The sequence below is a fragment of the Pararge aegeria genome, chromosome 18, assembly GCF_905163445.1.
Source record: "Pararge aegeria chromosome 18, ilParAegt1.1, whole genome shotgun sequence".
NCBI classification, from domain to species: domain Eukaryota; kingdom Metazoa; phylum Arthropoda; class Insecta; order Lepidoptera; family Nymphalidae; genus Pararge; species Pararge aegeria.
Window position 1 is genome coordinate 11,797,035 of NC_053197.1, and position 124,163 is coordinate 11,921,197.

A 124,163-nucleotide genomic window follows, 5' to 3' on the forward strand; every position below is an offset into this window, starting at 1 on the left:
AAGCATTATTAATCAGTTTAGTTAATTTAAATGTTTTCGTATCATTAACTTTAAGCTCAAACAGCTGTTAAGTGTGTACTGGCAGTTTCTTTTTTCATTTTATTATTGTCTATGTATTTCTAACATTCGTAATGTTTGAATTTAAGATATTAAATAAACATAAGTCTGTATGAAAATGATTTTTTGTTTTGCCTTGTCCTTTGTCAAATCCTGATATCAGAATACATGAGATTTACATGTTAAATTTGCTACAGTTATTGCTGAAGCCGCTTGTATTTAATGGTGGTAATTATCCGTTGCCAAGCCAGAACTATTTTGGAAATTCTTAATAATTATTTTATCAAATCTCCTCCCATATTTGATGGCCGCAGTACCTATATAACTGCGTCACAAAAAAAGTTATCTGTTAGATGTGACCTATAGTCCATAAGTAGATGGTACACAAATTTGGTATGACTGGTTTTATAGTGTCATTCTCAGGTTTCACGCCCCCGTTCGGGATTAACTACGGAAAAAAAATACGAAAAATTAGCAAATTGTACTATCAAGATTTACGAGAAAGATTGGTACGTCACATCAGTTACATTAGTAACTGATAAATAAAAGTTATTCCCAAAGAAGCTTTATTTAATCATACAAAAAAAGCTTCTTTTCTAAAAATTTTTATATGTCGGATACGCTAATTCGGCGGTAAAGGCCATATATTTAATAAATCGCTGCTGTCTTTTACATATTAATTTCTCAGAATCCTGCTTACGGTGTAATGTATGATAACATATTAAATCAATGCTTTCTGTAGTAGGATCGCAATGTAGACCTAATAGTTTGTAAATACGACTATCTGAGATAGGTGTTACTTACTCGTAAATGTCCAAGAAGTTTATATTCTAAGTACAGAGCGAAACAAAGAGGATACAACCAATGTCAAACAATATAAACATACAACCTTAATAACAGTTTCAAAGATTTATTGTTTTTTCTAGCGGTTTGCTAACAAAGAGATTCACAGTTTAATGTCATCGTATACATATTAAAAATACGTAATTAAATTCAAAAGACATATCATGGTATCAAGATTGTGGAAAGCAGTTTCATTGGGTCGTTTGCGGCTAGCGAACGTGGATGATGCTCCAGCAGTATTTCCGTTAGTAACAGAGTCTATGGCGAAGAACTTCCGAATCAATGACGTCTCTGATATTGGGTACCTATTGTAAGTACTAAATTCGACTTGTACTAATATTTTTAGTTAAGATCTCAGCTATGAAGGTTGTCGCCGGTCTCAATTGAATTTTACCTTAACTTCATTAGAGATGAGAGATTGTGTGAGAGGTGAGAGATCACTGGATAATATTTGTTAACTAGGACTTGTACCTCTTTACTTAGTTCACCAACCCGAAGTGGAGCAACGTGGTGGGTCCAATCTCTGTTTCCTTACAATTTAAAAAGAGGTCGTACCAGCATTGAAGGGAAGAGATCATCGATCCCTCGATTGACCAAACTTTTGATAAAAGGCCTTTTAAGTAGGGACCTAGGGATATAATAAAAGTCATGATACGAGTTTGTTAGTATTTAATAAGTAATTCAAATCAGTCAGTTGTGCAGTAGATAATAATAGAATATAATCTTGAGCAAAAGCCTGGAATGATAATAAATAAAATAAATTTGTACTCATGGGCAAGTTACTAACATGATCAACTACGGATCGTGAGATCTTGGGTTTGATTCTCAGTGCAGGCTAAAACACTTATACTGAGAATAACCCTAATAGAGTTTTTATATTAATTAAGAAATTATCAGTACCACCCTCGTTTGGTATCAGGTACGGAGGCTTTGGCCGCGGCAAGTTGCCACCCTACTGACAGTCGGGACCATATTTTTTTGCGTTTCGTTATGATTTTGCATAGAAACTGTTAATTGCTACATAATAAGTTAATATTTCCACGGCTGATTGGCGCAGTGGGCAGCGAACCGGCTTTCTGGGGCCAAGGCTGGGAGTTGGGATTCCCACAACTGGAAAAAAATGTTTGTGTGATGAACATGAATGTTTGTCAGTGTCTGGGTGTTTTACTGTATACCTTTTATAAGTATTTATTTATACTTACTTATTCATAAAAATATTCATCAATCATGTTAGTAGTAGTAGTGTGAGAGTCCTCATAGGTTACCTTAACTTAGTACCAAGGCTGCATTAATGCTTTATTAATGCAGCCTTGGTAATGCTGTCAGGGGCTAATTTGTAGTATTAAATAAATAACTACTTTTTCTATTCCTTACAGTGACACCTGCATATTGTCAATATGCCATTTGGATATAAATGAGAGGGTAGTTGGTTGTCTGGTTCTGAAAGACTACCCGTTAATACCTGCCGTCGGGCCAGGGGCTTGGGAAGACTTCGTTTACACTAAATATAAGTACATAAAGCAATTATCGGGTAGCCTAAGTATTTATAGAGCACTCTCCAGTCGTTAGTATGAAGCTTATTAGGCTACGGATCTCAAGTGTCTGGGTGCAACTTTTTTTGTGAAGATGAAGTAGATCCCAGCCTGGAGTTAGAAAATTTACGCTGTATAATGTTAATGAATTATGTCGTTAACGCCTGAATGCGTGCCCCGCATCTCTGCCTCCAGCTCGGGGGTCCGCTGGAGATTGGGGTCCTTAGGTCCTGGTGTAATGACCGCACTGGAAAGCGAGTCAAACGTGTCTTGGGACTCGTCGCTAGACACACGCGGCATAAAACCGTGGAATCTATTAGTCCTCACAATCTGTACGTCTAACGGTTGGAATGATACAGTGTCTTTTTTCTACAGTAGGTAATACGGAACAAGTATACGGCCTATTTGATGGTAATTGGAAAAGCATTGTCTATAAACAGAGCAAACCTTCGCAGGGCATCCAAATATCATGTCCTGCAACGTCCCGCCCTAGATCCATAGACCTGAGGCGAAGGTGATAAGCCTCGTGTGCCTTTTATTACACCGGCTCTCTCGCCCTAGGACGGGAACATAGCATTGCAACAATGCTTCTTAGCGGCAGAAATAAGCATGACGCGATCTTATTTATTTTGAATCCATTTTAGAGCTATAGAACTAAACTCACGGAACACGTTGTTTATACATCTGCTATGCTGGAGCCCTTCGTACGGCCGCGAAGTGGTGGACGGCATGTTGAAATCTGTGCTTATGCACGATCACTATTTGCAATACATTGGGATGATAAAGTCTTTTATCAATAGTACAGGTGAGTTATTCGAATGCATTATACCTATATGTATCCTGTTACAGCAGCAGCAGTTAGCAGTTAAAACAAACCCATACCCTTAACCAGTTTTTACCTGGCGTCATACGCTCAATCTTGCCGGAACATCTTTGCTGTTAGAATGGTAACCAACCACGGCCGAAGCCTTCCTACTGATCAGACCAGAGAAAATTAAGAAATTTAAAAATTTTTGAAAATGCCTCTGCCGGGAATTGAACCTTTCACTTAAACCGCAGTGCACACACCACTGCTCCAGGAAGATCGGAAAAAAATATCTGTTATTCCACGACTGCTCAGGACAGAATATACCTACTTAATTAATGTTTTCAGTTCAGTGTTTATGTATGTAAGTTTCTTTGTCCCACAATAACTCCTAGATTCCTTAACAGATTTAGACGTAGGAAGTGTTAGAATCCATATATTACTTATATATGGATTCTAACACTTCATCTGCAGTGACACTGGCTATATTTTATTTGGAAAAAACATAATGTCTGCTAAATGGCGACATTTTATAATATGATATTTCGTGTTGTGTTTATTTTTTTGTAGGGAATTTCACAGGTAGATTTTGCTGATTTTTTACCGTGAGAATGATTTCAAAATATAGCTCTGGGTAGAGTTGTTCTTCTTTATGACACGTATCGCGGGGAACCGTAAATAGGAAATTTCAAGTTACTTAGGTGTTTTGACATTATTGCCTTTTATGTTATAGTGTTAATGCCAGGCCAGTCCCGTAGTGAGGCCTCGTTCAAGCGCTTCCAGGCCTTAGAACGCGGCATACCCGGCGACCAGCTGCCTTCTCTGTGGATAGCAGAACGTAAAGATATCTGTCCCAAATTGAGGATACGGCGAGCCGTGTTAGTTTGTGATCTTAAAATACATTTCATAAACCCTCTAGTAGGTGGGCAGACTGTCGCTTACGGCTGGTCAAGTCATGCAGTTTGTAACTAATGGGTAACCTACCTTTAGCTGAGTAGTTTGGGCCATCCCGATCCCGGGTCGTCCTAATCCTTTATCTTATCGACACCTAGCATAAGCTGATTCCTGGCATTTGTAGCTTCAGCGATAAGTATAAACGGCTTGACAGACAAAAGTTACATAAGGTACTTTCTTCCATGTCGTGATCGATTTTCTTGACTATTCATCAGTATAAAAGAGTTTGTGAGTCTAAATTATTGAGCGGCAGAACGTAACGTTTGATACTACGTAACCCTATATCTACTTAGTACCATAGTAATAGGTATAGAGTTTCGTTGTAAAAGTAGCGTCACGTAAAAAGAGCTCTGACGCGCACTGGCCCATTTATGCAAGGTACATAAGTGTAATTACGATATAATTATTTAGCATTTTGTTTTATTATACTTATTGCCTACCTAAGTTTACACAAGAATAACATATATAATCATTAAATAAAAATAATATACTACGACAACACACACATCGCCATCTAGCCCCAAAGTAAGCGTAGCTTGTGTTATGGGTACGAAGATGTTTTATGAATATTTTTTATGAATAATATACATAAATACTTAGAATATACATATAACCACCCAGACACTGAAAAACAATCATGCTCATCACACAAGCATTTTCCATTAGTGGGAATCGAACCCACGGCCTTGGGCTCAGAAAGCAGGGTCGCTGCAACCTGCGCCAATCGGCCGTCAAAGCAATGGCAAAAATGGTCTTGTCCATTTGACGTTACAGAATGTACATTTGTAGTACCGTACATACAATTGTCGAGGCAAAGTTAGGCTCTGCATTTACCATAACTACGTGGTCATCGTTTATGCAAATGTCACCATAGAAAACTTTATAATTTAATTCATAAAATCTGATTTGCGCAGCCAAATGTCAACTTACAAAAATGGTATATTTTTAATCTACACTGCGTTATTTAGGTTTAAATTTGTATCCAGTCGACAAAGAGCAACTGCAAGACGTCATTCATACGATATCTATGTTCGTACCAAATTTTTAATTATTACCTGCCTTCCCACAGCGAGGAAGACAATGATGATCTTCTGCCAATAATCGAACGCCACTCGCAGTGGTTACGCGAGTTATACGGCGATTTCTATATCAGCGAGCTGATATCGCGACATCCGGAGTCCGAACGAGTGCAGCTCGTGTGTGAGGTAAACCTAAGTATATTTCAAAAGTAAAAAGAATCGATCTAAAATGTATAAAATGACAAGCAAATTTTTTTTCAATACTTTAATAGATCATCACCGTAATTACAATAGCACAACAATTGAGACTTTTGTATGCTATCTCAGCTGGTGGTCAGTCATGATGTAGTCTAAGAAGGTAGCGGGCTAACCTTTTTAAGGGTTTAATCGGTTTCCAAACGACACTGTTGTCTGACTACTGCTGAGCTGAGCAGATTTCCGAGGGCCCTTAAATGGGGGTCAAATTATTCTATGTTTTACAAAATTTGAGACAGTTAATATTAAAAGTGTCTCTAACTAAAAGGCAGGTTCTTATAAGGTTGTATGCAAAAGATAATTAAAACCTACATGCTCTTTATGATAAAACCTGATGTAGACAGTTGTCGGATGACATGATGGTAATTGGAAAACCATCGCCTATGATAAACTGAGCAACTCTTCGCATGGCATGCAATACGCAATACTAAGGCAAAGGTATTGAGCCTCATGTACCTGATTCCACCGGCAAACACGCTTCCTTAGACCGGATCACAGCAACGAAGGTGTTAGTGTGTGCAGCAGAAATGAGCACGGCAGTAGTTGTTCCCCACGGCAGTAGAACAATCACTGTCTCTACTTGATCTATATTTTAAAAATATCAAATGTACCGTATGCTAACTTTAACAGCACAAGGAGGTAGCAGTTGGTGTGATGATTCTGAACACGCAAATCAACTACGAAGCTTTAGAGGAGAGCTTTGAACTGTCGCCCTTTGCCGGCCTGCGTCACCTCGACATGCCACCAACATCAACACAAAATGATTCCAACACCAGGTAGAATTTAAGAAATAAGAAATTTTAAGCTAAAGAATCTATTGTTAATTTATGCATGTTTTCTCTAACGATGTACAAGGTAATGACTAAGTAAGTAACGCATAATGGATACATATCTACCTACTTTTATGCATATTTTTACCTTTCACTAATCGATTTTTACTATGCAAGTCATAAACATAACTTGTCTATGGTTCTTGCCACAAGGTGTGGTATTTTGTGTTTATATTATCATATTTTTCGTCGTCAGACATCATATGAGACCGTGACACGTATTTTTTCTCAAGGAATCACCTAAATCACTAGGCATCAGATAAAGAAGATTACTAGGTTTAGTGAAATCGGTTAAGGTCGTATGCAGTCTCATCAACCAACAAGCCGAGATAAAAGTATCGGCTTAGGTACAACTAAGCTATAGTCTATACATGTAAATATAATGCCAAAATAAATACGTACTGTTTTGTTAACTTGCTCGTTACTCAAGTGGCCTGAAGAGGTCGCTATGTACCTAGAAGGCGACCAAATTGTGTTCGGCATTGTTTTGTGTTGTGATGTTTGTCTCTTTTCAACCGACAAAAAAAAAAGGAGAAGGTTCTCAATTCGACTGAATGTACTTTTGTTGATATGTACAGTGAAAGGGTATTCATGCATTTATCATTCATACACTACCACGATGAGAACCTAGGTTCGAATGCCAGTTAACACCACTAATCATATTTCTGGATACATAAACGCACTTCTGTGCAAACACTTCGGTGCAAGTCAGGAGTAGGGAAATAGATTGTGCCCAACTCCGTGCCTCAGAGAACACGTTAAGCAGTCGGTCGCGGTTGTTATCACTAAGATGTGATTATAATCGTTAAAGCCCGCCAACCCGTATTGGACCAGATTGGTGCTGTAAGAGAAGAGGATATGCAATAAAATTTTAATAGGCTGGCGATGATAGTGATGATTTGGAAATGTAGAGTGTTATAAATGATTAAGAAATAAAACAAAAAATATATTTTTGACTAATTTACATGGCCATAATTTCCAATAACTTCATCTTTCGTCTTTCGTCAGTTTTGCCGTAGGCGGAAACGCTACGTGCGAATCTCAGCAAGGCTCCAATGCCGATTTGCCCGAAGCGATAGATGCAAAATCTCGGGTATGTGTATTTAAATACTTTTTAACAGTATTTGTGAACGTACCTTACCTAACTTACCTTCGATCAAATGAACCTTACATTTGATCGTAGGTAAGTTATGATAAAAGTGTATCTAAAAGTACTAGAGTAGGGTAGGTGGGATAGCCTATATAAAAGAAGCCTGTCACGTAATTCTTAGGCTAACGATGATGGTATGAATTTGATAAGTTGTTAGTTAATGAAGGCTGAGCCTAAGGTAAGGGTTTATTTATGATAGTCATATAACGTTTTCTAAAATTAACATCTGATATATCAAATCAGATTAAGTGCAGCTGGCATTGAAGGTTGAAAGGAAAAGTATTACATAAATACATGTGCCTCGAGTTTTCAGACAGAGAGTCAGAGCAGTGGAGGTTAAACTTTTTGTTTAATAACTTCGATAATAATGCTTGTTATAATAAAATTTGCTTAGTATATTTAAGATCGGTATATAGGTCCGTATATGTACATAAATTGTTTAGTTACACTTATATTACAAGAATGGATAGATAAGTACAAATCATTCTTTAAGGTAACATGGGTATCAGAGGACGACGCAGTTAAGGAAATGTGCAGAGAGTTAGATAGGTCGAAACAGAAACAAGCCGATGGCTATTCGCAGTTGGATATCCTACAGCTCCTGGAAGAAGAAGACGACGAATTTGAATACGACATCGTTAATATTGATACAGATTTGTTGAGGCTGCCACGGTTGTTCATGACCGACGATATTATGAAAAAGCCTAGGTGAGATCGCGTCTAGTATATTGAAAACATAGTTGTACAGTATAGTATATGTCATTATGGCGTTCTGTCCTACCTTATCATATAAACTGATAAACGTTCATCCACCGCTGGACATACAACTTTGTAGGAATTTCATAATTCCATGGTCCTGTTTCGCTTAATGTCCAGCAACTGTCTGCATTACTGGTGCGGGGTCGTTACTCCTTCGTCTTCAGTTACTTGCTGCGAGTAATTGTAACACATATGATAATAACCGGGACGTAAGCAATATAAGTAATAATCGTCACTGCCATCGCCGAGGCACATTGAAATTGCTTGTCTTAGCTCTAAATCCCTGAGAAATAAAGAGAAGCCACTGTGTTGTAACCTAACTAAATTTTAATTTACAGATTATCCGATGAAAGTATTTCAAAGCACAAGGAATCAGGTTTTGACAATAAATACATTCTGAAAGATAAATTGAAGACTCTAGGTGAGTTACAATTATAACATATAGACATAAGTTACTTACCTACGTTAGGTAGTTAATGAGGCGAGTTTTAGGATGTTTGTAACCCGAGCCTGTAGATATTTCAGTTGAAAATGTTTAGCCAAACAATTTCATTATTGTTACTCCCTGTTATATATTTGTTTTGTTATATTATTTTCATTATGCTGTTTTTAAGCTGTTAACATCACTACGGATCAGTTTCCACTTTCCAGATCGAGCAATACATAGGTTAGGTATGGTTATCTCTTTATAGTTTATGTCAAGAAATTCTAAGTAACAGATCGGAGTTGCGTTGCGCTGTCTATGCCATCATGTCATACCTCAGAGAGCATGGTCCAATTACTTAAGTAAGAGTTAAAGTTATGTAAATTTGTGAATTCCTCTGCAGACAAAAAGCATGAGTTGCTTTTTTGAACATTTTTTTTTCATTACTTTTGCTAAGTAAGCTTTATTTTGTATTCGATTTTTTACTCTCTTATTACGTGCATGATATATAAATCGTATTTTATGACCTGCCAGCGAATACAGTGAGTATCGTATCGTCGGTCAAGCCTCCCGAACTGACTCGATATTCGGGGCGACCGAACGCTTTCCTAATAGAGGTGTTTGCTATGCAAGCCGATTACGATGAAAGGTAAGACCTACGAGTATAATACAGATATCGAATATAGAGTTAAGCTCACAAAGAGCGATAAGTCTACTAGATCTCTCCATTCAAAGTGTTCTTGTAGACTAAATCTAATCAAACCTTAACACTTTTCTAAAAGAGACGTACGAAGTTACTGTCACAAAAATATGAGGATTTTTTTTTATGAAAATCCATTGTTAGCGTGCTATTATTTTATACTTTTGACAAAAAACTTATAAAATTATAAAAAGCAAAACATTATCTCTGTTAACAATAAAGCTTCCATATAAAATACGCTGTAATAACTTATATTATTTTAATTTGTTTAGTTTTTGTAATGTTCGTACCAGGTATGGTTTTGAGATGCTCGAGGCTGCCTTTGAGCTTTTTCCCGATAGAGACTACTGTATCATGTGTCTCCCCTCCTCGCACACGTGTTTCCCACTTTTAGAACAGTTTACGGTATTTTGTTTTTACTAATTAAAGATTTATTTTATTTTATTTTAAACTTTTCTGAAATGCTCCAGAATCATATCATCCGCAAGCTCAGGGAGACAAACTGACTTTGCTATTAAAAGGCGATTTAAACCTTACTGCTTTAAACTAAAATGTGGCGGTTTTTCCAAAAACAGAATAAGCCCTAAGGAGTGTTTTTTTGTTCATACTGTAATCATTGACGGACCAATCAGAACGGCAATAAACATCGTCTATAAACACAGCATCACTTCGCAAGGCATGCAAGGAACACGTCTTACAAATTGCCACGTGTCTATCAAGTTTAGACCGGAAACCACGACCTTTAGACTGGAACACAGCAATGCTGCTTGGCGGCACATAAAAATGCTAGCGGCAGTACTTCTCTTGACGAGCAAAAATCTCTACTACAATTAGACGATAGACAGGCTAAAAATATACACTTAAATCAAAATAATAAGACTGTCTTCAAGCTTGAAAACGTGTTGTGCAAACGCCATGTTGCTTGGGTATCCTTTATACAAGTGAGTAAAAATACAGAGGTCGGGTGCTAGGGAAATTAACTTTAATGTTACACCCTCAACAAAGAGTAGAAACAAAGAGTTTAAACTCTATTTATCATATTAGTGTGCCTTTCCGTAAGAGTATTAACAGAACCATAACCCAGTCATTAGTTTTTAACATCTACCCCTTTCCCTTCGCTTTCTTTATATCGTCGTAAAACGATCTTGATGGCTTCTCACAACACTTTTTATCATCGGGTTTTAATTCCTCGCTAAAAGCAGTATTTTTTTAAATATTATTTACCATCTTGTTTTAAAAGTATAATTCTTATTTAAGTGAAGCCTAGGTTTATCCAAAAATCCTGTCATATGCATGAATCATTTTTCATTATTTAGAGGTAATTCATGGTGATAACTAAATTCAAAAGCTGAAAACTTACCTGGGTATATTTTGGTATGCCTATGTTTTATAGTCTTGCTTAATACCAATTAAATAGTTTATGTCTTCATAGAATTTAAATTTTTCCGTACGTTGTTTCATTTTATTAGTAAAAATACCTACATTGCTCCCACCGAGTACTGGGCTATATGTTTACTTTGTGTCTGTGCAACTAAATACTAGTACAACTAAATTATTAAACCGTATATTGATTTATTTCAGCTCGTCACTCCGTACAGCTTTAGAATGCGTTTCATGAATGATACATTGTACTTAGCGCATGTTAATGCAATCAGAGGGTAGGTAGTTAATATTTATTTTACATCTGCTTCATTTTGAATGATCTATATGATAACAGTTTATATTAATATTATAAATGCGCAACTGTGTTTGTTTGTTGGTTTGTCGACATAATTACTCCACCGTCCTTGATGAAATTTTAAACATAATAAGGTCAGCTTAAAGACCGCGACCGATGGCTTAACGTGCTTTAAGTTACTTTTAAAAGTCTTGTTTTAATATTGCATTTTTTTAAAGATCCAGGATAAAACGGATAAAAAGAACTAGCTGCTGGGCACGACTTTAACCGCATTTGTTTTGGTTTTGTAAAAATCCTCCCTGAACAGTTTCTTTTCCCGGGATCAAAAAGTTTACTAGATCCTTCTCCAGGTTGTAAGCAAATCTCTGTGCAAAATTCCGCATTGCACTTTGGGGCTGTAGATAGGTAACCTGAAATTTATCGGGTTAAGAAGTTCAATAGTAAACATTGCCAGAATGCAAGCTATGAGTCATATCGTATTTAAATCGATGCAGTGATTGAGCTTAAAATAGGTAACAAACAAACAGGCACATTTTCGCATTTATAATATTGGTATGGAAGTATGGAAACGAGCAGATATTTTTCAGGAACCCTACCGTTCGTCGCGCAGAGGCATATGACATTCCCAACTTGAATGAGGTCTTAGAGCACGCTCCAAGAAAGCTAGACTTGATGGCACTGTTCGAAAACAGTCTCCAATCTTTAACACTATCGTCGTATGTTTTGCTTAATGAAAATCAGCCTATTGGATTAGTTGTTCTCGGGTAATAAGTTATTCCCTAATAACTTTGAAGTTTATATTCATTTATTTTTTTCGTCTTACATCCTGTTTTACAATCTTCTTCCTAAAAGTTGAAAATTACTAAAGAGATTTCATTTCATTTATTCTGTTCGCCTAGGGCGGCCGTTGTATGTTGGATGGTAGCTTCTAGGGTAACAAATTACAAATTCGCATTATTTTTGTTGACTTATTTAAGTTATTTTCATTTAGTCTACGACATCAGAAGTGGGATAACTTAAGCCAATATCCTTTTCCGTAGCAACCTAAGATTGTTAGTAATTTTTCATTGGGCCCCAACCCACGTTGGGGTCCATAGGTCCGGTGCCCCAAACGTATGGAAATCTTTACAAGAGTCCTTTATCCTAGCAGTGAAAGTTAATCATTCTAGAAAAATAATAATCATTATAAAATAGTTATGATAAGTTTTCGACATGAGTTTATTTACCTACTTATATTGTAGGCCGCTGGAAGATGGATCATCTATCAGAACTCAATATGATTTGGAGCCAGAAGCTAGACGTGCCGGGACGGATGCATCGGTTAGTAACCTATTTGAGGTTTATAGCTGTTCTCTTCTCAAAACAGTGTTCTTGGTTTATCATGTGACTGTGCACTTTTATAAGCGACCAGCCGTAGCTTTAACCTAAACAATATCTCCTGACTCACAGCATTTGAAAAAAAATAGATACGATGAATAGTCTATACCAGGGGTTCCCAAACTTACAACTTACACTTACTTACTTGGCAGTAATAATTTTACTGCCAAGCTGGCATTGCTGTGTTCGGATCAAGAGGGCGTGGTAACCATTGAGTGTAAAGCTTAACACGTCTACGTCTCAGGTTAATGGATACAGGGTACTGCGCAGAATGTTGTTTTGCTGGCCATAGAAAGTGTTGCTCTATCTTTAGCCAGCTGTTTGTAGGTTTTCCACCTACAAACAGGTGGGCCATATAATTGATCCATAAGTTATATCGATAAACAAGTCTACATTTTGTAAAAATGTAAATTGTAATGTGGCCAACTAGACTTTTTTTTACATGTTACATTTACAACTTTAATTTACATTTTGAAAAAATGTAAATTGTTTTGATTTACTTTAAAAAGTTTAGTAAACTGTATAAGTTTTTTTTTATTTCTTAATTTTGTGATAGGCTTTCGTCACTCCACTGTTAAAAATAATTTTATTTAAATTTGTCCACAGATTTTAGCTTGTGTCATGTCTCCTGTCATGGAACCTCATGCGCGATGGTATCTGAGGGACGTGCTGCGTCAGACCAAATATACTTCGTTGTTTTGGGTTTGCCGACTTTTCGCTAAAGGGGATGCGGTAAATAAGACAAAACCTTTAAATATTTTACATAAAATGCCTCTTGATTCTTAAGTTAAAAAAAAAGTGACAGCTGCGTTGTATCTGTCAATTTTGTGTTGTCAAATTCATCCTCATCTGCCTATTAACGTCCCACTGCTGAAACAGACCCTCTTACTCATACGAGACAGGGTTTTATCGCATAGACCCACCAGGCTACTCACATGCGTGTAGGTTTGCTCCAACGGTAGCTTTAATGATTACTATCACATGTAAGTGATAATATCCGGGATTGATGATTGAAATGCTCTCCAAGGTACGAGGGCCACTTGCCTAATTTTAGCTTTAGCTAACCGATTTTAGCATTAGCAAACCGATATAATATACTGAAGATTGGTTGCCATAGATAGCGACAATATGCCGATTACAATTTTATGATTGTCTCATTCTACGAGGGTACCATAAATTCAACTTATAATAAAAATTGCAATATTTTCAATGGATTACCCACTAGTTTCGAAATCGATCCAATGCTATTACATTATAAACGAAATATTGAGAGTTGGTAGGTTTTTTTAGTCGTACATTATTTTAATGCAAATAAATTCAATCCAATCATTCTAATAAAAACCGAACATTAAAACCACTTTAAAAGGTATGAAGTCGTCATAGTTACAATTTTTTTTTTTTATAGCAACTTAGGTTAAACTGTTACATGTATTTTTTAAATTATTAGTGATCTCTATGTTATTTTGATAATGTTTATTTGTGTTAATGGATTGCACATTATAAATTTAGAGTCCCGTCCGGAATCTAATGTCGCTTGCAAGTTATATGATGCCGGTGCGTCCCCGTCGAGCAGTGCCTAATAATATTGGGGGCAAACATCACGATAATATATTTAAAGATATGTTAGTCCTTTTGACTTTAAATTGACGCACTTAGTTTATAAAGCGCACTTTAGAGTGTAAAAATATCGTATTTAGTTCATAGATTTAAACATTTGGTTTCATTTGTCAAATTAATTGGTACACAGGTTGGATTACAGTTTGGTAGCTTAAGTTGTAAAAATAACATTTCCGTTCCTTCTCATACCGAGAAGAGACCCGTGAAAGTGGGCCGGTTGGTATTGGTGATGATTATATTAAATAGCCCTAAACAATCTTACACATTCGCCCTAGACTCGTAGCTAGACCTAACAGCAGTATTATTGTTTCTGACCAAGAAACTCTTTCGCTGGTTGGTTAAATGCAGTTGGAGAAGGACTTTTTTCGGAAGCTGGTTAATAATTAATAATGTTTATACTGTAGCCAAATTTACCTCACCTTGCTTCTCTGCCAAAACTTTTTGCCCTCGTCACGTCGCAGGTCATCATGTTGAAACAAAACGTATTATTCCGGGATTATTGAAACACTTTTAAATTTAAGAATTATTTTTAGAAACCTCTCATGAATGTTATTTCTTACGAAATAACATTATCCCCGATCGACGTGCAGTAAGCGTGCAAAAGCTTTTCTTTTGTAGAACCCAAAATATTACATTGGATTTTCTTATAATGTTTCTTGAATATACTTGACAAAATAAACCAAAAAGCGAAAAATGAGAAAAACTAGCCAACTCAATTTTACTCGCTTTACTAAGGATATTTTCCACTATTGGTTAAATAATTATTAAATGCCAAATTATGTAATAAAACAGATTTTACCTTTAAATTGGGAGTTTTTCATGTGTCAGTATATCTCATGTTTAATTTAGATTTTATCAACGATTCTATATTCTTATCCTTTCTCATTCGATTTTACGATTAAGCTATTTGCTTATATATATATATATATATATATATATATATATATATTTTTATGTTACAGCGCAACACCATTCGCTTTATGGATATTAGAGCGACCGTTGACAAGTATGCCAAAAGTTCACGTTAACAATAGCATTGTTGTTGTTGGAGCTAGTCGCACTGGACTAGCTTTCCTGGAAACATTGCTTTTAGGGTATGTTTGTGTATTTACCCTCAGCAGCTTAGTTTTCCAGTGCTGGGCCTTTGGCCTTTATTACAGAGAAGGATTAAGAGCTTTTCAGACCTGTTTATTTAGTCGTGATAGATAGAGATGTGCAAAAAAAAAGAAATTTATTTATAATGTTAGTTTCGTAGTAGAGAACATTATTAAGTTCCAAAAAATTATAATGAGTAGGTAGGTATCTAAATTACCAAGTCACGATAGCTATTTGGAGTTGCCATAGCTGAAGGTTTCTAAATCTGTGGTCACATTCTAGTTTGCGTGAATCTACAATGGTATTGGTCTCCATCCATCTGTGTGTTAGTTTATGAAATGTCGACAAACTAAGACAGCAATTATTGTGAATAAAACTTATTTTCGTTTATACTACATCGTACAATGAATTTTTTTAGACCCACATCTGAATATCTTACATTTACAAATATAACGTTAGTATCGCGGCACGGTTTACCGGCCGTCACGGATTGTATGCGAGCCGCAGAAATATGCATACCAAGGGATGGACGATACACAGAGCGATACATTAAGAGCGTTCCCTTTTACTACTATGTAGACATCATGTCTGCAGTTGTGATTCACATCGACAGGTACTTAACTTTTGTAGAACTTATCATTAAAAGTTTTTAGAATTATATTGATATTGATATATTTTAACAACTGTTTTTCCTAAAATTAGATTTTTTTCATATTTATATAAAAGAAAGAAATGTGGTAAAAGTATACTTTCCTGAGCCATCCTTCAATTTGTTTTAGAAACGCCTTTAGTGTCCGTGAAGTATCCATAACTTATAAAACCATACTACACAAAGAAAATGTAAAGTTTAGAATATTAAGTAGATTTTATAGGTTATCTATTAGTGAAGTACCTAATCAGTTTTTGAAAATTTTGTTATTATTTTATAAGGAAAAAGAAATGCATTCACCTCAAGGGCGGTGGCATAAAGTTTTATGATGAACTATTTATAACATGTGGACAACAATTCCAACATCCAGACTATTTGAAGGACTCTATGGAGCTGGCCAAGGAAGTGGAGTAAGTACCTAATCCTTTTTATTAGAGAACACACTGTTTATCAATCTGAACTAGTATTATTTAATATTATGAACTTCCTGGTTGGTTTAGCGGTTATTTGTACTCACTTCAGATAACGAGGTCGATCGAACTAGGTTCGATTCTCGGCTCTGACCACTAATAATTGTAAGTTACCGAAATTAATATTTAAAGGGCAGTTTCTCTGTTGCTGTTGATGACATGGGCGGCGGTGTTCACTTTACATCAGGTGACCCGCTTGCTCGTTTATTTGCTATAAAAAAAACAGTGCCAGTCCAGCGTGGTTTATCAGTGCTCTGATTCCCTCTGTTCTATAACCAACAGAACAGTTCATCCTCATCAAAACGGCAGAAGTTGGCCATTAATTCGTTGAGGATGATATAATGCAAACAATATAATGAACCGTTTTTTAATAATATATTATACATTACAGGAAGTTTTGTGCCAAAATTATTATGGGCAATCCAGCGTATCTAGCAGCGTATTAGCACATAAATACAAAAAAAATTAGATACAGTTTTCCATCATCAATTTAATTGTTTATGTTATAATATAAATTTTAAAAGCCTGCCAAATTTCATTGAAAGCATTATGGGGGTGAAGTCTCTAATTTCCCTCTCTTATAAGTGAAGAGGCTCTTGCTTAGCAATGGGGCATAAATAGATAGGCTGAATTAGATATTATGAAAACCGAGTATTAGGTATTTTAATTTATTATTTAGTAAAACCGAACATTGTGTAAATCAGTACTACCTGTAGGCCGCGAACAAACAACGGCCGACAAACAAACAAACAAACGTATTTTCTCGTTTATAATGTTAGTCTATATTTTTTGCATACCAGGAAAGGCAAACCATGTGTCAGAATCCTTATGGACAACCCAGCGTATCTGCCCGACAATGTTCCATTGCATCCGGAACTACCCGACAATGTCATGCTCATTAATACTTTGTACCAAGCAAACACGTGCTTGCGAAAATTAATGAGAATGATATCTAGCACTGGTAAGTAATTGTCCTTTTTTATTATACTAATGCCCGTTTAAACTAACGTCGGACAAGGCAATGCCTTAGTAAGTCACGCCTGATCAAAAAAAACTCCTAGGCATACATTAACCTTTCACCAATCGCTTTTCACATGACAACACATATAATCTAGCTTGTCTATGGTTCTTGCCACATGGTTTGGTATTTTGTGTTTGTATTATCATATTTTTAATCTTTCGTATGATTCAACGTTATTAAAAAAAACGAATTGATATACTTTCATCGGTCAAGTATCAGTGTACGCCGAATCGGTGATTTAACTTATTAATTATTTTTAAGTTAAGATTTGCATGCCTCTAAATGGGCTAAAATATTGGTCTGTATAATTTTTTGAACATCTATAATTTCACATGTTTTTTGCAAATAAATGATAATGATTATGATTAATAATTATGATTTTTTACTTTAGACGGATCCTAACTCAATTAGACATAACATAAGAGTTCGTGAAACTTTTTTTTCTCTTCTTTAATAACTAGGCATTCGATTAAGGCTATGCCTAGGTTAAGTGAAAACGGGAATTAAAGATAGCCCTTGGCTCTAATCTCACCTGGTGTGATGCAGTCTAAGTTGGTAGCGACTAACCAGTTAGGGGTACTGCAGTCATAAGCCGCCATAAGTACCCTAAATCGGCTAAATAGCTTGGTGGCATGTCTATGTCGGTAGGGTACCACCCTGCCTAGACTAGCCAAGAGCAGTGGCGTGAATAGAGGGTATGCACAGGGTATGCAACAATAATCGTTTGATTTTTAGGGTTCCGTAATAAGTCCTAAACGGGATTATTGGGAAGCCATCGCCAATCTGTTCCTCTGTCACTGGCGTCTATAGTTTTATTCGTAATTTGCAGCTAGTAAAAATTGTTCATCTATCGCCTATGGTAAAAAACAATGCAACCTAAGAAACAGAAAAATACAGAAGATATTAAACCTTCCCCATATAAATTCCCTTTTTACATTATGAGTTATGGAACCCTATAACTTCTCTTTACAGCAAACACAAGTTATTGTCTTAGTAATGAGAGACCTGTTGTTGTGTACGGAGACTGTATTGAAGCATATAGCTGCATAGCGGCTTTATTGGAATTAGGCCTAACGGGTGATTCAATAGTCTTCGTTGAGCCTTTTCCTCCTGAAGACAGCTCTGCTATTAGAGTTAACTGCTTTAACAATGAAACTGTAAGCTAGTTTTTCTATCCTAATAAAAAAATCGTGTGTGTACTTATGAACACGCGTTAGAAATTATACTCCTTTAGCTTAACGAGATAAAAATTTAAAATCTTTTCAAAAATTTCATCGGTCGTTTTATTCTACGTTTGTAGAAAAAGTTACATTGACAGTTTAGTATAACGAAATATCAGTTAGTTAATTGGTTAAATATTAATAAGTTTATTTAAATATAACAAAAAAAATATTTCTATATAATTAAAGAAATGAACATAATAAACATAAATAAATTTGGAAAACTAATAGACTCATTATCGGACAAACAACATTATAATTTGAGATTTATATACCATTGAATTAATTGAATAACTGGAATGCGCTCGCAGTCTTTGACAATTGAAAGTGTACACTGTCAAAGCTTATAGCTAACTTCAGGGTGTCGGTTTTTTGTGACGGAGTGGGCGAGCATCGTAAAAATTTACTCTCATCATTTATCCCTAACGCGCCAAAGAAGTATAACTCCAAAAGAAGTTATAGATTTTGTAATTAAAGGAATATTTTTAACCGATTGTACTGAGTAAACGCGTGTAACTATTGTGTTGTAAGTTGTAACAAGTAAACGCGATTTCTCGTAGGTACGCAAGGTAAGTAAAAATTAAAAAAAAAAGTTATATCTCCGGAGATTCGGAAACTCTCGGAAGGTCTTCCGGATTTTTTTAGCAAATACGGAATAAAAATTTAAATGAAAGTCAGTAATTTCTAAAGTTCTGTTGACGAAAATTGATATTTAGGTTGAGACATAAAATAGTAAATCAAATAATCAATCATAAAATAGTAAAAAAAAATAACATGTTATGGATTTGTAAAAAAGGTGCCTAAATAGGGGATGAAAGTTTTTTTAAAGACTCAACAGTTTGACTGAACACATAAAATATGTGGTGGTGATCTGGCGCCTATTTCTTAGTTTCAGTATACTTTCAGGTAGATGAAAGAGTTCAAACGAAGCTTGGAAAGCTCGGTATTCGTGTATATCGCCAGTGCTACTTCAACGGATGGTCGGAGTGTGAAGCAAGTGTTGACTATTTGCAGCTTATGTCTCCAACGCACGCAATGCATGTACCCTGCTTTGCCCTTTTCTATTTCGGGATAAAGGCTATTGATTTAAATGCTTTTAAAGGTATCTTTATACTTATAACCTTAAGTCTTCTAATACTGTCTTATCTTTATTATTTCAATAATAAAAAAAAAAACGTCTAATGGGGTGAAACGAAATGCGAAAGAAATGTTTTTTTACATGGCTACTTCAAAGTATGTATTTATAATGCTGGGCCAACTGGTTTCGAAATTAGAATGTTTTTAGGGGTATTTATTCATGAGCTTGTTCGCGATTCATAGCGTACTGCGAGTGGCCTGCAAGCCTGAATTGACAAAAAAGGGCTAGATGAAATAATTTTAATGTCGTGTGTCTAAAAATACTAATTAGTTTATTGGTGTCTCGATAGTTTAAAACTAGCGTCTTAAACTGTCCAATTCGTTTTATTCATCATCATCACATCAACCCTTTACCGGTCCACTACAGAGCACGGATCTCCTCCCATAATGGAGAAGAGGTAAGGCCGTAGTCCACCGCGCTAGCTCAGTGCGGATTTGTGGACTTCACATACCTTTGAGAATATTACGCAGAACCATCAGGCATGCAGGTTTCCACACGACGTTTTCCTTCACCGTTGAAGCAAGTGATATTTTAATTACTTAGTTGTCATGTTGAAAAGAAATTGCTCGATTGTTAGTTCGTTTCGTACTGAAAAGAGTCGATTGACATTTCATTTTTTTCTTTAATAATGAAGTAATTTTCGTATGAATAAGCAATAAGACTTACCATTCGTAAATTACGCAGCTATAAACGAAAGCGGCCTTGTGTATGACGGCGGTTTGGTCGTTGGACCCATGTTTGAGACGAACGACCCTCACGTGTACGGAGCAGGCCCGTGTGTGCGATATTCACGTCGACTCTACGCGCCGGACCGTCTTCACAAATACTATTGCTCTGAGGATGTGGGGGAAGCGGTAAATATTGATATGCGGAATCCAATAGAACCATTCCACCCCCATTTCAATACGTTATTTGACTGACTACTATTTAGTATAATTATAACAATCTTTACAAACTACACTACCATACCTATACAAACTTTGTATGTGTACGTATCAAAAGTGCATAGGTATTTGAATTAAGAATGGCTGACTTATTATTTATACCGAATATTTTACTGTAATGTATGTGATCTTTTTATAGAAAGCAATTATACGTTGTATAGGATTACTATTGAGTTAGATGTAATGAGATATTATTTAAGTCTTAAAAATAGTGGTATCGCTTTTCATAAAGAATACAGTGACAGGGATAGCACTACTTTTAGATCTGCCATTTTAGTTCAGTTTAGAGATTAGCCGTTAATCGAACCGGCTGAAACTGGAATAACTGGAATTGACTTAAGTTTTTTTTTTAAGTAATAATTGATGGAGAAAGGTGATGTTCTAAGTATAAAAACATCGTCTATAAACAGAGCAACACTTTACAGGGCATGCAAGGAGTCCTGCGACTTGACACCTCGTGTCCATCATTTTGAGGCGTAAGAGTTTAGCCTCAAGTGCCTGTAATTACACCGGTAACCAAGACCTTCAGACCGAACAGCATCACAAATAACGTGGCAGAATTAAGTATGGCGATAGTACTTCACCGACGAGGTCTGTCACAAAAAGATCTACTACGACTCGATAAGGCGATGTAAGACTTATATATAAGTAACTAGCTGTTGCCCGCGACTTCGTCCGCGTTTGATTTTGTTTAGTTGTAGCTCAATAAACAATAAAGTATTCAGTATCGCTAAGCCTTAAATGAGGGGTTTGCTGCTGTCCGCTGAGGAGTTCTGTCCTCTATCTCCAACCAACCACATTCATCAGATCTACACAATGTTTAGGCAAAATTAAACACATATAATAACCTCTATAGTAATAAAATAATTATTTAAATCGGTTATAATTTGTTGGAGTTATGGTGTAAAATCGTCAAACACTTTCATCCCCTCTCCCAAAGGATTCGAGCTTTATGTCGGGATAAAAAGTATCCTATATTACTTCTTAAACTTCCAAGAATATTTGTACAAAGTTTCATGAGGATCGGTTAATTAGTTTTTGCGTGAAAGCGTAAAAAACAAACTTACATTGACATTTATAATATTAGTAGGTGTTTTTCGTATATGGAATGGGTTTGCGCTTGTGGCGGTTTCCCATTACAAAACTAGATGGCGCCATAAGTATCAACAAACTGCCGTTTTAGATTAGATTGAAAATTGTTTGATGGCATTATTAATTTCGATTGTTAATTTAATGGCCATTTTCACTAAATACAATTCGAATAACTAATCACAGGCGATGTCAACACAAAAAACGTTTCACTTGCATAGGTGATAACTATTGGTGATCGGTTTACAGAAAAATCCTTTTATAATATTAAGGATTACTTAAACGATAAAAGAGCTTGGGTGTGAATTGCTCTAGCTTCATATCTTAACATAAATTTTCAGTGAGATGGTGATAACAAAAAAAAATTACCCGGCTAAGTTTGTTGTTGGCTCTTCTTAGACCAGTGCGCGTTTGGAACCCTCGTAGCTTTAGGTTTAAGTTGGCGAACGAAGTTATCATCATCCCCTTACAATTATGTAAACATATATGAATGAACGCTTCATAAGTACCTGTGATAGGCCTACATGATTAAAGAAATTTTGAATTTGGATTTAAGTATTCCGAATCTGGAACCTACTTAGATTGGGCGTTTCTTATTTTTGCATTGCTTTGTTCTGTTCGTTTTTAGTGAAAACGAGCATAAGAAGCTAAAGCAAGTAATGATTAAAGGCCCCAAAAAAAGGCAAAATATGAGCCTGTTAGGAAAGCTACTAGCTTTCTGCAATTGTTTTCCTTTTGTGTGTTTCAGCTAGCAAGGCAGTTGCTGCTTAAACTGGATCCCTTTATGGCAGGAAGAACGGACCTCGAAGAATTAGATAACACGCACCGATATAGTTCGAGTTTGCTCGCGTAATATTCTTGCGATGTTTTTTCAATGATATCGCATAATGTGCTTATGACTAAAAATTTAAAATGTCTTTTACAGGTACCGAGAATCGCGTGCCAGTTTTGGAAGTTCCGGCCGCTTATCAAATAGCGCTATGAAAAGGTAGTAGGTACAAACTGTTAGTACATTTATTTAGCAGAATATATTTGCAATGATAAACTTAAAGGGGCTTCAGCCTTCCTCTTGGGGTGCCCGAGTTCTATCTCTACACGCACCTCTAGTTCTGTGCATTATACATTTATTCTATTAAAATATCACTTGCTTTAGCGATAAAAGAAAACATCGTATGGAAACCTGCATGCCTAAGTGTTTTTGATAATGTTCTCAAAGGTGTTAAATTGTGCCAATCAACACGTGGTCAGCCTGGTTGGCTATGATGCGTGGATCTCTTATCGTCCCTCCTTTATCCTTTATCCTCGTCGTGAATGCCTTAGCCCTCATATTTTTGTGTTGAGACCCGTGACCTGCATTAGGCCGCTAATGAGTTGATAATAATGATGAAAAACTTAATAATCAACGATGTTGTAATCGGGACTTCTGCCGAGTCCAGATAGTTTATGTAAATAAATAAATAAACAAATATACTACGCCAATTTACCCATCGCCATCTAGCCCCAAAGTAAGCCTAGCTTGTCTTATGACTCATGAATATTTTTATGAATAATATACATAAATATACATATAACCCAGACACTGAAAAACATTCATGCCTCAAAACCCTTTCCAGTAGTGGGAATCGAACCCACGGCCTTGGACTCACGCTGCAAACTGCGCCAATCGGCCGTCAAAATGTATCTTTCTATCTTATCTAGAGTGTGACCAGATGTATATTTAGATAATTTTATTTATACGCTAAGTCGCTGGCAACCCGTCACGAAGTTCGAGTCGCCGATAGTGCAAATGGCTACACTCCCAGGTCCGCTTTACTACATGATGCTGCGAAAACCGGGTCGGCGTGTACCAATGGCAGTGCAGTTACTGCTACCGCGACAGGTACCGTGTAACAAACGATAAATGAGTTATAGATTATTTTATTTTATTACTAAACCTTATCCTATGAATGTAAACCTACATATATGTTAACATTATCTTGATGGAGTTCTTTCTAACACTACGATTTAGACCGCGATTTCGATTTACTGGTAATTGATATGCTAAGATAGTAGCGGGCTTACCTGTTAGGGTTAAAGCACGTTGTTCTTAGTACGGCTGACCACCAGACCATATCCAAAATTTAGAATTCCCAAATTGTATTATCAAAATTAAGCTTAATTTGCTATACTCCGCGAAAAGCAGGAGAATTTGTGTGGTGTAATTTATAATTTCTTCAATCCTTATACTCCACACCAAACAGATTTTCGGCAATATACCCTGTACGCACGTTTCGCTCCGAAACCGGAGCATCCTCAGGAGAACATCTCCTACAATGAATAATTGTTAAGACTTAACTTGTTTTTTCATTTTGTATCATCTGCATACCCTGTGCATACCCTCTATGCACGCCACTGGGATTTCCGCAAAACATGATTTCCTGCTTCTATCCAATATTCCCAAATTGTCCCTCCCACGGGTTGAGCTTGCGACCTCACACTTTTAAGACCATAGCGCTTACTACAGTGCCAGGTAGGTCGTCAAAAAGTAAGAGTGTAACACATACACTATTGTCGAGGATTAATATTAACCTCATCTTAATATAGATAGATAGATAAACACTTTATTGCACAACATTTTCAACATTAATAGTTATTTATGCAACTGTGGTATAAAAGGGGTGATTTAAAACCCAAAGTGTGGGTTATCTAATGAGTGTGTTAATACCAAATTATCAACAGTTCCATACAACACTTTATCTACTATCGTAATATGAAACCTCTAAAGAATCTGAAACAGTTAGCAGCTTACTGTTAACATCAAAACTGCTTGTCCTAGTGACCTTATATTGTGATCCATTACTTAGTATATATAAATAAACTAAGTACTATTAAAAAAATTGCAGTAGTAATAACACATTTTTATAGTGGTTGGAAAAATATTGTTCGACATTTATTGGTATGTTAAAATTTTTTTTAACATACCAATAAATGTCGAACAAAAATGGGATTTTAATAACCTCCTTCTTTTTTTTATGGCGCGCGGTGTTCTTTTAGACAGGCGCGTGACTGACAATGTTCTTTTTTGAAATTCATACACATACCACGTACCGAGCATTAAGGAATTGGCTGTCTATGTGAAAACTTTTGCGCAGAAGGGATCGAAAAAAATAAACGAAGGACTTTTATAATGAAATTCAGTACAAAATTATAACACCCGACACGCGTTTGGATGATATAATGGTTATTATGACGTTGGGTGTTTTAATGTTGGCGATAAGCCAACTGTTTCAGAAAATTTATAGGAGAATTAAAGCAATCTACTCCCAGTAGATAAAAGAAACAAAACAAATGATAACTTAATAAATTTAAACAAAACTCTCATCCAGAAAACCCACGGGGAAAGTAATTTAGGATTGTAAAGGATCGTGATAAACTATTTTTTTTTAAACCGCAAAATATGCGTTTGGCATTGATTTCTTAGTTTATTTATTACTCTTATAGGGTCACACACTTATAACCAATAAAAGGGGCAACTACTTCAGACTGCAGATAAATTCCTTGCATTGCGTCGAATCTATCAGCTGTCTCTCTAAGAAGCCATTCTCCTGTGATAACTTTACGCAATTGTATGGTAAACACGAAGCTTATTTCAACAATCTTCTCGTTAGATATAACGTAAGTCGATTACTTATTATTATTCAAGAACACAAAGTTTTATTTGAGAATAGCATTTAAATGCCCTTCAATGATATTTATATCTAATAGGTAAAAATTTAATAGTCAAGTCGAAATAGTCATTTATTGATAAATATTACTGTCACAGGTCATACAGTAATTATTAAAAATTTAATTTGCAATTTATATGCAAGCAAATGCTTCGGTATGAATCGAAATCAAGCTAACTTGTTGACGCCTTACTGCGCTACTTCAGTTATATTAAAAATTAAAAAACTTTTGTTTTTACAACCGCGCATAAATGAACAGTTAGTATTTCACAAAATTTTATATAATATTAATATGAGCAATACTCTCTAAAGTTTTGCATAAATCAACAGTAAAACCTTGCCCTGAATCTTATTCTGCGAAATAACGCCCCATCACATCATACAAGAAGTTCGTGGCTAAAGATTTAAGGGTGTCACGAATGACAACACAAGGGTATTTATTAAAGCAAAATATTAAGTAAGGAGTTGGGGCCATGGTCAGTATGGTCACGAAGTTTATGGATGTTGCGTAATAATTAAAATTACTTGATTACAGATTAATCTCATAGACGATCTTTTTGATTACTTCACCAAACCTTGGACAGCTGCCTTCTTTCAGGAGCCATTCACCACTATGTTAAACGATATTTATGAACATGGTGGTAATACGGTAGGTTCAAAATCAAACCAAACCTTTACATGTCCCAAGATTTTGTTATAGTTTCTTTGTCTTATTTCATTGTTATGTGAATCCGTGATCTTAAATTATATATGTAGGTTTGACCAAAATTGATGGTAAATAATTAGAAGAGTAACTAAACAACTAAAAATCAATCATTTTTATGTTATTTATTTTGACTATTCCGGTCATTCCATTTTAATGTTATAAAGATACCAATCTTCGGAAAGAGCATGAAACTTTTTAGTTGCAAACAGAAAATAACTCCTAATTAGTGCAATAGTATTCTTCTTACCACAAACACGTACTTAACACAAGGAATTTATCATTATTTTTCGATAATAACCTTGTTTTAATAACTTTTAAAATACTACTTTAATAGGGCTTTTTTCGCTCTAAAGCATTAGATGATTTAGGCGTAATTTTTGGTGACTACTAATGCTATTTATTTATTAATTTAAGGTATACGATGTGGTAAAGACGAAATTTAATGAGTTTTACGAGGGCCAGAGGGCAGAGTCTGTTACTGAAGAGCTTTCTGCTTTCATTTTTAACGAGTCTTGCAAGGTAACAAAATTGTATTTTGAGTATAGAACTGCCCTGTAACAGAGACCTTTAGTTATCAGCAACGGTTAAGACGAACAAGAAAACTCATTGGGATAAATATGAGTAAGTACGCAAAAATCTCAAACTTTGGGAGCTCCTTCATAGGCCGTCATCATTTGCAATTTTCTTTTGAAACGAATTATTTTGAAAATGTGCGGTAAAGGTCATGGTTAAGTATTGCCATGTTCGAAACTAGAATCTAGAACAACCTAGACTGCGAAGAAACTGCTCACATTATATCTATTTTTATTTACTCAGGAGTGCGGTCAAAATGAAGTGTTGCATCACGACGCCGATATTTTCTGGAAAGCGGTGGGCGGAGAACGCATTGTGTTCAAGAATCTGACGAGATACCTGCATAAAAATGCCGTTGCGAATCCACATTATGCTGTCCCAGATATGCAATTCATTTAAAATAAATTATATTTCAAGTACTTTTTTTTTGTCTCAACTACCCTGTACTGTATTTAGTCATGTCTAGTACATGTCTAACTTTAGATTCTATGACTCGAATTGTACAAAATCCTTATTAATAAAATAAAACACACTACTACATTTTTAGACAATTTATTTAATTTTACACATGTTCATTATAAGACAAGTTTTCTTAAAGATAATATTTACAAAAAAATGCACAGATGGCCGTCGAGTAACAAAATGCTGTTCACTTGGTAAATAAATATTACACCATTGTATCAGCATTTGTTTTGCTTGAAAATTAAATTGATTATAATTAATATAGTGCTTATTAAAATATAAGATTATATTTAAACTACGAAAAATAAATATAACGTATTGTACCTATGATGCAATCGGATCTATACATTTTGTATAAATGTTTGCAGACTAAAGATTACTGAATTACGACATGTTTGTTGGTACATTTTCATTTATAATTTATGAAACCGACTGCATCACGAGGCAGGTAACTTTCTAAACTTTAATTCATTGAAAAAGGTTAGTCAAAAGCCTTTTTTTCGATATCTATTATATTATTTGTGTTAGATCCGTAATAAGGCTTTAAAGCCAAATGCATCTAAAAATAGGTTAATGGTTTAGCCAAATACAAAAAAGCTTCAAAGTTTTACAATTTAGGTAATATTTATTTACTATGTGTTTATTATATTTTTATTATTCGTTTTTTATTTACTGTACAAAAGTATAACTGATATTTATTTATAAATGCTTTTAGTATATGATAAGTTGGAAACTACGTTATCATTTTATCAAATGAACTGACTAGCATCAACATTTGGTTTCTGGCATATTAGTTCTAAGTCAGTTGTACACAAATCTCCTAATTTAATTCTTAATTCTAAAATAGTGCTTTTCTTTTCACAATGGAAATGGATAGCATTATTTTAGACCGGTCTATTAAGTTTAGTTTTGGGATTTGTGTCTAAAAAAATGGCATCATTGGCGATTTAAATGTACGTAATACGTATACCAATGCACGACATACATATTTAGACTTCGATCACTATTGCTGTTCGGTCATTGTCGGGATATCTAAAATCAGCCGTTCTCTTGCAAATAACAAATAATCAATTTTAAATTTTCTGTTTTCTATGGTCGCGTACAATTTTCATTTAAATCGCCAATATGCAGCTAAAAATAAAATTCAATACAAAAATTTCCATTGCATATTATTTATTTAACTAAATATTTCATTATTATAGTATCGTTGAGCTGTTAACACCTTAACTAACGTAGACATGCAAACGTTTTTATATCTATTTACAAGGGATGTTACCTATTGCAATAATTTTAATTAAAAGTTTTATATACCATGACAGCTCCTTTGACGAATTATACTAACAAGATAATATACGGGGAAAAAATGTGTTTTTGTTTAGCGTACAAAACAAAACGTATTTACTGTGTATGTTTGTTTTTTTTTGTAATTTTTTTAGTTAGTATGGTAATTTCATGGTTTAATATTTATTATTAATGAAATACATTTTACGATGATCTTCTAGCTCCATCAACAGATCCTTGCAACCGTGACTCAGTCCACTCCTCATATAAATCATATGAGACCTTTTTAGGGGCAAATTAGTTTACAATAGCGAAATTCATCTGCCGATCCATCCATCACTACCTCATTCTCGGCTCATTGTTTAATAATATTGACACTATAATCAACGGTTTGATACACATGCAACTACCAAGTTTCAGACACTTTTTATAAATTAAAGTCGCTTATAAGATTTAAAAAAAATTGTTAGATATAGAAAAATGAACGTGCCTTGTACAAGTCTTTCTTATTATGTTTATATCGCAACTTTATTTACTTATATAAATAAATTAGAAGGACTCACCTTTTTTTTCTGATATAGTAATAATTGATGGTCCAAGTGGATGGCCAGAAGTGGCAAGTTTGCAAGACATGCTCGAACGTATATCGCATGCATGGAAAGTACCGCAACGTACAACTCTATGCCCGTCAACCTGAGGCGTAAATGTTAAACCTCATGTGTCAGTAGTAACACCGGCAACCACGCCTTTCAGACTGCAGCATTACATTATTGCTGCTTGGCGGCAGAAAGAAGCATGGCGGTATCTGTACTTCCACGTACGAGCTCTGTCCCAAAAAGCTTTACTACTACTATATTTTTTTTTTTATAAATAAATAAATATACTACGACAATACACACATCGCCAACTAGCCCCAAAGTAAGTGTAGCTTGTGTTATGGGTACTGAGATAGCAGTTGAAAATTTGTATGAATTTAATCCATAAATACTTATAATATACATATAAACACCCAGACACTGAAAAACATTCATGCTCATCACACAAATATTTTCCAGTTGTGGGACTCGAAACCACGACCTTGGACTCAGAAAGCATGGTCGCTGCCCACTGCGCCACTCGGCCGTCAAATTATTAAAATATATATATAATCCAAACTGTACCCTCTTGCTCTCTTTTTTTTATGTTTCTATCGCTGTTACCTACTCCTTTTTTTTAGCGAACAATAAAAGCGTATTCATTAATTAATTCATTCATACATCTTGTTTGTTGTTTGTAGTAGTAAATTATGTACCATTTTAAAGAGCTGCCATTAATATTTCTTAAAATTTAGCTCACGTAATCAATACAACAAGAAAATATTATATACTTATCACTTAACCAATCCAAAATGTCTGTACAATACTCCTAGCATACAAGGTAAACGTAAATATAGAAGGACAGCGGTCCATTATTAAATTAGAAACCTATTTTGTACCTATACATATTATTTAAGCACGATTTTTTTGCGTACCGATATTCGATAAACGCTTTCCCTTATAAATACACGTCTTTCCATAATTAAGAGCTACTAATGTACACAGAACATATGGTCGCGTTAACCGTAAATCATGAAAAGCAGAATAAAGTTATTTAAGTGATTGATAGTAAAGTGACACGTATTAGTTTTGTGGTTTGTACAAAACTGTAAATGGCTGCTTGCAGTGACCTAGCAGATAACGCATATACCTGGAATTAGTAGTAATAAAAAAAAAGAGAAAAAAAATTGCGATCCGGTATTAGAGTGGGTACCTGAATTATTTTTGCATTGTGATGTGTGCATCCCCTCTAATACAAAGTTTATTTATATTTTAATTTTGTATCAAACATAAATTCTTCCATTTAATTTTATTTTTACATTTATAAACGGTACAGAATTGAAAAAAATTTGACGAAAAAGGCCATAATACAAATTCTTGAATATGAACTTGCAAATAGGATGCAGGGAACTTTTTAAATACATTTATGAGACATCAAAGGCAAACTATTGACAAAAATGTGAAATAAATGTTAATAAATTGAAATAGTCTGAAAAATTAGACTGCTGGATTAAAATTAAAATCCCACAATTAAGTATAAAGCTTCAAGGGTTGATAAGGGAAGGAGAATATTCCTAAACAATGATTTAGGCCTATTAACCCCTTAGTAGATCGATGCTCATTCCCAATTCGCGAGAGAGTAACACAATTTCTCCGTCCAGAATATTTAAACAGTTGTATAGATTTTTATTACAAGTACAGTCAAATTATTCTGTTTGTAACCATTTTTTTCGACGATTTACATTGCACATACTTAATTATTTATATTTTGATGAGTGTCAGTTACTAGTACTATTTATTTTCACGTTTTTTTGCTAACTAAAGCTCCCTGCGATAATAACCTCGGTCACCAGTGGCGTGATTGGAGGGTATGCAGATGATGTAGAATGAAGAAAATCACCAGTACGAATTATAAATACTTATGGGTAGGGTTTGTTTTATAACTCTTACAATGCCTATACTTATTGCATAACTCTTACTGGAGAGTTTCCTCATTTTATATCATCTGCATACACTGTGCATACCCTTTATGCACGCCACTGCCTCGGTGGTGTGTTGCAGGTGTGCGGAGCTACAAAAATAGTGAAGGTTTCCGCATTATAGACCGAAACTGAATAATTTAACGGCACCGATAAATCAGTAATGCTCTAGTGAAAAGTGTTTAAGTAAATTTTCAACCTACGCCGAGACATGCTATGGCTTATGGCATGACAGGCTGTGTTTACTAATAGCTGATCGTACATCTATCAGTAGGTCTATCCAGTATCTCATTGATATAAAATCTAGTTGAAAAATTTCCATTTTCCAATTTAAATTCCCAACAAAAAAGCAGTTCCCATGTCTTCATCAGGATTGAAAACTGAGGTTACAAAATTCTACATTGTGGTTATTTTGTATACACATTTATAAATTGCTAACGCTATTTTCTATGCAACGAGATACTGAATAGTGAATATTCCTAGGACGCGCGTAATAATAGCGTAGTTTTTATTTCGCAGTCGAGTTTCCTTAGTACGAAATTGCAAATCTCGCATGCGCTGATACTTTTCGATATCGATCGTATCGAAACTTTGTAACAACAGAATATATTAGATCGAGTTCTTTAGTGGATTGCGATGGTCGACAACCAGTTTATGACTGATGTTTGTGTTTTGATACTCAAAAACGACTACCATTTTGAGCGTAAAAATCTTAAACTAGGGCTACAGTATGCGACTAACGCTTTTTAGAAATGTGACGCGGACCAGACCAATGCGGACAGTCAGCGTCATCAGTGGCAAAGTCTATGCCCAATCGCAAAACACGCGAGTTTGAGCACGAGCTTTGTGATTGGTCGCTCGCAGATTGGCCTTGCGTTTACTGTTGTAAGATTAGCAATCAGCCTATGGGGGCGCGTAGTCATGCGCCGGCGCCGGCGAGTAGTCGGCGCCGTGAAGCAACGATTAGGTCTGGTACTGCAACATAGGCGCTGCTGCCAGGTTTGCATGGTGACCGCTGTTCATCCGGAGAGCGGAGAGAGATTTGTTGTACCATTCGTCTTCTGCACTCATACCTGTGTAAGAGAAAAGCAGTTAGGGTACGATCATACTTGAATATATTCGTATATGCTACACAGTACTTTTCAGCTTTAACCGATCTCGCCGTGTACACTGCGTGATTGTAAAAAGCTCGTGAGTTAAATAACCCTACTTAATCATGTTAATTTTGTATATTATAATTTAAAATGTTGTCAAATTCAGCGAAAATTAATTGGATATTCTTAAATGAATGAATATACTTTTATTGCAGACCACAAAAAGTACATACAAAAGAAAAGTATAACAAAACCTCGTATACAATTTGGCGGCGCTTCATAGCGATTTCTTCCAGGCAACAAATAGTTAAGTGGTATAGTATATATACATATACCAATAGAATAAATATATATAATATATATAAAACAATATATGTAACTAAAGACAAATAAATAAATAAGTAACTAGTATTATAAATATAATATGATAATTACTTTAAAATAATTAAGTAAAGATATTTACTTTAAAATAATTCTTCTTCTTTCTTTGGACTGAAAATTATGACGATAGAAGGAGGTATATCATCGTATAACTAATCCTAATGCTTAGCAAGATTTTAAAGTATAATATAGCAGACAATTGCTTTACATTCATTTTGAAATAACACTATTTAAGATAGAAATTATAGAGGTACTATTTTAATACACACAAACAAAACAGTTGCTGACGGAATATCACGTTAAAAATCAGAAATAGGCATGATGACAGACAGTATTCAGTAACACAGAATTGCTAAAATAATGTATTTATCTAATGATATGTTATGATTAATTTATAGAAATAATATTTTTATTCATATTCGAAGTGAGATTGCTATTTATCTACATGAAATAAAACTGTAAATTCTACCGCCATGGTAGGTGAATCGCCGAATTCAGAATTATGACGTCACGTGTGTAAAACATAATTTTGAATGCCTTGAACTTTGAAAATCATGTTCATGAAATCTTAATTTTATACCACAATCATAATCTTTACATATGGTCTTACATACTAAAGCTCTAATTTGCCTATGACGTCACGAGTACGGCCAAAAAACATATACTTGCAATTTATACCAACAAAACCTTTAATTTTTTAAATAAATAGGTTCAAAAGTACCTACTCATGCCAATTGCCGAATTTTATCCGAATACACGTTTATCGACTATTACGAAGTACCTACCAATATAAATTTATATTCTCAAAATCTACTCTTAAATACCTTTTATTGATTAGAGTTTAGGGAGTAGCAAGCGTTACATTGGCCCCTACCCGTGCCGTAGCACATAGCGATGTAGACATAAATGTACCAAGTCGTAGCGAAGGGTCGTAACTCGTAGCACAAGACTCGACCCTCGCGTTTTCTCAAGATGCAATCTCGCCGCAGGAAATAAGATATTTACGAAGACGCCGCGAGGACGCCCGCCAAAGTAAATGTAGTGGAAATTTTCTTATTAGAATATCTACGGTACGATGCCTCGCCTCCATTACTCGGTCGTTTTTTCTACGCAGGAATCCGGCTAGCGGCACTTACACGTTTGACGCTTTACCGCGTTTTACAGCTTATTCGAAATAGGATGTTTCGAATTTGTCAAAAATTTTAGGCGATTAAAAATTCCACCGGACGGCCGGTGAGACTATTTTATTTATCAAAATGACGTTATCTCTGAGATTTTTTTAAAGATATGAAGTTGTTGATTCGACATATACTTTTTCCTGAAATATTTATTTTCGAAACTAAATAATCGACATAAAAAGCACGTTGCACGTTTGGACCAGAAAAATTAGCAATTGGTCAATATGTTCGTCTAAGACTATGGAAAAATATTTAGTTTTATTAATTACTTACTATACTATACTTCATTACTCATGAAGTTATAGTAATATAATATATAGTATTCTACTATGCCCACAAAAAAGTGACATTTAACACATAATGTAAACAAAGATAGCGGCCAGCTTTACGATAATATCCGAACTAAGCTGGAGGGAACCGAACAACTCTCACGGAGGAGGCAACACTTTTTCTTCCGTGACGATTTCTACCAGTTAAGTTCTACCGCAAGGCGCATTCAGGAAATTCGTAAAAAAAAATAACCTTAATATAATGTGATTAAGATTTTTAGACCTGTTAGTTTACTTTGGGTTTTCTTTACAGCTGAATTGGTCCAATGCCTCTCATATTCGGCATGCATAACTTAGTAGGTATAATGTTCTCAGTTCTTACGAAACATACATACTCGTATCTTAAATATGTTCCGTACAAGTTAGAACGTCTTGAGTTGAGCAGCAAATTTATAATCTCCGGCCGCAAGCTCAAGGATCATTGAATTAACAAACGTACCAACGCCGTCTTCTACAGAACATGTCTAAATGTAGGACTTACATATTTAATTAACTGATAAGTGTTATGTAACTACTTTACTATGTGACTTGTAAAATGGCCAAAGAAGTATATTTTTTAAAACCAAAACAAACCTATTACCTATTTACCTACCTTTTCAATTAAATTTTACCTACTTTTTATAGATTTTTATAGACCTCTCCGCTCTCGCTCATCTTGTCCTAATAGAAAGGTTGCCTGGCAGAGATCGCTACTAAGCGATAAGGTCGCCTTATGTATTCTACTTCTGTCTTTGTATTTCTATTGTTTTATTCTATTTTCCTAACTTCATAGTGGTGTACAAATAAAGAGTTAAATAATAATAATAATAATAGATTTTTCTAGTACATTTTATCGACTAAAGTAATTTTATTAATTTATTCTTATTACTCGATTTAAACCCCAGTTTTCTTAAAGACTCAATTTATTTGACCTAATAAAACCTAAGATATCGATTGTATATATAAAGCGAATAAAATATTGTTTTATCCTTTTAAAAAATTAACCTACAAAAAATATTATCTAATTTAAGAAATATTTCACTTTAAAAACTTTCAATATAAAAAACGATACATACCAAAAGACGAATTATACGAAGTAATGTTTTCTACCAAGTTTAATAGTCTAATTTTCTACCAAGTTTAAATAGTCTCCGCTTTGACGTCTATGACAAAACACTTCGTCGCGAACAAAAGGAAAGAATTCCCGCAACTTTAACAAATTCTAATTAAGTTTTTTTTCCTTTTGGAGATCATCTGGCGGAACTTAGTCGTGGCCGGCAAAGAGCAAGTTTTCTCATTATTATAAGGGATATTTGTATAAAACGGGGCCGCGATCCGGGCCCGCAACTTTTATAATTGCCCTGACGTTCTAATAGAAAGTTGATGAAAGCTGCCGCGCGTCGTCTACCGTTTCTTGTTTTACACTTCAGACTTACATCTTAGTTTCTACCTGCTTAATTATTTATTGTAATATTCATTGTGTTAAAGAGAGATATCGGGCCCTGACTTTCCTATGACATTTGATTTTTCTGTCTGGAAGTATTCTTACTTTTTAAGTCACAAATTGGCGAGTTAAGAATCTGTTGCTATTATAATTGGGGCCAACGAATACTTTGATATGTAACAGTAGTAATGTGCAGTGGGTAAATAATTAAACTTCCGATGACTATAACTTGATCAATGCCAGATATTTTACTAAATTGAGTAGCATTTTAACGAATATGAATCTTCTGCAATTAAAGAATAGTTTTTAAGGGAGAATTAAAATTAAATTTGTTGCACAGGCAATGTTTATTATATTGTGCTTGTGGGTATTTTGAAATAATTACGGGTGCATCTTCGATGCACTTCAGTCTTGTGTAAGACTCAGACGATATGAATCTTCATATCGTCGATTCGTACGGTGTCTAAGTAGTTTATCAGACACTAATATTTTATTTGACTTATTAAATTTCATGCAATTTGCATGTTCGTTCTATGACGTTTACCATGTCGCTGTAAGGATGGAGAGCGTAGACGTGCAGAGCCCGTTTATACGCGGCGGAGAAGATTTTATTCCTTCCTTCGTAGTTATTGTTGCTAGGTTCACTCACCCATGGTATCCTGCCGCATACCAACAGCGCTCATGTTTGCTCAGCTGGCACTGTGGCTAATGGAGAAAATCTGTGATGGTACAGCGGTGTGATTGTACAAGCAACCTACCTTTTGCTACAGCAAGGAGAGGAACTTTTGCAAATCTTTATAGTGATTATTGTTAGGTTCACTCACCCATAGCAATAAATCAGCATGCCGACGGCGCTTATGCTAGCGGCTTGACTAACAGTGAAGTAGGGACTAGTCATGTGTTACGAACCTACCTACTGGTACAGCGAGGATAGGTCCTTCTGCAAATCTTTATAGCTATTTTTGCTAGGTTCATTCACCCAAAGTATCTTTCCACATGCTAACGGCTCTCGTACTCGCACTGTGTCTAATGGAGAAGTACTCTGGCAAGTTTTACGCGCAACTTTCCTTCTGGTGAAGTAAAGAGGGGTCCTTTTGCAAATCTTCATGCTATTGTTGTTAAGTTAGTGTCAGTCATCTATAGTAACGCACGTACATATACCGCATGCCAACGGCACTCGTGCGACTTTGTGGCTAATAGTTAGGCGTGTGGCATGTGATACTTACTTAATTTCTGCTATAGTCAGAAGAAAGTCAAAGTCAAATTTTATTATTTTTGTTAGGTTCACTCACCCATAGTGTCCTGGCGCATGCCAACGGCGCTCATGTTTGCGCTATGACCCATGGAGAAACCCTGTGGCATGGGGTACGACCCGCCACCCATTTGTGACAGTGAGAAGATATCCTTCTGAAGCTCCTCGTAGCTTCCGTGATGCTGTTGACAATAAGTCGTTTAAGAATACATTTAAGCACAATATCAAACAGATTATATATCGATTTGGTATCACAGGAAATACTGATATCATAGGAAAATGGAAAATGACTTCTATATTTCCATTAAGCTCGTAACAATCTCGTTAATCTAATCATAAACTTTAGAACTAGACACTTGAACGGATATAAAAACACAACAGTTTAAATCAGACCACTGTCCTGATTCTCTTTTACATTTTAATGGCAACACTTTTCATTACAATATGTATTATAGTACAGGTCAGTCTTTGTATGATGCCGTGTCAACACTAACAATATAATAGTAAATTGCATATCTCGCATAGACAACAATACAAAAGCTAATTCATATTTATAATTTCTATTTTATATTATAAGGATGTCTCTGATTCCCGCAGTAATTGACGCTCTGTGTTTCGAGAGCTTTTGTTTATTTATCAAAAATAAAGCTGCTGTGGTATAAACTAGGCTACATAAAATTAGTTGAAATTAATTTCATTTATAATAATAATACTCGCACCTAGTATTTTACAAAAACTACCAGATGAAAATTGGAATCCCTCGATAAGTTCAAAGTTTACATAAAATATAAGCTAGTAAAATCATATTCTTTATTTTATCATTCTTAAAAAAGGAGTTGAGTCCAATGCACGGTAACCAAAATTCTTATACCCAGCGAAGTTTATTGAGCATGCTTCTATTCGGCCCAGGGCGCGCTTGGAACTCTCTTAGCATTAGTTTTTAATAATTAATTAATTTAGTTTTTATGTTAAAGAATAAAATCACAATCGTCCCACTGGAATTGTATGCAGGTACGCATCAAAAATACCTTCTTTCAATTGTGATTTTCGGTTTTGAGTTTATTTATGTCTATTAAAATTTGTCTGCAACTCGCCGAAGTGAAGCACGGGTCCGCGGTTGAAATTTATCACGATCAACACTTCGCTAATGGGAAGGTAATGCGATGCTGAAAATATTGAAACCACTGCAATTACCACAGCGGGAAACGATTTGTAATCATAATTATCGACGGCTGTTTAATTTTCCATTTTAAGCGTATCGGCATTATCAGTAATATTATACTCATACGAGGCAAGTTACATTGGACTAAGATATCGAAATAAATAATAGAAGTTTCCTGCAGGCGATATTTCTTTCGAGCTTTATCGAAGCTGCTGTTATCAACCTAATAATGTAAAACTTTATCCTTGATAAGTATTACGTAAGTAGTTAATTCAATGAGCTGCGTAAACTAAAAATAGGACATTAGTATTTTTTTTCACTGTAGGGTTATTTTATCAATATATTCAAGTTCCAACTATGTTTGAATGCAACTGATTGGAGACAGACTAAGTTAGCATTTCCTGATTTGAATCTACGCATCACTTTTAAACTATTACGCGTGGAAAGAGATAAACTTAGGAAGGTGGTGGGACACATAGACATCTTTCCGTCATTGGTGTCACCGACAGACCTCTGTGCAGAGAATAGCAGACCAACGCAAGGTCTACCTGGGAGCCCTAGCCACATTTCACATGGAAGACCTCAGCGAGCGGTCTATTAAGCTTCTGGAACTTTTTTTTTGTTTTATTTTTGCTGCTGATTCAAAAAGCTAAAGGTTTTGAACTCTAAGTGGAAAAGTTGTTAAAAATGTATAGGTACGAAGTAAAATAAAAATGGGTCCCATAGTCGCTGAATATTTAAAAGTGCCTAAAAGCTTTTCCTTACTCCATGTCTAGAAATCGCTTAAAAGCTTAGGTAAGTAATCTTATGTATGCTAGGTAAGTTATGTTAAGTAGTGAGTGTATTATATACATTGAAAAGTCTTCTTATTATTGCCCTTAAATCACGCTATGCGGGACATATAAACATCTATGTGTATACACGAAACAAATCATCAGTATGGCATCATCATCATCAGTTATATCATAATGTCCCACTACTGAGTAGTTTCAGACGGATTAACAGCTTAGGCCCATCACGCTTCTCGCTTACAGTTAGGCGGTATTATTTAATATTTAGCAATCATAACTGAAACGACTGCTCAATAGAGGTATCCCTAGAAAACCCCAATTTTCTAACTTCGAGCTGGTATCGACCATTTCATATTAGAATACCCCAGTTTTTAAAAAAAATGTAATAAAATCAAATCTTGAACTTCAAATTGTAATTAATTAAAACTTTCTTTAAAGGCGAAGGAAAACATCGTGATGTGCAACTTGCGAGGCGCATTATATCCACCAATCCGCACCTGCTCAGCGTGGTGGACTACGACCTAAGCCCTTATTATTCTGGGAGCAGACACGTGACCTTTAATGGATCGCTAACGAGTTGTTAATGACGATATCGCAGGCACTAATGAGTCGTTAATACATAATTAAGCCGTTAATGTGAGGCTATAGTGATAACGTATGCTAAATTAAAACTAAAGCTTCGATGATTTCAAATGCGGTATTCTAAAGCGAAGCCGAAAAGATACCTTGTCAGGCACAGATCTAAGAAAATACAAAAACCGTGTACACTTCTAATAATGAAAAATCAAAAACCACTCCACTCTAGTAGTGTTTCTGGAACAGGCGGTTAGATCTTTATTCCATTTAGCAGTTGACCGTAATTATTTTAATTCTAATGTTCTAAAATTTTTTCTTCGAGATGAAAAGTAGCTTATGCTAAATTTCATCCAGATCCGTTTAGTAGTTTTGGCGTGATCGAGTAATAATCATCGATCGAAACTTTTGCATTAATAATATAAGTATAGATAGAGGGTTTTCTATAAGCTTGCTTTTATTTAAAAAAAACTCTGATTACATACCAATATGAGCTTCACATTAGAAAACTTAACTTAGTAGTAAAGTTAATTTGCAATACTTGTATCATGTATGAAGTTATATCTTAACGCTTGGCTGTCAATATAAAACGACAAATTTTCGTTAAATTAACATGACGTTAGTTTTCATGAAAACTACTAGTAACTACTAGTTCAACGTGTCTATAATTATGTACCAATAAATAATTCAACTCCGGTATTCTTGTATAAACACTTCCGCCATTGTGTTCATCATAACGAATGCATTGTCTGCAGTACGGCCGCCGGCGGTCTGTGGTGATATTTGCATTATTTTCGAATTTCGGTCGCAATCTCATTAAAGCGTAATCAGAGCAAATGATTAGCGGCGCATGCTAACGAGCGCATTCCCGACCGCTTCATCAATTCTTTGTTATTGTTTGACATTCGCTTTAATAATGTTTTCTAATAGTATTGCCTCAAAACTGTGATTCAGACGGATATTTCATATTTATTTAATAATATTTTTTTTATTATGTAATTATATATTATATAAATTATGAAAGTTATAGAATAAAGATTTAAATGAGATAATGCCAGTAGTATTTCACCGCGGAAATGCAGTCAGCATTCTTGGCATCATTCCACGCGGGCATTAGGTACTTGTACAGTAATTAGGTTAGTTATTTTATTGTAACATTATCAATAAAAATATGTGATTATTAGTCTAAGTATAAGTTAATTTGTATATGATCTGAAGGAGGATTTTTAACTAATAACTTCCCACCTACGACCAAGTTTACAACCAATAGATTCATTTGTTATGACATACCATTAATGAGAATATCAAATATTTTTAAATTTATAAGTATGTAGGAGGGTCCCTCAATCGTAAGACACTTTCATACGTTTCCTATTGCCGACGGCACGGTAGTGTACGGATTTTAAGCATAAAAATAATCTTTAAAAAGTAAATAAATCCATATTTTTTTTTTGTTGATAACTAATTGGTTAAAGTACAGGACCGATTTTAACCATTTCTTTCTTCGCTTAAAGAAAACCAAACTATTAAAGTGTCATAGGCTATATATAATTTTCAAAATAATTGGAGATTCAGAATCTCCAATATCTGTTTTTTTTTTTTAAAATTAATAGCAAAATATTGCGTATAAAATAATTGGCATGCGCTGAGAAAACTATTGGTGATATATAAATTGTATCACATGAATAAAGTAGGTCATTAATACCTACAAAAAAGTCCACGAGGGAATGCATCTAATTATCTTAACTGTCGCAAAAACAGCTTTTGTGTTCTAAAATTTTGTTAGCTTATACAAAAGTGGGCGACATTAGAGTCGCAGTATTAAATCTTATTCAAATAAATAGTTTTACCGTCAAGGGTGTTTATGTAGCAGGGAAATACTTTTTAATTCATTCCAGTTGGACTCCAGTTGTAAAGGAACACATCGTGAGTTAATCTGCATGCCTGAGAGTTGCACATATGTTCTCAAAGTTGTGAGACGCCCACCAATCCGCACTAGGCCAGCTTGGTCGGATCCGTGCCCTGTAGTGGGCCGGTAATGGGTTGATATGATGATAATGAAACACTAACCTGTATTGGGCTAACAAAACTAAATGTTCATGATTTTACCTGCGGATATCTGTTGATAGTGTTCGGGTGAGGATAAGGCTGGTACCCTCTGTAGCCCTGGATGTTCCTCATCATCCCGTTGCAGCCAGGGAGCACCGCTGGCGCGAGGGCCTTCTGTAGCTGCTTTTCTTGCTTGCGATACTTCGCTCGACGATTTTGAAACCAGACCTGTTTTCAGCGAGAAGGAAATATGATTTAGTCGTCATGCCAATAAAAAAGGGTGATAGATACGTGCGGTTAGGGCTAAGGTCTCCCTTTCATTGAGCATTTTATAATCTAAGCAATTAAAATATCATTTGCTTTAACAGTGAAAGAAAACATCGTGAGAAGCCTGCATGCTTGCGATTTCTCCATAATTCTCAAAGGTGTGTGAATTCAACCAATCCGCACTTCTATTCAACTACGGCCTACACCCTTCTCATTCTGAGTGGACACTCGTGCCCTTTAGTGTGCTGGTAATACGATGACGGCCGACTGGCTCAGTGGGCAGCGACCCTGCTTTCTAAGTCCAAGGTCGTGGGTTCGATTCCCACAACTGGAAAATGTTTGTGTGATGAACATGAATATTTTTCAGTGTCTGTGTGTTCATCTGATTATTATAAGTATTTATGTGTATTATATTCATAAAAAAATATTCATCAGCTATGTTATTACCAATAACACAAGCTACGCTCACTTTGGGGCTAGATGGCGATGTGTGTATTGTCGTAGTATATTTATTTATTTATTTAATAGAATGATATTGATGATGACGAGGAGTCATGCCAATAAATAAATCGAATGTGTCAGTAATTTTGTAAAGTTGTGAACTTTAACTGTAAACATAATATCCTTTATTAATAAACCAACGAAAAAAATATTTTTCTAGGGAAATAATAATTACAAACTAAAATTAATATACATAATAAATATAAGCCGTCTAACTGTTCACTTCTGGGCATGGTACCCAAAATGCTGGAGCTATTGCCCTGCAACTTTAACTTGATATAGGTGAGATATTTTATTATTAACTAATTCTTATTTAATTTATTAAATAGTTTAATAGTATGTATTTTAATATTTGTACCACCAGCAGTCTATTCTCCTCTTCTTTTTTTGTTTCCTAATTCAAAGGTTGCCTGGCAGAGATCGTTATTAAGCGATTTGTATTAGTTCTTCTTTCGATATGTTTTTGTTATATTTTATTTATGTTACTGTTGTGGTATACAAATAAAGAGTTTAATAATAATAATAATAGTTTTCAAGAAATATCTAAAATATTATTTGATTCCACAGCGTATGTTAAATTGTGTCTGTGCATTAGCGATACACTTCAGTCTTGTATTAAGACTCATACGGTGAACCACCACGCTGTTACAGGTTACAGGTTAGTGCTTCATAACCGGGACACCGCCAATTCCTAACTCAGGGCATTAAAAACGACAAAATCAGCGAGGCAGATAACAAATAAATCTAACAGGAGTCAAAAATTAAGAAAAAAAAAATTAAATAAACTTAAAACTTTACGGTTTAGAAGCAAGCCCTAAACATTTGTCTGGCTCCTTAAAAATAGCACAACAGTCACTTTTCCGCAAATTACCTTAGTCATACACTGTTATTATTTTTGGAAATCTGTGAAATTGAAATTGAATTTTAAAAGTGTTCGTTAAAGTTTATTCTGAACCTGACTTTCCGGATTTTCCATAAGCAATATTTTATGTTATTTTAATTATTGGTTAATTATGTTTACATCGATATTAAGTTGCAATAGTTGCCTATGTAGCGACTAAAGAAATTAGTGTTGCGCAGATGTCTACTAAAATACATAAATTTATAACAAATAGACAAAATAGTGAAGTGCCACTTTCAACAAACAGTTTGTAAACCAATTTTCTTTTTGTTACATAGGCATTCACGAGCTTGAACAATAAATAAAAAGAGAACCAGTATTTTTTAAATAAATAATTTGCCACTTGGATACCTCTAGTGCATACCTACTCGTACTAGAGGTATCATATATCCTAAGAAGGTGCCATATCTACTAAGAATGGTGAAATATTTTTGTACACTGGTATATTCAGCCCTTCCCATAAAATTCACCAAGCACATTACTTAACAAAGTACAAAACATCGCCGTAATCTGTGTTGTCAACGGGAATGAGGCGTGCGTACTTTGATATGGTGATTACAGCTGATTAGAGGGAGAGGGCCGAGGGAGCCGCCCTCTGGACGCACTCCCCATACAAATAACACCGATACATACCTACCCACCACACACAACTTGAAGCTACACTCATCTAAACCCTATACCTAATACAATAGAGGCGATATTACGGATTATCCTGATATATACAGTACACTCAGTAGGTATATAGTGGGGTGAAGAAACATAAATGGGATATTAGTTTTTTTCGCAAAGCAATTCGACATCCGTCCCTTGTACGCGTTGTGATGAAAAACGAGGCAATTTCCGAAACGGGTTTTTTTGGTATCTGTTACAGATTTTCGTTGTGTATAATATTTTAAGCTCATATAAAATTAAGGGAAAGTACCTTTTCCCTTCATTTATGTTACAGATAAAAGTATATAGCGTTTCAAGTTTAGAGAATACTTTCACCTTAAGTCGTCTGTAAGAGATTACTTTGATGTATTCCCTGTATAAAAAATAGCAATTTTACATACAATATCATGTACTGGAAAATATACCTACTTACTCAATATAGTGATTTTTAAGAACCTTGGAATTATCTAGTTGTAAGTTAGAACTATATTGCCTTTGGAAAGAAGATATTTGAAGGCCGAAATGGATGAAGTAGACAATTGGAAGTTTATTGCGCAAGAGAGAAAAGGACAGGCCGTCACGTCCACGTCAGTCTGTTACTTTTCTCTCGCACGCAATATTTTTTTTATCTGGTCTGGCCTTACTCTTCATCCTTCTAATATATATGCTAAAGTTTGTATGAATGGATGGATGGATGGATGTTTGTTTCTCTTCCACGCAAAAACTACTGAACCAATTTGACTGAATATTTGCTTTTCATCTCAGGAAAATGTACAGATCCCGCAGGATACATGGTAAACCAAAAAACCACGTACGTAGCCGCGGGCTACGTAACGTAGCGGGCGGCTGGTTGCTAATAAGGAAGTTTTTACAACCAACTCATCTCTTCTCTGTCCTTTTTAGTGTCATCTCCTACCAGAGGTAAACAAACATTAGAGTTAACTGTATTTTATCGACCGCCGCACCCCTAAACAATTTGTACTTGTATTTAACCATTTTTGTAGATTTTTCAGTCAGGAAATTTGTCTTCGACCAGGCCTTCGGGCAAGCCCTTTGCTGTGCTGAGAGTAATAAGTTGGAGCAGATTTGATTTTGGATTGCGCATTCCCAGATACTCTCTTGCACACTTTTTATTATCTCTGTGGAACTTCTCGTTCTCTGCAGCACTGTAGCATGATGGTGCAAACTAATTTCTTAATTTTTCATTTAGTAACCTCTCCACATTTGTAGTAAGACTTTGGAGGTTTATATTTGATGTTTCCTATACGCTATGCCTAGGAGAGCATAATAAAGCTCATTTTTATTCGCACCTCATCATCATTAGCCTAAACCCGCTAACCCGAAAGAAAAATAACGAGAGAGGAAGTTCTCATTGGAACATATACATATATTAGTGTTGAATCGGGAAACTCTTGGTACCTAATACCTATCTATTTATGTACCTAATTGGTTAATTTTTTAGATCGATAACATAACACCCTCATATAACACTATTACTGCACTATCGACACTACCCTTACCACTACCACTACCCTTTATCCATGTATATATATATACAGCCTTCATTTAAAATAAAAAAATAGAACCAGTTTAAATACATTACAAAGATCCTGTAAGTTTAATATTGTTTAAATCAAATTGAGCGAGATCTCAGAGCCATTTTGCCCCAATAACAGAAAACAGATAAGTATCTACGCATTTATCCGAGCGTCGCGTCGTGTTATCCGTTGGAAATGGTCGCTTTTAAACTGAAAAAGCACGGGATCCAACAAAACATTTTCTTATTTCCAATTGTAGAATTCATTTGAGGGCAGAGACAATGTCGAGAGACGCGCGGGGAGGATGAGCGGCTAACTTCGTTACGGATCCATTTGATGGGATTGCAATGCCTCAGGGGCCACCCACTCCCCACCCCCGGCTCACCCCCTCGCTCGCCCGACAACGTTGTATTTTTATATCGAAATTTCCTCTAGAGGAGGGTGCCCGACGACGCTGTCGTCTTTAACGTTTACATTCTTATGTAGCGTCGCCTGAACGTTAATAGCCTCCTACGAGAATGAGAGCGAGCATACACGAGTGTAGGTACAAGTAATACTGTACGTGTTTACGTGTATTGGCACTCCCCATACTGAGTGCGTTTCACGAGCTTTTAGAAGCGGAATGTATGCAAAAGTCTCCGAAGTAATGACATTTCGTTTAACCTTTTATATTTTTAAGTACGACTTTGTCTTTCCAAAACCCTTATTCAAGGATATTATATCCACGGATAAGTTAGATGTCGAGAGATTCGCATTTACCTTAATACATAGGAAAACTCCTTTGAATACGTTGACATTAAACATTCCAAAAAGATTAGCTTTTAAAGCTTTTAAAAAGGACGCTAAAAGTCGCGCTCTGAATAAAATATCTAAAGCACCGAATTAGGTACTCCTGGGACAAATCAATAGCGCGTGTCCCGGGGGATTGAGCAATTTTAAAACTGAGATAAGGATCGTTCGTAACTGTAAGTATTTCGTATTCATACAGCCGAGGACGACAGATGGCGCTTTAATTCAATCCGCCTCCGGCCTACGCTACAAATTATATTACCGAAGTATTCTCGCATCATTGATATTTCGAAAATTCTACCTAAGAAAAAGAGCTGCGGGAATATGGCTCGTATTTTACACTTTTAGTCATACAAATAACGATTCCAGAATAGCGTTGATTTAAATAAGTGACTGCGTACCTTAGTATGGTGCAAGTGGCTCTATGCTCTATGAGAGAGGAGGCCTGAGGCCAGAAGAGGGCGAGTAATAAGCTCAGGATGATTATGGGGCTTTATCGATTATTGTCACCAAATCTTTGTGATAGTAACAGAGTCAACGTGCTCTCCGGCGGCACGGCGGTATACAAAGACTGTTTCCTAACTCTGGGTAGAGCGCACGTTTTAACAGATATCTAATAGTTACCTAGTATTTTTTACCAAACTCAGGACCACGTAGTCTCAGCCTTAGTAACTTACAATAAACCCACGTCATCGTGCCTAGCAGTACAATAAGGTCGCTTTTACATACCGAAAATTTCTTATTTTATCCACTTTATTTAATGTATATTTTGAAGTTTGTGTCCAATAAAGCTTTTATGCATCTTTGTCTTCCTTAAGAGTGAAAAAAAGGTCGTGAGGAATCTGCATGCGTTGGTTCTTCATAATGTTCTCCAACGTGTGAAGTCCTCTAATCCGGCCACTTACTTGGCCAGCGTGGTGGAGACTATGGCGTAAGCCCTTCTCATTCTGAAAAGTCCCCGTGCCCTGTAGTGGGCCGGTAATGGATTGATGATTATGGGGTCGTTAATTACGAGCCCGTAGGCGACACGATGGGAGATAGAAGGGGAACCGCAGTGACGTTTGCATAAACCTACCAATATAATCGTGGGTAGGTACACCCGTACTTTTCACTAATATAATCCTAACTGGAGGTTCTCTGGGACCTTTAATTTTTCCCAAACAGACATTCATCCGTGCAGTATGCCCGACCCACTTCATCGCAAATCTCCTGCCTGCGTTATTTGTTTTCACTTAGTGTTCTCTCTGACTTTTAAACGACTTGAAGAAAGGAGGTTCTATGTTCGTTAGTTATATGAACTGTACGGTGAATCTCAGGCCAATTACTGTCACCATCTTTCCTATCCCTGCAGCACGGCTAGCATGGGCAGGAGACAATTATATTCCCGGGGAAAGGATATAAATTTATCTTTTCCCCCCAACTTAATCAACTCTCTGAGCACTGGCGCACATGTGGAAATAATATCCAAATAATATGCGTGTATTAAAAAACGGGGGTATACTTCTCCTATTGCATATTCCAGTGATTTAGCAGGTGGGAACGTTAATTATATCCCTTGTCAGGGGATATAATCGGGGGATATAATTTTTATCTCCCGCCCGTGCTAGGCCTGCAGGTGTCTTACGAGGCGTCAAAGTGAGCGAGATGTAACGGAGAACGGGCAAGAGCGTCCTCTGTGCTACTACCATCTACTTACTGAGATCTCCAACCTGTCTACCCAGCGTGATGATTATGGGGACAAACCCTTCCGTTGGAAGGATACTTATTCCAGCAGTGGACTATTAAAGGCTATTGATGTGTGTATGCAATGTATTATATATATACCTATGGAACCGTCTACCATCTGTAGCATTTCATTCTTACGCATTTGGCTTGGAAGAGATCGCCATGTACCTTATCGCTCTTTTGTTTTAGCATTTTTGTAAAATTTTCTCTGTGGGTACGGTTGTGGTGTACAATCAATTCATTCATTCAGTTGTCTGAATGTTTATTTCACTTTCGGTGCCTAAGGGTCGGTCGGTGCTGTGGCCTTCCCAAGAATTCGTATCACAAGAAAAAATGAAAAAGATTATTACTGTCACGTAATATTATTATAGTTCCTTTAAAAGAGTAGTTTCAACTAAAAGTAACATCTTTGCTAACAGCTATGTGAGTTCTAACTCGTAACCAATAGTTAGCAACTGCATTAAAGTACTATACGTAGTTTTACTTAGTCATATCGAGCGAAAAATCTTGCTACACATTGAGCTTAGTTCGTTCTTGCTTCATAGTGTCTTAGATGATATTATCATTAATTTACGAAAGGGTTATAATTTGCAAGGGGTAAGTATTAGATGTTAAAGCTCATTTTACTAATTGTACAAAATCCGGTTTTTTTCTTTTACTATTTTCCTTTCTTTTTGTTTTTTATTATGTAATTATTAAAGAACAGGGAATACTTAAAACGGTAGTCTGGCTTTTTATAGCGAGAAGTTATTGAGATGATATAATTGGTATTTAGGTTTACAATTAAAATAGTATCTACCTCATATATATCTCATGTTTAAGAATTTATAGACATTCTACAAAGGGATTAAGTAGGGGATGAAAGATTTTTGGCAGAGCGTGCTTAACATGGGAAATATATCCGATAAAAAAAAATTGCAGTCGATAGACCAATTCTTTAAGAACTTTATAGGTTATGTAATATTACGATAGTACCCTAAGCCGGGTGGGGCGTTGCAGTGGGATATTGTTTAGAATAGCGGAAGAAAGATGTATCTTCTACTTAGTAACTTATCAGAACTGTACAAAGACGAAGTCGCGGAGGGCTGCTAGTTTAATTACAAAAAAATTATGTACTCTAATTTGCGCTCTTGACTTCTACACTGCTAAGAGAGTATACACGGGGATCATTAAAACGAATTATAAAATAATTCGATTAAAATTTAATCTCTTTTAAGCCCATCCCGATCTACGATTACCATTAAAAAAAATTAAAGCAGCTGATAATTTTAGATAATTTTTTGAATATCTTATCGACAGTGTGAATGATTATTATACAGCCGCTTTACTGCAACCCCAGGAATCGCTACAGGATGTTTCTTATTGCACCGATAGTAAAACTTTTTTAATCAAATTGATTTTGTTTGCAAATAAATTATAACAAAAAATATTAACATAGGTGAACTTAAGAGCGACTCATTTCATGCTATTTAGAATAGGTTTGAACATAAAAAATATAAAATTTCAGGGTATAATCCACAAAACATTTTAGTAGGTGGTAGGTGGGTATATGGTTAGAAATACGTAAAGCGGCATAACTGACCTGTATCCTCGCTTCGTTAAGCTTCGTTGTCCGCGCCAACTCTTCTCTGCAGTAAATGTCAGGGTAGTGGGATTTCGCGAATGCCGCTTCTAATTCCGCTAATTGTTCCTGTTCAAAGAAAAAATTAAACAATTTGAGACTTCACTGAACGATAAATACACAGGTTAAGGTAAACGACCTTATATTAAAGATATTATGAAGAGGAATGAATCAGCTTTTTTATATAATTACTGGCGTACCGAGCCCGCATCGTCGGGCTAGATTTTGCTTATTTTATTTAAACAATAAACTTACATCATTAAATTTTTAATAAAAGCTGTATTTGATAGTTCAAAAATAGTAGTGCTCCGATCGTCACCAAACTTTACAGGATTACTCGCCAAGTCAATCCGGAGTTTCCCTCAAAGTTTCATTGCCTATACGGAACATACCCACACACGTTCTCTTTTATATATATAGAGTATATTACGGACGAAGCAGATGGCCCACCTGATGGTGACCATCACCTATAAATAGATCAGCACTTCGCAGGGCATCCAAGTCAAACATCCTACAAACTGCCACTCTGTGTCCGCCAACCTGAGGCGTAGGAGTTATGTTATGTGGCTCAGGTGCCTGTAATTACACCGGAAACCACGCCATACAGACCGAAACACAAAAATGCCGCTAAGCGGCAGAAAAGCATGTCGGTAGTACTTCCCCAAGCTCTGCCACAGAAAGCTCTACTACTACTACTATATTTGCTACTACTACTAGCTATTATCTATACAACGGGTAGCAGAATAACGAAATAATATTAAAGGATGCATAAGTAAATTTCATAAGGAATCACCCTGTAAAAATATTAAATCAAATAAAGTATAATTATTTTTCCATACAAACGAATTCAAAACATTCTCAGTGTTTACTTATGACAACCCTAATAAAGATAAAAGACCGACACATGTAAAGTACCTACGCTACGCGAGGCGTACCTAAGTCAAGTAACATGATTCACATGTTTTTAATTTCACATGTGATGTTAGGGCTGTGTCTGATTTCTTTCAGTAAAAACTATGGCACTGGTTTACTTCAAAACTCTTAGGTTTTCGGAATATATGTAGGTTTATTTTTTCTGGCGCATCTGATTATTTGAACAGTCTTTTCATTATGTACTTTTTTATAAAAACAGACATGCATGTTTTAAATATTTTTCTGTTTTATAATGTTTTATAATGATCAAATGATGATATCTGCCTGGCAATCGAGATAATCGTATATATGATCATCAGTTATTTTTACTAGTCGCCTAATTCTGTTAATTATTTTTCCTAGTAACAGAATTAGGCGTTTTCGTTTTTTTTGTTTTTTTATTTAATTAGAATTTTCGTTTTCGCTCAGACAGTATTGTTCGATTATTGTTTGTAAGCGAGTGCCGGACAGTGCTAATGGAGTTGAACTGTAGTACAAAGGTATAGGCTCTGGTGAAGCTTATATTTGGGAAGTGATACAACTTCCACCTAAAACAGAACTTCATAGTTCTGTATGTCAACTACATAACCAAAATAGCATGTTGGATTTATGAAATGAAAGTTGTTTAGAATAACTGTGATTTGAAACTCGATGAATTAAAACTGCAAAAACGATAATGCAACAAAATAGATGTATAGTATTAATTCACTTAGAGAATGAGATTGAATACATATTGTTTTAGTCACCATGGAATCTGAACGATATGTAATATGATATTTTACATTGAAATATTATGTAATTTTTAAGCTTGATTAGGGTATTTAAAACATGAATAGTACACATGAGTGTTTTAATAACAGCATACAAGACTTTATCTACACCCATAATATGAATATTTTATACAAGATTCTGAAACAGTTAGCTTACTACTACCATTAGAACAGGTAGTCCTAGTAATCATATGCCATCCATTACTAAGAGTGTACAAATAAACCGGTAATTACTGGCGGTCGTTCTGAACTTCTGGTAGTGAAAACGCGCGAATGACAATGTCTGTTTTTGAAATTAATAATGATGTTCTTTTTTTGAAATTCATACCGATAACACGCATCGAACAGTAAGAATATAGCTGTCTGTTGTATAAACTCTATGCGCAGAACGGTTTAAAGAGTTATCTAATACTTATATAGAAGGGGAAAAAGTGTTATCATGAAGACAACCTTTTATCATCCGTTTTGATGAAATTATGGTTATTAGACCATTAGGTGTTTTAAAGTTGGCAATAAGCTAACGGTTTCAGAATATTATATATAGAGGATTTAAAGCACGCGAGTAGATAAAAAATAATAAACCTTACAAATGTCCCAATGTTCCTGATACTATACATCCATATCAATCTCTCGTAAAGGCCACTTTTCACAAGTTTCACTTCTGCCGTGTGTGAATTGCTGTTTTTTTTAGTATTTATAAGCTTGTGACTGCAGCAACATTTAATGAAAAAACTTGGCCTTCTTCTCTTCTATTATGTTTGATATAGGGTGTATTAGCAAACCGACTCGACCAAAGAACAAGTCCGGTCTTAGGCATAAAGTATCGGTCAATCTATCAATCTACTTGATACCTGTTCCCTGCTGATATCAGCTTAGACTTGGAATATTATACTTATAGTCGTGATTTGAAGATGCCTCCTTTTTATATGGCCATAAAAAGGAATGCCAAAAGGAGTGTCAATTTGTTTAGTTAAGAGATTTATGTGAAACGAATTGGCACCAATGTTCGTTTTCATATGATGCTTGATATTTATTTGTGTTTCCTTCTACCACAAAATTAAGAATATACAGAAACCGCGATAACGACTAATATTGAAGGTCCAAAACCACTACACTTTCGTCGTGTTTCCTTGTGGTTACTTCACTCCCTTTAGCAATTGACAGTAATTATTTTCTTTGAATACCTCTAATGTGCTAAACGTTTACCACAAAATGGGGAAAATGGGAAAAGTTTGTGAGGTAGCAACATTGCGCGGGTGTTAAGTGAGACATGCACGGGGCGTTTTACAATAATCGCTGGCTAAGATTGCGTATGTGCTAAATTTTGTGCCTTCTACCAAGAAGTATAACTTGAGTACCTACAAGCCAAGAGTGAATAGGGATTTTCTAGGCAAGCTTGTTCCAACCTAGACCTAATCATTGCTTTCGTATAGGCATGATTGTTGTCAAGCCCTAGCCCGTTGGTGTTAAAAAAAAAACTGGATGTTGACTATTTGTACGTACCTGCGTAAACGTCGTCCTGTGGCGCCGTCTTGCGGGAGTGGGACAGGACGCTGTGGTGGGCGTGTGTCCCGCGTGCTGGGGACCGAGGGACGGGGACAACGCTGAGGTACCTCCCGATGAACCTGTCCCACCCGGCTCAGGTTTTAACTTTTTGAACGCTCCTTCAGCTGTTAAAAAATTTGTAAAGTTAGGTGTTATATTTATATCAATGCAGTTTGTTCTTGATAAATGTATCGCTTCGGATTCGTATCTACGGCCTAGTGATCCTGAGTCAAACAACTACACTAGACAAATGGTGCAGTAGCTTCTGTTGCTACACATTTTTAAAGTATATCTTGGCTGGTATAAACAGGCCTCGTTTATTGTTAATTATATTTGCGACAAAATATATATATATATATATATATATAAATAACGCAACTCCAAATTGGCCGAAGACGAAATTATCTCGCCCAGATTTGTGCAGTAATGAAAAAGTACTTGAAATTAGTTTAAGTAAAGACTGATGTAATGAAACACGATAAAGCTCGCCAAGTCACTTTTAAGCAGCGTGATATGCTCTAAAAGCCTCAATGCTCCTATGAGAGAGGATACAGACAATCAGTGGGACTTGAATAGGTTGAGGATGATGATGGACTTACTAATAAATTTTATATAGCTTTCTTTTTATGATTTTGAATGTCAACCACCATCATCTCAACAAAATGTAAAGTGTATAGACTTTTTTGAATAAACAAAGTTTTGATTTGATTTGAAATATATTCATAACACTGTGTCCAATTTGTTTTATGGGAATAATAAAAAGCATCATGTAGCAAGGATTTTCTCGGTTGAAATCTAAAGTTTTGAATCAAGTGATATTAATTGTAGTACAGCTTTTGTTACAGAGCTCGTACGGGGAAGTACTAATGCCATGCTTATTTTCTTCCGCCAGGCGGTCTGGTTGCCGGTGTGATAACTGGCACATGGGGCCTTGAACAAACGCCGCGGATTGATAGACAAGGGTGGCACATTATAAGACGTGTTCCTAGTTTGAACTGAAAAGTGTTGCCCTGTTTATAGGCGATGACATCCCACGTACCAACAGATAGGTAATCTGCTTTTTCCATCAATTTTAACTATAAAAAAAAAATAAACAGTAACATAGTGAGTATGTTATTATTACCCGCAATCTTTCGTTAAACAATCGTATAAACGTACAATACCAAAAAAATGCTTCCTAATGTTTCAAGGCAAAAGGTCTGATCACTCGACCTCACTTAGCGCGGGTCCGGTGGATTCAAAGAAACGGCTTCTTATTTGCATAGCGGGTCGCATCGATCCTTGCCCTAGGTCAAGTTCAGCCCGGTCGTAATTGTAATTGCGTTGCTTTAACACTGTTATAGCTCATGATTCGGCACAGACTCCACTGTGAATGAATGAACAGCTTGTTGCCGACGCGAATTCACAAGTCAATACATAATAGCTTTTTATAACAAAGTTTATCTTGAGTCTATGTTATGGACAGAGCGTGATATGACCGGATTCAATTTGAGTATGCAACGTTGCGAATTGCAATTTTTGATGCGCTCTAGGAGTCGATGAGAGCAGAATAAATTTAATTTTACAGTTTTGTTAGAGTTTTTTTAAATATTATTTTATTTATTTTTAATTTAACTTAGTAGGTTTTTAAAAAAAAATTGCGAAAATAGTCAGGAATTACTTACTTTATTTTACATTTATAATATGAAAGTTATGCTTATTTTTCTATACTCCGCGAAAGAACGAGAATCTGTATGGTGTAATATATAATTTTTTTCAATCTTTGTACTCCACACCTAACAGATCTACAGATATGTACCCTACACACGATTCGCTCCGACAATGGAACATCCTCAGGAGATGTTGACTTTACAATGAATAAATAATTGTTAAAAACACAGATACAGATTCATACAAATTCTACGTCTTTTCGCGGAGTAGAGCAAATTAAGCTTAAGCTTTTCATAATATATCATGGAGTTCCGCAAACTATATCCCCTAAAATTATTAAAAAAAAACTAAGATAAATCTTTGTAATTTTATTTTGGTTAAAAATTTTTGATAGTTCTCTTAACCTCATTTAGCCTCACTCTTTATATTTTTGCATATGTATTTTTCCAAGAACATACAAATTGCGTAACTAGCTTCCATCTGCGATAAGTCCATTATTTTCAATATACGACTATTCAAGAGATTATATATAAATCATTAAAAGTCACGGTTTATGTATGTGACGGGTTTATGGGTGTAAAAATATAAATCATGCTGTCTCTTGTGGGTTTATCTTTGATGTTTTTAGACGCAGCAGAAGGAGTGATTTAGCGTGAATATAGCTAAAAGCTGTTTGTATGTTATTGCTTAACTCATATTTGCGATTAAATACTCAGTGTCTTTAAAAACTGCAATGTGTTATGCAACCGAGAAACGCTCTTTCCAGTTTTCTATGGGAGTGAGGGCCTAGAGAGTGGACCCGCGTTTGTACACACATTGCAGTGTGCGCTATATTATATGATATATCATGCGTAATTGAAAAAAATCTGTGTAGTCTGACCACCGTGGCCGAAATCAGTCAGGGTAACTGTTTTATAACAAATAAACTGTTGTCTGAGTTTGGTCAGTCAAGTTTGAAACTTTATTTTGCATTGCGTTAATCAGAAAGTGAAAGTTCATCAGTTTACATAAAAAATATGAAACTTTTAAGTAGATGTTAAGAATGTTAATTTCTATTAACTCTATTATCGGTCTCTATCGAATTAAAAGTTCTACTAAAACGGTTCACTACAAAAGTTAAATACTTAAATGGTAAAAAATAGATGGTAAAAAAATTGGTTTCTAAAACTTTTATCGCCACCTAAAGCCCACATCGTCGTCACATAGTAAAATAAACCAACTGTCGGGTAAAGATAATTTGATTCTTCAATTACATACATAGCTATCACATGCTCACACATATACACGAGTCTTTAAGCTCGTTGCTGTAAAAATTGCATATTGGCGACATAATCAGTTTACCTTTGGTTTCTCTGAGCTTCTGAATTAAGAGGGGGAGATTTTAAAAGCACCGTCAGAGGTCGGTTTGGCAAGTATTCATGCATTCCCTTTGACGGCGTTCCAGCTACTTATTAATTAAAATGGAGCTAAGTGTTTGCGTCCGCGGTAAACGGAGCCTTTTAACGTTTAAAAGGCAGTTTTTTTAGCCGCTTCCATGTTTTACAAGCTTTGAAGGCGTATATATCGGTTACGCTTTCCGCCTGACATTTTCCTGTAACGAAATTAAGGTAACGTTACTTCTTTTATAACTTGGTTTGAATTTTTACTTGCTTACGAAGATTTTGTCGCAGTTAAATAATACAAATTTAACTGGATTTAAAGTTAAGACTTATGAGTGTTTTTTTATAGTAAAGACAGACCATTCTGATCAACACTTCGCAGGGCATGCAATGAACCCTTCCTGCAACATGCCGCGCTGTGTCCATTAACCTGAGGCGTAGGTTAAGCCTCATGTGCCTTTTATAACACCGGTAACCACACCCCACGAACCTTCGGAATCCAGCATTGCAATAATGCTGCTTAGCGGCAGAGGTCCTTCCCCGGAAAGCTCTATCACAAATAAAAATTCAATTTCAAATTCAAATTCATTTATTTCAAGTAGGCCTACTTTATAAGCACTTTTGAAACGTCAAGTATCTATGTTTGTAGTGACTCTACCACCGGTTCGGAAAGCAGATTCTACCGAGAAGAGCCGGCAAGAAACTCAGTAGTTACTCTTTTCCAACTTAAGATTTACAATCATTTTGCTATCTTGCGACAGATGAGAGCGAGGCTGGCTGCTTCCAATCTACCTTGTCATTGAGGAATTCATCAAATTTATAGTAACCTCGCTGTACTAGATGCGTTTTTACACATTTTTTAAATGTATGCATTGGTAGGTCAAGAATTTCCTTAGGAATCATGTTATAAAAGCGTATACTCAACCCCACAAAGTAGTTCTGCACCTTTCGCAGACGATATGCAGATATCACTAATTTATGTCCGTTTCTGGTAAGTCGATTGTTGATTTCAGCTTTTTGTTTATAAAGAGTAATATTTTGTCTCACAAACACTATATTATTATAAATATATTGCGAAGCTACTGTAAGAATACCTATTTGTTTAAATTTTTCACGAAGCGATTCACGTGATCCAAGTTTACATATTGATCGTGCGGCTATTTTCTGTAGTATAAATCTAAAATAGCTAAACTAGTATACCCTATTAGTATACAACTTCCTCGAACTATACAACCTACTTGTACATTTATCCAAGAATATTTCCGCCATGAAGTCAGAACTGCCCGGAGAGATTGAGAACGTGATGACAGGTGGAAAAGATAGTCACGCTTGTAAGCCGAATTTTTACTTCGCAGACGGGGCTCGGGAGACGGGCTCTCTCGCCAAACGAAAAAAGTATGTCTTTTTGGCAAGGCTCTCTGTTTATTTATTTATTCGTTTACACAGGGTATTGAAAGTTAGTTGAATATTTATTTAAGTTAAGATAGGAATATTCTGGCTGTAAAAAAAATCCCAAAAAACAATTCAAAAAACTTTAAAAAACCATGAAATATGTGTTTTCGTTTTAGTTTAAAGTCTCATTCCTCTAATCAAACGGAAATTATTTTTTCATTTAATCGTAACTGTTGAAACGGCTTTTTAGAAAAAAAAAAAAACACTTCTGGTTCCATCGACGGTCACTACCCTATAATCGCGAATACAAAAGCTTCCGACACAACGTGCCAACATCGCGAGTGACTCGCGACAAGTCAACGCACAATATTTATTTGTAGCAGTGCAAGGAACATTTGTTCGGGGGCGTAACAAGGATTCAATGTAACATGTCATTAGGGGGCCCTAATCCCCTAATTATTACGATTGACATAAAAGCGCCATCTGTGGTGGTGGAGAGGTGTCGGATGACTGCATAAGTAGAAAGGCAACTGTGAAAGCTCTGGTTTTATCTTTATCAAAAGTAAAAAGCTTAAAGTTTCACTTTTTTAGAAATAGTTCTAGGGAAGGAGATCAAATAAATGCTTTGGACGTAGATTAATATTACATTTAAATATTATTTATTATTCGTTATATAATTAATTTATAAATATACTTATATTATATATAATAATTATAGATATAAGGTGATTTCAATATATTTTTTAAAATTAATACAGGGTTTTTCTATTGAATAACATTGAAAGTAAACTTTGAACTTATTTAGGGACATACTAACCCAAGATATTATGATTTATGATACTTTTGACGGCCGAGTGGCGCAGTGGGCATCGACCCTGCTTTCTGAGTCCAAGGCCGTGGGTTCGATTCCTACAACTGGAGAGTGTTTGTGTGATGAACATGAATGTTTTTCAGTGTCTGGGTGTTGATCTGTATATTATAAGTATTTATTTGTATTATTTTCATCAGCTATCTCAGTACCCATAACACAAGCTACGCTTACTTTGGGGCTAGATGGCGATGTGTGTATTGTCGTAGTATATTTATTATTATTATTTTTTTTTTGTTTTTATTACTTAAAAAAGATGTTCTTGCAAAAATTATTGGTTTGCGAATGACAAAAGAATGCTCGCAAAGCTATCTTTGCGAAGCGAATTCTTCCGTCGTCCTTCAGCAAAAAAGTAAAAGGTCTCTGAGATTTACTTTCAAATGAGCTCGTATAGTTACGAGTAATATTATAATTATAAAAGGACTAGGTGTAGTTCAGACCAGTTCGCTCCTGTTTGCGTCAGGTCTAGATCCGGTCCGGTAATTGCACACTCCGGTCTCTTTTCAACGATCGAACTAGGCTACGACACTGAGTTCCAGCGTTTAACGTTCGTTTTTCAGTTTTATTTAGATTTTTCTCGTTTAAACAATCATCCTATCAACCATGCTAACAACAATCTTATCATAAATTAAAATATCAAGTGAAATCTAAAACGGTTCGAGTGTCTTTATTAATATTTATTTTTTACTTGCCGGCGTTCACGTTTAGTGTGGTTTTGTTCAGATCCCGTGGAGCAGTTTGTATTTCTGGGATAGAAAGTAGCCAATGCTACTTTCCGTCCTTTCAACTAACTCCATGACAAAAAATCCAGTTGATTAGTTGCCAAGTTAGGGCGCGGAGGTAAAAATAAAAAAAAACAAACGAACACACTTTCGAATATATTAAATGGGATAAATAGGAAATATATTAAATGGATATATCAGATGAGTTTCAAAGTAAAAGTTTTATTTTTACTCAGTAGATTTTTCCTATTACACAATATTCCGAAGTGTAAAAAGCCCTCTTGAAAAATCTCAATTTTGTATTAAATATAAAAATGTACTACGTATTTGGCACCCTCGGGGGCGCCACGGGGAGCCACGGTTTCGCCCTCCAGCATCCATATGTTGTCGCAAGCCCTTAATAGATTTATAATCGGCGCAAATGCCGCAAATCTCCCTGATTGCGATCTTTGATTGATCGCACTGTACTAGTATGACCCCGAGTGGTGATTTCTGAACGATATATCGGATTTATCATGTTAATTAAAATTGTTGGTCAACATGTCATAAGATGAGTTTGAGGTTTTTTGTGCTTGCTTGTAACAAATAAACAAACAGTTAGGTACACTATCACATTTATAATGTTAGTAAGTGATTGGTTAATAGAAATATTAGCCATCCTTGAATTACTAAACTTTCTTGTTCCTTTCTTACGAAGTGTTACTTACATTCCAATATGTGCTAATTTAAAAAACTTTTTTTTAAATTATATATTTAAACATCTATATAGAAATGGTCAGGCGAGTGTCTCGCAAAAACTTGAAAATTGCTGGACAGAATGTTTTTAGACATGTTTTCAATATAAAGATTGTTTGAAATATATATACAGGAAATATCAAAGGAAGCAGTGGAAAAAAATTGTGAGTACTTAATATTAAGGTATTAAAATAGCTTTTCTTAGATATCTTATTTACCTTTTTCAATAAATCCTGTATGGGATATTCAAAGCAGTAGTAACATATTAAATCAATGTCCAAGTATTTGTGCCTACTTCTGCTAACAATTTGCTACGCCGCTGGACAGTATTCGTATTTCTATTTAACCCATTGGACATTTGTAACTTTTTTCGAGTGGCAGCTGATCGGTATGACAATGGCTTTAAACTTTTATAGGATTAGGAGGGGTGGCGCGCGCACGAGTTACAAGCCACTCCATTATATCGAGTGGCCTCTTTACTAGAGATTTATTTATGCGCATATTGCTTTGCTATTTATGGGATTGTGTCGTGCGGTTTTTAATAGGGACTTCTAACTTTGTCATTTCCAGTTAGGTCATGCATTAAAAAGAAAGTATAGACGGAACTCTCCACACAAATCTATCAGTGTAGATAAGGAGCTATCATTTCTTTTTCTTGAGAAAATAAATACTTAAGAAAATATGACTCTCTAGAATTACCTATAATATATCTTTTTTATCACCGGACATATGTTCACAGGACTCAAAGACAGATATTGAAAAAAAAACATGAAAGAAAGAAGAGAAACCTATACGTTATCTTTCTTAAAATTTTCACGCCGAAAACAGTTTAATCAGCTAAGTCTTGGATGAGAAAACAGGAATTCGATTCCTATTCATAAAATTCGTCCGAGCTATACTACCGTCTTAAGAGTTTTGAAATTTTAGCAATGTAAGTATAGTTCATGAACGCATATTATAGTATGACAAGATGGAATGAATGACTGAATGAATGTATGATGAATGAATGATTAAAAGAATAATTGTATGTATGGATGAATGAATGAATAAACTTTTTTGCACACCAAATGAAGGTACAGAAAAATAGGAAAACAACACAACATGGGGCTTACAATTTGGCAGACTTATCGCGGCATAGACTACTAATGGCGTAAAAACAACTACAGAAAAGAGTTTGAAATTGAATATGAACCCCTTTTAAACGGCTTATTGTTTTGTTTAACTACTGTGGGTACGCAAATAGTAAAATTATCATCAAGTTGATCTAAATTACGCCTTGCGATCAGTGACTATCATTCACCGATTGTTTGATGTTTCCATTCAATAAAAATCCGGCTTAAGTTATAGTAACACACCATCGGTCAACGTAAGTATTGAATGAAGCAGGCAGGATGCAGGTAGAGTCCTGCACGTTGGTCTTTTGAACATCGGCTCACGCGACCGCCACGCGCCTCGGATTATTGTAGTAATCCGCTATTGACCACCATTTTACTGCTACAAATTACACATGGCCAAACAGCCGGTATGATCAGAGAACGTAAGTATGCGCACGTCATGTTGTCCTAGTAGCTAAAGGTGCTGAGTGCTGGTTTAAAGAACTGATATTATTAATTGATGTAATGACTTGACCATATTTATTTCTAAAGGGTTGACATCGAACATATTTTTGGTGTGGAAGATCGATAACAAATTACACCGTTCAGATTTTCCCGCTTTTCGCGGAGTATAGCAAATGAAGCTAGATTTTCTTTGTATAAAGGATTATCCGCTTAACACGATTCAGTTGAAATTTCTCGATAGAAAATGAAATGCCAAAGTTACTTCTTTAAGTATGTTTTACATAGTTTTTTAGCAAAATTTTTAGATTAATTAAAAAAACCGTATATATTTTTGATAATTTAATTTATATTGAACTCGAAGACTTATAAAAATTGCAAAAAATATAATCGAAAATAGCAACGTGTTATCGAATCCTGGCACGTGAAGCTCATCAAAGGAATGTTGTTATAAATGAAAAAGGTAATATTATAATGTGTTAATGCTCTAAAACATAAATGAAATGATGAAAATACTAATTAATTCAAATTGAAAATTTGCATCTTTGATCGTCCGCACTGTTCTAGAATAGACCACAAGAATCTACCACTGATAAACAAGCTAAAAGAAGCTCAGTAGTTCTTCTTTTTGAACAACAAAACTTTAAAAATTAAGTTGTGTAATCAAAAGGAATGTTTTATTTCTCCACTACAAGTTATCCCTTGACTGCAATCTAACCTGTTGATAAGTGGTAAATGATAATGAAGTCTGAGGTAGTAGGATAATATGATAGGCTATTAGGGTCAGTTATATAAAAACATTATGTATAGTTTTTGTGTGTTTTGTACATATTTGTATAGTTTTTGTGTATTTTATCCAACATGGCCCATAGGCCATGTTGGATAAAATACTAAAAAAATAAGCCGAATTACGAAATAATGTTGATATGGATGCATAAGTATATTTCATAAGGAATCAACCAGTAAATAAAATTCGAAACATTCTAAGTGTTTACTTATGACAACCCTATTGTAGATCAAGACCGTCACGCGCATAGTACCCACGCTACGCGACACGTACCTAATAAAGTGGCAGGAGTCACATGTATTTAATTTTGCCTGTGACGTATTATTTCGGTTTTCATAGTATATAATTATATATTGTAGCTAAAATTCACGGCACAACAGTTTCCTCCGGAATCATTATAACAAAGCGAATTCTCAATCTCATAAATGATCTCCGAAGAAACGACTGGCATAATGATCAGAAAATTTACATGAATTCCTAGTAATTAACCAGCTCGAAAGGTTGTTGACACTGATCAGAATGTTGACATTTCATTGGGCCATGATAACTGTAAAACTTATGAAAATAGAAACGAAATTTAAACAAGAAGTAAATTATACCTGGGTCAAGCCCTGGTATTTAATGGGTAATGAAGGGATCTTTTTGGGGTCACGTTATTAACCATTTAGATACCTGAATGGTTAATAAGAAACCTTAGGGTGCGATTTTGCTGTATATAACATAACGCTGTTATTGAAATTTGCCATAGTTAAAAAAAAAATTAAACCCTTTTTATTACTCAAGGGGCGTAAACGGGAGAATCGTAAATTAATAAATATGAGATTAAAGGGAATAAAATGACCTTATTTTTACATTACGAAAATCAAAAATTCGTTAGTTTAAACCAAGTAGTTTTTAAAAAAAATTAAAGTCCACATTTTAATCGCAAAAGTTGGCAAAGGATTATATTACAGGAAAATTAAAAATTCATGATTTTACTCAGCAAAGGTTTATTAGTAATCAGCAATGGTTCTTTATAAACAAATTTAGTTCAAATTCAAATTCAAAATTTCTTTATTCATGTAGGCCTATCACAGGCACTTATGAAGCGTTCATAAATATATGTTTACATAATTGTAAGGGGATGGTGATAACTTCGTTCGCCAACTTAAACCTAAAGCTACGAGGTTTCCAAACGCGCCCTGGTCTAAGAAGAGCCCACACCAAACTTACACACCCAAGCTTTTTCTATCGTTTAATTAATCCTTTATATTATAATAGGATTTTTCTGTAAGCTTACGATTTATATAAACTTTGAACTTGTTGAGAGACATCTCAAAGAGTTATGTAGTTCACTGTTGTCAAAGCGGTCAGAAGAATTAATCCTTAACCAAAAAACTTCTAATGTTCGGGCTAAGGAACCCTCGGTGTGCGAGTCTGGCTCGCACTTACTAGTCTTTCTTAAGTTTTTATTTTATTGCTCAAAAAAATTAATAGGTAGATAATATTGACAAATGTACAAGTGAAGTCCCTTTAAAGTGATACTACTACCTGACCTGGTAACCCACTAGTATATTTCACCCTTTTGAATACTATTTTTCTACCAAAAAAATGTAGCTTGGCGTTTTCTTAGTAGAAGATACAGTGTTGGTAGATAGAAGTGCGTGTTTCTATCGGAGAGAATGTTAAGGATCGTGCTCACGTCCCGCTGAGCTATTGTTAAGCGCCAGTGGCGGCGCGCACGTGACACGCTCACTAACTACACCAATACCCTTAGTATGATTAGCATCGCAAACGTGGAGTCGTTTTCGAATATCGAAACGAAATTGGAACGCTAGGTGCGTCTGCTGGAACGTTCGTTTCGGAACTGTCACTTCTACAACAGTGATTACTGATTTACTGTTTTTGAAGTGACAGATGTTTGGCCAGTGAAACCAAGTTAAATCAGTCTATTTACTCGATAGCGATTTCTCGATCTCGAGCTTGCTAATCTTGTACTAAGGCTACTTACTGTAGGTACTAGGATTTACATGTTCGCCTTCATAGGGTCATTTTTATCTATGAAAACATTGTACCGTTTTATAAAATAGACAAATTCTCTTAACTTAACTTATTTCAAAGGTCAGTTCTCTTACAATTCTTTAGCTACGTTCGTATTGGGAAGTTTATAAAAAAATCGAATTTGAATTTAAATGTTTGCCTTGTTGCCATACGCTATAAAATGCGCTACATAGCTTTGACCTCGTTCGCTGCTTCACATGAAGAAATTCGTGGCTTAGAAAATACCGAAAGGACTGAGATACGTAGACGGAAACGGAACGGAAAAGTTGTGTTGTATAGTTTTCGATCTTTCATGAACCGTAAATTTTCCGTTTAAAAAAAGATCGAAAATCATAAGATGAGATGACTACCAATCTCAAATACTAGAGAGGGACTCAAGGAAGAAGCTGCTTCACCTCGTACAGCTTTGGTGTATGCTAATCACAAAAACATGTACATTTATCCAACATTTTAACGCGCTTTTTAGTCCCCTAGGGTAATTTTTTTTAAATAACATCTTAACTTATGTTTTTTTTAATACTCCATTTTCCTGGAGCGCCGGTTTCCTCCGATGACCTTCTGTATCCATTTGACTTTGTATATAGTATTTTTATTTATTTATTTATCCATCTTCTTAACTTATTTATTTATTTATTTGGTATCTATGACCCATCACTACGCACTACACTATAACATAAATAGAATAATTAAGACCTAACTAAATAAAAAATATACTTATGTTACTATTAGTTTTTTCCCGCATTTTCGTCCACGTTTATTATGGTTTTTTACAAATTCTGAGGAAACCGTTTGTTTTTCTGGGATAAAATAGTGGCCTTTGTAGTCTATGTTACTGACCGTCCTTTTAACTAACTCTATGTCAAAAATCAATATATATATATATACATATATACCTTTGCCCAGCAAGTGAGATGAGCAAGAGAGGGTTTATTTTTTTTTAGGATTATTTTCTTAACTTGTGAGAGCGCCGCTGGCTTAATAAGATGATCTCAGTGGCGTGCATAGAGGGTATGCACAGGGATATAAATGATATAAAATGACCTCCAGTACGTGTTATAAAAACTTAAGGATATGCATTGTAAGAGTTATAAAAAGCCTACCCGTTAGTATTTATAACTTTAATATCATCTGCATACCCTGTGCATACCCTCTATGTACGCCACTGCCTGATCTATGTAGTTTTTCACAACGAAAAAAATATTGTTATGCTTGACCATATTTCTGACTACATGGTTGTCCGTTTTATACGATTCAGTAAAATTCTCTCGATAAAAAAACCACAGTTAGCTCTAACGAAAATGAGTTTAAAAACGTTTACGTATACGCTTATTAATCAAAATTTATTTTATAAATATTGTATAGGTATGAAGACAGTTAGCCCAATGGGAAGGACTTCGACTTCAGTTTCGGGGGTGCGAGTTCGAATCCCAGCAAGCACCTCTAATTTTTATATTTAAAAGTTATGTGCGTTTATAGCAATATCACTTAATTAAAATATCACTTGCTTCAACGGTGAAGGAAAACATCGAGAGGAATCCTGCATATCTGAGAGTTCTCCATAATGTTCTCAAAGGTGTGTGAAGTCCACCAATCTTCACTGGGCCAGGGTGGTGGACTACGGCCGGAACCGCTTCTCACTGTGGGAGGAGACCCGTGCCCTGTAGTGGGCCGGTAATGGGTTGATATGATGAATACAGTACTGAATATTTTGGTTGTTTTAATTTTTTTTTATTACTAATTTATACTGATTTTATTTCAACGTGTAGTTAAATAGTCTTTTTATGACCAATTCGAGGATTCCTAGAAACTTATAATATAATATAACAAGTAAAGCCGAGAAATTGTGTTTTGAAAGTAAAAAAAAAAAACAAAAGTATTATCCGATGTTCATAAGTTGTTTCTAAGGGAGGAGGTTGTTATAGATTTAGGTTATGCTTCCATCTCGCATTGTCACTTACCCAGTAAACTAGCTCTTAGTGGTACATTGAATATTAAAAAAAAAATATGTATCTACATTATAATGAGGTTTTATTAAAGAAACTACAGAAGTAATGTTCGCACTGCACACGTTCAGCTTAGTCATTGTTAAGCGCTGGTGGAACTTCGGACGTGATGTGCTTTTAAGTACGCTCGCAACTCGCAACCTTTTTATACCTGAAGCTTTAAAAAGTCTAGTTACAGGATCTCTCTATCTATCCTACATGTATGTTATATATCTGAAACCATTATATAAAACCGCCAAGCACGTGTCTCTATTTTTTTTCTTTTGTTGAGAAAAATAGAGAATTAGGAAAAGCTCCAAGGATCAGTAGAAATACCTATCGAAATTAGTAAGTTTGTTTATCATCTAGTGATGATCATCATCAAAGGTTTAAAACAAGGTTAGAGTGCGGGAAGCGGTGATGGACAGTCAATAGTCATCATCATCAACAGTCATTGACGGCCGATTGGCGCAGTTTGCAGCGACCTTGCTTTCTGAGCCGAACGCCGTGGGTTCGATTCCCACAACTGGAGAATGTTTGTGTTATGAGCATGAATGTGTGCCAGTGTCTGGGTGTTTTTATGTATATTCTAATTATTTATGTATATTATTCATAAAGATATTCATCAGTCATCTTAGTACCCATAACACAAGCTACGCTTACTTTGGGGCTAGGTGGCGATGTGTGTATTGTCGTAGTATATTTATATCATCATATCAACTTATTACCAGTCCACTACTGTGCTAGGGTCTTCTCAAATAATAATAATATAATAATAAATATACTACGACATATCGCCATCTAGCCCCAGAGTAAGCATAGCTTGTGTTATGGTCAATAGTCATTTATTTATAAACTAGCTGTTGCCCACGACTTCGTGTGCGATTGATTTTGTTTTTTGATGTAGCATATTAAATTTAGTTGTAGTTCTAAAAAAAATTAAAGTATTCAGTATCGCTAAGCCTTAAATGAGGAGTTCTGTCCTCTATCTCCAACCACATTCAGATCTACACAAAGTTTGGGAAAAATTAAACACATTTTATAACCTCTATAGTACAAAAATAATTATTTAAAACGGTTATAATTTGTCGGAATAATGGTGTAAAATCGTCAAACACTTTCATCCCCTCTCCCAAAGGAACCGAGCTTAATGTCGGGATAAAAGTATCCTTTCTAACACTTCCAAGAATATGTGTACAAAGTTTCATGAGGTTCGGTTAAGTAGTTTTTGCGTGAAAGCGTAACAAACAAACTTTGAATTAATATTAGTAGGGATATTAATATTATACGTCACATTTTAAACAATAAATTATATCATGCAAATGTATATGAATTCATAAATTCATTATAACATTATTCCAATATAAAAAATAAAATAAAGTCAATCCTCACAATATTTTACTTTCCAAGAATTCATTATAACTGTAGAAAGCCTTCTCGACAAGCCAAGTCTTCAGTTTTATCCTAAAAAAATTATTATTTGGTGCATCTCTTATACTACCTGGTATCCTATTAAAAACTTTTGGGCCCATGCCTGCTACAGTCTTTGTTGCCTTTAATGAGACGGGTAAGGCCGTAGTCCACCACTCTGGCCCAGCGGATTGGTACACTTCACACGCCTTTGAGTATATTATAGAGAATCAGGCAGGCAGGCATGCAGGCTTCCTCACGATGTTTTCTTTCACCGTTGGAGCAAGTGATATATTAATTACTTTAAACGCACATAACTTGAAAAGTTAGAGTTTTGTGCTGGGATTCGAACTCAGCCTATCGAAAGTGAAGCATAAGTCCTCACTATGCCATCACCGCTTCTATCTGCAGTGGTTCGTACTTCGGCCTCACTTCTGATCCTAGGTACAAGCAACACTCATCATCATCATCATCATCACATCAACCGATAGACGTCCACTGCTGGACATAGGTCTTTTGTAGGGAGTTCCAAGTTCCACGATTCTGAGCCGCTTGGATCCAACGGCTACCTGCGACGCGCTTAATGTCGTCTGTCCACCTCGTTGGGGGTCGACCAACGCTGCGCTTACCAGTACGGGGCTGCCATTCCAGCACCTTGGGACCCCAACGTCCATCCTTTCTCCGAACTATGTGCCCGGCCCATTGCCACTTAAGCTTCGCGACTCGTTTAGCTATGTCGGTAACTTTGGTTCTTCTACGAATCTCCACATTTCTGATTCGATCGCGTAGAGATACTCCGAGCATAGCTCTCTCCATCGCCCGCTGAGTGACTCTAAGCCTTCTTATGAGGCCCATAGTTAACGACCATGTTTCAGAGCCATAGGTCATCACTGGCAACACGCAACACTCACAATGAAGGTTTTTTTTTATGTTGCAAGCAATTAAATGTGATCGAAAACATCGTGAAACTTCTTATTCTGGAGACCCATGCTTTGTTGTTGACTGGTAAAGGATTGGTAATGATGATGAATGTAATTAAAATAGACTTAACTAACATACAGGTCTCCTAGTGCGGCAGCAACTTACTTATTATATACCAGACAATGTGACATGGTAGAACAATTTGACCTAGCTTATTTTAATTACCAGCTCTTGGGTAACCAGACGTAAGGACCAATTTTTGTGACACTATGTTAATAAAATTTTTCGTGTCCGAAGACCATGGCCCCAGAGTCTCAAACGCAAGCGCCGCAAAAACGTAGTCATTACAAATATCGGAGTATTTACGGCGCTTAAGCATTTAAGCAGATTCGGCAGCTGCTGCCGCTTTTTAATTTTAATTTTAATTTTGTTTTTGTTATCATCATCATCATCATATAAACCCCTTGCCAGCCTACTACAGGGCACGAGTCTGCTCCCACAATGAGAAGCGGTTAAGGACGTAGTCCACCACGTTGGCTTAGTGCGGATTGGTGGACTCCATACACCTTTGGGAGCATTAGGTATAAATTGCAGGAATGCAGGTTTCCTCACGATAGTTTCCTTCACCATTGATATTTTAATTACTTAAAACGCACATAACTTAGGAAGTGAGAGAAGAGATGCGTCTTGGGATTCGAACTCGGCCCCCGAAAGTGAAGTCGAGCTCCTACCCACTGGGCTATGACCACTTCAACAAAAATAAAAGAAAATAAAAAACTTAACATTCATTCAAAACTACAAACATTTTAAAAAGTGTAATTTAAACCCTTTTAATCTGCTCGTTACCAACCGACAGACAGACGACAGTCTCACAATAAGAATGTAAGACTTTTTTTTACGTTTAGCTTTACTTTTTATAATTGTAGATTTTAATTTTTAAAGCACGTTTTGGTTTTACATTCTTCTGTCAACATTTTTCATTAACATTTATTTACTGAAAAATATTCGTCAACCTTATCAAACTTAACAAACCATTGATATGAAATAAGACCAAACTAATGTTCAAATTTCGGACACGTAGTCTGACTATTCTGAATATGTACGTATTACAATTTCAATTAGAGTAATATTGCAAACAATCGCCCCGGGGCTGACGTCATGAATACGAAATGTCACTAACGACCGTCCCCCCCACTCCCCCCCCCGGGCGAAGCCTGAATTTTCAAGCGGCATTTGGGGAGCGTGTAGGTATATGTATGCGAATTCGTGCCACGTTATTGGTCCACCGTAAATAAAGTGATATTACCTTAACGTTTTTTAAAATACCGGATATCTACCTATTGTCCCGTTATATGAAAAGGCTTGCTGACAGTGGGCGAATAGTTAAGCCGATAATGAAAATAAACTTCAATGTATGTCATAAGTAAAAATTCATGTGATGGTGAAAAAAAAAAAATGTATAATAGATAACCTTATCGTTAAAGAATCACCTCTACCGAGCAACTTAGTAGAGAAAATGAAATAGGAAAGAGTTCTGTTCCTGTCAGTATACTGACACCAACAGAATATTATCTCATAGGTCAATGTTGGAAATTCACTTTATATTTATTAAATTTCTTTGTTCCACTACAAGTTAGCCCTTGATTGCAATCTAACCAGGTACAGGCAGAAGGCAGTACGGGCAAAGATTTTAGAGGTAATATATTAAACCCTTAACGGGTTTCTTCACGGCACCATACGGAAATAAAATGAAGAAAAAAAATTAGGCCCTCTATAATTGATACTCAATTGAATTACCAACATAACGTAGAACATAAAACATACCAACCTAACGTACAAAGAGACCTTCTAGCTCCTAAGTTATCAATCACTATTTTACTTCTTAACGAAATTAACTAATTTTATTTTTTTACTATTCCGGACATTAACGAGTCTAATATTAGTTAATTAATTGCATATTAAAAGCTGTTTAAAATATGTAGAAAATAAATTAACATGTGGTAGATCAAGCTTCTTATGTGCGAGATATATTTATCACTATCTTTTTTACTTAATGTATTTCAAGTAGGCTTACGATAGTAGGCACTTTTGAAAAGTCAAGTTTCTCTATATATAGTGACTCTACTACAGCCGGATCTGAAGACAGATTCTAGCAAGAAGAAGACGAATTTATAAGAATAAAATGCGTCTGCTAAATAGCCTTTTTCAACAGTCTTAGTTCAAATGTAAACAAGTTCGATACTTTTTAGGTTTTAATAGAAAATAAAATGTATCAAAATAATAAAAAGTACCCTAGGGGTGAAAAGTTAGTTGGACTAAATTCAACAATATTTATTTATTAACTATTTCTGTGTTCCTATCTCTATCACCATAATATGATTGAAAACTTTAAAAATTTGGTTAAAAAAATACTTATAGGGTGAGTAACGTTCGAGTTGTTATAATTATAGCAACATTCATCTTAAGGTTACATTTTATAGTTTCAAATATGTTATCAACAGTTGTCATCACCACTCCACTTTCCGCGAGTGTCGAATGAGGCGAATAAGGGAATATTATAACGAAGAACGGGTACCATTGTGCTCTATGGTACTACTACAATCTACTGCGATCACCAATCCGTCTGCCTAGCGTGGATATTAAGGGCTACCCTCCCGATGGTACAGGCCTTTAGTCCAGCAGTGGAGTGTTATAGGTTATTATTGATTTGTAATTGTTTTAAATTCTTGTAATTGTTTTGAATTGCTCATATATAACACAAATACCTGTCAGCGCCGAGATTGCATGTGATGGTAATTATAATTATACTTTTGGTAAGTAACCATGATGATGGTGTACCACAAAGTAATTGACCACATGACCACAAAGAACAGATAAAAAAACCATATTTTTAAGGAATACATTAAGATTAACATGAAAATTTTGACACCAATTCTTCCTCTTCAAATTCCAGTGTGATAAATTTGGAAAGATTTATTTAATAACAAAGTTTTCTTTAAAATTGGTTGAGGTACAGTTAAAATCAGCTGCAATCAAGAATCTTTTGTGTATCGTCTCCCTCAGATCTTCTTCTTCTTCTTCTTTGGGTTAATGACTTTTCCCTCAGATCTTCAAGGGTCGTGACGCTTAATTGACACCAAAACAAAAGGTGATTGACTTTGGACGTCCTAATGTGGCTTTAAACTTTGTCCCTAATATCAATAACAACTATTAAAAATCCTTACATTGATTTGTTGTGGCCTAAACGCCTTTTAAGCTCAATGTAGCAGAAAAGTAAGTTTCAGCTATATTTTCCCTTTTTATCGATGACCTATGATGATGCCTGGTTCCAGCAAGATAGAATTAATGTGCAAATTGTTTAACACAAGCGTTTAATAAATATAAAGTAAAGAGAAAGTTCAAAAAAGTTGGTAGGTACTCTGAACTCTTAATCAGCTTAGAAAGAGGAAATGAGGCTCCGTTATTTATTACTCCTTATTTTTTTTGCAAATGTAAGTAGTGCAGAGAATCATTACGATGATTGTACTTTTAATCGACAATTTACTCAATGATACATAGTCACACGCTTTGTACCAGTCTTAAACTGTGCGTATTAAATAGACAATCGCTTATGTTTTTTAAATTGTTGTTTAAGCCTAATTAGAGTTTAGAAGGCAGAGAGAACAGTAGGTAATTTATGAATTTTCTCTACAGGCCTGGTCTGATGGGAGGTTTCGGCAGTGGCTAGTTACTACCCTACCGACATAGACGTGCTATTTTGGATTCCGGTAGGACGCCGCTTTGAAACCTATAAGGCGTTTAGTTTAATATAACTGTCATACATGCATTAATATATCTGAGATGATAGTCTAGAGGTCAATTGTATAGGAATAATACAATATAAACAGTTATTCAACAGCAACCCTTTTTTAAAACACCCTTTATTCCTGGTAAACAAGATCGAGAAGAAGTAAAAGGTATTCTTGTGCATTTACACCACAGTGCATATGGATCAAAAGTCCTATAATATACAAATAATGTTTTAAAGACATTTTTTATGCTTTTATCACTAGATTACTCAAGGAGCCTATTATAAAAGCTTCCATAATGAAGAATTCCGTAGTAGCATAAACCTATCGTTGTTTTACGATTATTGAGTAAAAATTAATATAAACACTAAAAGATCGCACATTTATAAGTAGGTAGATACACCACCTATGCCATTTTCCAAATCCTGGCATTTTGGAAACGTAATAAAATATGCACGTAGGAAACTATATTTGTATAAATGCCAGATGTCCAGCTTTTGCATGGTGGTTTGGTTTGTGGTTTTCCTTTACGGAAGCCATTACTTCCAGCTACTATCAGTGCTTATTATGTATGTAGGTTTAATTAAGAGTTTGTAAACAAGTGCAGTAGTGTCTATTGCACTTGAGCACATTCGAGCAGCATATTTAACTCTATATTTCTCTTTCCTATAAGAGATAAGGTAGCTCTATAGCTGTTACTAAGGAAAATTCATTAGGCTCATACTGATAAAGTTGACATATTTACTGTACGTACCTGTGTGGTCCTGTAAGGATCGACTATGCAACGGCGCTGGCGGCGTTGCCGCGTGATCGCCACCGTAAAGACCACCGAACTCCTCTGCAGACGATGACGACGCATTACTGCACTTTCGACCCTTGTCCGGTGTGTACTTGCTTTCTCCTCCTGATTGTAAGAATTTGGCGTCGGACTGATGCTCGTCGAGGAGTCCCGGCATGCCGAGTAAGCCACCCACTAAGTTTGGTCGTAGCTCTTCCATAATTTTGGATCCCTGGCTACCACCGCCGCCAGCGCTGAAGTTGAGCTGGCGGCTGAAGAAGGCCGGGAAGATGTTGAACTGCTGAGGGTCCGGCAGGGCGGCGAGAGGCGGCGCGGGCGGCTCCACGGCCCCCGCGCACGCCGAGCTCTTGAACTCCACCGTGCTGTGGCCGGCGCGCTGGCTGAGCGAGCAGCGCGGCTCTCCCGCGCTTCGAAACTCGTGCTCCGTGCCGTCGCCGTCGGCTCGGCCCCGACGCTCACTGACTAACCACATTATAGTGACGTGGTGTGCCGCCGACCCGCGCGCTAATTGTTCGCGACTGCGCGAGAGGACCTCACGTCGCCGCCCTCGGGCGAGAGCGAAACGGCTCGCTCCCGCACCCCCGTAATCGATGTAAAATCTTTAAAGGGATGCTGCGTCTCATTCATCCCTAGGCGCGAGCTACACTGAATCGTCGAGGGCAGAGGTGGGCGGGCCCGACCGGTTGATCCGGCGCTCTGATTGGCTGGCGCTTTTCACACGGGGGTTCGGCAACGCTTCAGGCCAAAAGCGTTTCTCTTTGTTTTATTGTCTCCATGGCTTCGTCGATCTTGCGTTCAAAGTTTATGCATTGTACCATGTTTTGTTCTACAAAACACAAAATCACGTATGAACTTCTTGAGGTAAAATGTGCTGAAATTGAGGTGTGACGTTTCATTCTTTTTTCATTGGGTGTTTCGGTCCTGTGGTGATTATAGTTTAACACCTACATTTGGAATGATAACATAGTGACATTGTGTTTAATACTTTTTGGGAATGTAATATTGTTTTAATCTAATCTAATTTCAATTAAATTGTTATGCAATTACCATACTGCGGGGTTGAGTTCAGCTATCAAGGTCGCATACATTTTCAAGGTCTACAGACCAGATGTTTATTTTGAAATAGATTGAACTTGTTTTAACTAAGAATAATTTATTTTTTTATATTTTCTGGTTTGCTATTCCTAATAATCTAGGAAAAGTTTTACATGACAAGACAAGGTCGAGTTAAGTCTACAAAAATATTTTATTTAGACATTAAACGAACACAATTTTCTGCTATGCTTGTTTTTATTTCCTTTTGGATACGCCTAGAGGACAAACAATTTATCACACAGGTACTTTTGATACAGTAGGTACCTACTTAGTTACTAACTATACCTATATGAGAATACTTCATTTAGTCGTATGTAACAAAACTCAATGCTTCTGGAACAAAAAGGTAAGGAGGTTTATTTTAGTCCGACGGTAAATATTTGTCCCGATTAGGTAAACTTAGCGACGGTAGCTATATGATGATATCATATGATGGATGATTTGCGCCCGTTTTCACTAAAGACGAACAAGGATTTGCCTAAATAACGAATGCCTAATCTAAGGAAATTCCTAGGCATAGGTACATCAACCGTTTATCAATAGTTATCACCTAAGCGTTGGTGAAGCGTTTCTATAGTTAGACATAGCCTAAATCATTAAGCATTTGATTTAGATTATATATCATAGATTGCATACCATCTTAGATTGCATTATTACTTACCATCAGCGGAGATTGCAGTCAAGGGTATCTTGCAGTGGAATATAAATATACGCCTGATGCTAATTAAATGATTAAAAATGGCCTAAATGAAAGAGCTAAATCACAGCAGAACTCCTGAAAGCGGGAGGAAGACCGATACTTAAAGTCCTTCAACGTTGTCGTCATTCAACGAAGCACAACACCAGAGGCATGGCACAGGAGCGTGGTGGTTCTATTCTTCAAAAAGGGTGACAATACCTTGCTGAAGAACGACACACCCATTTTCCTGTTGAGCCATGTCTACAAGTTGTTCTCGAAAGTCATTACGAAAACGCTTTCTGCCTCCCGAACAAGCTAGTTTCATAAAGGGCTTCAGTACCATAGACCTAATATATACGCTGCGGCAGGATACAGAAGACCGAGGAGTATAACCGGCTTCATTGCTTAGCGTTTGGTGTCTAAAAGAAAGCCTTTGTAGAAACCTGGGCTGTGTTACGGTCACTGCAGAGATGACGAATTGACTATCAGCACATCCCAGTGTTGAAGTTTTTGTACGACAACGCCACAATGTCTGTCCGTATACCGGACCAGACCACGAGGCTAAACGGGCCTTGGAACGGGCTTGGCATCAAAATTCACTCAGCATCAACGGCGAGTAAGTTCCTTACATCACTCAACTTCGGCTTTCCGACGATGTAGTAATAATGGCAGAGACCTTAATGCTATGCTTAATGACCTCAGCAGAGTTTCTCAACAGGTGGGCCCTCGTATGCACATGAGCAAGACGAAAATTACGTCTAACGGTCATGTCCCGCCCCACACGGTAATAGTTGGGAGCTCTGCACTCGAAATTTTTGACGAGTACTTCGTGAGTCCGTAAGTGATGACTTACGGAACTGAAACGTGTTCGCTTACTATGGGCCTCATAAGAATTCTCAGAGTTACTCAGTGGGCGATAGAGAGAGCTATGCCAGGAGTACGTAATCAAATCAAAAATGTGGAGATCCGAAGAAGAACTAGAGTGAGCTCAGCTAGTCGTGAAGCTGAAGTGTCAATGAGCGGGGCACATAGCTTAGAGAACCGATAGACGTTGGGGTCTCAAGGTGCTGCAATGGCGATCTCGCACCGGTAAAAGCAGCGTAGGTCAACCTCCAACTAGGTGGATAGACGACATCAGGCAAGTCGCTGGGAGCCGCTGAAGGCAATTTTTTACTTGCCGTAGTAATCCGTGACCCGATTTAACCTCAAAATTAGGTATTATTTAGGCCAAACGAATCTAAAAATGTGTGTCTATATAAACTTATGCGCAAACACAAACGACATTTACTGCCGTGAATATAGCAGCTGAAGTGACGGAACGCAAAAGCGTCAAGTTAAAAATCATTTTCTGAATATCCGAATCTAGAGTGGAAATTTGGCCACTAGCTTATTCTGACCTAGATTCATTATTTTCTTCCGCTTTGAAGTTATGTGCCTGATAATGGATCAATCAAAGCAGAAGCTTATGATCGTGTTGGAGAACCTTGCTTTTGTGCAAAATACGATTGATGTGTTGAATGGAGCAAAATCTAAACGTCCAGCTACACTATGTTTGTCATTCGGCTGGTTAAGGACATCCAACTGGGCTATGCTGAGCGTTTTATATAAACCATTTTAAACCATAGAGGATATGGTAAGGAAAATACTTAACACAATGGAGGGCCACTTTATTTAAAGATAGCGTTCCGACTCGGTGAAACAACAGCCTATTTTCGGAATTTTTGCGTGAGGAAATGGTCTACCGTTACTGTAGCTGTAGGGAAGCAAGACAAAAAACTGTTTTTGGTTAAGGTACTTTTTATATTTATGTTTATATAGTTGTTATTTATTACATTGTTAGTTTTTTCAGTCGTTGTTATATATTGTATAGTATTGTTGTTTATATGGGCATATAGTTGTCTAAAATAAATGCATAAATAAATAAAATAAATATATACTTCTATCATTTAGTATGGACGACGTAAAGAAACGATTTAAATACGACTTACAAGTTTCATCATTCCGTTTCTGTTGCCTATTTGTAGTGGTGATAAAACTACTGTACTTAACAAGACGTGACCCAATCTTAACCCTAGTTTGGGTTGCGCCGCTTTTCAAAAGCAGATCGCGTACTGAATGGCATTTTATAGAATTATTCGCATATAGAGCTATTGTTTGATGATGTATATCAATCGTATTATAGGGAAGGGTATTTCAATATTGATAACAATATGAAGGGTTATGAATATATTTTGTAGTCAGTTTTAGTACGTATCATATTCCGCAACAAATGCCACAATTTGAATATTTCGCCATTGTTTAAAAGATCAAAGATAATATTGATATTGAATTATTAAAACCACATGTATTTTTGTATCGATTTAGGTCGAATTCTATTCGCCCAAAAGGCAAAACGGTTTCGTTTATGTTTTTTTTACCACGGATTCAGTAGTTTGGAATTATAGCACCAACGCACGCCAACTCACTGTAAGTGCTATACTTCCAAACTTTGAGGTCTGGCTGTCAAGGAAAAGTGGAAATGTCACCTTTACACTGACTCAGGTACTCATTGGGCATGATTGTTTCGGAGCGTACCAGTGACGGATTGATCGTAAGGCTACACCAAAATGTGAACATTGCGGAGGAGACCGGGAGAACATCAGAGGCAGCATACATCGAAGAGTGAGCGACGTTGGAAGAGATCTTTCTCCTACAGGAGTGGTAGCAGCATTGCGTGCGTTGAAGGCGGCAGTCTCCCGCTGCGAAACTGTACTGGTCAAGAAGCAGGCCGCCAAGCGAGATTGATCCCGCTCAGAGAAGCCAAAGCGGTGGTGCTAACCGCGCCAATTCTCCTTTTTAATAGTCCCAGACGAAGGGACATCAGGATTTCGAACTGTTCGATTAGAACTAGCAGTCACATCACCACCTCTAATCGTGCTGTGCAAGGCAGGAACCGTTCCTAGGAGCTCCCGGAGTATCCTAACATGTCAGTACATGTTAGGATACTCCGGGAGCTAAAACCCCCTCGGTAGCCAGTCTCAGTAGACTGGCTACCGAGGGGGTTTTAGTATGAATTATAAAACCAAAAACTCACGTGTTTTCGATGAAAGAGCTAATCCTGATTATATTTCGATGAAAGAGCTAATCCTGATTGATAAGTTTGCAGGTAGATTGTAGTATTCTGATGTCTTCTGCTTTATCTTTTAAAGATGAAGCGTTAATACTCGTACTATGTTATAAATTATTTAAATTAATGTCGGCTTAAGGATTAAAACTTCGCATCCATTCCGAATAGCGGAGAACCAATTAAAACAACTTAGTTCTCAACTTATAAGACATATTTTACATACGTGCACTTCAAGACGTATGAGTTTTATAACTTTGGATGAATAAATGAATAATAAATATAACAAACTAGCAGTTGCCCGTGGGAGCGTCCGCGTTTTTTTTTTTGGTTTTTGATAGTCAAAAGTATCCGATGTCTCCAGGATGCCAGCTTTCTCCATACAAAATTTCGCCAAGATTACTTTAGCTTTGAAGACGGGCAGTAAGGCTATTTTTGAATCATTAGGGAAACGTTATCCTATTGTTTTACAGGAATTAAATTGATCTTTGGTGGGTTTGCTCTATGTGATATGTTTTATCGGGATACAAGATCGGGACAGTTGTTGAGCCGACAAACAAAGAGAAATCCTTTGGCATTTATTCATAATTTTACTATGGATATAGAATGTTTGTTTATCTTTGCCTGGAAAAGATCGCTATGTAACGATAAATTAGAGGGTAGAGTGGTAGAGTCACTACAAACAGACATACTTGAGGTTCCAAAAGTGCTTATATTAGGCCTACTCGAAATAAATGAATTTTGAATTTCAATTTGCATTATACACCATGTGTTGTGCAGTCGCTTTCTTGTTTCAGTACTTTTGTGCTATGTACAATAAACGTATATCCCTACTAACATTATAAATGTGAATATAAGTTTGTTTGTTACGCTTTCAAGCAAAAACTACATAACCGATCCTCATGAAACTTTGTACACATATTCTTGGAAGTGTTAGAAGTAATATAGGATACTTTTTAGCTCGACATTAAGCTTGGTTCCTTTGGGAGAGGGGATGAGTGTTTGACGATTTTACACCATAACTCCGACAAGTTATAACCGATTTAAATAATTATGTTTGTACAATAGAGGTTATAATATGTGTTTCATTTAGCCAAAACTTTGGTTGGAGATAGAGGACAGAACTCCTCAGCGGACAGCAGCAAAACCCTCATTTAAAGCTTAGCGATACTGAATACTTAATTTTTTTTAGATCTACAACCAAATTTAACGCCACATCAAATAACAAAATCAAACGAAGACGAAGTCGCGGGCAACAGCTAGTAAGTATATAAAAGCATAATTGCATTCTTTGCTGTTCCTATGTATATGAAAAAATAATATCTTTTTTTGTATTGCTACATCAGTCCTAGCATTCTGACGAAAATGGGTTACCAATTCGAGAGCGAGAACTTTTTTGCAGAAAACATAGGACATGGAGGAATAAATTAATCGGGCATGACAAAGCGTCCCAAGTGGGTGCTGCATTCACCGTCAACGTGTTTGTATGGATTTTGTGATTGGTTTCACTCTGGACGCAAATTTCTACGCCAACGTAGTTCGACGCATTGGTTTCGTGTTTAGCCAAACCTGCTTAATTAATGGCGTTGCATAGAGGTCGTCCTAGGAAGTACTGCCGCTATGCTAATTTCTGTCGCCAAGCAGTGTTGCTGTCTCGATCTGAAGGGCATGGTTGCCGGTGTTTTTAGAGGCATATTTCAGATAGATGCGAAGTGTTGCACTATTTATAGGCTATAGTTTTCCTAATACCATCAAACCATCCTTCCTAACAAACCTACTATAATAAATCTCTAGACAAATAAATAAATATACTACGACAATACAAACATCGCCCCGCAGTAAGCGTAGTTTGTGTTATGGGTACTGAGATGACTGATGAATATTTTAATGAATAATTTACATAAATACTTATAATATACAGATAAACACCCAGACACTGAAAAACACTTATGTTCATCACACAAACATTTTCCAGTTGTGGGAATCGAACCCACGGCCTTGGACTCAGAAAGCAGGGTCGCTGCCCACTGCGCCAGTCGGCCGTCAAACATGGATAAACATGGCTGAAAATAATATCCATAATGGTATGTCGTGGACTACGGCCTAAACCCTTCTCATTCTGAGAGGAAACTCTTGGCCTGTATTAGGTACAGTAAATAAATATAAATATATATACTACGACAATACACACATCGCCATCTATCCCCAAAGTAAGCGTAGCTTGCAATACCTACCTACTTAAAGTGTCTGTCCTTTTATTTTTTTTGATTTTCTAAACTTAATGTGGAGTACAAATAAAGAATATAAATAAAAAAAATTAATTTTAAATAGAAAGAATTATAAAAAATTGGTGTAAATTTGGAATAGCATAAATGACAAAAAACCTCAAAATATATGAACTTTACTCAATGAGCTCCATTTTTAGAAATAGGTTAAAAATAAACAAACTGAGACTAAAAGTAATCACATCGGAGTTCCAGAAATAAAATAAATCTCACCGACCCTGCCAGGATTCGAACCTGGAATCTTCTGATCCGTAGTCAGACGCGTTATCCGTTGCGCCACAGGGCCTGTTGTATTTAATCTCTAAAATAAGATAGACGTGTATTACGGTATTTTAATAATAGCGACCCTTGACTTATATTTGTAAAGATTGTGTTTGAACTGTGGGTTAAGTGCGAAATTACAGTTCGGATGCAGTTGAAATAAATCTACTAAAATTGTACACTACATAAGCTTTGGGTCTATAGTGCATTTTATCGTCATTATAAATATCTATGTCGATGTAAAAACCAATCAATATTGTTATCTATTGATTTTTTTATCGGTTTGGTTTAACGAACGCCAACCCGTATTGGAGTAGCATGACGACTCTATGCTGTAAAAATCGAATTGACATCCATGCAAACATACCGTATCAACTTTACCAAATATTAATTATAGATAGAATGTAAAAACATGAATTTTATTATAGGATGTAGAAAATCATCAATAATTTGCGACATTTGTTTGGACATGTGTCGGCTACGCCCAATCCACTCCCTTACTTTGCGATATTCCCTAATACATGTAGTGGGGCTCAGAGGCAAATTATACCTCTTTTCAAATATTATTGGGGCCACGTGGCTGTATACAGCGCGATCTTGGCGCTGAATAATCTTGTTACAATGTGCACATCGACATTTTATCCTTTTTAGATATTTATTTACAGTATTTCGTATTTAAATGTATAGGGAAACTTAAGAAAAGCTAGAAAGACGGTCTTATTGGTAGCTAGAGCCATCTCTATTAGAGCAATAAAATTGTAGTGCAATGTTTCGTAGATTTTATCTTTCGTTGCCTAGTTATTTTTTTTTATTAAGAAATACAAACTTAAAATTAAATAGGGTTCTTTTAGTGTCTACGCGTCGTACGTTGGCTAAGAAAGGATTCATTTAATGGAAATCTACCCTTATCACGGTGAAACGAGAAAGAACTCAGAAGCTTATACGAAACTATGTTGTTGAAACTATATGTAGGTATGTGAAGTCGAGACACGAAAATTTGTATATTATCGAGACGAGCATACGTAACGCGGGAAAGCTTCACAGTCTCAGAGGAAATTAGAAATGCGCAGACGAAGTCGCGGGCATCCGCTAACTAGTGTTTTACCCCGTGACTTTGCCCGAGTGTAGGTAATTACTACTCGTAAACTGTAATAATTCCCTAGCTATGTCACAAATGGCAAAGTAACTGCGGAAAGTAAAATCCAAGAAACTTCACTTTTGCAATAAAATCTTAGTAGGTCTTTTATTACCGATAGGTTAGCACTTTACGGGACTCATGACTGTCGGAAAGATGGAATAGAATGATGAGGTCTAGGTTGGAGGCTGGAGCTAGGTTTCATTCTTGCATTAAAGGTACTCAAGTTATACGTGCAAGGAAACAGGTTGTACCTACTTGCGTATCAGATACGATAAAAAACGTTTCGTTATTCCATGGTAGAATGGCAAAGAAGGAACAAAATTGTAAAGTTCCTGAGCACATTCACCGAAGTATATCCTGCATAAACCGATAAATAGGCAACATTGTGGTTTGGTTTTTATGCGATAGTACCAGAAGAGCTGCCTCGTTGGTATAGTCGTTAGCATGTTCAATTTCGGACCACGAGGTCTCGGATTTAAATCCTGGGTTCGGCCAAGAATTTTTAGGTATTGTGAATTTTCAGTTCCGGCTCGAGTTAGTATAAAGGCGGCGTCAACCCCCATGCCTCGGAGAGCACGTTAAGCCATCGGTACCGGTTATTATTACTTAGTGAGCTAGTGATAATAGTCGTTAAAGCCCACTCATCCGCGTTGGAGCAGCGTGTTGGGTCTATGCCCTAATAAACCGTCTCTTTTTTGTGAGACGAGACCTATACCCAGCTGTAGGACACTAATGAGCTGTGGATGAAGATGAATACAATTTATTTATAAAGATAGTACGCATATTGGAAACCGGGTTTGACAAGGAAAACTGATCCCGCCGAAATACAAAAAAATCTAAAATGTGAAGTTAAAACCTAGTGATAATATAAGTAAGTGAGGAGTAAAGATATGGCCTAAAGCACAATTCGCGATTTGAAATAGTCATTTTGTATAGATGGATAGGTAAATTGTGCTAGGTAGGTACAGGAAGGTTCATACAGCCGTGAAGCGCAGCGCTCGGTCGCCGGAAGCGGTGTAGCCCCAGGAAACATGTCGCCGCCAACGCTCTTACTCAATCTAAATAGCTAATACACCTGTATTTATAAATCAAACCTAAAATTATTTTCGCAATTTTTTTTAAATTATAGTGGTAGATTTTCGTAACAGAGCTCGTCCAAGGAAGTAAGCCATGCTTATTTCTGACGCAGAACAGTATTTCTGTCTGCAAGCAGCAGTGCTGTCTTTTAGTCAGTAGGATGGCTGCTGGGTACAGGTACCTGAGGCCTCAAGTTGCTTTATAGGTCACAGGGCGGCACAATGCAGGCCGGGTCCTTTGTCGCCCTGTGAAGTATTCCTCTGTTTATATGCAATGGGCCATCTATTATGAAAATCAAGCTTAATTTGCTTTACTCCTCGAAAAGCAGGACAATCTGTATGGTGTAATTTATAATTTCTTTAATCCTTATACTCCACACGAAACAGATCTTCGGCAATGTACCCTCTACGCACGTTTCGCTTCGAAACCGCAGCATCCTCAGGAGATGTTGACTTTACAATGAATAATTGTTGTTTTTATTGGACTTAACAATTATTTATTGTAAAGTCAACATCTCCGGAGTATAGCAAATTAAGCTTTATTTTCATAATATATGTCATGGATTTCCGCAAAGTAACGCCTGATTCTATCCAATGGCTTGGTACGTCTATTGTTCATCACCTAAACCCATTACCAGCCCACTACATAGCTCCCCTGCCACAATGAGAAGGGGCTTAAGGCACGTAGTCCACCACGCTGGCCCAGTGCGGTTTGGTGGACTCCACACACCTTTGAAAACATTATGTCGAACTCTCAGGCAGATTTCCTCACGATATTTTCCTTCACTTTTGAGTGATATTTTAGTCACTTAAAACGCAAATAACTTAGAAGAGTTAGAGTGCCATTTTCAACCATTCTAACTCGGCCCCCAGAAAGTTAAGTCAAGCTCAAGTTAGTAAAGAAAAAAAAAAGCTAATCCCAGCCTCTTATAAATTTATCATCATCATCATAATACAGAAGACTGGTGTCCTTTGATGGACATAGTATACGTAAGAAACTCGCAATTCCAAGCTCGTTTTATTTTGTTCGTGGATTTATTAAAATAAATTAAATAGGTGCCATAGATACACCGGCAGTAGGTAATTAGTTTATAGCTTCACTTTCGGTGGGCTGAGTTCGAATCCCAGAACTCACCTCTTACTTTTCTAAGTTATGTGCGTTTTAACCAAATAAATATCTCTTGCTTCAACGGTGAAGGAAAACATTGTGAGGAAGCCTGCACGTCTGAGAGTTCTCCAGTATGTTCTCAAAGGAGTGTGGAGTCCACCAATCCGCACTGGGCCAGCGTGTTGGACTAAGGCCCCTACCCTGTAGTTGGCTGGTAATGGATTGATATGGTGATAATGTGGATAGCTTGTTGGATAAAGCTAGTTTGTGCTAAGGTGTGTTCGTGAGGATGGCGTTAGTGCTACTCGTAAGCTCATCATGGATGCAGCGCGTTTTGGTATACCTACTTTAATTCTTGACGTTGATTTCAACGAGGGTTTCCGTACGTTGTATTTCGATAGGAAGCTCATTCTATAAGCAAATGGCAATGACTAAAAACTAAATTTTAAATTACATTAGGCATTTGCAGTATAAGTATCTCAGATGGCCGAAGAGGTCCGCCATGACCAAGGACCTTTATCATCTTAGGAGTTTGAAGGAGTCGTAGGAATACACAGTACAGAAGAGAAAAACTACCTTTGCAGATTCCGGCGAAGGCGGATGGGTAACCACTTGAGCTTTAAACAAGAATCCGAGAAATGGTCATGCTTGAGCAAACCAAATATGAAACTACTAGCAGTGGCGTGCATAGGGGGTATGTATAGGGTATGCAATGATATAAAATAAAGAAAACCTCCAGTTGAGTTATAAAAAAACTGAAGGCTAGGGCATTGCAAAAGTTTTTAAAAGCCTACTCTTAAGTATTTATAACTCGTTTGGTTTTTTTAATTTTATATCATCTGCATACCCTGTGCATACCCTCTATGCACGCCACGGCCTACTAGCATTATTTTGAATTCGTTCTAGTTTGTTATATTCCTTAATTAGATCAGGACATGCATTTTGGGCTTTTTTAAAAACGTTATTTAAATCCTACCTATATTTTATACTTAGATTAAATTTTGCCCACATTAAATGTGAGATTATTTTAATATTTATTAAACACTCGATAGCCATTATCAAAAGCCCTTACAATATAACGGCCAATGATATCGTCGGCAATTTCTGACTAGAAAGGGGTGCGTGGGAGGGGTGTAATTGCTCGAGATGATGTTTAATAAGTTTTTAATAGCTACGGGGCGGATGCCGCGTTTATCCAGGCCCGAATATAACAGCTTCTTTAGATACCTCTTATACGTATACTGTTTCATAATAAACAAGTATATACTAATAGCTACTATAGGTACACTTTATTTGCACACCACTACAAGTTAAAGAAACAAAAGAAGAATAAAAAAACAAAGACAGAAGCCGAATACAAAAGGCGGCCTATCGGATTAGGAAAACATATGAAAAACAGAGTGCAGGCGGTGCATAATTATAAAATATTATGTAAATTAATACATTCCATTATCGGTATGTATTTTTTTTCTTATGTAGTTATCGATATTCTAATACTTTCTCCGTTTCCATCCCTCACAAATCTTGTGAGAAATCTTTTCGTTAGAATCTGCCTTCCGAACTGGTGGTAGAGTTACTACAAATCGAAATTCATAACGTTTCATAAGTTCTTATAGAGTATTGTATTATAATAGTAAATTTGAAATAAAAGAATTTTGAATTTGAAAATATTGAATTGTTCGGGCTCATCTTTTTTGCCTCGGGCTTCCGTTTCACCTACCACTTACCGAGTTAAAATCAAGAGCGCTAAGGGCGTATTATCTTTATCACGTACCATTAGGTGTGCAGCAAAAGAAGTTTGAATTTTTTTATTTCGAATGGACCAAGGTTGACTAAGTTGCCTTAAGAGTTAAGTTTGCCTTATGAACGTTGTTTTTTATCTCAAACATGCTTGGAAATTCTGAAAAATTCGATATTTATTTTGACAACTTTCTTCGAGATAAATCGAAATTGTTGTACTGGCCAAATATATTATGCGAGCAGCGGCAGAGAACTTTTGCAAAGTATGAAAATCCATATCTGTCGTGGTTTAGCGGCCGAATATATTACATAGTAAACTCTATCTGTCGTGTTATTTAAAAATGGAACGATCTTTTACTTCAAAACATGGCAACCAAGGAGGTAACTTATCAAAGTTTGTAGTTGACAAAATGAGTTCAAGTGAAAATATGTTTTAGAAAAGTTGGTAATACACAAGCCCTTGCCATAATAAGGCATTGATGGACTTACACGTTCCATAAATGCCTTATGTTGCTAATGCATTTTTCTTGTACAAAAAGTAAAAAAAAACTCGAACCCAACATCGTAAGAACAAAGATCATAAATAAATGTAAAACATCACACAGCTTCCCAGATTTATCTATACGGGAAAAGTTCCGAAGTGAAGTGAGTGTATCGTACAAAATTGATGAAGGAACAGAAACCGCATCCGCGAGACCCGAAGGTGCTTTTAGCCCCTAATTGGCGAGCTTTTAAGACTACCGCGAGTTTGTTTGACGTCGCGCCTCGTAGCTGGCGCAGGTACTGGCGCGTACGGAAAAATACCTGCCAATTATATAAGTTTATTTATTTTTATCTTTCTTTATATAAATAAACTAGCAAAATAGCCCACCAACCCTCATTAGACAACTTGGTGGGCCAATGCTCTAAAACCATCTTTCCAACGAGAAATAAAGCCTGTGCCCAGCTGTGGGATTTTAATAGGTTGCGGATGATGACTATCAAAATACGCTTCCTACGCGTGCAATATAAATAAATAAATAAATATACTACGACAATACACACACCGCCATCTAGCCCCAAAGTAAGCGTAGCTTGTGTTATGGGTACTAAGACGACTGATGAATATTTTTATGAATAATCTACATAAATACTTAGAATATACATATAAATACCCAGACACTGACCAACATTCATGCTCATCACACAAACGTTTTCCAGTTGTGGGAATCGAACCCACGGCCCTGGGTTCAGAAAGCAGGGTTGCTGCAAACTGCGCCAATCGGCTGTCAATTAATGTGGGACATTTTGGAGTGATTACAATTCCATCGAACATAAAAATGTGCAAGCGTTTGCAGTGGAAGAACAAATATATGTTTTTTACGACATGACATTACAAATTTCCTTGCATTTCTCTCCTATAATATGAATGTTATCTACATATGAACCGTCCTCTTGAATACGGTACTTTATCTATTGCTGAAAAGTGCATTAAAATTAGAAGCGTAGTATTAAAGATATAAGCGAACAAGCAGCGTGAGCGACTTTATTTTATCATAAGTAAAGAATAGAGGTTAAAACAGTCACGATTGTTTAAGCCAAAGCCAAATCGCACAAACATTTTCCAGTAGTGGGAGTCGAGCCTTGGGCTCAGAAATTAGGGTCGCTGCAAACTCCAAGCCCCAATCGGCCGTCAAGTTTATTAAGATAATAAGTATTATTTGTCCTTATCCAGGATTCTAGCTATTTCGCTGCAAAATTTTCAAAGATCAGCGCCAAACAAATAAAAGAACCAATAATCAAATGGACTTTCTGAATTATAATATTGTTCGGTAGGTTGGTGGTATTAATGTATAAAATTCGGCTTCCGTTTGTTAGTTTTCGCAAAACTCGAAACTATGGGTTGATTTGAAATTATTATACAGCATTGTATTATTGTATAGGCGTGTGTCTATGTTATTTCTAATATTAGACGAATAGTATAAAAACTATGTTTTATTAAGATATTCTTTTTCGTTGGTCAAACGTGTTTATTGGTGAGTTTTAAGACAACCGCGACATTGTCTGATGTCAAGCGTGATAGCCAAGCTAGGTACTGACGCGTACGAAAATCTTTACTTTTTTGGCTAGAAGCAGGCGCTACTTTGCGGAATTTAAAATAGTATAAAAACTATGTTTTATTAAGATATTCTTTTTCGTTGGTCAAACGTGTTCATTGGTGAGTTATAAGACAACCGCGACATTGTCTGATGTCAAGCGTGATAGCCAAGCTAGGTACTGACGCGTACGAAAATCTTTACTTTTTTGGCTAGAAGCAGGCGCTACTTTGCGGAATTTAAAGATATAGGTTCTATGAAAATTAACCTTAATGGGCTATAGTTCGCAAAAAACAGGAGTACAATGTTTATACTCCATACCGCGACATTATAAAGATTGAAGAAATTAAAAATTACAAATTACGTATAAATTAGGCTTATTTTTCATAGTATAGAGTTATTTTAATTAAAATTTTGAAAATATAACACACTATGTTTTATATAGTAAACTACCTCAGTGTTCTAGGAGTTAGCAAGTTAATTGGCGAGCTTTTAAGACTACCGCTAGTTTGTTTGACGTCACGCGTGATAGCCAGCCCAGGTACTGACGCGAACGAAAAGCTTTACTACAGCAATAAAGTTTATTCAATTTAATGTATATTATATTTTAATGCACATTGTTTTATATAGTTAACAGTAGTCACAAAAAACATGTTAACTGGCGCGCTTTTAAGAATACGAGCTTGTATGACGCCAGCGCAGTTTCTCACCTTTACAAAAAGCAATAAATCTTGTTTATTGTAATCTTCAATATATAATTCACCATGTTGTTCATAGTTAAATTGCACGATGGTCTAGCGATTACTCGAATCATGTTAATTGGCAACATTTGAGAGTATCGCGAGTTTGTTTAGTAGTCAGCTAGGTACACGTACAAAAGGTTTTAAAAAGTAAACTTGGCCGAAAGTTTGCAGGTAAACAGTAATACAGAATAAGCGACACTGAAACGTGTAGCATCATCAGTGTCCCAGCAAAGGCGTTCTCCCTCATAGAAGAGATTAGATTTTACGCTTACGTTCTAAAATTCTCCACATCGTCAATAAAAAAAGAGTGTGATAAACGTCTTGTAAAAATCTTGGTTAACATTTAATTACCTAACTGTACATCTAAATTTATGACAAAAATCTAAAATCACAAGTCAAAACGATGTACACGGATTTTGGTATGAAACTCTGAAAAGGTTTCCCACAGGAATGATGTTATGAAGCTAAATGTTAATTAAAGTTAATATGTTTCAAAAGTGAAAACAAGGGGTCTTTACATAAAACCCGTTGCCACGTGGCGACAATAAAAAAGTTTACCGTTCTAATTCCAAATCGACAGAGGGCGGTTACTGGCGCGGGCACCTAATTAGGTGGCAATTTTGACAGCGGGCAACCGTTAATTTTCTTGTCAAAATATTTTTAACAAACAATCGGAGCAATTCTGTGACTATGACGTCACAGCCCATTTCGAAATAACAAAACAAAACCACAATTAGCATAATAGTTAGTTGTATAAAACAGTTGAGTGTTCCATTGTGAATGTAACAATAAAAAAATATTGGGATTAAATATTATTGACGACTGGCAACCAACGTTTTGTAAATGACGTTTTACTTAACATACAGATTATTAATTGCGTCTCTCAATTAACCTGCCTAACAAATCGGGGTACTGGTATAAATATTTAATCGCGGAAAATGGTCGGAAAGGGAATAATTATAAGATTACCTCTCAAACGTTTCGTGGCAATGAAAAAGGGTGGGCTTTTAAGAGATTTGCACATGATTTTCCGTCTCTCTCGCGCTGGCAGGTTCCTAGAAGTTACCAGGTTACCCCTTTTAGTCATTTATAGTCCCAAGTGATACACTCTGTAATAAATAATAAATAAAAAAAACGAAAGCAATTTCAAACATATCAAATAGCAACATATTAGGCCCAATAATTTCCAACTGCTCGACACTGGGCTCCTTTCTTATGAGAGATAGAGATGAGTTAATATTCCGACCTGTCAATGGCCTAACGTGCTCATAATCCTAAGCTGGCCACTGCTGGACTAAATCTTCACAGAGCAGGAGGGTTTTTCTATAAATACCACGCTGCGCAGCCGGTTTGGTTATCGCAGTCGATAATTGTAGCACAGATGACTCTCTGTTAAATTCCTTTAGTCGCCTCGTACGACACCTGTAGGAGGAGAAGGGGTGGTCCGAATACAACTGTATTCTGAGCAGCCGTCACCACAAGGCACATTTCCTATAATGGTTTTAAATGACGGAGATTCTGTAAAGGTATTTGTGCAAAATAATAAGCCTGCATTTATTTCTGTTATTACCATCCGACACTTAAAATATTTAAAAGAAACCTAGTAAGAGTAATCAAATGTATCCATTAGGTTTAGATTGTTACGGATATCCTGTAAAGGTATATGTGCAAAAACTTAGCCAGCTATTATTTCTGTTATTACCATCTCACACTTAAAATATTTAAAAGAAACTTAGTTAGTGTAATCAAATGTATCCATTAGGTTTAGATAGTTGCGTAATCAATTAAACTTTATTACGACTTTTCTATAAAGTTACGTTAAATATAACACTCAGAGATTTCTATAAGTTTAAACTTATATAAATCTCTGAGTGTCTAAGTAAAGATACGCAATCTAAATTATTAAATAATACAATGTAAATGAACCTTATCGTACAAAAAATATCACTTATGGTGATACGAAGAAAGAAACATTAAGTGATAAAATCTGAAGCAGTCTAAATGCATAAAATATTTCGTAGTAAGAAGGTATTGTAATATAAATCTCGCTGCCAGAATCCTAATAAATAAATAAATACACACTTCGCCATCCTGACCCATAGTAATGGTAGCTTGTGTTATGGGTACTAAGAGGACTGATGAATATTTTTATGAATACATAAATACTTATGAAATTCAGAAAAATACCCTGAAAAACATTAATGCTCATCACACAAAAATTTTCGAGTTGCTGGAAACGAACCCACAGCCTCAGAAAGCAGGGTCGCTGCCGACTGCGCCAATCGGTCGTCAATACAGGTAATTTCAGTTTTTTTTATCTTTCGGCGTAACGCGAAAAAAATCAAATGTAACGAATTGTTACACATCAGAAAATCTCTAAAGTACATAAGTGTTGCCATAAAGTGCTCGCAATGTGTGAAAAACGCGAAAAACATTTTTACCGCTCATTTAATCTCGGAAAGTGTCAGGTAATTCACCACGCCACTTACCTGTGTATGAAATATGGCACAAAAGACACGAAGCTTAAAAGGATAATGAATGTTGATGTATTCTTATTAGGTAACATAGAAACTATGGTATGAATTAGCTAGTATTATTAATGTTAAGTATTATTATTATTAGTCTATAGTCTATGATACGTAGAGTTAAGACGAAGAGGACACGAATACTATTTCTTTATTTGTACTATGTGCAAAGTATCACAGAATACCTCTTTGTATATGATTAAAAGAGACTTTGTAATTGTTCATCGTTACCATAATTGCCCCCTGCTGGGTCTTTCCTGATCTCGATCAGGTGATATTGAAGTCAACGTTAATCTGTTAATAATTACAATAATGGTTACAATTATCCTAATAAATGACGTCTGTAAAGCCTTCTCTTATACAAGAAAAATGCTCAGCGCATAACACTTTGTTGGGGGAAATAGAGTTATTTTGTGGGCGGCCACTAAAAATGTGTCTCTCGATGAACCTATAGCGTGAGTACAATATACACTTGCGTATTTACCGCATTCCTGCCATAGTTGGGCTCACCGATTATGATGTCCTGAAAATGCAATAAAAATAAAATCAAAAAGTATTATATTATGTTAAAAAATCTAATTTTCTATCCAACGTATTATAGAGTTGTATTCTGTTCAACAACTTCTATTACAAGATCATTTGTGTGTTTTAAAAAATCTATGAAAATTAAAAGAATACAGAATTTTAGTAGGTATTGTTGCATGTTGAATGTCGCTCAGTAGCCCTAAGTTTTAAAATAAACTAACGTAACCAACGTAACATAGCTACACGATAACTTTCATGTTCTATGAAAAAACGTCAAAGTTGACTGATTTAGACAATGAGCTTACAAAATATCGCAACATATTAAATCAATGGATTTACGTTACTCCAAAGTTAACTTTATTGTTAAAGGTTTGTTGATTGAAAAAAAAACAGTTCATACGATCGGGCGCTGCGATGCCACACGCATACCCACACACACGCACCCACGCACGCACGCACGCACGCACCACCCATCAATTCAAACTTATAACACCCCGTCGTTTTTGCCTCGGGGGTTAAAAATAACAATATTAAGTACCGAAAGTATAAAGCTCCGAAAGTACTGGATTTTAACCATTTTTTTTTTACCAGTAAAAGCTTAATTATTAGGAATTAGGTAACATAGACTATAACTTATTTTAAAAAAAATTGGAGTTCCTTAAAAATATTTCGATAATGAAGACCAAGGTAGCAAAATTTTGCGTATACAATTCATTACTTTAAGGCGGCCTAGTGGCGCAGTGCGCAGCGACCCTGCTTTCTGAGACCAAGGTCGTGGGTTCGATTCCCACAACTGGAAAATGTTTGTGTGATGAACATGAATGTTTTTCAGTGTCTGGGTGTATATCTGTATATTATAAGTATTTATGTGTATTTCATTCATAAAAAAAAAAAATATTCATCAGCTATCTTAGTACCCATAACACAAGCTACGCTTACTTTGGGGCTAGATGGCGTTGTGTGTATTGTCGTAGTATATTTATTTATTACTTGGCGTGCGCTGAAATAACTATTGCGGATGACTGATTCATAACAATTTTGATGAAATTAAATTACTACATGATTAAAGTACTCAATATGACCCACCAAAAACCGTGTTCGATTCCCGGAAGGGTCAATTTGGGAATTTATTGTTTCTGAATTTCTCTGGTCTGATCCTCTTGAGCATTGGCTAGTTACCACCCTACCGACAAAGTCTTGCCGCTAAGCGATTCGAGTTCTGGTACGATGTCACGTAAAACCGATTCGGGTTATTGGTGTAATATAACTGTCATACTCCTTAACAGGTTAGCCCGCTACCATCTCAGACTGCATCATCATTTACCACTGTGAGATTGCAGCCGACGGCTAACTTGTAGTGGAATAAAAAAAATGCGAATGTTTGGACGGACATTTGTTACTTAATCACGCCACGGCTGGACAGATCAAGATGATAGCCACAGAGAAAGATTATAGGTTGGAATACAGGCTACTTTTTGAAGTTATAATTCTTTTGGCACGTTAGGGAAAAATGATGAGAGTAAATTTTTGGGATTCGCGCGCACACCGTCACAAACCGACAACGTTATAATAAAACTTTCATGTATTAAATACCTTTTTCTACAAACGGTGAAAGATGGAAATCTATACTTATAATAAAACTGTAACTAGAAGAATTCTGTACATTTAATATATTTGAAAATTTTGACCGGGGGCTTTATAATCGATGTCTGTCCGTCTGTCTTTCCGGGCATCACGTGAAAACTACTGAACGGATTGAAATAAAATTTGGTACAGTGGTAGCTGATATCTCCGGTCAACATATAGGATACTTTTCATCCCGATAAACAATAAGTTTCCTCCGGGAAATGGGATGAATTTTTTATCGATTTTACTTCATATCTCCGTTAAATTTGCACCGATTTTATTAATTATTTTTTATTTGGTATACTACCAAGCATGTATTGTCTAATTTTAATGAAGATCTGATGAATATTGTTGGAGATCAAGGACATAATTCTTCACAGATTACAGCAAGTCGCAAGGCATATGGGACAACGATCTAATGCATGCGTTCCATCCTACTAATATTATAAAAGCGAAAGTTTGTGAGGATTTGTTACGCATTAACGCCACAACGAATGAACCGATATGGCTGAAATAGCTAGGTAATATTTTCGTAAATCAATAAAAAATCATTAGTTAATAAATTTATTTTATTAGTTTGATAATTATTTTGTTTTACTTTAGCGTTGACGGCCGATTGGCACAGTGGGCAGCGACCCTGCATTCTAAGACCAAGGCACGATTCCCAGAACTGGAAAATGTTTGTGTGATGATGATGGTTTTCAGTATCTGGGTTTTTATCTGTGTTATAGTATAAATATTTATGTATAATATTCATCAGCCAACTTGATAGCCATAACACAAGCTACGCTTACTTTGGGGCTAGATGGCGATGTGTGTATTGTCGTAGTATATTTATGTATATATTATTTTCTGCACTGTAAAAAGGTGGTCTTGACCCACGTGCGTTTCTATGATCTGTCAAGAGCAGAAAATAGGATTAAATTATTATGAAGTCCATCTCATATTTCTCATCATAAGAGGCTATAAACAAAAAGAGACGAGTTTCAAAGCCGCAAGCAAACCTTAAAAACTTCCCGACATGAAAGTTTAAAAGTGATCCGGGAGGGAGGCTGGGGAGCGTTGCCTAGCAACCACCCTCCCGCCTTGCCGCAAATCTCGGTCCGTGCCAGCAAACCGAATATTTATTGTTTCTTGCTTACATTTATATTGTAGAAACGATATTCTATGCCTTAGGTATGTATATGCATTTATCATCGGCATAGAGAAAAACTAACTAACTGACATTTTATCAAATGAAATAATACAATAATCCAATAATACAAAAATCCATTTTATTGGCGACGACGTTTATTCTTTATAGTGGATATTAAATTTCAGGATAAAATTGGTTTAATGTGAGTATTATACATTTAACTTCAATTGGGAGGAAATGAAGAGGATTGTTGATGGCCTTTAGCAAAACCACTATAAGTATTTAATTTTTTTCAAAGATATATGTTTAAGATTTAATTTTAAAATAATCTGAACGCTCTACCTAACGTTTGAGGTATTACAAATTCAAATCATTTTACTACACGTAAAATTATTATTGAATAAAGGGGTTCAGAGCAAATAGCGTATACGCTGTTTCAATAGTAATTGGCGGGCTTTTAAGCTTAAATTACCACTACCATGTGATGTTGTAATCGCATGTTCTCTGAGGCACGTCTAAACAATTTTTATAATTCAGCATTGCGTTTATTTCTACATTTATTCAAAGCACCATCAACAGATTCACATGTAATATATTGACATACTTATAACAGCCTAGGCTACTACAAATATGATTCAACTTATAGATAGCTACAACATGCTTGAGAACTTTTTAAGCCGACGCTAAATAAATATTCAAACTATAACATAATAAGAAAAATTAAAAATTACCTTGGCCAACGAATTAGTTTGGCCATCCAAAGGGGCAATGCTGCCAGCATCTTAGGAACTGTGCCTCGCTGCGGTGGTTTCGAGGACGTTTTAGATTTTATTTAGTTTTTAAATAGTTTATTTTAGGTTATAGTTATGTATTAATAAACATAATAAGAAAAAGTGAAAAAAAAACAAGTAGTGTTGCCAATATATGTAAACTAAAAAATACATTTGATTTATTTCAAATCATTGAATTTTGCAATTATATAGTTTTCCATTACGCCGACGGTATAACGTAGCTACAGTTTTATTCACGACTCGCAAACTTCAGTTCAAATCTTAGTTCTAGCTATCAGGCGTGCCAAAAAATAATATGACAAGTTAAGGAGATTGGAAGAGACGTATTAAAAAATTCAAAATTCAAAATTCAAAATTCATTTATTTCAAGTAGGCCTAATATAAGCACTTTTGAAACGTCAAGTCTGTCTGTTTGTAGTGATTCTACCACCGGTTCGGAAGGCAGATTCTACCGAGAAGAAGCCGGCAAGAAACTCAGCAGTTGCTCTTTTCCAACATCAACAATTTACATTTTGTATTTTAACATTCATTTTTCTATCATGTGAGAGCTGAAAGCGGAGCCGGATGCTTCCAAGCAACCTTGTCATTAAAAAATTCATCAATTGTATAGTAACCTCGCTCTAATAAATGTGTTTTAACAAATTCTTTAAACTTGTGCATTGGCAGGTCCAAAATCACCTTAGGAATCATATTATAAAAGCGTATACTCAATCCCACAAATGATCCCTGTACCTTACGCAGACGATATGCAGATGACACTAATTTATGACCATTTCTTGTAAGTCGACTGTTTATGTCCACTTTTTGTGTATAAAGACTAATATGTTGTCTTACAAATACTATATTGTTATAAATATATTGTGAAGCTACAGTAAGTATGCCTATTTCTTTAAACTTCTCACGGAGGGATTCGCGTGATTTAAGTTTATATATTGACCGTACAGCTCTTTTCTGCAATATAAATATAGTTTCGATATCAGCTGCTTTACCCCATAACAAGATTCCATAGGACATAACACTATGAAAGTACGCAAAATAAACTAGCCTAGCTATTTCAACGTCAGTAATCTGTCTAATTTTTCTGACTGCGTAGGCAGCCGAGCTTAGTTTACCCGCTAGTGAATCTATATGGGCACCCCACTGTAGCTTATTATCCAAGGTCACGCCCAGAAAAACTGTGGAAGTCTCTATTTTTAGTGATTCACCATTTATCATTATATTTTTATCAATTTTCTTTACATTTGGTAAGATAAATTCGACACACTTTGTTTTTTTTGCATTTAAAAGTAAGTTGTTAACTGTAAACCAGTGCGACACATGCGACATAACACGGTTTACTTCGTCAGAGTTATCTTTACTCCTATCAGTCTTAAAAATTAGAGATGTATCATCTGCAAACAATACAATGTCGCATGTTCCACTGACATGGTACGGTAGATCATTTATATACACTAAAAATAGAAAAGGACCCAAAATCGAGCCTTGTGGGACACCCATTGAGGTATTTGAACCCTGAGACTTTGCATCATTTATGCAAACTCTTTGGGTTCTATTGCTGAGATAAGAGGCAACCAAATTTAGTGCAACGTTTTGGATACCATAGTGGCTTAGCTTAAGAAGCAAGGTTTTATGATCAACACAATCGAAAGCTTTAGATAGATCACAAAAAACACCCATGGCGTTCTGTGAACATTCCCAGGCATCATAAACATGTTTTATAAGTTTAGCGCCTGCGTCCGTTGTGCTACGACCTTTAGTGAAGCCATACTGCTCAGGGTGTAGTAAGTTATTTACATTAAAATGATATAAGAGTTGATTTAATATAATTTTTTCAAATATCTTACTAAGAGCTGGTAAGATTGAGATAGGTCTGTAATTGTTTATATCATTTTTATTACCAGATTTAAATAGAGGAATGAGTTTACTATGTTTCATTAGGTTCGGGAAAGTACCTAAATCAACACATTCATTGAAAATTATGGCTAAAAGAGGAGCAATGACGTCAATAATTTGAGATATTACCTTTACCGACATTCCCCATATATCACCTGTTTTCTTTAATTTTAACAACTTGAAGTTTTTACTGATATCCGATGCATCTATATGTTTGAAATGAAATAAAACTTTGCACTCATTAATGTTGCCTCTTAATAAATTCTGAGCTGCAGTAGGTGGTAAAGATTGTTAAAGCTAATTTGAGGGCGATCTGTGTCATGAAACCGGTAGTAGTCACTACAAACAGGCAATACTTGACGTTTAAAAGTGTTTATAATATTCGGCCTTCTTGAAATAAATGAATTTTTAATTTTTAATAAGGTCATATGTTTTTAGTTGAATCGGCGATAGCGCATTTGCTAGGAGTTCGACTTCACTTTCGGGGGCCGAGTTCGAATCCCAGCATGCACCTCTAACTTTCTAAGTTATGTGCGTTTTATGGAATTAAAATATCACTTGCTTCAACGGTGAAGGAAAACATCGTGAGCAAACCTGCATGCCTGAGAGTTCTACATAATGTTATCAAAGGTGTGTGGAGTCTAGCAATCCGCACTGGGCCAGCGTGGTGGACAACGACCTTTCTCATTATGGGATGAGACCCGTGCTCTGTTTTGGGCCGGCAATGGGTTGATGAAATGATGAGATAAATATGTTTTAATCAAAGCAATATGTATGTTTTTTACCTAAACATCAAATTGAAATAGTAATGCATAATAAAAAATCCTTAATAATGCAAAAGTGTCTCTGGGTATTTGTTGTTTAAAAATTGGGTTAATGGGTTGCTTAACTAAGCAACCCATTAACCCGATCACGCGTCCTTCACGCCCTATTTTTTTTTTATCACTCATTTAGATTTTTTGTTAGTCAAGAAGACGGACAGTAACCTTGAGGTCTCCTTCGTATCCCAAGAAAATGAACGGATTCCACGGGATTTTTGAAGTGTAATAAAAGCGGACGGAGAACGCAGACAACAGCGTAGTTGTTTCACAAGATGAAGAGATAAGCGGAATAGATACTCATGAAACAATTTAAAAGCTGGCTGCTTTTTCCCGGCAAGATATATCCACGCGGGTAAAAACAGGGCTTAAAAGCTAGTATTTAAAAAAAATAAACGTCATATGTACAATTAAACAACTCATAGTTACATATCCGATAATAAAAGAACGGACATAAAGTTTTAGACAAGGAAAAAAGACCATGAAAACCTTCAACGTGGAAAACGACACCACTAGTCAGTCTTCAGCAAAAAAATACGACGCTAATACTGCAATTATGTCACACACGGACAAAAGGAATGTTCTGAGCGGTGACGGCAATTAGCATGCAAATGTAAGAAAACGAACATTACGAGCGCCAAAGCCTCCTATGTACCGACGACGCAGCCCCCGATGTATTGATCATACGATACTTCATACGCTTACATACGCCCGTCTCTTTTTAACTTCCCCACAACAGATCGCTATAAACATAAACATTTTTATAATAAAACGACTCCATTCATTTTATGTAACGAACGAAATAAGACCTTCCAGCTATGAAAATTAGGTCTCATGGACATTGGCAGGATTTGAGAATTATGTCGTTATTGCTGTTTACAAAGCGTTGTTGTGCCAGTAAATTCTGTTCTTCTCTCTTATATCTCTTATCTTTAAAGGAATAAAGATCTATTTCAACGTAGAGTTAAGAGAAAATGAAACGTACATCAAAATTTTAAAGGTTATTAACGTGAACATAATCAGATTTTTCAGTTGTTTTCAGCTTAGCTTAGTTCTAGAGAGTTCTTATATCCATCTAACTTACTTTGGCGTAACTCTGCTGATATTAGCTCTATTTTCGTGCTGCAGAAGTGGGCTGTTCGTTCGATCTACAAAATGGGTCCGAGAGAGTAATTGAGAGATGAATTTAAAGATTTTAAAATAATGACAGTGTATAGTCAGTACATATTTGAAAATTCAATGTACGTTCATAAAAACATTTCTAAATTTAAGAAAAAATGTGACTGCAATAATTTAAATATTAGAAGTAAGAATAAACTTACAGTGCAATATACTAGGTTTCATAAAATTCATAGTTCGTTTAAAGGAAATTGCATACAATTCTACAATAAACTACCAATTGACATCTTGGAGATGTCTCTGAAAAAGTTAAAAGTTTGTATTAAACGTAAGCTTATAGAAAAGTCCTATTACCTATAGTATAAAGGAATACGTAATCGATAAAAAAGCTTGGGTGTAAATTATTGCTCTAACCAGGCTGCTCTTCTAATAATTTAAAATGACATTGTGAGATGGTGATAACAAAAAAAACACCCGGCTAAGTTTGTTGTGGGCTTCTTCTTAGACCAGGACGCGTTTGGAACCCTCTTAGCTTTAGTTTTAAGTTGACGAATGTGGTTATCGCCATCATCTCACTACCGTGTAATTCTTATGTACGCATCAAAAGTGCCACCTATGGGCCTACTTGAATAAAGATATTTTTGACTTTGACTTTGACTTTTCTACTTACCACTAGGCGTAATACTTAAAAGTTAAGATTTTTTACGCCGATTAAAAAAATAAGCATTGCTCTGAAAACTTCATAGTCTTTTGAAAGTTATTTAAAATGCGGTTTACAATTTGTTTAAACTTTAACAAAACAATCATCATGATAATGAAAAATACCAATTTGTAGCCCATATTTAAGGAGCTGCGAAAAATATGAAATTCGTGTCGGCGGCCATCTTGGACAATATTCATCAACAATAGCTAAGAACGTTCTCGATTAATTGACGTTTAAAAAAACAAAATCAAAATCGGTCACACACAGACTTCTAATTTGTAACACCCCGCCGTTTTTGCGTTGAGTTGAATATTAACAACCGTAAAAGCTAATGGGAGGCTGGTAAAAGTGGTGAAATTCAGTATAAAACATTGCCTCTAGTTTTTGTGAAAATGCAAAATAAAAACCGACTATATGTGACTTTTTACGCGCACACAGAGGGTCCCGTAAATTCAAATTCAAAGGGTTTTTATTAATTTTCAGACACATATTATAACCATTATTGGAAGATGATAACTTAGTACATTCGTCAACTTAAAACTTAATCTAGGAGGGTTCCAAACGGTCTGGTCTCAGATAAGCCCACAACAACATTAGCCTGGGGTTTTTATATCACCATCTAACAGTCAAATTAAAACTAAGTTATGAAGTAAGAGTATGAAATACCCAGGCTTTTTTATCATTTGTAATATTTTATTTGGGATTTTTCTATAAGCTTATGTTTTATATAAACTTTGAACTTTTTGAGAGAGAGTTTTTTTTTAAATAATATACAATTTCCCTTGAACGAATTATTTATTTTATGTAGCCTATTAGTTAGTTTTTACTTCTGACACTAATTGAAAATGTCACAATCCACTTTCTTTTACATTTTTGTTATATTTTTATGTACATAAATTAAATTTACAAATATGTATTGATTATGCACCGTCATTATTTTAAATTCGTTAAATTATCTCCTAAATACTCTTTTGGGCCCCTTTTAAATATTGCACGAAGAGCCCTTCGAATTTGAATTTGAAACATAGCCCACTTGTGGACATGCTGGCGGGCTGACGGGCGGATGGACTGATGAACTAACAGACAGACAATCGGGGCTTAGTAACCCGTACACTTCGAAGGAGCAATTGGAAGAGTCCGATTGTTAACTTCAACAAATCAATCGTATTTATGCCGTGTAGTGAAGGCAAATCTGAAAAATGTTGCCAACACCCGCTTTCCTTCTCGCGGGTTTGCTACGAGAGGAAGAACGGACAGCAGTGTCCTCTGTGCTACTACTAAAATGTACTTTGTTCACCAATTTATCTTCCCAGCGTGGCGATTATGCGCAAACCTTCCCACTAACGCGGGAGAGGCCCTTACGCCGTGGACTGTTAAGGCTATTGATGAAGTTAATTTTTTTAACTGGTCTGTATTCTTCTTTTTTTCTATTAGTCTGGCAGAATTTTGTTAAGCATATTGTATTGATGTCTTCTTCTAAATGAGTGAAAAATTGAACCAATTTTCATAAAGTTTTCTCAGTGCGGTTCGAATAAGAAGAGAACCTTTAACAAATAATTATACGCGGTAACCGTAAGAAATGGTAAAGAAGAAAGTCTGCGTCATTAAATAGCAGGTCTACAGATTGAGGGTAACAAAGCTTTTAAACGGAACATACAGAGAACTTTAGTTATTGCCCGATTTTCTCAATTTCGAACCACTAACGCCATCTAGCGTGAGTAAGGAAAAATTAACAAAGCTTCTGCTAGATTCTGAAATGGCGTCTCAAAGTCATGCGCTGAAAACTAAAATTGCTTCGTTGGGATTTACACTGTTTCACGTTGAGTTAGGGTACAATTTGGCCTGCAGAATTTGCGCTTGCGCTGTATAATTGATTTCTTCTGTCATGTCACTAAAGCGGGCCAACTGTGCAAAGGTCAATGCAAAATTATTGTTTATAGTGCAAAAAACAGGGGATCCAAGTTATGTGACAGAAATGATAGTTAATGGTAAGTCCTACATTAAATAAATATTATTTAATTTATTGGTAAGCCATTGAATTTATAAGAATTCCTCGTTATTTCTTATGGCTTCTTTATGGAGACCTCAAGTTTATTATGTTTTCACAGAAAAGTAGATTAAGAAGCATCAATATATTATACATGTGAAGGATTGCTAATTTATGTGGGTTCAGTACAGTTAAGAAGTGGGTAAACGTTTTTGTATAATCTTTCTTAAGTGACAGTTAAGGAATACTAGGTTAGGTTTTTATTTTTTGGCAATGCATCAACTAAGAAAATCATTTTGCAGAATTAAACCATTCATATTAATGACATATCAATAAAATCGCATTTCTTGTTTATATTATAAACTGAAGAAAATAACCAATTATAATTTAGAAGTATCTACTTATAGAGTAAGCCTACTTGAAATAAATAAATGCTAAATTTTGAATAGCAGTAGAACTCAGATTGTTGATAATGAACTTTTTCATTCATCTTCAGTTTATTACTGTTCCACTGTTCACAAACTCAAATTCAAAATTTCTTCATTCATGTAGGCCTATCACAGGCACTTATGAATCGTTCATACATATTTGTTTACATAATTGTAACGGGATGGTGATAACTTCGTTCGCCAACTTAAATCTAAAGCTACGAGGGTTCCAAACGCGCCCTGGTCTAAGAAGATCCCACAACAAACTTAGCCGGGTAAATTTATTTTTTTGTTATCACCATCTTCCAGTAAATTAAAATTAAGCTATGAAGCTAGAGCAATTCTCACCCAAGCTTTTTTATCGTTTAAATAATCCTTAATGTTATAATAGGATTTTTCTGTAAGCTTACGTGTTGGGCAAAGGCACCGCTCTCATAATAGTGAAAGCTTTAGAGCTTAAATCCACCATGTTGCTTCAATACGGGTTGCTTGTCTTTGAGGATTATTGTCACACAGTGATAACAATAATTATGACCGTTGACTATAAATCGTAACAACGAACTCCGGGTTTTTCAGAGAGAATTTCTTCACAGAAAAATTCAATTTCCTAACAACGTTTTTTCCTGACCAGTGCATCAAATCTACGACCTCGAGATCGTAGCAAAATAAGCTAGCTACTAGCCTAATAGGTAGTGAAGTTTTCATCACGTAGGCCAAAATGTGGGTAACCAAAGCGCGGTGAATAAGTAATAAAAGAATTCGTGACCCGTGTGTAGTGTGAATTGTAATCGTACAGGATTAGGGTGTTATCGAGTGATAATATGGTGGGACGATGTACTTTAGGGGCTCGGTTACTTTGTGCAGGGACACACAGTCTTCATGACTGAAATGTAAACCAAAAATTACTGCTAATTTTGCTATAGGCAGTGGCGTGCATAGAGGGCATGCACAGAGTATGCAGATGATATAATAGGAAGAAAATCTCCAGAACGAGTTATAAATACTTAAGGGTAGGCTTTTTATAACTCTTACGAAGCTTATGCTTAAGTTTTTTACGAAGTCTATGATATAAAATGATTGCTTGAAACAGCGATAAATAGTCAAATATGTATGGTGAAATTATATACTTTAATTTGATCTAGAAATCACACAAATTTTCAGGGACAGACCAATCCGAATATTGTATACGATTAAAACTATTTTACGTTGTACAGGCGTACAGTAACAGTTGCCTATCTTTCGTCTTCTTATAAATCGCATAGTTTGACAGTGCCAGTTGTAAACACGTCGCTGTAAAGAGGCTCAATACGTGTTATAACAAACTTCTGAAGTTTGTTATAACATATATAGATAGTGTAGCCTAGGCACTGAGTGAGATTTCTATACAACCATGTGTATAATTTGACGTCGCTTGTGACAGACACCATGACATACGGAGCGCGCACTTGTCACCACGAGCGCATAATTTGTCCTCCATTACTGCTTCATTTCATACACACTGCCCCATAATAAAGTGGGGTCCGATTAAAGACCAGGCTCGTCTTTCCCGCGACAACTGTTCAGTTTGATAGAGGGGACCGGATAAATTATGCATTCGATCTATTGAAAGTACACTGTAATAGATTTTTTTGTCAAAGGGTACTTTTAGGACACCTGTTTTTGTTTGTGGAATTTGAGCAATGCATTCTTATGTTACATTTTAACGCTGTTTACAATTGTCTCATCATAGTCTAGAACAGAATGGTATGGCCTGCCTTTGTTTTTTTTTTAAATGTATGAAACTTGTATGTAGAATCGTTGCCCGACAGGATGGGAATTGGGGTAAGCGCGGATGATACGTCAAGGATTGAGTCCTAAGGCTCGACTTGGAGAGTCGTTGGGATATCAGGGTGTTTAAACTGAGATAAGGCCCACGAAGATCATATTTTTGCTCAATATTTTTTCTTCCTACACCTTAATACACCTTCGATAGGGACTTTTTCTTGTGAACTATGACATTTGTACCGCAGTCAAGGTTTATTTATTTTCAAAAAATGTTGCCAATCCCATCTCTTTATCTCATTCTCCTTACCACAACCTGCGCAGACTTATCTGATAATTGCAGATCTGGCATTGCATTCACAACTTTTAATTCACTTTAGAGAATATTTCCTTCAAGACTTTATCTATTAAGTAAAGTGTTAACTTTGTAACTCTCTGTAATAATTGGAAATTGTCAGACCTCAGAAGAAATAATATCCGGATTTCGTTCGCTTCCTTTTTATCTAATCCGTGCCTAATAAATCCCCATCTTCCCGTCTTTTTTTCCGATAAAACAGTTTACTAAAATTTCCTGGGCGCTGACAAATGTAATAGGCAGGGTAGTTGTGAAATGAGGTGTGAATATTGCGTCTCCGCGGGATGTATGCCCCGCGGACCCCGGGGGTGGGCCATCTGTCCATCTCCCTGCCCCTACCCTTTGGTGCAATACAATGCCCTTCAAATTACACAGGTATGAATACGATTCTCGAATGTAGCTTTCTCTCTTTATTTGTCAATTGTAAAATTAATTGATAACGCGTGGCGTTCGGCTATGGACAATTTGGTGAACAAGTTCTGGGTTGCAAAAAAAATGTTTTGTGTGTGTTGCAGAAACATTTTTGTTTATTACTGACAACAATCGTGGTCGTTTCTATATTACGAGTAGAGAGTTAGCCTGGACTTGAGAGGATTCAACTTTGTCAATTTATTAAACTCCTTCAGGGTCCCAAAGAAATTAGGTTGTGCTGGAATAACATTTTAGATTATTCCTTCGTTTGTCTTCGTTGTTATCTAAAACTATTTTTTTTGTATTGAGAGTTATTTTGGATGAGTACTCAACAAATTATGGTTAATTCCAGTAAATTACGATTAAGTATTATTGAGCGCGGCGTCTTTATACTGATGATATTCTGGTTCCAATACCTGATAGTCATTAACTTTGCTCTGCTTCTTCTTAATTCGTGAGTTTTGTTTTACCATGGTGATTACAAAATTGGTAATACATCAAGTTTTATCTGTGTGTGCTTTAAATAGATTTCATCACATTTTCTCGGATAAGAGGCTCTTTAGGAGCTGAAGTTCCAAGTATCTCTTATTTAATAAATGGTTTGTATTTTAAGTAAGGATAAAGACTATTGTAAAAGATCTTGGAGATGTCCTAAAATATGCTATATTATGGAATATTTATATATACATTATTACAATTTAATTTGTATACTTTCTTTATACTTACATCATCATCATTAACCCATTACCGACCAACCAAAGGGCAAAATATTATTTTTTTTTTTTTTTTTTTTTTTTTATTTAGTTTGCAAAACTGACAATCAACTGCTTACTCTAAAATAAACTATAGGACATTTGGCATGTCTATACAATTGTGCCTTCTCGATGCGAACATAGCATGCAAATCCGTTGGGTACAAAAGGCTGCTGCAAACAGCTAGAAAAATAAATTTAGAATAATATAACAAAAAATATATAAATTACTAAGAAAAGAAAAACAAAATATTGTGGAAATAAAATTACTCAAGCAATAACCCTTTTCTTAACTTAAGCTTAGTACTAGGAATGTTATCGCTGAAGATAAAATTGCTTTCGTGATAGTATAGACTATCACGAAAGCAATTTTAGATACATAGTCCTATGTATCGAATGCAATTTCTTGCAAATTGCTTTATAAACGTTTATCTTCAATTCAGCCTTTTATATATATAAATATATATATCCGCATCGAAATCCGTTGCGCGGTTTAGGAGGAACTAGCTGATAAACAGGCAAAGAAGTCTTAGTTCTAACATTATAGTAGTCAACTTTTTTTTGATTCCAGCCTATTTCATCCTCGTACTAAATTGGTTATCAAGTTGTACGTGTCGAGGGCCACACCATCCCCATGGTCAGCATGCAGTCAACAAGCATCATCACCACAAGCCCAGCTCATCAGAATCTCTGACGAGCGACACCAAACTTTTACATGATACTAAGTAAGTTGACATTTTTAATAATCCTCTACAAGTAGCCCTCGGGCCTTGACTATAAACTCACCTTGTGGCCTAGGAATAAGATAGCAAAAGTCTATAGTAACAAATTGTCGCCTTATTGTCTGTCTGCCTGTCTGTCTGTCTGTCTGTAATCTGTCAATTTAGTATAGTGGTAGCTGATATTCCGGGTTAACATATAGGATACTTTTATCCCGATAAACAATAAGTTTCCTCCGGGAAATAGGATGAAATTTTTTATCAATTTTACTTCATTATACCGTTAAATGTGAACCGATTTTGATAAATTTTTTTTTATTTCAAAGTGTATACTATCAAGCATGTATTATCTTATTTTAATCAAGTACTGACAAATATTGTCGGAAATAAAGGACGTAACTCCTCACATATAACAGCAAGTCGCAAGGCATGTGGGACAACGAAAGAATGTATGCGTACCATCCTACTAATACTATAAATGCGAAAGTTTGTGAGGATGGATATATGGATGTATGTATGTATAAACAAAAAAAATAATGACAAATTACTAACCATGTAAAATAATAAGTAGTGTTAGCATCATATCTATTCTAGTTTCTTGATTGACACAAACGCAGACGAAGTCGCGAGGGTCCGCTGGTAATAATAATCTGAACAACAAGATAATTATCTTATATCTTTAAACGAACAATTCTTGTATATATACGAGTATAATTGGAATCTCGGAATCGGCTTCAACGATTTTCATGAAATTTAGTAAACAGCCGGGGGGTTTCGGGGGCGATAAATCGATCTAGCTAGGATTCATTTTTAGAAAATGACATTTTATTTGTGTTTTCCGGTTATAACCGATTTGGTGCGACGAAGTTGCACGGGTCAGCTAGTTTGATATTAATTATAATTGTTCTTTTTTAAGACATTTACAAGAAGATGCACTGGTTTTAACAGCGGAAGCATTAGCTAAGATGACTCCTGAGGAATTAGAATTTCACTACTTCTCTTCTCACGATTATGACAAAAACTCTAAATTGGATGGCTTGGAAATGTTAAAGGTATGTTAAAATAGACTTAAATTCAGAATTTAGATAAAATATGGGCGGGCAATAAGAAGACAAAACTTCATAGCAAACTTTTAGATGATGACGTGTTATTGACATAATATTTTTTGTGTTAAGGCGGTTTATCACACAATTGAACATGCATTTCCTGAACCGGATGAGGATGATTCAATTGAAACCGAAACAGGAGACATGGAAACATTTATTGGTAAGCACACCAATAAAATTAATTTAAACAATTTTTAAGAATAAATCCAATGGTATATTTCAATTCAATTTTTCCTTTCTCCTTGTTAAGTTTTCGTAGAACGACAGCGACAATTGAATTTTGCACACGTATTAAGAACCGATGCAACATAATAGTTTAGATTAAAATGATTTTGAAATGTTAGGCTTTTTTGGAATTAGGCATAAACTCTACGGTTCAATGTTTGAAGCTCACTCTAATATACTGTTAACAATTTTAGCTATTGTTGATCGCACATTGCTATCAGATGATACTGATGGGGATGGATATGTATCATATTCAGAGTACAGAGCTGCCCGTATCAATAATACTGATGATAGAACGCCAAGGATTCTCAACTCACCGTAAAACAGGTACTTACTTCATTATTGGATAAAGTTGGACAATTTAAGGTGAATCGATGTATAGATGGAGGAAAATTATGTAAGAAGTAGGGAAAGTAATACAATGATTGGTTTAATAATTTAATTCATATAATGTTTAATTATAATCTTAAGACTGTAAAAATTAACTAATAGATTTGTTCATAGATTTATGAAGTGGACTATACACTTTTTAAAAAATATTGAGAACTACTAGCAGACTATAACACTCAAAGATATAAGATAGAAAGCAAAATAAATTAGAAAAAGGAACCATCTTATCAGTGATAATTTTAGGATGTTTAAGTTTAGGAATTTTAGATAATTAACCAATCAGATTGCTGAGAGATGATGTGATAATTTTGTCGCATTACCTATCAATAACCTGATTAGTCTATTCAGGGTTTTCTTTCTTCACTCCGTTAGTCTCTATTATTGTGGTAACATTATGTGCATTTTACGTCTGCATGAATTAAGGATTGACTATGGGAAACCTTGAGCAAAATTTTCATTTCAGGTCCGTTTACTGACTACAAGTTGTACTACGTGCACTGGTAGCGCTGACAGGGCATTCCCCGCTCGCCCCACGATGCCGCATCTCTGATCCCGTTGGATATGTCTTCGTACGGTTTTAACTCGTTGCTGTTACTGGAAACAATAAAAATGGAATGTTTCTTTATTTGAGTATTTTTTGTCTACGATGCAAAACTTTAAACTTTGAGACGAATATTCTCAAAATCAACCGACGTCTGTCTGTTATATATGAAAAGATTTTACATACAAATAAAAGTGAAAAAATAAAAGAAATTGGAAAACGCAAAAGCAATCTACGTATTTAGATGTTCAATAGATTGCAATAATCATTTTTTTGTTAGGTACCCTTGATACAGTTTCGTTCCTTGCAACAGAAGTTCCGCTCCAGAAGCGTAAAGCGCGGCCTGATGAGGTTTCTGGCAGGACATCTTGTACAGGCAGCCATAGTCCTGGCTCTGCTGTCCAGCAAGGTAGCTCAGGTACAGAACTATCTCATTTTCCGTCAAGTAGCTGACATTTTTGTTGTCTGTGGAAAATTATAGACAAAAATTATCACAAAGTAATCTCATTATCTTAACGGGCTGCGCCGAAGTTGTGAATTCGAATTTTGAGCTACTATTTTTACTACTTATACCTTGAAGCAGTAATATTAGAAATTACAGTTTTATGTGATTTACCTTGATATCTCTAAAATAAGGATTATTGTTCTCATAAAAGAGCGTTAACAATATTAAAATAAAACTGCTTTGCAAGATAGCAGTAGTGAGCACGCACCCAGATCTATTCAGTTTATCATATTTTGTTATTCTAAACGTCCGTAATCCCTAACTTTACCCAAGTATGTAACTGAACAACTCCTTTCTTCTTTTTACCTTATTAAAAAAGTTCCATCTATCCAATTCTGTTTTTTTTTTGCTGTAAATGTAGACATGATAACCTTCTCCTTGCGAAGACGTACTGTATAGGACAGACCTTTTAACTACACCGATAGATAGAAGGTTAGCTCATACAAACAGACGGACAGAAAAAGAGACAGAAATAAAATCAAAATTTTACAAAAAACATTGTTTGTTATTTTAACGATGAAATGAATCACATTGTTTTGGCACGAGGCAGTTATATTAAAATCACAGACTGTTGCCCATTTTTTTAATTTGTATTTAAAACAAACACATAAAACCCGTTGGTCATTTAGGCCTCTACCTACTGACCTACCGATAATCCCTTGGCAATGGGATTACTCTTTGGACGGACATGAAAAACGCATCACGCGCTATTGGATTAAACGGGAATGACCCTAATGGTCGGCTTATTCGAGAAACTAGCATATATTTTTTTAAAACCTGTGCATGCAAAAGAAGACCTAATTTCTAGCACAATAAGTCTTAAAATAGCATAACACTATTAGTGATATGTAATACAAATTTGACCGGGAATGACAAAGGTGTTAAAGACGCAGATGTTCTAGATGTCTCTTTTATTGGGTTTATTTCCTGGTCATTATGACATTGTGTCTCGTTAATTGACATTATTTAGTGAACTGTATTTGGAATAAATCTTCGATATGTATAGCAAAATTGTTAAGTGGAATTAAGTGCCCATCCGTGCCCTTACGGTTAGTTACGGGCAGCAAACATTTAAGTAGAGATCATTTATGTATCCTCTTTTTCTTTTAATTTTTTTTTAAATTCTTAACAATGTTTAAAAAAAAATAAAGAACTCTATTAAAAAGTTTATATAAAAACATCCACCCTTCGCATGCGGGGCTTTTAAATGCCCAAGCAACCGGCGATCAGGGCTCCAGAGTGAGGAACCTCCTCACAATACGCGAAGTTTCAAGGACTACTGCCTTCTGTATCCGACCCTTGATCCAACAACCAAGCGAAAGCTTTTAAAGATGTTGGTCAAAGCTTTTCGCGAGAAGACCATTGACTGAAACGACTATGGGAACAATAGCGGTCGACTCAACATTCCACATGGCGGTAATCTCGTGAGCAAGGTCCAAGTATTTAGATACTTTTTCCTTTTCAGCTTTCACCAGATTATCGTCATGTGGAATAGTAATGTCAATAATTATTGAACGGCGCATTGATCGATCGACTAGCACTATACCAGGTCTATTAGCTGTAATATAACTGTGATAATCGTTCGATCCCAGTAGAGCAATGCATTTATGCATCCTCTTTTTTTATTATTATATCCTCTTTATATATAATAATAACAAATTTACAGCGACATCACGTTTACAGAAAGGCGATTTGTATTACATCCTCTAGAGCTCATGTCCCGACTCCACGCGGAAGCGATCTCGAAACGACTACGAAATTACTCATTCATAATGCCACGGTTTTGCGGTACCGGTTCATAATGGTAAGCGGTGATAGCCCAGTGGGACTGTCGGAGGGCGAGTTCGAATCCTCGCACCTCTAACTTTTTAAAGTTTTGTGCGTTTTAAGCAATTAAAATATCACTTGCTTCAACGGTGAAGGAAATCATCGTGCGGAAACCTGCATTCCTTAGATTTCTCCATAATGTTCTCAAAGTATTAGTATGTAGTTATTAGTATGTATTTTTTTAATATGCACAACCTGCAGTATGTTATCCTTTTGTTTTTCTTATCCTAAGGTTGCATGGAAGAGATCGCCAAGAAGCTATAAGGCTTTTTGTATACTTCTTCTGTCTGTGTTTTTTTTATTCTTCTTCCGTATTTTTATTTGTGTGCAAATAAAGAGTATCAATAAATAAAATAAATAAAGGTGTGTGAAGTCCACGAATCCTCACTAGGCTAGCGTGGTGGTAGGATGAATGCCGCAGTGATAAGTCCTAATCAATAATCATTACGGGGAAGTACTTCATATGCAAGCAGAGCATATAAAGTACTTACCCGTAATGATTATTGATTTCTGCCGCTAAGCAGCACTGAAACACAGGGTTTCAGTTTGAAGGGCGTGGTTGCCGGTGTAATTAAAGGCACATAGCCGTGCATCCTCTGTAAAGTGTTGCAGATGGTTATCCACATACCGTCAGGTGGACCATCCAGCCTTCTGATTGTTCCGTCAATTATTACTATAAATAAAAGAAGAAAGAATAAAAAGATTTTTAGGGCAACATTAAAACGCTATCAGAAGGTAGGTACTTATTCTTTGTCAAAATAAGTTCATAAATCTTCTTTTTTAATCTTGTCAAATAAACAAGAGTTATTTGGTTATGTGAATTATTGGTTATACAAAACGGTTCCAATGTTTACGTCCTTTGTTTCTTAAAATAAAGACAATTTAAATTAAATAAAAACACTTCTAATATCATATAACCTACATTAACAAACGTTAGCTAACAGTACCTATGGCTTTTGATTTCATTGATTTTTAAAAAAGATATATTGATTTCAAAAATTTCTGTCGAACCACCCCTGTGGAAGTATGACCCATTTATTTATATGTTCTGGTATGCCCTACCCAAAAAAAAATCACAAATCATAGTTGGTGGAGTAATTGCGAAACAAACATACAAAAACGTACGGCTCGAAATAAGAACCTGCTCTGCTACGTATATCTCTGTACATTATTTAAAACAAGATATAATTTCGTTGAGACTTACACTATCTGATCATTTGCACTTCTTACCGTCCAAGCTCCTTCCGTAATGGTGACCTTTCCAAGCTCCAGCACCGAAGAAGCCAGCAGCCAAAATTAGAGCCTTGAGCACGATCAGTATCACCAGGTTTGTGAGATTCAAGCTAAGAACCTGCATTAGAAATTGCACCAGCTGCATTAAAAATTGCATAATTGCATTAAGAGTAACTATTTTATTATTAGTTTGAGTGAGTATCATTATATGAAATGAGTATTTTGCATATTCTAATCAGGATGTTTCGTTTTTTAATTCTATGAATAAACCATATCTTTAATTCTAATTTCATCTCCGAAGTTATAAAAGCGAAAATAAATCGTGTTGATAGGAGTTCATCTATGTATTACAGGAAAAAATTAACGTGGATGAAGTCACAGGTCTCCGAAAGTGCTCAAATCATTAACTTTTCTGCTTTAATATTCTCACATAAGTAGATACAATGAAAACTTTCCAAGGCGTTTTCAGGATGACTTTCAAAATATCTTTGGGAGCCTGCTGTATAGGAACTATTATAATTAAAGAAAACGCATAAAATCAGTCCAGTTCTTAACCGAGAAAATGATGGTAAAAACAAAAAGGTTCTACAAAACCTTACTACGGAGAAATGTAATTATAATATGAATCTAAAACTGAGCTTTAAAGAAGTTGAAAATTAGTAGCCATAAAAAGTATCTAACCCAGATCTCAGAACAAAAATCGTGTATTTAACAAAAAGACGTAGTCCATTAAATAAAGCACTGTCACAGTTATTGGGAATAGCTGGGTAGAAAATGTAAACCAACTCCTTCACCATTTTATGAATTATAACTGTACCACAAATTAAAGAAGCTTCTAGAAGGGAATATGAATACGTACAAAATGTAAAAACGGCGCTGAAATCGGATGATCGCTTTTGGAGCTACGATGATAAAGTCTCTAATAAATACATACCTCTATCTTATTGCGTTGTGAGTTACGAATGAATTCATTAACTATGAGTCACCAAAATATGGTTACCAATACAAACTTATCTCCATAAGCTTGCGAGGAATTCGTGCAATCTTAGATTGAAAGTGCGATACGAACCTGCGACATGCAGTCAAAACCAACCTGGCTACTCCCAGTGGACCTGGCAATGAAGTCCTTAGCCAGGCTCGACACAACTTTACCTCCCGTGCCACTCAGGAAACTTCCAGCGGTTTCGAGGAAGGAAGATCTTGCGTAACTGGACGTATCATTGTAGTCGTCAAATCTATCGATGTTTTCTTGGTGGCTTTTGAACTGGGTAGTTGGTTTCTCTTTGGGTAAGAATGCGCTTGAGTCGTAGTTCTTGGGGAACATCTTCTTTGCGTATTGAGGCGATGAGTAGGCACCAGAATGTTCGGTGGCCATCACTAATGGTAAGACGAGTAGTAGATAAGTTATGACCATTTTGTCACGCTGCCGGAAGGCGACTGGGAACAGGTAGCGGAGGATTTGCGGCAATGCCGAGTGCATTTCGCTATTTTATCTCTTCACTTCGCTTTTGTTTGTTGCACGCACGGCGACATCCCGTAATGGCGTTATTGTTGTTGCTTTTAAGTGGCGCATCTTTTGTTTTGGGTGGTTTTGTACGATGACTTCACTTTTATTTTGTAACTTAAAGATCACTGAGTATTTACACTGTTTTGTGACTAGCGCCAGTACAACAAACATAATCCCGAAGTCTGTTTTTGCGCACAGGCTAGGTTCCATGTTATTTTTATGTGGCTATAAATTTGTAAGGTATTCTAAACGAATGTATGTCAACAGCCAAACTAAACATATCATAATTTTGTACGGAATTTTACCCCTCACAGACTGTGTTGCTTCCAGATCACTTTGATATCAAATTGATTTCAAGTTCTCTCGGCTCTCACGAATATACGTATACGATCCTCTGAATTTTTTGATTTGAAAAAAAGCGTGGTTAACATTTCTTTTATAACTATAAAGACCGTTTTAGATTGTTAAGAAAAATATTTGATGAAAGTAAAAGCGGCGACGGTAACAAACCACGGAAGGCGACAAAGATTAACTTAGCGGAACACCATGCTTTCCTTCTTCTTTTCTAGCCATAAAACAGAAGCCTGTGTGTGTCTGACTTACTGAAGTCCTTATGGCATGCTTTTTAAATATCTATTGTACCCCAAATATATATTTTTTCTATCATTTCGAGTCACTCTGTGACAAAATACTTAGTAATAATTATTTAAAATGTTTTTGTGTTTGTAATTGTTGTTTACAATAAAAAAAAGTATGTGGTGTACACATATTTATTCCTTGATGCTTTTAATTTGATTGTTTGTACAAAAGTACTTAAATTGTCGTTTGTGCGAGATGAACGAATGAAATAATTTAAGGTCCTAAAAATATTATCTATTTTTTTCCAAGTACAAATATGTCACTAATTCAACGATACAGTGCATTGAAAACACCCTTTTTAGCATATTTGTACTAAGAGCCTTAAAAAATGCAGCAGAATTTTATATTATTTTTTTTGTAACAAGGTAAGTGGGTAGAGTACGGTGGTAACTGAACCAAAAAATTGATAACTGAAATTGAAGAGTTGGTAATATCGCTTTCATTCAGGGAAAGTTCCATTGTTTATGTATCTACACGTATCACCAATCAATTTTCTTTATGGTGGACTACCGATGCAAATATGATTTCACACAAACTGAAACCCGAGATCTTTTAAATGAATAGGTACCTAGGGGACTAGACATTATTCATATAGTTATAAATAACGAATAAGTTCTTAATTTGGATGCAAATATTTTTATATATCCATACCTACATATATCACATACTGCTTTTGTTTATTTTTGCTCCGGTAGTTCAACTCAATGGGCGAACCGATCTTGATGAAATTTGGCATGTAGTTTTCGGTATTATCCTATATCAAATAGGGCAACTTGTAACCTGGAAGCATGCATGTTTTCAAATAATTGTCAGAAAGTCTACAGATTTGCACATGGTCAGCGTGCAGCTTGGTGGACTACTGCCTGAACCCTTCCTATCTTAAGAGAAGATCCGTTCCGGTACTGGGTTGATAATGACGGATGGATGGCTCAATCAACTTCAATAAGATTCCGCTGCTAGACTAAAGGCCTCTCCCAAGGGGAGGGTTTGCCAATAATAACCACGCTGGGCAGATGGGTGAGAGATCGCAGTAGATGGTTAGTAGCACAGGGGACGTTGCTTGATTTTTTTTTTATTTTCGGATGGACACTTTCCAATAACCACCTGAGAGGTTGCAACGGCGTCGCCGGGGGAGTAGGGCGAGCGGGAAAGCTCGCTATAAGAAGAGCCCCAGGGCTCAACAACATCGGAGGTAAGTAGAAGACGTCGACCCGAGGGTGCCTCCTGCGAGGGCTCGGACCTCGGCTCGGTTCGACGTTGATCTGAGTGTTGGTGGATTTTTGGACTAATCATTGTTTAGTCCGAACGCTCCCGTGACTGTGGTAAGGATCCACGTCCGGATGACGCCAGAAATCGGTGCCCTCGTCTTCGCCGGCGAAGACGCTGTATTGGCTGTGTGTTTGTGTGCTGTTGGGACACATTGTCGGTAGTAATTTGGGGACGCTGCTGCTCGCTCTCTGTTTTATATCCTTATTTGCCTCGTACGATACCCGCAGGAAAAATGGCGTGTGGTGATGGCAGGCCAGAATACAGCTGTTGTTACCACCTTTCCTCTTCCCGCGGGTAAAGTACGAGGTGATTTAGGGAATATAATATTGGTTAGAAGCCCTAAAAGAGGGCATTGTGAAATAACAAAGAACAAAACACGTAGAATTATTGTCGTTGTTCCAATTGACAGAAATTTAGCAATTAAATACTCATTATTATGAAAATGAGGATACAATTGATCTATCGCTGATGAAATTGTTGATGATCAGCATACATAAGACCATTAAAGAACAATACACGCTTAGTGATGCTCTGGTAAGTATATGGTTCGTGTTATGTCATGACTATTATAATAATTTTGCCCTGCTTACCAAAAAGATTCAAATTTTACACGTCACATAATATTAAGTCAGAATTCATTACCAAATCCCGACCATATAGATTCATTACTTATTTATGTAGTAGTAGGTAGCAGCTTTAGATACCTAGAGCTCCTCCAGGGAAGTACCTCCTGCCCCTATTCTTATAAGTGCTGCCAAGCAGCATTGTCACAATGCTGTGTTCCGGTCTGAAGGGCGCGGTTGCCGGTAATGAGGCTTAATCGGCGCTTGAGGTTGATGGACACAGGGAGGCAGATTACACTGTGTTTGCCTTCAAAGTTTATCTGCTTACCGTGGATTAGCCATCTGCTTAGTCCGTCAATTATAACTTTAAAAAAAAAACATTTTATTCGTTTTAAAAATAAAACTATAGTATTGTTTTCAATTCTCACGCTCGTAAAGTCGTACTTTAGCTTAATTGTGTAGTCGAATAAAGCCCAATTTTAGGCACTTGTGCATAAGATTAAAAGTTAATTAGACTTTCTGGCACTCGGTTCAAGTATTGTTTATCATAAGGCATACCTGACATAAAGGTGAGGAATTTATTCGTCTAATACAAGGAGTATATACACTATCTTGTTTGTGACTTGTATTTGCTTTTTTATAGTTTATTAAAATGTTTTCGTCCATTTCTGGTTAATCTATATATATATAATGAAAATGGTGTTCCTTTGAGGCTCAATCACGCTTAAACCACTGATCGTATCGACATGAAACTACCACCATTCGATGCGAAATTGTTCCTAGATGGTTTATGACTATTTATTTTTCGAATTCTAACGTTCCTTCATTTTTTTATTGCTGTTTTACTTTTATGAACATTTATCCCGCTAATAAAAACGTTTTCTCTTGATTCTTTTGTTTTCATGGATTTCAACGGAGTTTACTGAACGGATAATGTTCTTTTACATTCAGCTAAGAATCTACTCACGGTAGTGGAGAACGGCTGGACCAATTGGGCTTTTTTTATCTTCAGAATTGTCAGGAGAAAGTTTTGTATGTAAGAAAATTTTAAAAAAGCCCGATAAAAAGTTAAAAATTGCGATGATAATCGAAGAATTCCCATCTATATAGTCACTCACCACGAAATCTCGGGAACCATAAGACTTAGAAACGTGAAACTTGGTAGGAATATTACTTTTGCTATGTAGAGGTCAGCTATGAATAGATTTTAAGAAATTCATTCCCCAAAGGGGATTGCGGGGGCGTTAACAATGAACAATTCCCGTTTTTAAACTATAGCTTCTATAGACTTCAAATTTGGTAGGAATCTTCTGTAAGAGGTGTAGAAATAGGCTATGAACGAATTTTACGATAGCTCACCCCACAGGGGGTTGCGGGGGTGGGTATTAACAATTAATAGTTTTAATTTTCCAGCTAAACCTCCTACAAGCTCCAAATTTTGTAGGAATTTTCTAAAAGTGATGTAAAAAGGATTTATGAACAAATTTTACGATATCCCACCCCAAAGAAGATTGCGGGGGCGTTAACAATGAAAATTTTCAATTTCCAAGCGATAGCTCCTATAGACTCCAAATTTAGTGAGAGTGTTCTATATGTAATATAAAAATGATTTTCGAGCGGATTTTACAATGAATCCAATAAGGTTCGCGGGGGTGGGTGTTAACAATAAAAAATTTCAATTTCGAAATATAGCTTCTAAAAATTCTAAATATGGTGGGAATCTTTTATTATTCACATAAAGAACATCTCAAAATGGATTTCAATAAAGTCTACTTCCGACAGGAATTGCGGGGGTGGGTGTTAAAATCTAAAATTTTTATTTCTAACCTGTAACTTCTACAGACTCCAAATTTGGTGGGGATCTTCGTGTATGTAGGGATATTCGTGTATTTCCTTACAACAATCGACTTTTTGGCAGCGGAGAAAAAGTCATTGAGAGGTTTCATAAACTTAACTTTACATGTAGCTATCCAATCAACGGACTAAGAATTTTACATTCATTTTACTTTTGCAGACTACATAACCGACGAATTATTTTATTGCGGGATCGCGGAAATGTAACAGATTAAAATGAATGCATTTTCCAAGCACATGAGATGTGGAAAAGAAATTTAGTTACTTATTCCAATAGAATTCATAAAAAACATGCACAATTAATTTTCTATAAAAAATTGATGTCACGGAGAAAATTTTAGTTAACAGAAAATTCGTCGCACTTGAACCTAGACAGATTTCAACTTCACATATGAGACTTGCAATGCTCATTTCAAATTTTTTTCTTCATGTCAATTATTATTAATTTTTGGAAGAAAGGCACGGAAATGTTATAATGATTGCACATTGAAAGTTACAATGAATATTAGTGAGAAAAATCACCTGGATGAAAGATACAGGCTAAATCGATGGAATTTGGAATTTGAGTAAGTCTAAACAATATCGATGCTTACAGTTCTATCCGCGGGGCCTATTTATGTTCATACAAAAATAAAAAAAAAGGAGAATAATAAAAATATGAAAAAAATAAATAAAAATGAAACATAAAATGTAATTTATTTCCTTTTTCAATTCGCCCAGCGAAGCGGGCTGGAAACGGCTAGTATTCATATATTTTTGAAACTGAAAATAGATGCCACTGGTGATGGGATTGAAGCACGACATCTAGGGATGGCCAAAGGCACAACGAAGTTGTAGCTAGCTAATGTTTGCCGTTTTCCACAGATGGCATTAGTGTGTTTGGAATTTGAAGTGTCATTGTTCACCTGTAGATGTCAGGCTACAATTACATTCAGCGCCATCTATTTTCAGTTTCTTAAACTATACTGTGTTAAATTTATTTATTGTTTTGGAAACTAAAAATAGATGTTGCTGATGGTATAATGATCGATATCTAGAGATTAAAATTTCTCAGGCAGTCCCTACTTCGTATTATTTTATTCAAGCGTGAAAACTGTGTGCATAAAAGCCTACGTAGTGTGTACTAGTTCACACAGATGGCGATAAGTGTTTGATATTCGTATGCAAAGCCTACGTAGTATTGCTAGCCCACACATATGACGTAGTTATTGAAAATTCGTTTGCAAAAACTCCGAAGGTTTTGCCGGTCTATTCTGATGGCAACGTGGTTTGAAATTCATATGTAGAGCTACGTAATTGAGCTTTGTTTAATATAATGCTAATATTTATTCATGTTTCCGAGATTCGAACCCAAAATGAAATATGGTGTGCTACGCAAGCTTAAATGGCATGACATAATTTATCGGAAGGATTGCAGCTAATAAACACCTTAAAGGTTGCAATAGAGTCACCAGGAGAAACACGTGGTTTGTCGCTACGCCGTGTTTGCAATGTTGTAAAATATGTGCAGTTACCACAAAAGGGCAGGAGGGGAGGCCTTTGGATAAATGCGTGAAAACCATTAGTCGAATTGTCCTTACACGAATATATATGCCAACACTTTAACTGGCACCCCTCGAATAATAACTAATAAGGTTTAAATTAACTATTAAACTTCCGTTTAGATTCTCACATGAAGCTGAATTTTGGATAGTCTAAAGTTGTTAATAAGTGTGCCTACGTTTTCCACAGCAACGTAATTATTTTCTTTGTTAAGGCAGGAACGTAACCCACCAAAGCGCATTGGAGTCGCGTGGTGGTCCTATGCTCTGAAACCATCTCTTCTATGAGAGAGAAGGCCTGTGGCCGGTTGCAGATGGGCTTTAATAGGGATCGGATTTGCTCAGTAACATGACATCTCGCCGCTTTCACCAAATGTGCAGTAATGCCACAGTGCTGCCATCTCATGGAAAAACCAAAGAAAAACCAATGTCAGTAACAATGTTTCTTGGTATAAAACCCGTTCTTTTCTATGTAAAATTACCGTGGCACAATGCAATTATTGCATTTCACCGCCCAGCGAGTCCCGGTTGGTTGCAACCGTGAGAGGAGAAAATGTTTTTGTATCAGAAAGTGAAACCGGGCCTTGACCGTCACACTGCAACTCTGTAGAGTCGCATGTTTATATATCTTTTGTGTAATTCATATTTACGGAGTATCAGCATTACAATTTGTGGGCGTCTGTTGTTGTTGGAAGTTTGGATTTTTCTTGTTTATTTTTTGATTGATTATTTTGCGTGTTTTTCTTAAATTCCTCGACTACGCTTTGCTAAACCGACACCGCCGGAATTCTGGCATAAATTAACAAGCATGCGTATGCGTATTCAATTGAAAAAGTTTTTAAAAAGTTGTCAATAATATGGGAAATCTATGCTTAGAACGCGCTAAGTCCACAAAACTCTGTACTAAGGCTAAGTTAAGCATTGGCTTAGTATTAGTTAGACTTTTGAGGGAATGTAATGCTTAGATCAGACACTAAGCACTTGCCTAAGCTGTCGCTTAGCAACGACTATTTTTCTCGGCCTTAGTATCTTACTGTTACTGAATTTACATTTTCCCTAAGTACGCAATACCTTCAAATGGACTGATAATAACTTTTAAGGTACAAGACGTTGTGTGTTTGTTTTACTACCTCAAACACCGTTGTACAACACCTGTTTTACAACCTTTAACACAATTTTTTCACGATCTTCTTTATATCTACCTTCAAACGAACGGAGACGATCTGTTAAGGCTCAAGAGGTTGTGTGTTTGTCGTACCAATTACAACCTCTTCTCAAGTACAATAACGCTCTAAGTCACTACTGGACCGATTTTTGGATTTACGGTTATTGGATTATACAGATATCACATCAGAGGAAGTTTTCAAGGTAATAAGCCAAAAAGAAAAGCAGGTTTCAAAAAAATAAAATGTTAAGTTTCACCTTACTTCTGCTAAGGAGATAGATAGACAACATTATAATCTTTCAACAAAACCATCAGCGATAATAAACATCTTATACCTACGCCACGGTTATATATAATATCTGTAAAGAAGTGAAATTTGTCGTGGATGTAATCGTAAACTTAAAAAAATATTGCATTTTAAACTATCACAACCGTGAAAAGAGAAAATACTTATTCTCTAGAAGTGATTCTATGTTTTGCCTATGATTGCAGATGCACGTTGCTCCAAAACTGTGGACTGATGTATCTAACTTATTAATAGAAACCCCAAATATTTCTCCATTTTACCGGACCGTGAAGATTCGTGACTCCGAACTATTGGTTTAGTTGTGTGGCTATTGGTGATGGATAATCACTAGACCTGCTAAGAACGAAAAACATCGTCGTTATTTTTTGACAAATTCATTAAATTACGTATTCTGAATCAACTATAAAAATGTATTTTATTTTCGGTCAGATAAAGCCTAAGTAGGTATTTTGTCTCGGATGCTGTCATAGAAATAAAACACAATAATGTATTCGGAAACCATTGTGCGTAGTATCGTCGGTATTTTATAGGAGCATGCTTTTAGTACGTGCATGCTTTTAGTGCTTAAAAAATAAATAGAAATCATATCGTTACTTAAAATTCCCTAACCTCGCCAAATAATAAAAGCCATAAAGAAAACAAATTAATATTTGTTAATAATATGTTTTTACGGTTTAGAAGGCAGAACAAGGGAAATTGATAAATAAGATAATAAGCATGAAAACTAGTGCGTCTCTTGGACCTAGGGTTCATTCTACTTTATTAAGTAAGTAGTTGACTTTGAAAATATTATACCACCAACCACCAACCAATGGTACCAATTAAAAAGTTGATACATTTTTGTATCAATCTAGCTACAACTAGCTTCCACTCGCGAAAAAATATGCCATTGCTATGCCAAATGCCAAAAAAAAACATGCTACTAACATTGATACAAAATTTGACTGAACTTTGATATACTAAATACATCTGGGGAACCCTTGCGAGTGTATCAGATCTCCTCTCAATCGATAACCTCTTCGTTTTCAAAGGCGGATAATAATAAGTATATTTTCACAGGAAGCTTTAAACCTACGACTCAGATTAACACAGGGTGGCGCTTTGAGGGTGTTTTTCTTGCATGCCTCGCGAAGCGTTGCGCTGTTTATAGGCGATGGTTTTGCTTTTTGTCACCTGCTTGGTCAACTTCAACTTGATCACCTTTAGTTCAACTATTGAACTAAATTAACCGATCTAAAAGTACTGCTGTCCTTTTCATTATATTTTTTGTTGAAAAGGATAACACTATTTTTAGACTTGTAATTCTACACTATTTAATAGGAATTAAGTCAATAAAATGGGCACCATTTTAATTTATTTTTATAGGTAAGACGGCTCTATGGATTTCATTGATTTCATCTCTAATAGGCGTTTAGGCAAATGGAGGAAAGTTCTTTGTTGCTATTATAAAACTTGACGCCATAACGCTTTCGAACTTTACTGTGATGTAATTGTACGCCGGAAGTGTGACGAATACGTAACAACTGAACTAGAAAGAACTTCCAAATTCTAAGACAAGTTTTGACGATAAAAAGTTTGTTGTGGTTTATGAAAACTGAATTAAAATTGCGTAATTATGTTAGTAGGTAGCATTTTTTTAAAATAAAACTGTGATAGCATAGTGGTTAGGAAATCGGCTTCATTTTTGAGGAGTTCGAGTCTCACCATGCAGCTTTCACTTTTGGTGACGCAAAACAGGAGTGTTTCGTTAGGAAACCTGCATACTTTCGGGCCGATTCCGATTCGATCCCTGACTTGCACTCATTTTTGGAATTATGTGCGTTTTTAATTAAAGCAATGTCAGTTGATTTAACGGTGCTAAAAAACTTCGGGAGTAAACCTACATGTCGGTAAGTTCTCCATAATGTTCTCAAGACAACGCAGTGCTTACATAGCGATCTCTTCCAGGCAACCAATGGCGTCAGAGACACCTAAAGAAGCGAGAGAGAGTAAGCACCATGTTTTTTTTTAGAAAAAGGAGCCTATGGCTTCATCAAATATTAATCAACCATGTTAATTTGGTTACGTAGGTATTTACTCCAGAACAAAATACGTTAAGGAACTGAATACAAAAAGTTAATTATTATAGTGGTTAGGCAATCTTCAATATCGAGGATTGTTTTCTGACCTTGGATGTACAAACAACTGAACCCAATAAACAACCCCGTTCCTGTTTTCTTGCGTTTTAATTGAAGTGTTTTCCCGTTTCGTATAAACCACCCCTCAACAATTAAGTTATTTTTCAGTATTTGTGATTGCGATTACAATATTATTCTCAGCCTATTGGCTTATACCGATGCATGCTTAGCTTTTTTCTCCCCGGGGAAAGAACAAAATGTTTTTCTCCCACAACTTTATCTACTCTTCGAGCATTGGCGAATAGGTGGAAATAATCTTTATCAACTTTATCCATTAGATCGGATACAAACGCGGGTTGTTCGACTTGTTGACAATCCCAAATTGACTTGCAGTTTAGAGTCCCTGGGGCACTGAAGAGATGTTAGCTCCCGTTGTGTGCTCTAACGACTTTATTATGGAGAGTGTGCTTAACAGTTGTTTGTATTAATCATTATGATGATCCTTCCATTTTCTCTGACTGCACCTCACGCCGTAGAAACAAATTCCAGCCTCATCATCTGGATGCCTGGTAGTCTAAACTTACTATTCGCAATACCAGATCATTTCTACAGCGCACTTGCAAATTGTGGAAAATGTGATGTTTTCCCTCAAAACTACAACAAATTCTTTAAAAGCCAGCAACACATTGGTGGATCCTCTGTTGCTGCAGATATTCATGGGCGCGCGGCGGTGATATATTAACATCAGGTGACCTTCAATTCGGTTTAGTGTGTCTTTGTCGAATTTCCAGGCGGAATATTGCGCGCTGAGGTCTTATAAGTGGAAGCTCCCGCGTCCGATGCCATGCTGGGGCAGTTTGGGAATTTAAATGTACTTAGTTTGGCCGAGGCTAGTAATAAATCTACCGAAAAAGACGTGATGCCAAGCAATTTCACATACAGGACGATGACATCAATAAATCGTTTAGAGAATGAGTTTATAACTTTATATCTGTTATACTACATGTAATTTAAAATATATGGAAAACGACATAGCGTCGATGCCCAACGCACTTATGAGGCAGACACTCGTTAGTTTTTCGGGTAAAAGTAGCCAATGTCAGTCTCCAGGCTGCAAGATATCCTCTTTTTACCGGACAAATTTTTTCCATAATTAGATAAAATAAGCAATATGAGCGACTTTTGGTACCACAAATTCAGGCAATGAAATCAAAAGCGATCTACGTAAAACAAAACATTAGTCTCTATAAAAAATTGGATATTAACAATAGACTTACTAGAAATGGACAAATTTGTGATAGATGCATAATATCGTCTGAATAAGTACATAAACACCTTTTTTGGGCTGAGTAGGTATATGTTTTTTATAACATGATACCTAAGGTATTATTAGATTTACCTTTGTATAGTTAGTTTAAAAAATGTATCAAGACTTAATTACTATAGCAGGTAACCTGCTATAGGTACACAATTGATGAATTTTCTAATGACAAGATTCTTGATTTAAAGCAAGCCGCTCCGCTTTCATCGTCATGTTGGACAAAATAAAATTTAGTTCAATGAAAGATCGTGTTTTCAGAAATAAATGTTATGACAAATAAAAAGTAAGCAAATCGTATAAATCAAGCTGGAGTACTAGGTGCTACAGCCTAAAACTAACTATTTCCTAGCTACAATAAATCTCTTCCGAAGTCCGAACAAAAAAGATTTCTGCCAATCAGTCGAAAAATCACGGAGCTATGCCTCCTCCTTTTAAATGAAGTCGGTTAAAAAAGAGCCACTGCTAAGTTTCTTGCGGCTCCTTTTAGGTAGAATCTTGCTTGTATTAGACATACCTATATGAAACATGAAATATTGAAATAAATGAGTTCACAAGTTGCACCATCGACCTTCATAATCAGTAGTTAACTGATTTGTCAATATAATCCGCGAGATAGTGTTCTTTCCCTCGCTATGCTGTACTTAAACGCACAACATAATATACAAATTGATACACGCAACGCAACTCGAAAGAGTTGCGGAAGCCTTCCTTTCTTTTGTATCATGATGATGGTCTATTTCCGGGAAAACCATGTAATAAAATTGTTGTATTATAGGTAATAGGTCCAATACCAAGCATACTATGCGCATGTTATGT

General features: G+C 35.9%; 4 protein-coding genes and 1 non-coding gene across 5 annotated transcripts; 2 read left to right on the forward strand and 3 right to left on the reverse strand.

Moving 5' to 3' along the window:
- Nucleotides 1–1,064: 1,064 nt before the first annotated feature.
- Nucleotides 1,065–27,008, forward strand: LOC120631769 (cilia- and flagella-associated protein 61-like). Its single transcript, XM_039901448.1, has 30 exons — nucleotides 1,065–1,210; nucleotides 2,277–2,411; nucleotides 3,077–3,237; nucleotides 3,971–4,115; nucleotides 5,261–5,396; nucleotides 6,096–6,241; nucleotides 7,304–7,388; nucleotides 7,939–8,153; nucleotides 8,543–8,625; nucleotides 9,163–9,277; nucleotides 9,622–9,733; nucleotides 10,910–10,986; nucleotides 11,594–11,770; nucleotides 12,248–12,326; nucleotides 12,990–13,115; nucleotides 13,893–14,005; nucleotides 14,963–15,094; nucleotides 15,514–15,708; nucleotides 16,026–16,154; nucleotides 17,015–17,175; nucleotides 18,208–18,392; nucleotides 19,362–19,557; nucleotides 20,278–20,447; nucleotides 22,375–22,475; nucleotides 22,552–22,614; nucleotides 23,370–23,505; nucleotides 25,107–25,280; nucleotides 25,866–25,979; nucleotides 26,451–26,555; nucleotides 26,853–27,008. The coding sequence occupies exons 1-30, from the start codon at nucleotides 1,065–1,067 to the stop codon at nucleotides 27,006–27,008; spliced, it is 4,068 nt and encodes a 1,355-aa protein (XP_039757382.1).
- Nucleotides 27,009–31,869: 4,861 nt separating this feature from the next.
- On the reverse strand, nucleotides 31,870–72,859 carry LOC120631645 (pituitary homeobox x). Its single transcript, XM_039901304.1, has 6 exons — nucleotides 72,343–72,859; nucleotides 52,317–52,483; nucleotides 49,093–49,200; nucleotides 41,199–41,366; nucleotides 36,604–36,745; nucleotides 31,870–31,979 (listed from the first exon to the last, which is right to left on the reverse strand). Exons 1-6 carry the CDS (start codon nucleotides 72,857–72,859, stop codon nucleotides 31,870–31,872), a joined length of 1,212 nt encoding a protein of 403 aa, XP_039757238.1.
- A 6,903-nt stretch (nucleotides 72,860–79,762) lies between these two features.
- Trnar-acg lies at nucleotides 79,763–79,835 on the reverse strand. Its single transcript has one exon. It is a non-coding gene; the product is annotated as a tRNA-Arg (tRNA).
- Nucleotides 79,836–100,735: 20,900 nt separating this feature from the next.
- LOC120631515 (multiple coagulation factor deficiency protein 2 homolog) lies at nucleotides 100,736–107,583 on the forward strand. The gene is made up of 6 exons (XM_039901134.1): nucleotides 100,736–100,813; nucleotides 105,090–105,243; nucleotides 106,154–106,289; nucleotides 106,413–106,503; nucleotides 106,763–106,895; nucleotides 107,422–107,583. Exons 1-5 carry the CDS (start codon nucleotides 100,801–100,803, stop codon nucleotides 106,888–106,890), a joined length of 522 nt encoding a protein of 173 aa, XP_039757068.1. The 5' UTR covers nucleotides 100,736–100,800; the 3' UTR covers nucleotides 106,891–106,895; nucleotides 107,422–107,583.
- Nucleotides 107,407–112,478, reverse strand: LOC120631514. The gene is made up of 4 exons (XM_039901133.1): nucleotides 112,158–112,478; nucleotides 111,062–111,182; nucleotides 107,784–107,964; nucleotides 107,407–107,552 (listed from the first exon to the last, which is right to left on the reverse strand). The coding sequence occupies exons 1-4, from the start codon at nucleotides 112,476–112,478 to the stop codon at nucleotides 107,447–107,449; spliced, it is 729 nt and encodes a 242-aa protein (XP_039757067.1). The 3' UTR covers nucleotides 107,407–107,446.
- Between the last annotated feature and the right edge of the window lie 11,685 nt (nucleotides 112,479–124,163).

What these genes read in the sequence shown, in the direction of transcription:
- LOC120631769 (XM_039901448.1), top strand. Translation starts at nt 1,065, where the DNA reads ATGGTATCAAGATTGTGGAAAGCAGTTTCATTGGGTCGTTTGCGGCTA. An exon ending in GTCTTTTATCAATAGTACAG is followed by an intron (nt 3,238 to 3,970) that starts GTGAGTTATTCG and finishes TTTATGTTATAG; the next exon opens with TGTTAATGCCAGGCCAGTCC. An exon ending in AGATAAATTGAAGACTCTAG is followed by an intron (nt 8,626 to 9,162) that starts GTGAGTTACAAT and finishes ATGACCTGCCAG; the next exon opens with CGAATACAGTGAGTATCGTA.
- LOC120631645 (XM_039901304.1), bottom strand. Translation starts at nt 72,859, where the DNA reads ATGTGGTTAGTCAGTGAGCGTCGGGGCCGAGCCGACGGCGACGGCACG. An exon ending in ACAGGACGACGTTTACGCAG is followed by an intron (nt 49,201 to 52,316) that starts GTACGTACAAAT and finishes TTCTTTGAACAG; the next exon opens with GAACAATTAGCGGAATTAGA. An exon ending in CTATCAACAGATATCCGCAG is followed by an intron (nt 36,746 to 41,198) that starts GTAAAATCATGA and finishes TATTGTCAACAG; the next exon opens with CATCACGGAAGCTACGAGGA.
- LOC120631515 (XM_039901134.1), top strand. An exon ending in ATGGCTTGGAAATGTTAAAG is followed by an intron (nt 106,290 to 106,412) that starts GTATGTTAAAAT and finishes TTTTGTGTTAAG; the next exon opens with GCGGTTTATCACACAATTGA. An exon ending in AGACATGGAAACATTTATTG is followed by an intron (nt 106,504 to 106,762) that starts GTAAGCACACCA and finishes TAACAATTTTAG; the next exon opens with CTATTGTTGATCGCACATTG.
- LOC120631514 (XM_039901133.1), bottom strand. Translation starts at nt 112,478, where the DNA reads ATGGTCATAACTTATCTACTACTCGTCTTACCATTAGTGATGGCCACC. An exon ending in TTACGGAAGGAGCTTGGACG is followed by an intron (nt 107,965 to 111,061) that starts GTAAGAAGTGCA and finishes AATTTTCCACAG; the next exon opens with ACAACAAAAATGTCAGCTAC. An exon ending in GGAACGAAACTGTATCAAGG is followed by an intron (nt 107,553 to 107,783) that starts GTACCTAACAAA and finishes TATTGTTTCCAG; the next exon opens with TAACAGCAACGAGTTAAAAC.